This window comes from Anser cygnoides, chromosome 3 (assembly GCF_040182565.1).
Source record: "Anser cygnoides isolate HZ-2024a breed goose chromosome 3, Taihu_goose_T2T_genome, whole genome shotgun sequence".
Taxonomy (NCBI): domain Eukaryota; kingdom Metazoa; phylum Chordata; class Aves; order Anseriformes; family Anatidae; genus Anser; species Anser cygnoides.
In genome coordinates, this window is record NC_089875.1 from 97,524,942 (window position 1) to 97,669,120 (window position 144,179).

The following is a 144,179-nucleotide window of genomic DNA, read 5'->3' on the forward strand; positions in this document are numbered from 1 at the left end:
ACTACTCAAAAAGATTCCAAAGCAATTACTTTATGTCAAAGCTGACGCAGCACGTGCTGCCTGCCTTCTGGCTAGTTTTTGGACTGCAGCACAGCTTCCACAAGCCTGCCAGAGTGTACAGAAAGAAACTACCTAATAGAACAGAAGAGTTCAGTTGGAAGGAGCCTTCAGAGATCATCTAGTCCAACTGCCTGACCACTTCAGGGCTAACCAGAAGTTAAGCCTCATTTCTACACTCTAAGGTCTCCTTAGAGGGACCAAAAAACTCATTTTTAGAATAGAATAATGACAAAGCACCTATCATTAAGCTATTGCAAGGTTTACGGATTATTCTGACTTCAGCAGGCGGGAGTAGGTACACACAAGCTGTTAATTATTTTCATCTGACGGCACATTAGGCAAGGCCCAAATCCAAGCTTTACACATTCATTTCATCTTGCTGATTGAGCTCTCTTGTTTATATCTGGAGCAGACGCTAAAAAACAAAACAAAACAAACCACAGCCTCTAAATGAAAAACATTACAGCTGTCACCACAGAGTACACAGCCTTGTTGCCTTTGTCTTTGGTCTGTCTTTTTTTAGGAACTAATTTCCCTCTCATTTAAATGGATTTGCTGAGGTTTACTTGGACTCTCGTTACAGTTTCCTATCCTTTTTAAACTTTCGGTTGTGCCAACTCCAGTAACTACTTTAAAAGGAAAGTTCTACCCAAAGTTGGAGTCAACTGTACCAAACCCTCATTTTCTTTCTCATTTTCTTTTAATAGCAGCTTACCAAGAACAACTGGCAGAACTCTGCCTTGGGAAGAACGAAATTGCACTGTCCCTGCCTGAACTAACCTAACACCTATCAAACCACAGCAGCTCCTGCAAAGAGCTTATGCCTCAAAGTGTAAATGAGGAATGATTGGCGTGAAAAGAAATAATGGAAATCTAATATATTTTGCCAGTTTAGATTTGAATATTTGGAGATGGCTTGCAATACCTACTTGCTTGATTTCAAAAAGAAAGGAATGATGTTTGTAAAAGCCTCAAATTAAAACTTAACAAGTTAAATTACAAAAATTATCAAACACTACAGATTGTTAATTTTAACACAGAAGTTATCGTGACTTCCTTGATCTCCTCCTTTCCCATCTTCTCCCCAAAACTCTATGCAACCAACACTTGCTAGAAGAAATGTCTGGCAGAAGGACGGATGCTGTTAGCCACACATGCAGAAGTGTCCTGTCTTCCATTTTGTTGAAATTTGGGTTCATTGCATTAGCTCACACAAAATACGTCAAATCTTTGCTCTGAACTCAGACCGCTCAAGTCCCCATGCTGAACAAGTCAGAGATCTTTGTTAGTTCATGGCACACACAGAACCCATAGACACCAAAAATCAGTCTTTATCAGCCTTTTGCAAAATTGTTATTTACTGTATTCTGCTCAGTTAATACTTACCGTTGTAAACAAACCAGAACCCACAGATATAATAAGACCTTGAAATCAGCATTGGACCACTGGAAGTGCAACACAGTAACAATGATAGTAAATTCCAGTATTAATCCATACATACTTTAATTGCTATTTTAATGATACAATAAATATACCGAAGCTTTTAAAGATTTTTTTATTATGGTTTTATATAAGTATATAAAACCACCAAAGCACTTTAAAGAATCATGCTTTCTTATGTAATACATAAAACTAGTTTCATACTGTGCTTCTGAAAGTCTATCGTGCTGTTTTTCAAGTTATTTTTACAGATGGCACGTTTAAAAACAACAATGGAAGCATGAATTTCTAGTGACTGCAATGCAACACTGCATCCAAAACAAGATGTTTCCTTACAACTAAGTTAAAGTGTGAGTGCATTATGTAATAAACAATAGCAGTTTGGTCATTTTAATCTTAATTCCGTATACAACAAAACTAACATTTGTGTTTCACGAACTACAATCCCATGACATAAACGTAAATTCTGTTTTGTAAAAATCTCAACAAATTACTGTCTGAAAAGAAAAACGTATCTAAAACAGAAGACCAAGTTTAAATCTACTCACTTTCTTCAAGAATTTCTATATTTAAGACTAGTATGACATATAAGACACAATAAGGCACAATGGGTGGTACAAACAAATGAGTACAGTTGTCCATGAAACTTGTTCTCTTCCACAAATACTAAAATATGTACCGCTCAAGATAAATTTTCTCTTAAAAATGAAATACATCATTTTGTTATGAAAGTCCTATACAAAATTTTAAAATTTACACCATCTGAGCTGCCAAAAAAATAAAAAAAATTGTATCTTTTTCCACAAAACTAAATTTCTCACCAGCACATCCAGCCACTGGGAAAAAGATATCCCAGCACTCTGGAAATGAAGAGCATTATTTCCCCTGTGTTTAAGACAAAAATATTGTATTCTGCATACAGTAGTGTATTATACTTTAAAAAGCGTAGTACTATTAAAATTACAATATTGATTTGGAAATTATTGGTTCGCTGCCTGGATGAAATAAGGCACTTTCTTCCAGTGGGCAGCACTTTTCACATATATGGAGATGATGAATCAGGTTCTGGTTAAAAACAAAAAAGGGGCTCAGTGAGGTCCCAGGAGACGACAGGAACATTTCAACAGCAGGGGAAGACACAGGAGGTAAAACCTGGAGATGAAATTCTACACAGAAGTGGTCACTCTGTCAATGGCATTATTGACCTCGTTTTTGTTTGAATCCAGTCCTTTAGCAGCATTCATATCATTCCGTAAATTCTCCACTGTCTTTTTCATGTTCTTTAATTCTCCAGGGTGTGGAGTGGCTCGCCTTAGAAGTGTTCTCTAAAAATAAACAGTGCAATAAGTGGTTTTGCCTTCGTCTCTTTGAAAAACAACATACACTTTCAAGGCTTTAGCATTTACATACCAAATATTAGCTATCGATTTAAAAAAAAAAAATCCCCCACTTTTCCTTTTCAAACTACTATGCTTAATTTTGAAAGTTTTTTCCATAGCTGCTTGTTTACGAAGACAGTGAAAGAGGTTTTAAGAACTGTCTAGGAGCAAATATTTTCCCCTCTTGACCTACAAATCTGAAAGCCACTCAAATGAAGTACAAGTTCCGAAATGAAGATTCTTTCTTTAACATAGTCGGGATTTTTTTTTTCCCAAAACCATCCAAGTGATTTAAGATTACACTAATAAAAAAAAAAAAAGATTTAGCTGGTTTTGAAAGAATCCAAAGAATCCAACAAGATCTCTTTACAGTGTCAATTATACGTTTGTATGGAGATCTGTATACTTTCCAGTCAGTTTGGTTCTCTTATCAATTGAAAACAAGTATCTTGAAAGCAAGAAGAGGGAACGTTTTTCTTGTATCTTAGACACAAGACTATCTAACATCACTGTGTTGACACTTGCAAAGAAAACAAAAGTTACAAAAACTTCAGTTGGCATCCAGATTAGGGACCCACAGGACACCAGGAATAATTGCACAATATGCATCAGCATAATAGATATAATACATGCAATCACTTTTCAGTGGCATATATGTAAACTACGTACGGTGGAACTGGTGAACTACCTATAAATGGATGGATCGGTCCATTAGAAATCCCACTGCCCCCGAAAAGGATCATAACCTTTTTTTTCTCCAAAAAATATTCTTGCCTCAGGTCAGGCTGTAATACCATGACTGAAAGCACGTTATCATTACCTCCTGAGCCCTGGTAAGGGCATTCTCAGGTTGGCACAGTGGTTAACAAGCACCATTCTGAAATCCTTTATCAGTTAATCTAAAAACCATGCTTGTCAAAGACATTTAGTTTCTGGTACTTTAGACTAAGCATCTTACTTGAAAACTTAAATATTCATTTCCCTACCAAGAAAGAATCTTTATAGTCATTTTTTAAAGTAAGACCAGGCTTGCAGTGTGCAACAATCCAGAGAGTGCTCTGAACTATCTCAGGCTGAGCTCTAATGAGGACCACCAGGAAGTTTCTAGAGCATTAGAAAAGCATGCTGAAAATTTGATTGAAGCAGTCTTAATCTTTACGTAGGTATTTAATTGTTAATAGAAGTTAGTAAAGTTAAAGACTCTTGCATTTTGATCTTCAGGACATGCAAAGCCCAACTTAATGGAGAGGTCTTATAAGTACAGTGACAGATGTTCCCACATCCTTTAAGTGGGAAACTAATGAGCAAAATCCTTGCTGTTCATGGACATTATGGTTATTTCAATGCAAATGGTGAAAAAGGAAAAAGGGAGAAATACAGAGAAAGATAAGAAATAGAAACAAGAGAGACAAACAATGTAGCAGGGTAGCAAACTTGGTGGAGACACATGCCAGAGTGCTGGAATCCTAAATTAGGCCCTATATACTTTCAGGCAGTAAAGCTTCACAGAGGCAGAGGAAGATCCTATCTTGTTTCTGGAAAGCTGGAAAGAAAACATCCTGAGGAGACACAGGAAAAGAAAAGAAAACAAAGATCGCCCTGCATCAGAACTTAAATTCAAAACAGAAAAAAAAATAACAAAAAAACACATTTTAAGTTTATATGAAAAGTTTCAGCAGTCAACATGAACAGTTCCCACTACAAACACGTACAAAATGCATGCAGTCGCAGCTGAAATTTAGAGCAAGACAGCTCAGATACTTCCCACACTTTTGCATTAAAGCCACAGTGCCTGCAGGTATCCAAAGACTCGGAAAACATACCATTTCATTATCCTCTTCATCTTTTTCATCTTCTAAGAAGCGAATTGCACTGACTCTGTTCACTGCCCGCTCATTCCACGTTTCATCTGACATTTCGTTTACCAAACTCTCCAACGCACCACATCGTGGCAGGTTATCTGTTAAAACAGCAAACGTAATTGAAGATTCACAGCAAGTCTAGAATGTCAGCATGTTACAAGTGTTAATAACTGCAACAGCCAACCACTCACTCATCCAAATTTAGAATTGGGTATTTTTATATTTTGAAAAGAAAACAGAAGTTTCTAATGAATTAATTTTCTGTTATCAAGTGTATACAAAATATAACTTCCAAATAAATGAGAAGTTTCCGTACCTGGGCTGTTTCAGGCTTGTGGTGGTTTTACAGTGTTGATTACCTACTTTAACATACTTGCCCTGATAAGTGTTTTTCTTTCAGATCAGGCCTGCCACTTGATGTTAGCCATTTACCTAAATGGCACTCCATATCACAGTATCATTATTTTTATCAACCTTTTCCTTTTACTGTTGCTATGCACACGTGTCAAACAATCTTAATTCCAATCTTCTGTCCTTGAAGTCATAACATTCATTTGGGGAAGAGGAAATCTGATTTCCACTACTCAAGCCTTTAAAGAAAGTCAGTCTGTCTCTGCTACTCTTCTTGCTAATTTTCTCTAAATCTAAAGGGGCTAACTTATTTACTTCTTTTAATTCTTAATGTAACTTGTATTCTCTTACAACTCAGAAACTGGCACAAAACAGCCATTTCTACACTGGGACTGTTTTAATGGTTTCTATTTGCTCCAGTCCCACAGTATTGAAATTACTCTCACCCAAGTATGGATACCTATAATATAGATATCTACAACTGAGCTGCTCTCCTCAGGCTCCCTTTGTACTCGGAGGAGCGTTCTGGGATAGGATGAATTACTGTCCAGTGATTACAGTAAGAGTTTAAATATTAGCTCAGATGGATCCCATTCAATGTTCACACGTTGCTATAAAAGCTTTGGAGGACAAATAACATCCAGAACTTAGTGGAACAGCAAACCGTGAAAGAGTTTACGGTTCCACCTGACCAAGAGGCAAGTTTCACCATAAAAGGTAAAAGCAACTTATCGTTACAATTCTGTGCTTGTTAAAGAATGTAATAAAGTTACTGTAAGGCAGGCCTGCTTGAAAGAAAATTCACTTGCTAAGTAGTACATCTCCTGCTTTTTACAAACTATTTAATTATTTTTCTGATAAAAAGATTGTAGTTGGAAAACCACCAGTTTTCATCATATATATATATGTAATTTAAAACGTATAAACAATGTATACAAATATATACATCACTACTTGGTCCACTGGAAAACCTCAGAATAATGATACAGTTAAGCCATTTTCCTCCAGGTCTGTATTTTATGTATTGTACCTGGTTGCATTTTATTTTCAGTAACACGTCTGGGAGTGTTTTCAAGTTATGATTACAAAAGAAAAAAGCTTACACGTGAAAATTCAGCCATACCTGTGCTCAACACAGCTAATACATAGATATTGAAAAGTCTGTTTTACAAACCTTTACAGAACAGAAAACACAGTAAACAAAGCAGTAGTGTTTCTATACATAATCAAAAACTAACTCTAAGCATTTACCTTGGCAACCAGGCTCAGAAGGCATTTGAGGAAGTAATACACATGTTAAAATCTTTTCTCCAGTTTCAGGGTCTGTGTCGGTCTGAAACGTCAGCAAAGGTTGGGACTGGTTATCAGACAACCACAAAGCCTTCAGCTTTAAGGTAGTCAGCGAGAGGGGAAGATACGTCAGTCTAGTTCAAAAAAGAAAAGTAAAAAAAAGTCAGGGTAATCTCCGGGAGACTTAATCGATGGTCATGAAGTTGACTCATAACTATACAATTCTGAGTTGGAAGAGGCAGGAGTGACATAATGCCTCATATTAGAGGCATTACAGTATTCGTCAACTCAAACTATCCCATTCCTTTAAAAACAATCTGTAGCTTAACTTTATACTGTAATTTTCTATAGCTGTGAATATCTGCTAAAATAATGCTGAGCTTTTTCTCCTGCGATAAACTGCCCTGGGAAGGCAGACTGCTGCTTATACATAGGCAGACCTTATATATACAATTGCCAGAACAGAAATGCTTATGAAATAATTATATTGCACACACGAAATACCATTTGCTGTTCCTCTATTTTAACTTCCTACTAAGCAACTGCACTAATTTGCTGTTTTATGCTTCAATCTACCCCTTTTTGCACCTTGATTTATGAAGCGTATCAACTAAGATTCATGAAAAGCTGCAGAGTCAAAGTTGGATTGTTTGTCACTTGGATTGTTATCCCTAAGATAAGACACTCAGTATTAGTGACACTTGTCATCAAGATAGGTAGTTTCAGCGGAAGCTCTACAGAATTGCCTAGATTATCAGTTTTAATTCAGAAATACACAAATCCAGAGTTTTTCCTTAAATCCTACCTTTTCCTTGGGGTCAAAGCAATCCAGAAAATTTACACATGACAATATGCAATTTATGCTTACTTTGGGCCAGAGGGGAAGATTGCTTTGACAGTTTCAACAGTAATGAAAAAAAACCAACAACATAACAGTTATAACTGGGGTTTTGCTACTTCATTCTTAGGCCTAATGTCTGCTGTCATTAGAAAGAATTACGTAAAACCAGCAAAAGAATGTGACAATACAAAAATCCCACCTGTTTCCTGCAACGTCCAGGACATGAAGTTCAGTGGCTTGTGAAATTTCAGAAGGAATTCGAGACAATCTGTTGTCACGTACAGAAAAGACATTAAGACTGCAGCATCCCCCAATCTGTATTACAGAAAAAAAGAAAAAAGAAAAAAAAGGTATTTTTATTTAAGTACTGTAATACAAACAAAGGCATGCAGTATGGGTCACATAAAATGTCATAGCACATTCAAGTTACAATGCCTGCAAGACAGGTCAGCCAGAGGTACAGACTGCAAACAAGTATTAACTTAAAAGAAGCCTGACCTGAAGCTGGTATGTTGTAGCAGTTTCTTGAACAGCTTTATTTGTGAATAATGTGTATCCTTACAAATACATCAAGTTTTACCTACTTTTTGTAGCCTTCCAAGCCAGGAAGACGTCAGTAACCACACAGATGTCACTTTGTAGGCTACCCTCACAAAAAATACTAGCTTTAATGTTCCATATTTCTGAGCTCAGTATTTACCTATTAATTCTTTCTTTCCTCATGGTAACTTTATATACAAACGAGTGCAATGGGGCTTTAGGCAATACAAAATGCTAAATAAACCAATCAACGCCTGACATTTATTGAGTCAGCAAAGAGTAATGAAGAGTTCACAGAAAGTAGGCTTTATGAGTAACATCTCTGACGCCCTGTTTTATTAGAAGCATCTAATTTCAAAATAATTCCCATCTGAACTGGCCAATTCAATCTAATATCCTCTGTCTCTACTAATTTATCCAAACCTAAGCAGCTCCATTCCCAAGATAGTTTTGGGGTGCAAAAGATGAGATTTCAGTTTTACCCTTGAAGTATCTGTAATTTACGTCAAAGGTACGTATTTTTCAGAAAAAATAAACCCTCTAAATTCAATTTTAAAATATTGCCTTTTTGTTCCAGATGGCGATTACTACTTCTACAAACATAAAGATTATTAGTTTTAGCAACTTGAAAGCTGCTTCAAGTAACTCTTTGTTCCTAGTCACAAAAGAAACTTACCTTTGTTTGCTTATCTTATGTAGCTTCAAAAAGCTGTTGTTTGTTTTCCAGTTACAAAACTCACAAGAGTGGAAAAAGTTTCTTCCCTTACTTCAAATATTAGAAGAAAAATATTCAAAGCCTTTTGAAGCTTTCAAGTCAAGCAGACTTAAAACTGAACTAAAGACAGCAAACCTATTAGAAGACCTTAGCTCAAAAATTAGGGACTTCTACAGCTACACACATGTAAGAAGCTTCTTGTGTTACAATATAGCCAACACCTCACTTAATCTAGGTCAGAAGCAGCCAAATCTGAGCTGAAATTACTTATGTGTTCTAGTTAGCTGCAGATTTTACAGGGACACATCTGACAGTTTAGTCCAAAATCAAGTTTTAGATTACAGGCAAATACCACAAAAGCTTTTCTACTAGTCAAAGCAAAAATCATCTCAATTTAACCTATGCTATTTACCAAGGAAAAGGGCATTTTAAAAAGGATGCCACTGTGAGTTAGAAAATAAAACAATCAAATGGAGCAATTATACCCCACTCACCTTCCTTTATTTCATAAATACATTTTAATGGAAGAAAGCAGATATCAGCTGCTCATGGCTTCTGATTCACAAGCTATTTAGAGCGCAAAGTTACAGCACAACATTCTGTTGACAAAACAAAATCTGGGTTGGTTTCTCTGCAATCACTGCCCTCTAAGATGCCACCATTTCACAAGAGTATCAGCTTCTCAGAGCCTGTGTGTACACACGAGCAGCAACCTTGTTAGCTATTTTAGCTTGTGAATCAAAGCCCTTAGAAACCAGCGCTCAAACCACAAGCAAACACTTTTTAGTACAAGAATTCCGCTTGTCACTTGAAAGCATGTAAAGATTCTTAAATAATGTGCCTTGACACATTCGCAGGATACGGAGTGCCATACAGAAAAAACAGTACATAAACTGTCTAATTGGTTTATCTAACACAAGGAGTCGTGAAAAGCAAAAGATAAAGTTGTGTGGATGCTGATGAGCTGGCAAGTGATGCCCTAACTGTACACAGTGTTCGCTTTTCTATGAATGAAGTTTGCATTATTCAGTCTTGGAGCATGAAGATCCAAACAATTTAGGCAAACAAACAAAAGTAAGCCATGCAACCCTGATGAGACTGAAATTTCTGTTACTTGTGACAATGGAAAAATGCAGCAGTGGAACCAGCCGGCCTGAGTCGTCATGCATTTAAAGCAGTTTAATGAGAGGTAACAGTAGAACCGTGGACTGAATAATACTTACAGGGTTATCAATTTACCTGACCCATAATTTTCCAAGCGGCTAACAATTAAGAAAATACAAAAGATGTTCAATTCATGTTTCTTTATCCATACTGGACAAGAGCATGCCAACAAATGGAGACAGAACATACATTATTCTACTCCTACACAGGGTTAGAACTCACAAGCTGCTGCTGTCTTCAGCTATTTTAAAGTTAATGGATAATTGTTCAAATTGTTTTGTTCATTCAGAGGTAGAGTTTTGGTTTTTTGGTGATTTTTTTATTTGAAGAGGGCAGCTGAGGGGCAATACAGAAACCTTTGTATGAAACTTTTTCAAAAACACAGACAGCATCTAACAAGCAGTTAGCATCAGGCAGGGTATCACAAAGAAAAAAAGACAGGCTGACAGTTTAAAAAAACTAAAATCTTTGTCCTTTCAAAAAAGATTGGACTCGTTCAGCATTACAGAAAGACATCAGGTCCAACACTTGAAAAACCAAAGTGGTATCATCGAGGCACAACGCACACACCAAACGGCAAGCTGAAAGAAACACATCACCGTGACCACTATGAAGTAGTACAATATCGGAACTTTGCTGGTTTGGCTTAAAGTCATCGACTGACAAAGAGACAGGCACACTCTGCTCATGCTTTCCCTGGGTGTGATCACATGCTTACAACAGACCTCGCCAAACCGTGACGTAGGCACCAAGTACACATTTTGGACCACAAGCCCACTTAACAGTTAAGCACATCGTTCATTTCAAGCACAAGACTTTGCTTAACGGACAAGCATGTGCTTAGTTCTGGGCACGTGAATAACTGCTCCAAAGCCTGGAGGTTTAATAGGTCCTCACATCCTTCTGAGGGGAGCTGGACATCAGGAAAATGTCTCAAATGACTTGTGTTTGTCTAAGTCATAACACTTTAAAGAATTGTTGCATTCTAGCCACTTTTGCAAGAGTTATTTACTTGTCTCATCTCACCATCTCCAGAGAACAGTCAATTAAAACTCCAGGTTAAAAACAAAAACAAAAAAACAATGGTCAGACTGAATCTAAGGTAGAAAATGATTGTTAATATGAAAGGCTAATTTTGCGATCGTTGATTTTTGAAGTACTGTAAAGTCTCAACAGAACTGCTTATTTGCATCTGGTGGGCTCTCTGCAGAGTATGAGTGTCACTAAGACCTCTCTAGGTCCCACACAAAACTCTACCCTTAGAGAGGCTTTGGTGGTTATGTTGTTCTTCTGTCTCACTCTGATATTCATCTTTGATCAGCTTCTTTGTTCTGGAGAAACAGTAAGACTTGGACACACACAGAGAACAAGTTAACTTGGCTGCTGAAACTCCCCTCTATGTTCTGAGAGCGACCAGCATCCATCACTTCAGCTTCCTGGTTTTTGACATCCACATACCTAGTACCAGTTCATCTTAAACAATCCCCCAGAACTGTAAGTTTAGCACATCACTTCTCTGCTGGTGGTGCTGATGACTCCATTTTTCTACTGCAGACAGGTTGCTGTTCTAACACCTGCATCAGTTGCATATTTTTTTTTATCATATGTCTTTAGCTGCACTTTTCTGTTACGATAACCTTGTGGTTGCCATTTGTTTTTTCCTGCTGGTGACACCACTGCACCTGAATTGCAGCTTTCTGTAGATAAACCCATGAAGAGTTTACAGATTCGCCTCTGTCTTCCCTTTTAGATCCCTCCCAAGAACGCCCTTTTGGTTCCTCGCGAGCCCAGCTGAACAGTTACAGCCATTCATCATCACTGAGCAAATCTCACTGATTACTATGACACATCCTCATCTTGCCAGTGCTCTAAAACCAAAGCACAGATTAAAGGTGGGAAACTTAAAAGACCTTGAAGTTACTTTAATTGAATAACACCTTTTGGTCTCAGCATCTGTTAACTGCTTAAACGCTATGACTCAATTCTACTGTCCTTTAACAGTTAGACTCTTTCACACGGGTATAAAAAAAATATAAAAAATACACCGTTGTGACAAATACTACAATTATGATTTAGTACATGACTAGTTGAGGCCCAGTGACATCTCTTTTATTTAACTCTCAGTACAGCTGACAGCATCAAGACCTCTCACCAGGCTTTTAGAACTCAGATAAATGCACTGGAAATTTAAACACAGTTCCTGTTTTGTTGTAAAACCTTTTCCAGGGTGTCATAACCAAAATTTTGTTTGGATTCAGAGCAAATAATGTCAGAATTTTCCTTGGCCCAGATAATATGGATTAATTCTTTAATGGCAAGCACAGAATATATTTAGACATGGAAGAAACTGCCCAATTCACTATAAGTAGCAGTATCAACTATTACTAACTTTAAATTGGCTAGGAGAATCTTCTACAGACACACTTTAGTATCTCCTGCACCACCAGTGAATAGTGCACGAGGAGCACAGCAACAGAGCTTCCCTGCCGTCTGCTTCAAGACAAGTTTTCCTGCATTTTTCCCTAATGCCTTTTTTCTCTTTGAGAAACACATTTACAGAAATGAGGGGAGAGCATAGGAAGGCAAAAACAGAAACAACAGAACAGCCCCAACTTGCTGAAAAAAAATAGAAATGTAAAAAGCACGGTTATTGCCAAGGAATCCCTACAGTTTCACCTCCTGTAGTACTAATTCTCAGCCACAATACACCTCAGAGCCAGGAAGGACACATTACCAGATCTCTGCAAGTTGTAGAGACTCATTAATGAAAGCACACGAACTGGAAAACATTCCAAGGAGGTTATTTATGTAAGTGCCAAAATCAACACACCAGTTTCACCAGCGTTCCAGTGCCAGGGTGGGATTTCAATACAAAAGAGTCACCAGGCAGGTCTTTCAAGTAGAAGGGGAAAAACATTTGTAACTACGAACAGGTTTAGACATACTCTGTTCTTGCTGAAGTCTGTTTCACTACTCAGTTCACCGAGAGAGGGATCAAGCTGCAAGATGAGATACTGAAGATGAAATCTGTGACTCAAGCCTTTGTCAGGCGTTCAGCTGTTTCACATTTTGCCTTATATACCAACACCACATCCAGAAGAACCTTTGAACCAGGAACTTTGAAGGGGTATCGCAAGCGAATTCCTCAATAATCCCAAGTCAGGAAATGTTACACCAAAAGGTGGAGACCAGTTTTACAAGTGTGCACAGAAGCAATCTGACAGTGTAATGGTTTGCCAGGCTGACCCAAAATCTAATCCGAGTAAACTGCTAGGAATGAAATAAAAAAAAGCTAGAATTCATAAGTTATCTCACCAGACTATATTATAATATTACAGCAGGCACACAATTTCTGCCATTATACCTATAAACATTCTCTTTGCTACAGGAACAATTCTGGATGGAACAATAAAGATACCAGTGTGTAAACATGGCATCAGTTGCATGCGTTCTTTTCTATAGCATAAATCTCCACTTTTTCTATATGCATTTTACCAGACCCTGCATCTTTGCCCCCCTTTATCCAAGATAAATCAGTAAAACCATGTCCCACACCCATTTTTTATACGGATGAAGACCACAGCTGCACAGCTGGTCTAGCAGTTCTGTAAAGCTCAGAAAGGAAGAGAGAAAGGAGAAGGGAAAATAGAGGAATATACCAAGCAAGAGTATCTGTAATGCACACTCCACTTTTATACTTAACTCTGCTTCTGTTAAGGGGGAACCAGCATACAGCTACTAATACTGATGGACATGTAAAGGTCTGAGACCCCAATCTTCATCACACCATCTCAGGAGACATCTTAAGCAACACACAGCAGGCTAGTGCCTGGCTTGAAGTATTAATTAGTCAGTTTGAGACGGAAATAAGTGGAAAGGACAGTATGCTTTCTCACTATCAAGCAGAGTGTTCCAAGAAACAAAAAATGGTGGTGTGTTTTTCAGTTTACGTGCTCTGTCAACGCATTTTGCTTTAGTTTTTTTTCCCAAATCAGTAATTATGAGAAGGAAAGTAGAAACAGAACATGCCACCAGAACACCAAATTGTTCCTCCCTGCCACCCAAAGGGAAGAAGATCATTTGCCTCTACCACTGCACCAGCTATTTATATATGTTGCCATTACTAGCTCAGAATTCAAACCAACTGATCCAGAGGGTGGATACAACCCTCCAGTTAGAGAAGGACTAACTTCCTTTAACAAAAGCAAAAGCAAAACATACTTTAATGAAACATTCTCTTACATGTGATCTCAAAGTGTTTGCTCAAATGAGAAACACATTTAGGTGTGGAGACCTTTACAGAAAAACAAACAAACAAAAAAACACAACAATCTATTTCAAAGACGTGGATGCCAAGGAGCTGTTTCCTCTGTTTTTCTGCCAAGCTCGCTGTGAATCACCCCCTCCTATCTCTGTTTCAAGGACTCTCTACAGTTTCTCAGCTCATCTCATTCCAGTTACCACCTTTCGTTTCCTCATCAGCCAGCTCCCCCAAACACAGACTTGTCCCCTACTTTATACCACCCGTTGTGCAAGTGCCCCCTCCCCTTTCTCTCCAATACCAGAAGTCCTGCGTGCAGGAATGGTCTCCACACACATTCCCATTCTTCACTTCACCCTTTCGTATCCCCGCTCCTTCACTGACTGGGCAATGCTTTCTACCTCTGCCATCCACTTCTGATTCCAAGTCCCCTGTTTCTTGTTCAGCACCAATACCTTCTTTTTCCTGTACCAAACCCTCAATTCTGTTACCTCTCCCAAACAGACATACCCCATATTTATCCTGTTTTAACTGAGTCTCAATCCAAGTCTCCTCCTCTATTCTTGCCCCTGCTCCTTCCAAGCCACACTTTCTGCCCTAATACACCTTCCCCCTTGCGACAGGCCTAATACACTATCTCCAAGACTCTACAGATACCACCAGTTTCTCTTACACATTGTCCCCCACAGGATAGCAAGTTCCTCTCCCTGTATAGCAAATAGATGATATACTGTTTTCCCTGTGATGCTTCACACTCAACGCATCCTAAGTTTCAACTCGCTCTAAATACGCATGCATTATCTGGAAGATTTCCCCTCATCATTAACTAAGAAAAGTGCTTACACACTACATAACATATTAATGACCAACCACAGCACATCAGTAAAACCTTCCACGCTATAACAGCCCAATTCTGTTTAAAGCTACACCAGACACAAAATTGTACAAGTCTCAAGTACAGATTGCTTAGGACACTCATGAAATGTATTAAGGTCTTTGTAAAGACATGGAAAGCTTTCTGCTGAATGAGCACAAGATCAAACTGTCATTAGATCCCAACCCAGAAACAGTTTTCCCAAGATCCCGTCGCTTGCTAGCATTTATGCAATCCGTCTGGGTACGCCCTCAGTAATTTTCTCTTTAGAACTAGTAGCACCTCTGCAGAGGAGACACTGTCCTGCCAGGGAAGCAGTAGTACTCACACCTTTCTCCTCCCTCCCTCGCCTCTACTCAAACACACATTTACAAACCAAACCAGAAAGGAACATTAAGGGCTATCGTGTAGCCCCTTCTCTGTAACCAACCCAGCGAAGCTCACACCTTGGTCATTGAAGAATTACTTGGACAAAAATAACAGAGAAACAGTAGTGCAAATGGAACTAACTCTCAATCACATGCTCCAACCTATCACAAGTATGCTGCTTTCTCATTTAAATATCAATCCTACCTCTTTCCACAACTTAATGCTGAACTAAACTCATAAGGCCATCAATATTTTTAGTTTCACATCAGAAATTCTAGCCTCCTTTCAATCCGTACACTGTTATGATGGACAAGAAGCACTTCAGGGAGCACTTTCAGGTAGCACTTCTTTACTGTGAAAGTGACTGAGATCCAGAGATGTGGAGTTTCCCTCCTCACAGATCTTCAAGGTCCTGAGCAACCTGCTCTAGGTTTCTGTGCTTGAGCCATGAGGCTGGACCAGATGACCTCCAGAGGTTCCTTCTAACCTCATCTGTTCTGTGATTCTGTGAAGAAGTCCTAATGATCATAGCTGTAACATTTCAGGTATCAGTGATGTGAGTCACTTCAGGTCCCCACATTTAAAGGTAAAATTAGTCTGAGATCTCCAAAACCAAGAAGGCTGTCAATCATTTTTCAGAATTTGAAACCATCCCTCCACTCCTGCTCACAGGAGTGAGGCTAGGAAGACTCCTGGCAGTGCTTTTATACTACCACTGAACATATCTATGTTTAAAGTGTATTCACTCAAACAAAACTTTCAGTCCTCAAATAGTGCTGGACCTGACATCCACATTGGGAATTACCAGTTACAAGTTGATTAGATCTGGGCCTTTTTGTTGAAGTGCAAACAAATTTTGCACTTCCAAGCCACCAAATCACCGCAGCTACTCTTCAGATTTTGCACTGTTCAGAGCTAATGGAGAAGTTTCTAGCTGTGATCTTTCTGGGAAGAATATCCAGTGGTTCAAAGCTGCCTGTTACTTCTTGTAGGCATGTGAAATCGGAGTTTTTTGTTTGTATAATCACATCAATTAAAGTTAATTGCATAAGACTTACCTCTTTGGGCAAAGATGTTAATTTGTTTCTATCGGCATTCAAATTATTCAGCTTCTTTAGTTTCCCGATGCTCTTTGGCAATGTCTGTGCCAACAAAAACAAAGGAATAAGCAAATTAATTTTGTAAATTCACAAAGTCAGAACAAAAAACTTATCTCAATTTAAAAACGAATTAAGAGACCGATTGATTTTCAAAACTGGCACATAGCTATCCCCAGCTATTAACGTGCCTTCCAAAGTTGTTCCAAGGTCTTATCTTGCAGAGGAAACATTCAAGAATTTCAGTTTCTAACTCATGAGTGAATTCATGTTATCTCTGCAGTAAGATGACAGATGCACAACAGCTGTTAACAGAAGCATGTATGCAGGATGTCCGTATTACCTAACTTCAGTGTCACTAAATAGCTAATTGAAAGGCAAACCTCTCAGTTAGGTGCTAGGAACTGACCTCTGGAGAAGTGTCTTTCCAACAGGCTTAAGCTCCTAATTTCCCCAAGCACCAACGTAACTTAAGAAATGCTCAATGTCAGATTCTTACAAACACTTCTACTATCAATTTCAAGCATCAGCATCATGTGAAGGCAATTTTAAAATAATGGAAGGAAACACCTAGTGGAAAGGAGTTTGAAATTTCATTTTAATTAACCACATGTCATATTTGTCATATTTATCTGGCTGGAGTAGAACAGCAGAGCAAGGAACAGTGCAACAGTAGCTCTGCAGCACTTGGGGTTTCTATTCAGTTCCAACAAGTCTGATCCAGGTAATGCACAGCAAAAATTGGCAAAAGCACAATGCAGCACAAACTCCACATTAAAAACACAACAAAGTAAATGATACCTGCACTCCAGGTGCTCCAATTCCCTTAGTGATCATGAAAGATTCAAGAGTGAATATGTAATTGCTTAGACCTTTGGTGGGAGAATTTTTACTACACACAACTTGATCTTCAGCATTCATTTAACAGGTTAGAAATAAGATGCATCTAAAGGAAGCTTGCTACTTAGCAAGTAGTGATGGTGATTCACTTCCAAGCTAAGTGAATCAACACTTCGCAGCAGGTCTTGCTACTGCCAGCAATTTGAGCAGTCAAGACCACACTTACCTGCAGTTGGTTTTCTGTTAGAACTAGTTCTGTAAGGCTTTCACAGTCTCCAATTGAATCTGTTAGTTGAATGAGTTTGTTCTGATCAACCTTCAAAATGGATAGTTTCCTCAATTTTCCTGGACAGAAAGAACACCACATTTGTTTGGCTTAGTGACCTCGGATACCCTGCTTTAATTATAGAAAAATCATTCTGCCATAAACCTTTCAGAAATTCTTTAACCCAATGAAATATTTTTTTCACGTAATAAAAATTCAAGCAGTGCTTCACTTGGCGCTTGTAATATTTTTGCAAGTTTGTTGATCTTGAATATGAATTCAATGATGTAATAGTCATATTTCAGCATATTAAGTTGTATTAAAATTGCAATCTGAATGGTACTCCTTCTAAAGGCAAGGACTAAAAGTTAAGTGTCTTCCCAAAGGCCTATAAACAGGGGAAAAATTTGTTTTCCCCCTCAATTATTCCATGTTTACTAATAAAGGAATGTTTAGAAGATCACCTGTCTACTCACTCATAATAACAAAGGCTTACACTGAAGTGAATGCCCAAACCCAAACAGGATCAAGTCTTTGTCCTAATATACAACCCAGTCAGTCAAACACGAAACCCAAGTTTATTTTTTTAGAACAGAGACCAAACTTCTTTGAAGGTCTTCTCTCCGGGAAGGCCAAAATACTATTTCAGGGCAGAAAGCTCCTTTATGCCAGAATGATCTTTCATGAGCTGTGCAAGGCAGAGCTGACCCAGACAGAGCCCAGGGCAGAGAATTCAGCAGACATTAGTTGCTGACACCTCCCTGCTCATCCCCACTGTCCACAATAGTTCCAATAAGCCAGCACATCAAACTTGCTGCTGATGCTAAATCATGAAGACATGGCTGATGCACGGAAAGGCAGCCACCTAAAAAGAAAACCTGGGGTCCAGCAAGGTGACGCACGGAGCTCTGCACCTGGACAGAATAACCTGTACAGGCTGGGGAGTGACTGGCTGTACAGGAGCCTTGCTGGAAATGACCTGAGGACTACAGCGGACACCAGGATATGGATTAGCAGTGAGATGGCACCAGAAATGAAGTAAAAAGTAAATGGGCTACATTAGGAGGTAATTTCAGCCAGCGGATCAACAGAAGTTACTGTATTTCATCTCCTGGGCACTGCTGAGGCCGCACCTGTAAAAGCAAGCTCAGTTTTACATCGCAGTGTGGAGAAGGGGATGGGGGCCCCACACAAAGCTGGTGAGGCAGCAGGGATACAATGTGAGCTGAGGATGAAGGAGCTGGCTTTGTTTACTCCAGCAAAAAGGCAGCCAAGGAGGCATCAGGGAGCAGCCCACAACTACTCAAAGGACAGGTACAAAGATGACAGAGCCAAACTTTTCTGCAGTGGCAGGTGAGACAGCAATGGCCACAAATTCAAGCGTGGGAGGTCCCAGTGGGACATCAGGAGAAGCTTCCTCAGGGGGAGGTGGTGCCGCACTGACACAGGCTGCCCGGGGGGATGCTGGAGCAGCCCTGGTCAGGGGCTTCAGAGACCTGGCAGAACTGCTACAGCTGGTGCGACTTACTGGCAGTGGTCAGAGCCCTGCTCTGAGCAGGAGCCTGCACCAGATGACTTCTCCAGATCCAGCAGTCCAACCAACAGTTCAGCAATCAGCTGAGCTCCTCCCAAAAGCTTCCACAGAGACCAGCGAGGTTTGCATCAATCACAATGCCACATTTTCTCAAATTCACTTGACACGTTCCAGTATTACACAAGAAGAGTGAGTAGTGCATCCCTACTCAATTTTCCAAACACAAGTAACTTCTTATAGTCACCTAAGTAGCACATTTTTTGTGCTTATGACAAAAGCACATTCAAAAAAACATTACAAAACTGACGCAAACGAGGCCTGGCCCTTCACAGTCGCCTTCCCCAGCAACAGACCTGCATTTAACAGGGTTCTCAGGAACAGGCAGCTCCTCTTGTCCACCAACTGGTGTTACAGACAAGCTCCCCTCTTGCAAGCTGCGTGCTCTGTACCCTCTCAGAAGATAAAGCACCATTTCTGATGTACAAAACTGTACTGCCCAGCTCAGGTCATCAGAAAGGGCTGCTGCAGCCACCTACCAAGCACATGCTAATCAACTGTAGGACCCACAATACTCACCCCACACCCCTAGATTTAATTTCTAGAGAAACATACATCTTTTCTCAGGCTTACACAGCATACAGAGAGAACGGGGAGGTCTGTCCATTCTTTTCCACATTCTCATTTAAACCAAATTCACAAATCCTCCTTCCACTACCTTTTTGAAAAAAGCACCTGGCAAGGAATGCTCTTCCAACATGAAACATTCTGGAAAAACAGCTCATGAGCAGTAAAGAAATAATGTGTCACTAACTACTGCATTGGCAAAAATATTTGCCTTTAAAAAGGTACTGGTAACGCTTCAGGAAACATTCCTCAATTACTAAACCTGTTACAAAGGGTCAGGCACAGAAAGGTTGTAATTTGGATCCTCAAGGGTGAAGGCTGAAGCTGGAACAGCCTTTCACTGGGTTCAGTACAGGATTAACCACATTGTTCAGTTCAAGATAATTACACATCCCACTAAAGAGGATGTCTTTTTTGTAGTGATACTGTCAATCAATGTTATCAAGGGACCTACAGCATGTTACAAGCCAGAATTTTACACTGCTGAAGAGTTATGACTGTGACATGGACACAGCAGGAACAGAGAGGACATTAACTTTTATTTTGTTCTGGTAGCTATCAAGTGCAGGCCAAAAAAGAATTAAGAGGTACTCATTATGCTGACAATTAAAATGCAAAATTAAGAGAGCTATGTATTTCACACTAAGGAAAAAAAAAAAGCTAAGAAAAACTCATCTCTAACACAGAAAGAGAAGACTTCAAAAGACTTAAAAACAAGCAACTTCCAATTTGCAGAGGATTAAATGGTTCTGCATGGCAACATTCACCTTGTACTTACCAATGCCATCAGGTAGGACCTGAATTAAGTTCTGAGAAACAAGCAAGTCTGTTAAAGAAGTCAGACCATTAATTTCTTCAGGAAGGCATTCCAATTTATTTTCAGAAACATCCAGACAAAGCAGGTTTTTCAGGTTTCCTACTTCCTGCGACACAAGATGAAATTTAAGTCGTGTTCAAACATGCAGCAAAGCAATTTGAAAAATGTACTATCACAGTGAAATTCCAGAAAGAAAAGCAACTCTTTGTGTGACCTCTAAGTGCTGAAGAAAGGAGGTAGCTAAATTTTCCATGATAACCCAACCGAGCGATTCAGTTGGGGTTTCTTATTCTAAATATTACAACTGGCCTCAGTAATCAGACAAGGTATGCGAAGCACACCCAGGCAAGCACCAACCCAAACTGGAGTTTTCTTCAAGTAAAGACTGCAAAGTTGTTTTTTCAGAATTACAGATTATCAACCTCCACATAATTAAAGTCTGCCCCTCCCAATTAACCCTAGGCAAATTCGGATTAGTCTCTCCTGGCTGATACTGCAACATGCCATGACATCTAGGGATTTCCTATCTTCACATCTCCCTGCTGCAACAAATGTAGAAACAGGAATGGGAGTGTTGCTCTAGCAAGCATCTTCCAAGGGACAAGTTACACTGCTATCATCTACAATTATTAGCGATTACTAAATTTTTACAGTGATAACCTGACAATTAGCTTAAAAGTCTGACAGAGAAATACCGTTCTCCCTATAAGCTATCAGAGCACCCTCCCTTTCTCCACGTACACACACCCCCCTGTACATGTTCTAGAATAGTTCACATTTTATTCATCTAAATCATCTGCAGGGGAACAGCAGGGGAATGAAGGAGGTTTATTCTTTCCTTTATTCTTACATATATGCAATTTTCATACAGGGACAGCCTTGATCCTAACTCCCAAGATCACTCCTTCTGTTTATAAGATGTTTGCCTCTCAAGAGAATCTTTCATGTAACACACAGCCCTTACTCCTACAAGTTCATCCTTTGGACATTACACAAAATGCACGGTTATGGCCAGCTTCAATGAAAACAGTTGCTGAAGTCACGCTTGACCTTTTATGAATGATTATCGGTGTTTAAGAACGTGCACTTCAAAATTGTTAGGCCAGGCCAACAACAACAAAGTCACTAACCTATAACCAAATTCCAAGTTACACTGTTGACAATGAGATCAATACAGCAAATAACAGCAAGCTGCACAAGCAACAGGAGAAAACAGGTTTTGACTTGGCTCTGAAGGAAGAAGAAACCCTTCCACACGTTATCCTTGTTCAGAGGAAGGAGACTTTAGAGTGCTCCGAGATTTAAATGCTAAGGCCCCTCTCCTCACAACTGATGTCAGATGGGGGATTTGCCTGCACAGATCAAAATTTCTATTCGTGGCAGCAGTTTTATCACTGAAAATTTCAGTTTAGATAGATATAAAAAAATAATAATAAAAAGTGAAGGTTAGCTCAGCCAATTAGTGGTTCCCTGATCATTGCACCAAGATTGTGAACAGAGGATGTGTCATTCTATAAACAGAACAAAGTGTCTATTATCAAACAACTCCTTTGTCGAAACATCTAAAAGAAAGTGTCTGACAGCACAGTATCATGTATAATCCTTTAAAGAGGAAGAGAAAACCCTTAAACATCCAAAACCAAACCCAGGCAAAGTGAACTGCGAAAACAAGTCAATTTTAGATTGTCTCCTTTTAGGTATAAATGACAAGGTTTTCTTTTAAAAACATTTTCAATACAATATCGTTAGAGCCCATCTTTACCTGAGGTATTTCAGCTAATTGGTTTCCATCCAACCAGAGGTCTTTAAGATTGAAAAGTGCACCAATTGTTTCCGGCTATAACACAAAAAGTAATAATGTCAAACAACACGGGACTTTTAACCAAACAGCCATCCCATAATTACAGTTTGAGTAAACCAATCCTTACTACACACACTACAGCCCAATGCAGCAAGGGTGACTGGAAGCATTTGGGAACTCCACCAGACAAATTACCTGCCGTAGCTTAATAACCTACAATACTTCACCTGACACGCACTAACAAATTGCATGCAAACTCTTCATCTACTGCAAATCCAACATTTGATTGAGTCAGCTTAAGGGAGGTGACGTATTTTCTGGTAGACCTGTCTGCCACAATTTAAGACACTGAAACCCCAAAGTTTGCCTCTGCCCTATCCCAGAGATTCCCACTGCCCCCCCTGGAAATATAGCAGAGCACTTATCTGTGCTCCCCCCTTCCAGTTTCCAACTAATGTTCATGTGTTCATTTCAACTGCAAGTGCAGTTTGCGCCCTTCCACGCTTTCATTTTTTCCATTGAAAAAGTCTGTGGAGCGCTCATTTTCTAGAGAACAGGTGCAGAAATTGTTCAGGCAAAGTAATATTCCACTGAACAAGATGCAGCAGATATGGGAAGGTCTATCTCACTGCCAAAATTTATCTGCATATATAGAAAGACTCTCCCCTCCACATATTCTTCTCAGTTTTGGACATCCCATGGCCTGTTTAATTTAAATTACGCGTGAAACAAGACCAATGTGCACTTTCAGTGGCATGTTCTCTTACCAAGTGATAAAGTTCATTGTTTCCTAAATCAAGTTCTTCTAGTCGCTGCAGCTGGGCAAGCGATCTATGAGATAAGTCAAAACAAAACCGCATCAGACTAAACCAACAGAAACCAAACGTATTTGAATGAGCTCATTTTACTGAAACTCATATTTCAAATTACAACACATTGTAGACAGACAGTTATTTTACCGGGCATGGACTACTTAGAGAAATATCTTACTGAAAAAATAATTTGGTTTGTTAGCATAATCGTATGCCTTTGAAACATAAAACATAGTACAGGCAACCAAATCATTATCCTTGATTTTATCTATCAGTCTTTGAGGTGGACAGTGCCATATAGTTTAATACAGTTGGTTAGATTTCTTTTTAGGGAGCATTTACAGTTACACAACTGAATAGAAATCCCACATAGTGGCCACATGTGACAGTACCTAAACCCCAAAAGGATGTAAAAGAGGTTTTCGGAACATGAACAGACACAGAGAACATGAATAGATCCTTTCCTACTTCAAAAGCATTCTTCTTCTGTAGAGCTTTTGCTTACCTGCTCCAAAGCTGCAGTAGCACGAAAACCAGAGAGCTGTCAGTTACATTACTGACACGCCAAATTTTCCATCCAGTAGCAATAAAATTGCCAACATTTACGATAGGTTAATTCTGACACTGAATGGAGAAACCTTGCTCGTAATTCATAATTTCTGATCACTGACATTTAAAGTTCCTTGTGGCTCACAGCTATAAACAACTGCAACAGAGATACTGGGGAGATTGACAGGACAAAAGGGACCCAAATGTAACTAGGGAACAGATTCTGATTAAAATAGCTTACATATATTACATTACACTCTAAATGATTTAAACAAGCTGAACAGAATTCATGGGAGCTCCTGCAAGAAGCAGCCGGGCAGTGAAGAAAGGAAACTACTTCACTACAGAAATAAAAAGCTTCTTCCAAGCAGCCAGAATGGATCCCCAAACTGTTTAACTGATTAATCTTAAATAACTGATTAATCTTATGAAAGAGCACCAACTCCTCGACCACAATGCAGACAGTATAGAGACATCTAGATTTTCTTCCCCAAAAACCGCTGGGGGCGGAGTCGGACTTCAGACATCAGTAGGCCTGTTTTTTCATAAAGGCTTTGATCTCCAGGTTTTTGAAGCTTTTGTTTACTCAAGTCCCCAAATGAATGCTTATTTAAATTTCATGAAGGTCCATACAGCAATTCAGAATTGAAAACTCTGAGATCCCATTATCCTGCTTTCACAGTTATGAAATTTCAGCATGGGAGCAATCCAAACTACCCCTCCCACTGCTGATGCATTAGTTCAACGCATGCAGGAAGAAACGTTTAGTGTTGCTGTATTTTAGACAGAATAGTTACACAGAGAAGAAACAATCTACACAGACTGCAGATGCCTGCAACTAATCAATTACAGCTAGAAAGAATGGATGTAACTGTTATTAAAACAAAGCTGTATCCCATAAACGTTTTCAATCTGCACTGAGCATTTTTTCTAGCTGTCATTCAGTTTCAGACGTTAGCAAATTTTTAGAATAAGAACATTTTACTCTAAACATAATCAAACATTCAAAATGTCACTTACTCAGGTAAATATGTCAGCAAATTTTCTCTAAGTTCCAGTGAAGCCAGGTTATAAAGACTAAAAAATAAAATAAAAAACACATTTTAATGCAGTCTTTTTATATTCTATGCTTTCAGAAGAAAAAAAAACAGTGTTTACATAGTTTAAAACAAAAATCTGCTGTGAGCTGTTTGGTTTTTAACTCAATCAGACCGTCATGTGAAGCGAAGCATACCAAGAGGGGAAGCCTTTGCTTGTTTTTCTGCGATACTTCAAAATACTAAAGCTAGAAAGTAAACAGACAAAAGACAATTTTCCACTTGTCAAAAGGCCGGTAGTTGCAAATTACTAAAGGGAGCATATGCATGACACGAATTTACGTCTTTGCTTTCAGAATCCGTCATGGGCTACAGAAGTTGGAGAGCACCAGGTAAACTCATCATCACCGCTCTAACTACAGCACGCTCATTAACGTAAGTGACATTATGCTCCTAAGCAGCTCACTACTCCATATCCCAGGCTTTTACTAACATCACCATAGCAACATTCAGATTTTTCAGGGTTTTATTTATGACTAAATGGAACACAAGGAGTCAGACATTATCCTAACACTATAATCTGCTCTAATCCTTCAGCGTCCTAGGGAAAAAGACAAATCAGATATGGTGACTACAAATAAGCAGTTCCCTACAACAGGATGTGTTCTGCCTTGGTGTGCAGGGGAGGGGGACGATGTCTTGTGCCTTAAATAATATCTAGATGAAAATAAAAACAATTCCACCCAATTTGAAACACCTGTTAAATTCAAAGCCAAAATGTTTTTGTTTGTATGCCTCAGAAAAACAAAAACATCCATTAAGGCCACATAAAATTGGAATTTTGTTTCCACTTCAAACAATACCAACATACTGAATCACTCAATCGCTAGTTAGCTCTAGTAGAAAAGCAGCCGATACCCTGAATAAAACTGAAGAAAAACCTTCATTCTGTGACTCCAACGCAGCTATATAAGCAGCGAAGGGAACATAATCGATGTAATGAGCTATGAAAAGGGACAGAAGATTTTTCACAAATTGAATTTGGATGGTGTCTGAAAAAAAACACACCTTACTTCAAGCACCAATTTTGCATTGCATTCAGAAAACACTGAATGAAATCACAAAGGAGCTTTGATTACATCCTGAACAGCCCTCCCCAGCTTTTAAAATGAGCAAATTTTACCCAAAGGGCTCTGCGTTCCTCCAGAAGAAAAACAGTTAAAACGCACCATATGGGTGAAAGCATTTAAGTCGATGCTTATTACAAAATCAATTAAAAGTGAGAATAACTCAACTACTGCCATTCAAACTCATTTGACAGAAACTAGGTAGTAAGGAAGCCGTCTCTCCAGGGACACGAGATAGGGCTCTCACATAAAAATTTTAACGTTATAAAACATGAGGGAGGATGGGACACATACCTGACATCCTTGCATAAACCAAACTAGTGGAGGGGGAGAAGGAAGCAGCGACGGAGAACCATTTTTCTCCAGAGGTTTCATAATGTGGGTCTGCTCTTACCACCACTTCCAGATTTCAACAACAATTTGCTTTACAGGTTTCCTCTCCAGAAATCTATTCCAATAGATTCCAATTCCTTCAGACTTTCCACTCTCTTCAAGCTTGTATTAGGTTGGTCCCACGAACCACTTTTATCAAGAGAATACAAAAAGGATGCACACACCACCAAGCTGCAAGTAATCTCGTGTTTACAAAGCATCCTTCATCTACTTATCTCCCTCCCCATCACGTTGAAGTGTCGATGAGTAAAATGGTGCAATCTCTTAATTTCTCTTCTTACATCAGACACCACTTCGGCTGTGGTTAAACAGAAATCTTTGTCAGCAAAACCACGTTCAACAGCAAGAAGCTGGGAGCCACCTCCTCAGCCTGTCTCACTGTATCATTAAACTGGGACAGGGCAGTGAATCGGCTCAGGAAATTGATCCTCCTTAAAAATAACCCAGCAAAAAAGAATAATACAGATCCCTAATCCAATGTACTATAAATCCCCTTAAACACCTGGGTCAGTACAGCTGCCAGAAAGGTGCAAGGAGGGCATCTGTGCTGCCTCAGCCAGCAGTACCGTGGTAGTCCCTGGGTAGCTGTGGCCCTGCAGATCCCTGCTGATAGCTGGATTTGCACCCAGCTGCTGATCGTGTGCTTTACAGCAACTGTGGCTGACCACAGGTCGAGGTTAGACTTCTTATGGGAGTCCACTACCTGTGGGATTATGTCTTCATGCCTTGTGACACAGCTTTCTAGATGAGAACTTCTTTATTCTACAGCTGTTCTTACTCCGAGTGTGCTTACAATTACAACTTCACCCGGGAACAAAATACAGACACTTCCCTCCACCCCTTTAATCTATCCTTTGTACTTCTTCCAGGTTCTCAAGTCCAGTCCAAACACAATATAAGCAGACCCCAATAGGCAAAATGAAGTCATGTAAAATAGAGACTAAGGCTACAAAGTTTACATCAGCAAAGCTGTTCCATTAGACTGAACTATTATGATTAAGGTGGATCCTTCCAAAACAAGAGGCCAGAAAATATGAGGAAACTCATTAGTCTTAAATTTCTACAAGTTATAGGATCCGCTCCCAGCAAGCCTATATTGCAATTGCAATTTAAAAATTGCATGGGAAAACATTTAGAGTATAAAATACCAAGCAAAAATGGGCAAGGCCTGCTGATGTACCAGAGCACCGATCTGACACATTACAGAGCAGAGACCTAGCTCTTCCTTATACTTACCAAGGGGTTCTTAGTACATTATATGTTCACTAACACTTTCCCACTGTTATGTAAACAGACAGGATTTTTAGCCATTTGCTACTGTTCAAATACATTTTCTGATTTAATAACACATTCTTTCTGGAAAGTGTAATTGTTCCTCAGGTACAAACAGATTTTTCACAGTATAGTAAATGAAATTTTTTTTCTTTTCCCTCTGCCATTAATTCTGTGGATGCACTGTTAATAAAGAGTCTTTCTGAAGATTTTCAAAGGAACTAAAAGAAGCCATACCTAACAGTTCCAGAATCTTTCCCTATTCCTAGTTTTAATCTAGGAGAGAAATAACAGTCACTGTGTTTTTTTTGTTGTTGCAATCTGTAAGACACAAAGGCGATGTAGCCTGCTAGGGCAGGAGACACAGTTCTGGCAGCAGCTGCTCACCAACTGCATTTAGAAATACAAACACGCTGGAGAGCATTGCAGACTGCTCTAGAACAAAGCGACAAACAGTCCTCTCCCCTTGCAAAATCAGAAAATGTACAAACAAAATGTCATCTGCATTCTAAAGGGGGGGGAAAAACGGAGTGCTTTTCCAAGGCTACTATTGTAAGAAGCTACGAAACTTGTAAAAGCATTAATATTGTAATCATTCTCACCACAAAAGCTACCACACACACTGAATGCTGAGCATGTGTGTGAAATTACTGAGCACAAGGCAACAGCAAAACCAGCCAGAGGATCCAGTAATTGAAATAATTACCGAGTTTTCCATTTTAGCATTCCAGACGATTTCGGGTTTAAGGGTGGAACCAAGCAGAATCTAAAGGTATGACATGGCTAAAAATGCCACTTTCAGTACAAACCAGGTAAGTTTATTCAGTGCTGTACTTAAAGTAACTTTAGGTACTGGTGTTCATCACGAGAGCTGGAAGAATGAAAAGAAGAAATGTGAAAAAGCAATAACTGAGAACAAAACTACAAGGAATAAAGTAGTCTGTAAATGCTGGAAACATCTTTCCTGAGCACACCTGCCAGGATTTCGGAGGGAAACTCACAACCTAACATGTTCAACAGAAAAGGATGCACCTAGGGAACTCTGCGAATACTCCTTTATGTCAACTACAGCATCTCTTCCAAAATAAAGAGAACAGTAGAACGAGCCACTAACACTGGAATTAAAGCACGGTTTTGTTCTTCCAAAGCAAGGCTATTTTTACTTGGATTAATTCAAAAAAAAAAAAAAAGCCTCAGTAGCAACATATCCTACAAAACAACCATTTCAAAAGCAGACAGATGACTGTGGACAACAGCAACGCATTGCAGTAAGCAAAATACTACCAACTGCAGTTACAAAAAAAAGAACACCATAGAAAAAAGACAGACACATTCCCTAGTTACCTTGGATGAAATCACATCTTTTCAGTGTATCCTATATGTTAAATATACTCTAAAGTTATAAAAGACAAAGCTGAGATGAGTTATGCTGGTGCTTTAACACCATAGACAGCCGTATCATTCTCCTACTTAAGACAACAGAAAGTCAGCCTTAAGACAACATTATCTGCCCCAATTTATCTCACCCCTTGCCACAACAGGACTAGAAGTGCTCAAGCCCTTGGGTACACCAGCAAAGGCTTCTGAGGAAAGAAAGGGGAAGCACAGTGACGCTCATAGTATTTTCTTATGAAAAAGTGGAAAAAAATAGAAAGGTGGAAAAAGCTGGGAGAAAATGAAAATGAAGGATAAAAGGACTAATATGAAAGCTAATGTTGTTAATAAAAAACCTGAACAACAGCCATCTCATTTCATTAATAGAAGCCTCAAGTATTTCAATCCTATGTGAGGAGCACGACACAGCTGAGCACATAGGAAAAGTCAGACATTGGGAAATAATGGAGCAAAATCGCATGAGATGAAGATATAAAGTACTTGCAGAAATGCAAGGCCCCATTTGCAGCTTTCCAACAGGCTTCAGCTGGTTATTGGAATGCAAAATCCTCAACGCAGTTTTGGTAGCAGCAACCCATAAAGAACGACCTTTTCCTCACATTAAGATTGCAAAGAGAAGCAAAAGACAAGCAAGTTGGCACGGTCCCTGGATTTATATGGAGCAAAGGCAAGTCCTACACAGTAAGGATGGTTCTGGGCACAGAAAGAGTCACCAAAGGCCCTACAATAAGCAAGGCCCATTATGCTGACAGGAAAAGGAGAAAGTAGCAATCTGGGAGATGCTTTGAGCTCTGTTATCTTTAATGAACTCTGTAGCTTAACACATCACAGGCAGTAAGAGAAATGGTTTCATTCTAGACTTCAGAAACAGTACGATTTCAGAATTAATCTGTCGCAATACTCAAGGCATTCAGAAAGAGTTGGGAGAAGATGCAGATGAAGAAACTATTAATTTCTTCTCTGAAAGCACTAGTACCATACAGGTGGTTATTTTATCTGGGAATGATTTCTAAGAATATGCAGAAAACTCTTCTCTTCAGAGGCTAAGGTAAGAAACACAGTAAAGACTCGGTATTTGGTTTGGTATTACATTTTTTTATGCAGCTATGGCCATGGCTACAGAACACAGTGCAAGGACACAGAATGCAGAAGTGTGATGGCTTCTGCTTTCTGGCTATTTCCACCGATTCCAAAGGCTTTCAGCCCACTGGGCCAGCATCTAAAGGTTACTGTTACCTTGATGAGGTCCTGCCCCTGCACCCCTACACAGCACATACATTTTGAAACATCCAGCAGGACACTGGAGTAGGAAGGAAAGGCGTGTAAACTTGGCAACTCGATTTCCTTTTTTGAGCAGATAAGGAGCAAGCCAGTCTTCCTGCCTACCAAGGGTCTTCTTCCAAGAGATGAGAGGGTAACTGGTACTCTGGCAACAGGAAACAAGATGCATGAAACGAGGTGCACTGAGATACACTGCAGCAGCCCATTCCCGCGTCCAAAGGGGACACGCACAGCCCTGCCCCAGGACACGCCGGTTACGTGACTCGTCACTCACCTGACAGGATCCCATTCAGCTACTCCCATCCCACGAGGCTTCTGGCTGCAGCCTGACAGTTCACTCAGGAGCTGGCGTTTAGCTGTGTTTTTTCCCAGGGAAATGATGGGGTTAATCAGGCACTGGCCAGCTCTCAAAATGCCACGTACTCAGAACAGGAGCACTTCAACTTACACCTCCGGACAGGCTCCTGTCCCAGGTCACTCCCTGAAGAAGTCTCCTTCACTCGCCCTCTCTTCCTACAAGGGCTGCAGAAGCCTGGCAAGACCAAACTCCAAATTCCAGCACCTAAATTATTCACTGAAACTCAGGGGGTTTCTTGAGCTTAAGGACACTTCCAACACAAGAGAAGCAGTATTAGCTCTGTAGGGAATTATTACGCCTTTCAAATTCCCTAAGTTTCCACTAACATGTAACCATGCACCTCCCAGTGCATGTTTTACCCCCCTTTTTTAGAAAGCTAAAAACACTATATACTTATTTTCCTTCCAGCTACTGCTTAATACTGACATAATTAGACAAAGTTATCACGAAAGAACCTTAAAATTTATATCCATTGTATGGTAACCTACAGATAGTATAGAACTGCAGCTAGTTTCCTTTCTAGCTTAAGCTTAAGTTGTTTTTTTTCCCCTCCAAATATCAGTTTAACCAGTGTCTCACCTCCTTGATGGGTTCCCCTTCAGTTACAGAAACCTGCTGTACAGTCTGAACGACAAAGAATTTTTGCAAGACTAATCCAACAGAATTTAAAGAGAGACCTTAGGCCCACATCATGCAATAAGGGAGAGTGCTTTTTGCAAAGTCTTAGTTACTGAATCCTACAAACTCCTAGGTGAGCCAGAAACTACAGCATGAATTTATTTCCTAAATGAGGGCACTTACCCATTCAAAACATATTATCTTCACACACGCGAGGTCCTACTCTTTTACCTCTGAATATAAGTGCTGCTATAAAAATAACTGCAAAGCAAGGTAGCTAGACTTCGTTTTGATGAAGCTGTTATTACGTCTCCTCCTCAGCAGGCCTGAAGACCACTCTTCCAAAAGTCACCTTTGGGACCATTTACCCCCCTCCCCTCTAAAGGCAAACCAACTTGAAGCAACTTGCATCTAAGCTCAACACTATTTTTTCCTCTTAAGTTTACATGTGTAATATACAAGGGAAAGGCAAGTGAAGTTGGTTTCTGTTTCCCCCTTGTCAAGGGTGAACTTATGAAGGGCTGCCAAGGCTTCCTTGGAAAACCAATTTTAAGTAGGCACAAAAGAAAGTAAAGTTGATAATTTTGTCATCCTAGACTTAAACAGGAAAGACACTGAAAGCCAGAGGAAGAGCATTTGAATCATTAGTTACTTGAATCAAACTGTTGATACAATTAACTGGCTCGTAAAAGAGCTACAGGTCTGCCACAAGGGAAAAAAGAAAGATAGAAACATATCTGTATCTTATCAGCCACTAACTGGAAGAAAGGCTAAACAGACAATTCAGTACAAGTCGCATCCAAATTTTAGATACGGAGAAAAGTAGTACAGCTTACGACCAAGAAGCTCCTTAAATCTGTAACAGAGGTAGTCTAAGCTGCTAACTAGGAATAGTTTTCTACATAAGCTTGTTTTCCAAGATGCTGTATTCACTTCTCTCTCACACACAGCAGCGAGCATGGTCCAAAAGACAGACAGGGAAACTGAACTCAGTCTGACCTTCAAAAGGGATCATTAAGAGATAAGAGAGATTTGTAATTACAGTACAGCCTGTTCAGTTTTGAATGCTTTCTTCAATTTGCTTATCAAGATTACTGAAACAATTTGGGGAAGCTAAGCCAATTCACTATTACAACAAGATTTCATTTTCAAAATCTCTTCCATTCCACTCACGCAACATTAGTTTCCCACTACTTAACCAAAATTGTGTATTTTTATTTACAAAAAATAATTGCTAAATATATGTTAAGTGCTTCTTCCTTGTACAGCATACAAGATGCAACTTCTCTTATTTGAAGGCCAGATGGTACCGCACTCACTATTCCATTGTTCCTGAAATAAACTTTCGAGTTCCTTAACGTTCAGTTTTTGCCATTTAGCAAACAGCTGTGATTAACACCAAACACTCCACCTACTCAAACTGTAAATATTACTTGTCATGCTAAATTCAGAGTGAGAATGTCTAATACTATATATAGTCAGCCTAGTCAGGCCAACTACAAATAGTTCTTCTATGTGTTTGCAAGATAAGCCTCCCGACTTTTGTTATCATGTAAGACCATATTATGCGAAACCTTAATACTGTCTTGTTCCAGACAACTTCTAGAGCTTTTCACACTCTGTGCAATGCTGCCAGATGTACAGTCTACACTTGTGACGTTCTAGCATACACTAAGAAAAATACAGCCAAAGACTGGCCCAGGAATCCATTAGGAAAATAAGGATACTGTTCTGACCTGCTTCTGGACCATCTGCATTAAGAGTATTGTCCCTGCCTTTGAAGACCTTGTATTGTCCAGCTACTCCTATTCAGATCAACATTAAAGATTCCGAATTCAGAAGTTGATGAAAACTTCTAAGCTTCTATAATTAAGAACATATATATTAAATACCATGCTCAGCAATTTTATTTCCCTAACATGAAATCTCTGGATACTTGTGGTTCTGTGACTCTTGAAAAGGACACCTATAACACATCTAACATTTGTTCCGCTCTCTGCATTATGTTCATTTGCATTATGAAACGCATATGCTAGCTGCAGACATCAAGAGGAAAATTTCTCTGCTTACCTGGTAATTCCCTCTCAGTAGTAAGGCCCTCAGATCCACTCAGCCCGCTTGCAAGCTTGGGGGTAAACCAGACTCATCAGTCATTGGCATCAAGAAGAACATCCGTCTAAAGAAACTCTCACCTCCCCATTTTAAAGGTTTCTAAAGCCAACACAAAGCTACTCTACTTTCTTCCATCACAGACTGTACAGCTCTCTGAAGAAAGGGCTGCAAATCATGGGGATACTATAAATCATGTCTTTGTCTTTTTCAGACACGGGCAAGATAGCTGAAAAAAATGGTGAAAGCTAAAGATTGGATAAGAGAGAGATGTTTTGTATACTGATGGGCAGCAGGCCTTAAATCATAATTTAAGCACAGTAGTAAAGCTACGCACTTTGCTTCTGCCAGTAAAGAAAGTTGTACCTTCTGATTTTGCTGTCCCCACACAGTTTGACAAAACTAAGTCCTTTCAGCATGAAATTAATACTTGAATGTTTTTTTGGTTAGTGCAGATTCCTTCCGAAGCACACATCTGAAAATCCAATGCTAGATTAAACATCAGATACTCACAAAGTACTTAAAACTAGATATTTGGACTTCATTTCAGGCCAAAGAGCCATAAATAAACAAATATACAATGATGACACAATCTGTCTTCTTTCTAGACGTCAAACCATGAGAGCACAGCATGAATCTTTAAGTCCCCAGATCTTTGTTGGCAAAAAGCCAACATCACTCTGTAGGATGCGGGGAACTAACCCCAAAGCCAACACCACTGAATGAACACGTAAGGACAGAATGTGCTCAGGACAGACGTGCACCTGATTATCCATATCACTGTAAGGCATGCCCCAGGAAGGCTTACAGGCAGGTACGAAGAAACACCCTGATTTTTGAATTTCAGGAAAAAGTTATGCCCCTGTGTTCTGGATGTTAAGTAAGGAGCTATTGAAGAAAAACCCCGGAAGCAAATGGAAATTCCTAAATGCTACCCATGGTGGGAGGAACAGACTACACCTGCTCGTCAGACAGCTCTGCATTCACAATCCTGGTGCTGCAGAATAGGCAGGGAAATTAGACTTGCTTCATTAGGCTGAGAAACACTGAAAAAGACACTCCCACTAACAGCTTAAATTGTATAACCTGTTTCTCTGAATGGTTCAACTAGATAACAGGACAACTCCTATCCCTATTCAACTAATTATTAGCTTAAATATCTCACACGCATTAGCATTCACTGTTCTGCTCCACACCATGAGTTAAAAGACCGCAGAGAAACACTAAAAAAATAGCATTGGTAATATTAAAATATCCAGTGTGTTACCAAGTCCCAAAGCAGAGCACAGCAAAAAGATCTGTGACACACTAAAATTACAGACAAGGCACGGGCTTAAAAAAAGAAATGTTTTTATCTGACAAGGGAAAACTTGTAGCACATGTACCAGCACTGGATATGCAGATTGAATTGGTCACACAGAAGAAGACGAGCTGATATACACTGAGTATGGCTGTGTACAAGCAAGAAGACAAAAGGGAATAGAGAGGCATCGCCTATGTTCTTCAAACGCCCACCTGGGAGCCTCGTGTACACTCCACTTTGGCAACACAAAGGAAAAGAAACATTCGGAAGGACTGCGCCGGAGAATTCTTAATGGCACAATAAAAATATAAACAGCAATTTTACATGTCAAAAGCTTGAATGAATTAAGATACTCGCCTGAGACAGTGAAGCTGATCATTGGTATTCATCTTACACATCAGAGCATGGGAAAACTGGAGCGAACATGTGGAAGACTCACTTCCACCAAATGCTCCCCACAAGTGAAATATAAGATTATTACCTACTGTCAGGAAGAACTTCTGAACTAGCCTCTGAAGTACTGCTCTTTGAAAAAATGCGCCAATACTTTTGCTGCTTTCCTCATTTAATGCAGGAGGGCAAATCTGTGGTGCCACAACATTTGAAGTAAGTAGTTTAATTTTATATATATATATATATATATATGTATGTATTCTTTAAGTACATAGTGATCGCTATACTATACTAAAGTGAATTAGAGATTTCACTGGCTGTATTAGGCAGTTTCCCAGACAAGATTCTAAGACTTCAGGATGTTTTTCCCTACGTTTCCACATACTCTGGTGGCCAGAAGACCAGTAGCAAGCACATGGATGTCAAGTTTTTCCCAAAATAAATACAGCTGTAGTAGAGTAACTCACCAAATATGTACTTCCTTGCTCACTATTTGACACATCTCACACAAAGCACATAGACCCAGAGTACTCCATCAAATAATAACATGGATCATTACCCAAAGCACACAGGAACTCCAGTAAGGCATTTGCAAACATCCAAACACCTGGAAGAGCCTTTTTTGGTCTCTTCAGCCACAGAGACAATAAGCGTTATCTTCTTTTTAATACCCAGCATTTTGGGGGTCCCAGAAAGTGCAGAAGAAAGAGAACAGAGAGGGGAACAAAAAACACGAGTATACAACATTTAGAGAATCCACCGAGTATTTCACTGCTTTTATCAAACAAAAGGCAGTCAACGGGACCATCGAATTCACACTTAAAATAAATGACGAAACTTGTGTGAACTAAAAAAGGAAAGCTGCACCTGTTGGTAGCTAGACAGAAAAATAATAATTTGTTATTTATAGATGTAATAGTATTCAAAAATGTTGGTAGAATTCACTCTCAGTGGAAAAAGTCATGTAAGGACTTTGTGCTGCAGTCCTAATTGGCTACAAATAAGACTTCTCAATCATTTCCAGCTATAATTAGTATACCTTTCTCTTCGTCACTGATGGCTGAAATTCCATAGTCTGAAGAAGTGAAAAGACAGAAAAGGAGCCCTACTCTTTTGTTACTGGTCAAGACATGAGATGTATTAAAAAAAAAAAAGTCATTGGGTAGGATTTAGGTCAGTTCAATGTACTCCAATGCAGATCAACATTCCCTACCAGACTTCAGGAACAGTTACATTTCTGTGGGATATGTCATTAGTTTCCCTCCTGTTATGTTAATATTCTTCTGAGTTGGAAAAGCCAAAGCTTACTTTTGAACTGCCATATCCCTATCTATTGTGAATACCTGATGAGCCAAAGAGAACAGCCCAACACACTTCTATCTGCTTCTTTAAGCATAAACCTGATTAGCAGAAATAGCTGCTAAAAAGAAAAAAAAAACACGTGGGTTTGTATAAATAAAATATGCATATTCTTAGAAAGCTATCCTGGGTGTATTTTTCAGATCAAAGCAGGCCTATCAGATCTGAATAAAAGTCTAGCCCTCCAGGAAAATTCACCAGGAACACCAAGACAAGCATGATTCTTCCTGAAGCAAGTGAAGATCCCTGGTTTTTCGCTTCAATATTGGGAACTGTATACAGGTTTTGAGGGTTACACTGCTGTATTCTGCAACAGCTTGTATAAGGTTGAAATAGTTCCGCTGCATCTCCTTGGACTACTTAGGATCAAAATTTGGAACATTATTACACTTATTTTTGCATAGCTGAACATACTGACATCTCTGCAAATGCCTGATAACCCCATATGAACCAAAATTGTTTCTATTCGTTTGCTCCAAAATAGAGCCACACGATCAAATGACAGGCAGGGTAAGCAAGGAGGTCGAGTCACAGTAGGCAGTGACCTGTCAGGGAAGCCAGTAACCTTCCTCCAGATATTATTTGCAAAGCAGCAGTCCCCTTTATATTTTGGGAATTGTTTCAGCTTGTCATGTTTCTTGTATTCATTTTCAAAACCAGGCAGGATCCAGAGTTTTATCCCTAGGTTTTCAGTAACCGAGAAGTCCGAACAAGCCTGTTCTTAGCTGCCAGTGCTGAGAAAAGCTGCAAGAAAAGTTTTGTGAACTTTTTATACAAAAGAATGTTACAAAAGCCCCAGCCCGTGCAATTTTTAGTTAGACTTTGCCGTAGTCAGTGGGCACACATTAGCTGTACCTGTTAGTGCTTGTGGAAGGTTTCAAAAGGTATTTTCTACTTCTGTTGGGCCTGGTGCCAGCTGACAGCTTTCATATACACGGGAAGTGGCTAAAGCAGTACTGGTCTGGACTTGACTACAGTGCAGGAGCTCTTAATAAGATCCCTTCTGGAGGGCTCCTCTATTTAGAAACAGTTGGCTTTTAATGATTGTTAGAGACTATGCTAGCTCCCCAAAGAATCCATGTTAAAAATACTCCACTTTATGAAAGGATGTCCAAGATTAATAGGCTTCTACTGTTACACAACTCAACATCCAAGCTGGGCACAGTAACCAGAGAGAGGCAGAACTATCAGGTGCTGCAGGAAATTTCTAATTCTCTAAAATGGTAAGTTTTCCAACAAATGTAATAAAGTTGAGCTAAAGCACAGATCTGATCTCTTCAGTTCAGTGAAAAGTATTTCTGGAGCTGGAATAGCGAGCTAGACTCTTCAGCCTGAAAAAAAAAGCACCTGGGGTTAACATAGAAACCTACGAAGTCAATGGCAGACCAAGAGCATAGGGATCAACTGTTCACTGTCTCTTCCAATACTAGCAAAAAAAAGCAGCCAGACAGGTGGAGTCAGGCTCAAAAACAAACAAACAAAGGAAAACCAATGCAATGGGTAATAAACTTTTGCAGCTATTTGCCAGGGGCAAATACTAAAGATGTCTCCATAAACTCAATGAGAAACTGGACTAGTAAGTGGAAGAGGGATTCATTATTGCTGCCATTAGACTAACCACAATCCAAAACTCAGGAAATCCCCTGAACCAGAGGATGGTAAAAGGAGTAATCAAACACACACTTTTGCTTCTTAATCCTCACTAGGCATCTACTTATTACAACTGGAGAAGAAAGTTAGGCTAGATGGGCCCTTAAACTGAATGAGCAAAGCCACTCTCACCTGTTTAATTGAGGAGACATGAAAATGCCTTTTCTCCTTCAAATCAGAAGAGCTACCCTTCTCTCCACTAAGAGAGAAGACATTCCTGTTTGCTAGCGTGGATGTTTATTACAGCCAAAATGAGACAGACATGAAGTACCCTTTACTTTTCATGTGCTCCACTTTGGAATTCTGTCCCTGCAATCATGCTGTACTTTCCAGAGCTAACAAACATCTCAGAAGCTTATCAAATTTCACCTTAAGAGCTGTTTTGTGAGTTTCCATCTCGACAGTTCCCGCTGGAGTTTTTTCAGAAGCAGACTGCTGCTATGATTAGGAACCTTCTAATTTCCATCCTGATCATGGCCAGCTTTTACCCGTTTGTTCTTGTGCCAACACTGTCTGGTTCTGAGCTAAGCTGCAAGCTGGCTGACATGTTCACAATAATGGATCAATGGCCTTTATCACAGCGAAGGAAAGTAAAAGGTCAATTCTGCATCATAAAACACCTATTTAATTCTGCATTTAAAAATCCAAGTTACTCCAAATCCCTGAGAACAGAGCATAAGCATAAACATACATGATTCAGCTTCTGCGTTAGCCTGCTAAAGGTAAGTGAAAATGCAAAGTGATTTTTTTAAACAGATCAATATAAAGAAAAAAAAAGCAAACCTGTAAATAATTGTATAGGTAATCACATTATTTACAGTTATACTAGTCATTTATACAGTAGATATAACAAGATAGAAAAATAAAGATACCAATAAAGTTTAAAAAAAAGAAAAAACTTACTTCCCAATGTTTTCAGGTAGTGCTTGCAGAGAGATGTCATTTACTGAAAGACATGTTAGATTCTGTAATTCAGGAAAGCTTTCGGGCAACCTATGGAGATATTAATTCAAGTCAAGGACTTCCAGTGTAAGTATTCACATTAATATAATACACAGCAAAAATGAGAACATGTAGCAGAAAACTAAAGTCTATTTAGCCAATGTACACAGAAAGGGGAGGAATGCCTAGACTCCAGCATGGCTCTCAAAAAATTCTAGGGATCATAGTAAAAAAAATAGATAAAAACATGGCTTAGAGACTTTAAAGTTTCCTCTGTGTCAAAGTGCAGGTAATATCTGTCTCCTGACTTCTCTCTTCCCTGTCTCCAATTTACAGCTCCAAAAAGCCATATGACTTGAGAACATACAAGGCATTTCAATAAGTTTAAAATTAAATAGAAGAAAAAAACTATTGGTATTATCCTGCATCACCTATATGGTAAAATAATCAAATTAGTTTCATGCATGTACATTCCGTTGCCTACATGCTTACAGCAGGGCCATTTTGTGTTAGCTACTAGGCTGTTCTTCAGCTGCTGTGTTTTGAAGAAACAGTCTGTTTGCTATCAGGACAATGTTCCGTTGTTACAGCACTCCACGTTCACTGCTTCACAACACAACAGCACATAATCCCTCTCCTTTTTCACTATAAAATGCAAGCATATGCAAAATGCTCCCCAAGCCCCAAAGCCTTTTGGTTCAACACCCAGTTTTCTGCAATGCTTGGCTTCCCCCTGCTCACTCCGAAGGATCCCTGCACCCCTGCTCTCTGGCAGCCAGGGTGCACCAAGCAGCTCCGCTTGCAGTGCGCAGACACAGGAGGCAGGTAGGGTAAAAGCAGCGGTGATGCAGGGGAGGAGAGGTCCTTTGCTCAGCCGGCCACCTTCTAGATGATCCTCAGAGCCTGCAACCTAGCTCAGGCCATAGCATTTGGTTTGGTTCCTGCTCCCCACGTCCCCCAGCTCCAGGTACACGGTGCAACCTGCAGACCTCTAACAGGAGACATGGTACGCAGGCAAACAGCTGCATGTGATGGGGAAAGGGAAGCAGACAAATGACAGTAGGGGGACTTCGCATGTGCTCAACCCCGTACTGCGTTGTCATGTTCTGTACATTACTAACAGAACCCACTTGGTGTCTCTACAATGCGAGCTGTACACCCCCCTGCCCGTACAATAGTAGTAACATGCTTGGAAGCAGCAGTTTTACCATTTAGGCTCTAATACTCTTAAGACTAGAATTAAACGTTCTGATCATCTATAGCATTGTGTATAGATATTGCGGTCTTCTAGTCTAACCTACAAAAATGGGCCTCCTTTTTAATGTAAGCCCCAAAATCATCTGAAAGCATCAGCCACTTTTAATACTGCAGATTCATCAGCCAGTAAATTTGACAATGAGGCAACATACTGTATTAGTGGAAGGGCATTGATTGGGAAGATCTCTGACTGGCTTTTAAGCTTAGTGAAAATAAGAGCAAGAATCGATAGCTTAAAAAAAAAAAGTTGCAGCACATCACACATAAAAGGAAATGACTGCTAGGCTTTATCACTCTATCTGGGCTAATTAGTGCCAAGACCTACATGCTGTTACACAGGTAAAACTGAAATTCTGGACCTCATCATAGGAAGCACCAGGCAACCGTGTGTAAACAGCTTCTGTTATCTCTGTTTTCTAACTTACTAGGTTGCTTGGAGTGATATTTTCCAGGACACACACATACTTTGGAGCCACTTTATCAAGAATTTTTAAAGTTCTCCTGCAAGCACCAACAAAGAATTATGAGATCTATTTCAACCCCATTAAAAAGCCTTTCAATTCTTTTGTTAATTCCTCTCAGCTGTAGTTATGCCTTACAGATGCTGTTGAAGGAGATCCATTGCTTGGGCCTCAGGCCTTATTCAGTGCACAAAATGGAGAACAACAACAACTAACATGCTGCTACTTAATTTTTTTTTATTTCATTACCATGAGATGCAGCTCTGTGCTTTATGTACAGCGCACTCATCTCCGGGAAAAGGCTGTTCAGTGACCCTCATCACTTTAATATCTAAACACCAGTTCAGCTTCAGTTTGCTTTACCAGATTTTTGCGGTATTATTATCCTCAGTATATAAATGGGCTACAGAGGCCCAGGGATTAAGATCACAAGTGTCCCTTTAATGCTTAGAGATCCAAATTTCCAGAGAACTTAGAATGCACTATGCGCTATATTCAAAGCGCAGCTCTGAAGAATCTCAGCTGCCTATGGGGGAGAAGCTGTCCTGCAAAACCGCTGCAGCGGCTTAAGATATTACAGACACTCAGCTGTTTGTTACCACTCATGCACTCCAGCCAGCCAGCTAATCATGCAAGTATTCCCAGCCTATCTCAGCGCACAGCGAAGCAAGTCGGTTAATGCCCACTGTGAATACTCCGGCTTATGTGAATTGCTCAGCATCACAAAGGAGCTCTGTGGCACAGGCTGGTTTAGGAAATCGTTCTCCAAATAGTGTTCAAAGGCCTTAGCTGGCAGATCACCTCCTCTCTTCCTTGCTATCTCCAGTCTCATTTCACTATATAAATTCCAAATTGTCAGCAAGTGGAACAGCGAAACGTAAACAAAGCTCCTCTTCTGTAGATGTGTGTAATCCCCAGTCCCCAGTTCATCAGAACACAGACCAGGAGCTGCAGTAGCAGCCACCAACGTATGCGGTACATTTTTGCCACATGTTACTGCATGTCACTGTGCCCCAATTGATGGGAGAGTGATGAAATACTAGTCCAAGCTTTAATCATTAGAAAAAGCCATTATCTGCAGCAGCTGATCTACAGTCTATTCCAAATTGTCAGGCACCTGGGTTTGTGCCAATGCATTCATGCTAACCATTGCCTTATCTCTCCCAAGTATGAGCGTGGTTATCCTACGCATTTAAGAGGAGAAATGAAAATTGAGAGAATCAGATTTACATTTTTCCTGGTTGGCTAACAAATTTCATCCCCTCCCAGTAAAGATGCACATCGCTTTTTAAATCTGAACTTCTGCTACAATCACTGCCAGAGACAGACGCTGTTGGCAAGATTTCATAGAGATGCTAGATCACAATTTTTAAGGGCTTATTTAAAATTGTAATTGTTACAGCAAGATTGTAATTCTGGTATGGCAAGTACTAAGAAGAAGGTGGAAATTACCTAGTCAGTGGATTCCCACTGAAATCTGCTACCTGTAGTGCTTTGCAGAATGAGATGCTTTCTGGTATTTCAGGAATATCTGCGGAAGAAAAAAAGGGAAAAAAAAACATCATCAACAACTGTACTGCATCTACACTGAAACTATTGCCTCATTACATTTGGTAACTTGCTACTGCAAGGAGTTATCTTGGTATCTTTCAAGACATTTCAACATGCAAGACTGTTTCATGTCCAAGTACTCGTACTTCAAATGAGAGCAAGAGCAACTAGCAGGGCAGAGTCATTTTGTGCTTTTTCAAATCCCACTTCCCCCTCCTGCTCCACATGCTTTTTACTGAACCTAAACTACTCACCTGTCCTTGGACTGATCTTTATCAGTCTCTGTCCAGAAAAAAAATTTAAAAAAAGATTCTCCACATCCTAAGACTGTTCTAAAGAACCAATTAAAGTCTGAACCTCTTGTAATTTGATCAATACACACCCACAATCTCTGCTGGCAGAAAGTACAGGGGGAGGGAAAATAAGGAAGGGAAGAAGAGAACATGCAAGTCTCTCTGCTCATAACACAGACGCATGGGAACAGAACCAGCCTTCCTCACAATAAAGACAGTTAATTTGAAAATATTATTCAAATTATTCAAACAACTGGTCCCATATAAGAGCTAGCATACTACTTCAAATTGCCAGAAACTAATCAGAGATATTCCTACGTGAAAACATTTTTTTTCAGATATGTTCAATATTACACATTTATCTAGTGAAGCTCGTCAATGCTATCTTAAAAATAAAATGCTGTTCTGGGCCTCTTACTTCCAGCTACATTTCTACGAGTAGCCTGTGGGCCCTCTGTGTAAGTCCTTGTTTATTGCCATCAAGATCCAGCAAGAATGGAACAAATACGCTTGGTTTCCTTGTTTAACGACTTAGATTGTTATGATTCACTTGGAAAGGAATTCAACAGAAAAGGCGGTAAATCTTAAAATAAAAATCAGTCTTGTGATCAGGTTTTCCTATTTCCATTCTTTCTACGGAGTATTACATCTATTCCCTCTCCCCTTCCTTCAATTCTCACCACAAATAATACTTCAGGAAATGTCTTCATAGATTTTCCCCATGTAAGTAGCACCACTGACTTCAGCAGCCATCAGTGACCTAAATACGCTGAAAAATATTTGGAAATTAGGTCTCTTCCTACCTAGCTGAGTAGCTCAGAATTGAACGCCTATGTATTTCATTCAGCTCTTCTCCCCCTGAGCAGCATGACGGGAGGCACAGCAGGAGGAAAGTACCTGCTCATCAGGCTCCATCTCCTGCCAGGTCATCTGAGCAAATGCGCTTGTTCTGACTCATTCCAACTCAGAACTGAATCCCAAACCAGTATGAACATCTCCCAGTCCCCCCCCATCACCAGGTGTGAATGGTCAACGAAGGGTTGGTACAAGAACATCTCCTGGGAACCCTCTTCTGTTTCTTAAGTGATTGGGAAGGGCTGGAGGGACGGAGGTGGACAGGCACCACCCAGCAGGTTTCACTGCATCCCAAGTGGTGCTCTCTGAAGTGCACAAGTCATCCCCTTCTCCCAGAGGAAAAATAAACTGTATCACAAACCCTAGTGCACCCTGCATATCCACCAGGCACAGGTCTGAAATTAGCCTAAGCAGTTATAAAGCCTAAGCAGGATAAACGATCCCTGAAGTTTACAAATAGCTCTGGAGTGGTCCATTCACCAACCCCAAAAACACACTGTGCCTTCACATGATGGATCCGCTGCAAGCATTACTAAATATCAAAACAATTTATGAACAACAGAGATGAACATCCACAGTGCAGCACATGGAACAACAACAAAGCTGCTCTTCCACAACACCAAACTGCAGGGCCAAAGCCGCTCAGTGCAAGGTTTACATGAAGTGGTACGCAAGGTACAAAGTTCACTTTACGGGGTGGTGAAGATATACTCCTTTTAAAACTACACAAAGCCTAAGGTCTGCCATTGGCACCAGCTCTCCCATACAAGAAAACAGATTATTTTAGAGACAAACTCCTGTCAGAGATGCTTTATATCTCTCACAAAACTCCTTCATAACAACTTGGATAACTGAGGGTAAACAGTTGATATTAGAAATCCAGTAACGGCAAGATAAATCATAGAAACACAGAATGGTTTGGGTGGGAAGGGACCTTAAAGATCATCTAGCTCCAAACCCCTGCCATGGGCAGGGACACCTCCCACCAGACCAGGTTGCCCAAAGCCCCATCCAGCCTGGCCTTGAGCACCTCCAGGGATGGGGCATCCACAGCTTCTCTGGGCAACCTGTGCCAGTGCCTCACCACCCTCTGAGTGAAGAATTTCTTCCTAATCTCTAATCTAAATCTACCCTCTTTTAGTTAAAGCCATTACCCCTTGTCCTATCACCACATTCCCTGACAAAGAGTCCCTCCCCAGCTTTTCTGTAGGCCCCCTTTAGGTACTGGCAGGCCTCTAAGGTCAGAGTGAAACATTAGGCCTTTAAGGTTAGAAAGGATGGGTAAAACGTAGTCCTCAAATCACGGTTTAAGAAGAGATTGCTCCTCTGTAGCGGTTCGCCTCACAAAAAGACAAATCTGTCCTGCCAAAGGGCCATGAAGGAGCCTGCAAAAACGGGCAGGGAGCTGTGGTGTCATGGCTCAGACACCTGTACAGGGGACATCAGGCAGAGGAGGAAGCAAGCCTCGTGGTCAGGCTCCTCAAGCTTCATGGGTTTCGCTAATCTGTGCCCAGCCAGAATACATTTCAGTGACACAGTCGGTGAGCAGATTCTTCACCAAGAACTTTGGAAGCAACCACAAACCTACTTCAGGAGGAGCCACAAGAGCTGCTGAATGCAAAGGAGGGACACCTGGAATGAGCAGCCTGTGTCAAAGTGCCACAAGCACACCCATCTCTGCTGACCTTTCTTCTGAGTCAAAAGCTCACACTTTGTCCCTACCATAGGAAAGGACTAAACAGCTACGAATATTGACTTCTAAATAACCATAAGGAGAAAAAAAAAAAATAAACCCACATTAACATTGCCAGATTAAATGATGAGCGTGCAATAAATTCTGTGATAAAGTGATAAACTGTTGCAACACATGAAATACTTAAAACTATTTGCATGCCACTAATACTCCATAAAGTAAAAGCACTGAAGTCATTGCAGGGGTGCTCTGTCTGGCAAAGCAGATGGCAAGTGATTTTATTTTTTAAGAATAAATAAATAAATAAAAAGAACACCAAAAAAAAACACCACCCACACGCTCATGTAAAAAGCATTCACTTTTAAAAGGGTGCTCTAAAGGAACTCAAACAGTACACAGACCTGGAAACTTTCCCCTTCCCTATATGCGATACATGAAATCAAAACAAAATCAAAATTGCACTTACAGACACAGACAGCAAAGGTTTTATTCATTCCAATCCTCGATGCGAGCACTGTCTGTATAAGACTGAATTTACGCTAATGGATTATTGACGACAAAGGTCCTACATACACTCAACAGACATTGGAACCTCTACCTGCATTGCAGCAGTGCGAAACACCGATACTGAGAGCCCTGTTTATCAGCACTAAGTACAGAAATTTGTCATTCACTGTCTATTTATTCTTCCTACCATCCTCCTCTGGATAAAATAGCTGGAAATTAACAGAAAAGCAGTGGCTCACTTCTCCTGTTTTTTAATATCTTTCTCTCTCTTCTTACCCTCTCCCCCTCCCCACATCAAAATTATACTTAACATTAGCCTTAACTAGTTCAGAGCAGTTCTTTGTATTGAACTACAAGAACCCATGTAATATTTGTCACTGCCTTATGAGTCCTGAAATGGACATTGCTATTTTGAAGCTTCACAGGACTCTAAATAACTTGTGTCTTTGCAACCAAGCCAGTGTCCACAACTTTTATACATGCATATATGCACACAGAAACACACCTTTCAGATATAGATGCACACTTGCTGTGTGAATCCTTCCCCTGGATTAAACAAAAAACAACCCAAAAAAAAGCTCAAGTAATTATTTGAATTTGTTTTGAAAATACATATATATATACACACACACAAAACATATAAAGCAGAATATAAACTTAAATTTTTGATGATGACACAGTTTCTGAAACTAATCACACTACTGACTTCCTCTACCAATATGTGGTTTCATTGTCATACTGTAAATAATTTCTTTTCTACTACTATATAATGGGCTACAGGGAAAAGAAAAAACAACAACAAAATACATTCTCAAACCAAACTATTTTTATACCCTCCTTGTTTTACAAGGCTTGGGTATTATCTACAATAACAGTTAAGTATCTGAGCTAAGTAAAAATTACTCCAGCATATGATACTACTTGCAAAAAAGCAGCATGGACACTGTAGCTTGTATGTGTTTGCAAATGACAAAATCTGTTTTGAAAGTAAAGTGTGCTTTCCCAGTCTATTTATTCCAGACTATGAAATCATTACAAGAGCAGAAATCTTCAATAAGAAAGTGTAATAGATACAAGAAAAAAGGGAAATCCCCCACCACCACCACGATACCTTCATTATTCTTTTTTCTCCTCTACCTAACAGACAAAGGACAGACAAAAATTCAGTGCCTCTCTTTGAGCTGAGTTTCATTATACTTTTAGTAAGTAAAACATGGTTGAAAAATGAAGATTACAGAAATTTATCAGGCAAAACACAACTGAGTTATGACAGTATCACTACATGGGAAGACAACTATAGCATTGTTTTGAATAAATGACCTCAGAAGAAGAAAGGCAAGGAGCAGTTTAGTATATGACAAAAATTCTGGGGTGATTGTTTTATAGCAAAGGAGATGATCGTCCATAATAGAAGCATTGGCATAATCAACTGAAATGCAACACAGGATATTAAAATACGTAAAGAAGTCCTTCTGTCTCTTGATGGATTAAGCAGCTTTTGCCATTACTGTTTACTACTAGATTTTGCTACAGACATTATCACACACATCTCTGCCAATATTAGCAGCAATAAGGTTGAATGCTGTTCTTGCCACTGCTGGATAACCAACTCAAATCCTACTTAAATATCTAGGATTCTTCTAATACCACATACTGGTGAATGCTCCACATTTACAGGATGCCCCAGATGTTCTGGCATACAGATTGTGCAGCATTGCTAATAATAAAGCTATAAACCAAGCATAAGCCCTGTGACGTATGACAATACAAATACAGTGGCAGCAAAAAGTCATGCCAGCAAAGCAGATGAAAAAAAAATCAAGCTTGGCAGTCGTGTACATAAGAGGGTGTATACATATATACACACACATATTTCTGCTCAAGATACCTCTTCAGATATTTATCATTCTAGTTTGCACAAGAACTTGTGGTATCAGGTAATGATCTTTCAAGCACCGTACACATGACTTAAGAATCAAGTGTGATAGTAGGGAATTCTGTACTGCCTGAATGAGAAAATTATTTCCGAATATCCTTATGTTTGGTGCTAATCTATATATGATGAAGATTTTTACAACAGTAACATGCCTCAATCCCCTTTCCCTCTCTTCCCTTCCTCTGACGACTGCGAAGGTGAGGGGGAGGCAGCCTTCATTTTAAACTGATAAAACCTTTCATATGGAGCATTTTTACAGCACTTTTCTATAAAATTTCAAAATATATATTCTTTTCTCTACCAAAAGCCTACATGTCCAGCATTCTTTACATATTCTGTAACAGAGAACATAATTTCTGATACCTGGTACCTAGGCCGCAGCCTGGCATGGCGCCCTGCCAGGAGTGCTGCACGCCCCCCAGCAAAGGGAACCCCACAGACTGGCCTAGGCTGTCAGAACAGAAGGCCCACACTACCTTACATAGCCTGCATAACGCTTAGTGATTGCTAAATCATTACTGTATTGAAGAGTTTATGCCAATTTTTTGCCCAGTAAGGCCACTCCAGACCATGAACCAACGCAGCACTATCCCTCAGGGGACAGATAACCAGACCACATACAACCAGTTTGATACATGGAAGAATTTTCCCCCTGCCTCCTCTTGAGTATATACTATAGTGTCGTATAATATGCATATGTTACATGCACACATTAAAGGTCCAGATAGCCCATTAAATCATGAAGCACTACGGTGCTTGAAGGATTCAGGAGTCTCGAGGCTCTGCTGTCATTTCCAGGGGGTCCCTGCTGCCATCCATGGCACAGAGGCACTCGGAGAAGCCTGGCTTGAGTGAGCTGAAGCTTGCCCTCATAGAAGTCCTCCCTTCCCGCTCACCACCTCCTCCACCTTCTAAACTGAGGAGGAAACTATCCACTTAGTGAAATGCCTTGCAAGAAGGAATTTGTGCTGCAAGTATTTATTTGTCTTTGCAAAGGGCTCTTCAGCCGCAGAGCCCAGCTGAGGAGGTTGGTACCTCACAGAGGTCACCATCACATCCCCCACCTCTCCCAGGGCAGCGACCTGTGGCTCCCAGGGGGTCTGCTTCCTCAGGGGGCTGGAGGAGGGTTAATGCCCCCTCTACTTCCACTCTGAGATCATGGCATGCACCATGATGTGTCAGGCTTTCTCCTTGTTTTCTGTTCCGAAAGCCAGAAGGTTTTGCTGCTAGCCCCGAAGGCTGAAGTAATCAACCTCTTTACCTAAAGTGTTACAATTTCTGGGACAAAATGTGACAGGAGTCGTTGTTCTTGCAAAGACTATTACGATTAAGTGGCTCTTGTACAGGTTGTAACATTTTCCTCTTCAAACTCTAAGGCGGAGGATACACAAAGAACAGATTGCTCTTTTAAGAGCCGCCTTCACAGCTTTACAGAAAATACACAAACAGGTTCAGGTTGGGTTTTCTCAACCAAATCCCTTACCGTATAATTAACAAGAAACTGAAGTGAGGTAAGTATATCCCTTCCTCCTCCTCCTCCTGGTTTCTGTACACTTCCCTTTTTCAAGGGAGGAGTGGAGCAGGAAAAAAAAAATGTTCACAAAAGACCATTTTACAGATACATAGATAGTAGGCATGTTACTTAAGAAACAACTGTGTAAAGACTTAAAAGTGAGCTGTTTTTTGAATAGCTAGCCTGTGGTAAATCAACAGCCCGTCCTTCTCAGCTGCAGAAACAAGCACAAACATAGGATCACGAGCTGCTAATTGTAAACATAAGGAAAAGGGCCAGGGAGAAAGCTCAAAGATTAGAGCACAGGGAAACAGCAGGTCCAGGTGAATTAAGTGGAACAGCCAGAGTTCAGCAAGGAATTTGGGCCTTCTATCTTTCAGTAGCACTTAACCAAAAAGAGAGAGAGTTAAACAAGGCTAGGACACATTTTTATGAAGATTTCTGTCTTGGACTTCATGGCTAGCAAGAATTAAATACTTAAGAAAAAAATAGCATTCTACCTATGAAGCTGTGGATGACAGATACTGCGTAAGCATTGCAACAGCGAAGTTGCACGTTTATTGGATCAATTCTTCAGTAACTTTATGGTCATCACATCTAACCTTCCTTAAAAAAACTCCACGTAACACTGCAAAAAAAGAGCTAGCAAAGCCTGTTTGCAGATTGTAATCTAGATTACAGATCATAAAAATGACAAAGAAAATTGAAGTATTTAGTTTACGTCACTCCCATATGAACTGATGTTTAATGCTTGACCAAAGGTTTCTGTCTCTAACTCTTTCCTGCTGATTTCAAAAAATAAATAAATAAATAAGTAAATAAATATAAAAAACTTCAAAATCATCCACAGCCTTCTCTTGAATTTGGATCAAGTCAAGTACTGGGATGAAAATTGCTAGATACGTACACACGTACTTCAGCATGCTTCCCCTAGAAAAACAGCTAAATCTGGCAGAATATGCCATGACAGAAAAATCACTGTGTTGGAAAAAATCTACTTTTCTGTAATCCATTTAGAAATAACACTTTCTAAACTTCCCTAATTAGATCATTCTATCATGAGACTTCACTTATCTTCTTTCCCAATCACAGCCAGCACTTGCCATTTCTTTTCTTTCCCCTTCCCTGACAGGCTTTCTTCACTGACTAGGTAGGGTCTTGTCTCTCTCACCTTGCAAAGCTCACCTCCTCCTCCTGCAACTTACAGGCATCACATTCATCTCAATTTTAGCAACAGAGATTCACAAATTCCAACTTGCACATCACTTCTTCAAAGTGAGCAAGAATTTCTACACGTCTATGGGGTTCAGCAGTGCTCCACATCTGAAAGCAGTTTGCAGTAGACGTTTTTCTTCCCTAGTACTCTTCTTTGTGTATCGATCCCTAAATTTCACATTTAAAACATGAAGATGATACTGTGTTTTAAACAGTATCTTTAAACTAACTTCAAGAGAGGTGTGGGAGATAATACAAGAAAATATGTCACTAGAAATTAGTATTAACACGCACACAACTGCCAGCAAGCAACCACTTGAAAGAGTGAAAAATTCTGTTTTCTGCTAGTCTGCAACAAGGGAGCCTTACCTTTCTTAGCACACACACAAATATAAGTCGCTAGCCTGACGTAGGCTAAGGTTTTTCGTCACCTGCAGTAGTGTTTTGCCACTACACAAGCAACAATAGTCTCTGATGGGATATCCCTTGGTTTTCAGGTGTTCACAATGAGTGTTACAGTGAGAGCATTCATAGGATGCTTTCTTGTATCAGGTAAGAACCATCTACGGCAGGAAGTGGAGAGCAAGTCTTTAAGTGTTCACCTGAACAGAGAGCAGCTCTGAAGGTGAAAAAGAAGCCTACCAAATCTAGCAGCCACTTATTTTAACAAAAAAAATATCCATTTGCAAACTCTACTGCCTCACCACACATCTTGTTTCCATCTTTTTCTTTCTCATCCACCAAGCAAGTGTCAATTTAAATGTACTTCCCAGCAGTCTGGGTTTTACCATTTACTGCCAGCATTGTACCAGCACATTTGTGATGGGGCAGCTGGTGCCAGCCCAAGAGGGAGGTGGCTTCATGGAGGAGGTCTCGTTCAGATGCTGGAGAAGCGCAGCACAGGCAGACAGAGAGAAATCTGAGGTTAGACCAGAGGTCAAAAGGCAGCAGCTGGTAGATGAGGGAGCGTAGCCTGAGTGGAACTGCAGGACAGGATCAGAAGCCTTAGAGTGCTTCTGCCTAATTAGCTTATGTTCTCACTGTTAAATGGCCTGGTCACCAGCCCAGGCTGTACTGAAACAAGTGTTCAAGCCCTTTCCTCTCAGTCAGTACCTCTAGTCTGAAAACACTGGTTATCTTGCTTTTTTTGTGGGGATACTTACCCATTTTACGAGCAGAAGGAAGATAATTCTAGAGAAGGGATGACAGGTGTGTATTCGATAGCAGACAGCTGAATTAAAAGGGAAAGCATGGGTGTGCATGCTGCAATACAAGTGAGTGAGATGACACTGAGAGAAAGTGAAGCACGGATTACACACCGCTCTCCTGCTGCATTAACTGACACTGTACATCAGCTACCTGTGCTCCAGAAGCACCCTAAGGAAGCTTTAAAATACTTCTTTGAATAAACGTACATATCATGCAGCATGCAATGAATGTGGTGTTCCGAGGATGACTAAGACCTGCAAACGGACTTTTAATTAGACCGTAAAGCAACTGAAAAGAATAAACTTTTCGAATACAAAGCAGTAATATCAAACTGCTTGCAACTGAAAATGGAGTTTAAATACTGCTGCTCTTGATTTCTGAAACTACAATAATAACTGACGACAGTATCAACTAAAAATGTCCAAGTCTACAAATATAATGCGTTTTGGAAGGAGGAAAACGTAAAATAAGGCTCACTGCATTTGGGACAATGGCTTGCAGCTGCCAGAAGTTGACCTGAGGGATGTTGGGCACTGATCAGACTGTCAGCCTTCAGCAGCAGTAGCTCTCTCCTCACACCACAGTGTTACTACTATTTAGATGCTTCTGAGGAACCATTTCTACTCCTAGGGTAATCCTGAAGCAGCATATTTATCGTTTGTGAAACATGCAATTATTTGCACAGAAGCGGTAGCATATTTGCCATAATGTGGCAACTGTGTTGAGACAGGATTTTCGGAATGCAGATCCTGATTTCATGACGCTTGTATCCAAAACAACTGTACTCTCTGTAGTCATGAGCTCAGTTTAACCAGAAACTGCAGAAATGGGTAGTAACTAATATATAGCCAGAGTCTGTCTCTACAGTACATATCCAAGCACCCACATTGAACTGAAATATTATTATTATTAAGTGATATCAAAGCAAAGAACCATTTTGAGATTCTGGTACCAAGCACCATGCTGAGTCAAACATGGCTTGACAAGGCCTGCCCACACAGATTTCTTTAGTAGCTGCCACAGCAAACCTATCACTCCTCGGTTCACCACGTAACCGATCACAGCTCCACGGAGACCAGTCAGAAGCAGAACCAGCAAAAACCCACTACAAAGGTTTTAAGAAGAAAAAAAAAATAATAATAATCCCAAACTCCACACTACGTAAATTACTAAGAGAAAGTATGCGGGGTAGGAACTTCCTTCAGACAAAAATACTACAAATAAGTTAACACCTGTGGGGCGTTTTAAGGAATATTCAACATGACAAAAACATATCCGTGGAATCTAGGGGATTTAATACTTATCAAAGGCAAACAAATAAAAACACATTCTTGTAGAAGAGGGACAATAAAAAGGAATGCACCATGTCTGCAACAGTACAGCACACACACATGGCATGCATAATCCCAAATATCAGCATGCATTACGTTAACTACAGAAACTTCGTGCTGCACCCCTCCTGTCTGGAAGAAGCTACAAAACAAGAAAAGCCATTAACATTTTAATGAATCTGGGATGGCAGGGCCCTAAGCTCTACGAATTTAGCCCCCAAGGGATTCTGCGGGGGATTTTGCAGAAAAGGGGGGTGGGGAGCCGCTGCAGGAAACCTCTGCGGGAGGAACAGCATGGGCAGCAAGCAGCCTGCTGCACTTCCAAGGGATTTCAAAAAAGAAGCACTGGAGTGAGGGAAGCTCAAGCGCAGCGCCTGCTGAGGCTCCAAGGAAAAGCTGCAGAAATTTCATAGCATCTTTCTTCCTCGGGATTGTACTTTTCTCAATCACAGGGTCTTCAGAGACTGAGAGCTTGTCCTGAGTGCTGTGGGAAAACAGCACACGCACATTTCTTATTCTGCCTAGAGCAGGATCTCTCCTGTACCACGCAGAGCAAAGACTTGCTCTGAAACTCGATGCAAAGCACAGGAGCCCTGCCCAAACTACGTACGTTTGCTTCAGCAACCCCAAGTTCACCAGCGAGGTGAGAATCCTGGATGGGATTTACCTAACTGTGAGGAGGCTGAGGGAACCAGCAGACACCTCAGACACCCAGCAGTTGAGCAGCAGGGTCCCGTGCCTCAGAAGATGCTACAGGGAACACTCCTAGTCTCAGACACACTCTGCCAGCAACCCAAAAGCTCCAGCATCCGCTGTCAAATCCCGTAAGTCAGCTTTCCTCAGCTTCAGACCCGGTACATCTGCTTTTTGAACAACCTGAGACCTAGGGGCAGAGATGAAGTGCATGCCAAAGAACCTTCAAAGTGTTCACCCTCGCTGTGATGTTCATTCAGCACAGCCTTCCTCTGCCCTCTGATATTCCCATCTTCGATTCACCCATTCAGCCTTTGCTCAAATACCAGCCTCATCCGGACCAGAAAAGCATGGTGGGGATGCTTCCTATGAAACCTACATGAACACATCCTCACAGAGGAGTAAGAAATAGCATCAATCAAGGAAAAGTTTAAGATCACACAGCTCCTAGCCTTCTCCAAACCCTCTTCCTTCTGCACTCTGCTGTCTCGCCTTATTGTCACCAGACCTCCCTCATGTACACCACCCCACAACAACAGAACATCAAGTTTACACCTGCTGAAGATTCTCAAGTTTTATTTTGAAGGAGTTTTGTAGTCCTATATTCACTCATTAACCAAAAACTGCTTAAAAGATTAGCTGTAGCACATTCTTACCACACATGAACGTGTCTTGGGCATTTTAAAACATCTGGGAATCTAAGAAAGCCACACTCCAAGAGTTCACAGAATCACAGAATTGTCTAGGTTGGAAGAGACCTCCAAGGTCACCTAGTCCAACCTCAGCCCTAACACTAACAAGTCCTACACTAAACCATATCACTAAGGGCTACATCTAAACGTCTTTTAAAGACCTCCAGGGATGGTGACTCAACCACCTCCCTGGGCAGCCCATTCCAATGCCTAACAATCCTTTCAGTAAAGAAGTTCTTCCTAACATCCAACCTAAAACTCCCCTGACGCAACTTTAGCCCATTCCCCCTCGTCCTGTCACCAGGCACGTGGGAGAATAGACCAACCCACACCTCTCTACAGCCTCCTTTAAGGTACCTATAGAGAGCGATGAGGTCTCCCGTGAGCCTCCTCTTCTCGAGGCTAAACAACACCAGCTCCCCGTTCATTTTTACTGAGGGCCCACGATCTAGAGCTACACTTAGAGAATGTAATGCTGCACTGCACAGGCATCCAGAGCTGGCCCCGAAGGGTCAGCAGGGATCCCACTGGAGGGGAATCGACCCACCTTCCTCATCACTGCACAGAACACAGCGGGCCACGGCTGGAAGCATCCCAAAGTTCAGCCATCCGACATACGCACCAGCTCACGCAGCTTCCGAGATCACACGCAGACCAAAGGATTAGAAGGCAATGAGAAAGGAGGGCATGTTACTATTTTACTAAGAGGGAAATGGAAGCACTTTGTTTATTCAAAAGCCTTTCGTCCTCCTCCTTTGATGAGAGGTTAAAATATAGAGGGCTACTCCTCACACAGATCACTAAATGAATTTATATTTGCATTTTTAAGCTCTTGAGGAAACAGAATGGCCAGAACTGAAAGCAATTAGTACAGCGAACCAGACAGCTAAAACAACAAAAAACACAGAACAATGATCTCTTATTTCCCAAGTTCAGATGTCACCATCACGCTTTCCTATTCATGCCGCATACTGAATTTTGAAAAGCTGGGCTGTTTTTCCGTGCCTGAAAGGAATACAAAGAGTTCTCATTTTTTTCCCTAAATAGTTTTTTAATTAGAAAAACAGAAACTGATGAAGTGCAAACCAGGGAACAGGAGAAATCTTTGGCAGGTTGCGAATCTAACATATTGGAAGTTGGGTTCTAAATACAAAGCTAAGAAACAAAAATATTATAATAGCCAAAATCTCATGTGAGAATTTCCCCCTGCAGCATCACATATGGTGTGTGTTTTGCCTTTTAATTTGGAGAGCCAAAGGAGTTGTGAGACAACCAAAAAAAGACTAAACAGTGGAAAGTAACATCAGCCTTCTTCTGCAGCGGACCCCTGTATCACCTCACGGGGCGTTTTGTTTTCAGTTTGAGTCGTGTAGTATCTGAAACGTGATTAAGCACAGGACAGCAGTATCAGTCACCTTCTGTAATGAACCACGGAGAAGAATAAGCAACGCAATAAAATGCATGATTAACATTGGACTTTGGACATCGCAAAGAAATTGCTTCCTGCAACCTGCATTAGCCCAACACATCACTTTAGAAAACACTTCCTGGTGCAGTAACTTCTAATGACACATGCATCTACCCAACCATAAATGTTCACACCATCTGTTCTTGTTACAGTTCAGCTCTCAAGCCAACTTTCAAGTCAGGCTGACAATAGTTCACATGGCTCTGATCCATCAGCTCTTTTGCAGCTAGTTATTCATTGGCAAAAAGAGTTACTAAGCCAACACAGTATTTCCTTTTATAAGATCTGTCATAGACAGCACCCATCTCAGCCAAACCCAGTAGCCAAAATACTGCGTCAGTTAATTCTCATGTATTTCTAAAATATTTTAACTAATGTGTCTCTTCTGTTTCTTAGGTGATTTCTTTCCAGTTTTCTTCTTTTATGAGGTTTGCAAATGTGCATAACATTATATGGTTCACAGGTTTTTTTTTAGACACTGCCTAGAGTCTCATTATGCTTCATCAGATTACCAGATTGCATTAGAAGCACCAAACAAATACAAAGGAAAGATGCAAAATTCCAATAGTTACAGGAAGGCGAGGTGACCACTGAATATTCTTTGGCAGCACAGAGTCAACGTGATGTTGAACTGTCACAAGAAAAGGCTTCCCAATGCATTATTTTTTCTCCTAATATTCAGTTACATCCCTCACTTATTTACAAGGCTGCACAGCCTTGGTCTCTCCCTCCCCCCTCCGTCACACCTCAGAGAGCATTCTGTGCATACCCACTGAATGTACGGAGGCAGAAATAGCTGACAGTTGCTCTAATTTGGTAACGCTGATTCGCTTTTTCTAGACCACTGGGTCATAAGGCTGCCTAAAGGTGACCCACCAGGCCCGAACTTCTTTCGGAATGGCTAAGTTCACCAGGTCACCAAAAAAATAAAGGGGGGGAGGAGGTCAAAACCCAAGCTGATTTCATTCCATCACGGCTTAAGACACTATAAGAGCAGCAGCAAACTTTACAACAGAGTGGTAAATCCACATGGTTTCCAACAACAACAGATTTTAAAATACAGTTTCTCCCAGCATCCTTTTCTGAATTTCTCTCTGCAAGTGATAAGATTGATTTTTCTTCCAGAAGCAAAACTAGAAATACAAGCACTCTGCCTCTTGCTAATCACAGGTAAAGAGGACAGCAGAAATACAGAACTCAACTTCTAACCTAGAGGCACTCTTTTTTGGGCAGACAGGAGCTTTATTCTTTCAACCTCTTTTTCTTAAATTCTAGGCATTTGGAGAGCTCAGGGAAAATTTCTTTCCCTGAGCTCTCCAAATGCCTAGAATTTAAGAAAAAAGAGGTTAAACATAGTGACAGATACACATAAAAACAGGGCATTCCTCAAATTGGAAAATAAGGCAAAGCATTCCTTAAATTGGAAAATAAGGCAAACTCTCAGAACAGCAAAACTACAGTTAAGCATTATCTTTTTACTGTATTTCTACCACTGCCTCTCCTCTGCTCATTCCCTCCTTCCCATCTTGAACTACAGGCAGATCCATGCATTACACAGAAGAGCATTCTGCAGGACGTAGATAGCAGCTTCAGAGACAGAAAAACCCTACTAATCCAGCTTTGTAGATCACATCATGTGACAGTATAAAAATCAAACAACTTAACTTTGTAACTTACCATTTCGAGATAAATCAAGTTCCACCAGCTGCATGAAGTTTGCTATTTCTGGAGGAAGTCGCTGGATTTCATTATCACTAAGTCCAAGTTTCCGTAACTTCACAAGTTGGAAGAAAGGCTGAAAGAAAAAAATAACATGTCAGAAGATATTCATAAAACTCACACACAAACCTGATAAACAACAGCACGATGTATAAGTTAAACTGGAAGCTGTTTACAGAATTTGAGCTGAAGTTATTGCTCAAAATCAGTTATGCAGACCTCTTTCAGAACTGCATCAGAAGGAACATTTTATTTTCTACATGCAAACACTGTATCTGTAAAGCCAGCTATTGAAGATCACAGCAGACAGACACTAGTGAAATCCAGAGTGCCTGCTTCAACATCATTAACGGGGTGAAGTTACCCATCAGGGTAATTGAAAGCATCCTAATTACACACCGGGGTCACCGGGAAGTTAATGCACACAGACACTCTACAGGATGATCCAGAAAACCCACACAGAGGGGCTGCCAAGGTCTTAGCAGGCGAGCACAATAACCAGCTAGGTTACAGAGCTGGCCTCCCCCAGGAATACTTTCCTTCCAGCCTCATAAATCCCATGTTCCTGTCTGCAGACCGGCCCAGTTTCAGAAGGACTAATGAAAGTTGTGTGTGATGCACCTGATTTCAAGTCTCTGCAGCATGAGGAGGAGCTAAAGCATGCAAGTGGCATCTTCAGTGCCAGGCTGCTGCCCAGGAGCAGGCACTGCTCCTCGGGTCAACCTTTACAGGGCACGGATCAGGTGCTAGGAGCAGCTGGTGGCTGAAAAGCAAAATGGGCTTTAAAAAGCTACGAAGATGTAGGCGTCCCTCGGACAGGCTGAGGGCCCTCACCTCACCACAGCCTTCCTCTCTTCAAGCTAGGCACTTGGCTGAGAGTGACTGCAAGCAGTGGGGATTTGGGCAGCACCCAGTGCTGTTACACACACATAGTCTTGACCACGACTGGCTGGACTCCTCGTATTTTGAGGGTTTGGGGCCTCTGGGCTGCACAGGCATTTTTACACAGCACTCAGAGCCTGCCCATCCCATCCACTGGCAGCACGCGTGCACGCCTGCACCCTTGTGCTCTCTTCCCCTCTGGAAACTTCTGGGGCAACAGGAAGATGCTAGCAGGTTTTGGGTATCAGCTTCTGTTTAATCATCTAAAATCCATTCTTGGAAATTAGCGCCTTTTTTTTTTTTAAGGTGCTGTAAGTGAGTTTTCTGACTATCAGCCAATTCTACCTTAAATCGCCTTGACAAGGGGCAGTAAGACAGGCACCTTACTAGGATACAAGGCAAAAGACAGTCTTCTGAATCTGTTATTATGGTACAGGTTTTCAATCTTAGTTTGAGTGCCCTATGCCCAAGATCATAAATCAGGTTTTAATTATAAGACTTTGCAACCCCAGCACAGTTTCAATACACATTTTTGTTCCTTGTCTCAGAAAAACAGAACGTGATTGAAATAAATGTTTTCCTTCAAAACCATGGCTTCCTTGCAGGGATTAAAAAGGACAGAGCTCTGAAAAGTTTCTAAACACTCAGCAAGCAGAAGGTGCGCTAGATGTGAGCAGGATAATTAAAAGGCATTTTGAGAACGGCACTCCTCCCCTGAAAGCATTAAAGGCTCTGATAACGGCATTAAAATTTTAAGTGGAAGATGAAACGTAGAATTGTAAGCAATTTTAAGCTCTATAAAAATGTGTTACAATTAAAATAGACACAAATCTGTTTCTTTTTTTTTAATCCTTCTTTGTCCTCGCCAGATCCCTAACTGCATTTTCCTATCACGAACGTATTATCTTCTAAAACAACTGCACCCCTTTTGCTAAATACTTGTTAATACGACAAAAGCAAGAATCCATCAACAGCCGAGAAAAGCACTTAAAGATACTTTTGTTAAAATACAGGAGTACATCCCACAGAGGAGATCCTAATCCATCCCAGCGCTGGCCAAAATAAATACTCGGCAAAAAGCACCGCCAAGGTGTCTCACTGCAGAGATTTTCCCAGGCACTTTGCAGCTGCTGACCTACAGACCAGTTACAAACGCTGCTGCGCTGATACCAGCCTTCTCCGTAAGCACCAGTTGTCCTTGCCAGAGACCCTTTACAGTTGCAAGTGAGAAAAAACAGAAGGAACGTAATTAAAAGATGGAAGGAACGCGATTAGAAGACAAAACGGTGATCAAAAAGCTATTAGGAGGTGGGCATCCCTTGGCAGGTTTACGGGCCCTCACCTCTCCGTGCATCAGGGTTGCATACGGTCACTAGATGTGCAAAGCACACACATGCAACAAACAAACTATGTAATATTTAAAGGCATTCTTGTTTCTGTAACCGACTACTTCAAAGAAACATGAACTGGGAGCTCTATTTCTAGTTTGCATAACAATTTTTAATGAATGACACCATTTGCCAGATAAAATCATAAACTGCAGTTAGGTGAATGGCATTTCTTTGAACTTCTTGCTTTGTTTTTTTTTTTTTTTTTTTCCCTTTAAACTACAGAACTTAATCACTCCTGGATGGCTAGTACATCCCATCTCAGCAACGGTTCTTCCTTTACCAAGGCATGGTGCTAATGCTCTCGAGTGCTCCTGGCGAACCAAGCCGTAACTCTTTTTTTGCTGTACTTGTTTTACCTGTCAGGAAGTCCACAGGGAAGAAACAGAACCAAGAGCATGCAGAAGAGAGATCAGCGAGTGGAAACATACAGATCAAATTTGTTAACGGCTCCAGCATACGCCAAGCAGAGACGTGCTCCTCCTGTGATGCACTGGCCAGAGCTCAGCCCCTGCTTGAAAAGCTGCAACAAGGAGCAAAGCGCCTTACAGCCGCTGGTTAGCTGGACCCGGGTCACAGGAGAGCATCCACCCCGCACGCCGTAATAGCAGGGTTTGATTGCAGCCCCGACGGCTCCACGGGTAGCTTGGCAACACTCTTAATGCCACTCGGTTCAGCCAGCCTAATTAGCAGGGCCTCCATGAGACAAATAATTCCACGAGCATCAGCACTAAAGAAGCCTACAACTTTCTATTTAGAGGCAATTTCCAGCCTTAAATTGAAGCTTTTCTTGCTATCAAAGAATGCATAGAGGTTCCTCTTAGGGGGATTTTCTAAGAACACACGTCCTGAATAGAGCCCTTCTCCCACTGAAAAATTAAGCAAGTCTCCGCCCAGCCATATACTAAAACAAAACAAAAATCCCAACATCTTCATTCTGACAAAATTGGGTAAATATCAGCCAATGGAAGGAAAAAAAAAAAAAAAGATGAGCAAGTGACTAATTGAAAAAAAAAAATAGTGTGACCCCACTTTCACTTTTCTTTTTTTTGGTCTTTTACAAATACCATTACCATTGGCACTCTCCATGCTAGAAACTGAAGTTAACAGTATTAAGCCAGGCCTGTTGGATTGATAAAACTCAAGATTTTCTCCTGGGAAAGTGGCCAAAACAACACATGTCGCTGGCTTCCTTTGAATGATCCGCTCCTGGAACAAAAACATGAATGCCCAAGAATGCTGCCTGAATGCTTCGGCACCTTTCCTGGCAAAAATAAATAAATAAATAAAATGTAAATAGGTGAAAACAACCAGAAACTGAAATTAAAAACAGAGGAGGACACAGGGCACACAGACCTACCTGCAGCTACAGCAGGGCTGGAGACACAGCAAAGCAAAACTCCAAACTGTTTGGCACAGGTGGCACAAATAAATGATTGCTGTCTCAAGCAAAATGTTTCTATTTAAAGGGCAAATGTTTACTAGCAGCAAAGAGAACAAAAACTAGAGACTTTAACATAATCTACAGCCTAATCTTCAGCAGAAATAGAAACAAGAGAGAGAGGAGGAGGAGGAGGAGGAACACTGCAAATTAACTCTATTTCCAGGGTTGTATTTACACAGGCTAGACAGATTATTTTTTTTCTTTTTTGCCGTGTGCAGCTGAGCTGTTGTTGAAAAGCTTAAAAGTTTCTAAGTACTTGCTCTTATGTCATGGTTTCCTTTGACACCAACGAGGACTTTCAAAATATGCAAGCTGCCTCAGTTTTTAAGGCTCTTTTAAGTAACTACAGTATTATATTCAAAGAGTAAGTAAATTACCAAGACACAGTACATGGCCTGGTCCCGATTCTTTAACCACCACCTCTATTTACTCCACCCATTTTCCAAACGTGTAAATGCCCAGTTAAAGCGTATCTGCATTTTAGACTAAAACGTAGCACAGAGTAATTTAAAGGCAGTTTAACGCCTATTTGCATTCCTGCTTCAAATCTTTCTTCAGGCTTCACTTTCTTCTCCTACACTGTAAACAAAATCAAGGGGAAAAGCCTTGGCTTTATTTGTTCATCTCTGTTGATGAGTTAACTGTATTCTTTCAATACCTAGATAGCTAAAATTGAAATCACTTTCCTCTACCTCTTTTGTACTGCTTCAGGAAGATCTCAGTTTTGGTAAGCTAACAAAACAGCAAACAAGATACAGCATTAAACCCATGAGGTAACTTCATGACATGGCCAGTACGACTCTCTCCACCGCTCCACAGAATCACAGAACCATCTAGGTTGGAAGAGACCTCCAAGATCACCCAGTCCAACCTCTGACCTAACACCAACAAGTCCTCCACTAAACCATATCACTAAGCTCTACATCTAAATGTCTCTTACAGACCTCCAGGGATGGTGACTCAACCACTTCCCTGGGCAGCCCATTCCAATGCCTAACAACCCTCTCAGAAAAGAAGTTCTTCCTAATATCCAACCTAAGTTGGTGATTCAGGACCTTACCGGAGGTCTCAAATCACCAACCTACAAAAGCACTTGCTTTTGGTCCCTAGAAGCCACTTCTTTGTTTGCACCATTTTAGGGTTTCAGCAAGAGAGCAGGGGAACACAACCTTTCTTCAGGCTAAGATGCAGCTGGGTGGTCAGGACACCAGGAGGTAAAGGTTCAAATCTCCCGGGGCAGAAGCAGCACTGAATGCTAGCGCACTGCTTCCCGGGGACGTGTTTAGTATAAGTTCTTGCACAGGCACACATGCAAACACATTCCTTGTGCTTGCAAGAAGGGCAAGCACGAGGAGGAAAGGGCAACATCTTCCTCATTCCTTTTCTACCACCCTTTAGGGAGGGTTGATGAAAGAAGTTGTCTGCAGTCGATCCTTTGAAAGACGACGCGTAGAGGTGATTCAGCACTACAGGTCCCAAGAGAACAGGACACATCGATGCCATACCTTAACTAACACTACATCCTAACTAACTAACTAACCCTCTACATCCTCACCTTAAATCCATCCCAGAGACTGCTGCCAGTAACGTGGGGCAGCTCCTGGACTCTTCCCACAAAACCCACTCCTGCAGCCCCCCCAGTACCAACGCGCTTGAGAAGCACAGGCAAACGAGGTGCACAACAAAATACTTAGGGAGCAGGATCCTCTTCTGGATTTATGAGGTGTAGTGAGCTTCTGGCAGGCTCCAGTGAAGCCTTGTGTGGACTTTACCAAAGCTTGCTATAAACATCCGATCAGGATCCCTCCAGTCACCTCAGCTGCTTTCACCTGTGAGCAGGGACAGCTCCGAAGAGGTTTCACAAATACTGATCCCTCTTCCTCCTCCAGGAAAAACAGGAGCTAATTTTCAAATCAAGTACCAAGCAAACTACTGAAACGATTTCTGAGGACAGGGACTAATTAGCAGTGCAGAACAGCAGAGTCCCCATGCAGTTGATGCCTCTATCTCGGAGCGTTTCTGGAAGCAGCTGCTGGATTTTCTCTGGAGCAATGAATCTCCCTTCAGCAGCCAGCACAAAGACAGCAAACGTACGCCTGCTCCACGCACCTGAGGTCTCTCATTCTGTCCTCCCGTGTTTCGTGGCAGAAACTGAATTGCTACAAGTTTTTGGCATGGTAAAAGACTTTCATATGCTCAAGCTACACCTGTAGAATTTGCTGAAACTGCACTTTGGTATTGCAGCATCCTAGCACCAAGTCTGCCGTCATGAATAATAATGGAACAAAGCACAGGGGCAGGCATTCAAGCAGGAATCCCCAAGAAACACTAATAAAATGATTAATTTTCATGACAAAATAAAGGATTAATGAAAGCTCACAGCCCATCCTAAGCAGAACCAGATGTTACAACTGCTATCTCCCCTTCCAGTGACGCTGCAAAGCCCGACATGAAGGGTCAGCCAGGCAGAAGGGGTGCAGTGAGGAAGGGTCTACAGGAGGGAGAGCAAAGACGACAACAGCTGCCTCGCTGCAGCTGGCATTCAGCACCTACCTGCCCCTCTTCTGGCCCCTATTTTCAAAGGGCCTGCCACTTTCTGAGCTAGAGTCAATGATGGGCTGGTTCCAGGAGCTAGCCTAGGTTGTTACCACTCACCTTCTCCTCCTGCTGTACAGAAAAGAACCAAAATGCTGCTCCACCGAGCAATGAACAGGTTGCCTCGTACTGTTTTGTAGTTGGCAAGGATTTATTTTCTCCTATATGTTGATTAAGCAGAGGCAACACAGCTTAACAAGCACGCAATGCCATGGCCATTAGAGTACCAAGATAGGAGGAAATATCGCTGCCTTTCAGAGAGGCCAGAAAGCATCTGCTACAACAAAACACGGATTCATTGCAGTTAAATGCACTTGCCCTTTGAAGAGAAGAAAAAAAAAAAAAAGCATTTAATCTCACTAATGAATTGGTAGCATGCATTTTTCTAGTATACAAGATTGTTGTCAGGAGGTAACATCTTTTATTAGACCAAACGATATAATTAGAAAAATAACTATGTATAATCATAAAACTTATTTCAGAGCTACATTTGTATAACTTCTGCCCCCAAACCTTGTCTTATCCTTGTATGTACATCACACGGAGAAGGGGGCTCTACCAATCTTTTATAACAAAACACTCTTTACAGGACAAAAACAGTTGGAAGTACTGAAACATAACCACCTCATTCCTTTCTTCCAGCTGAGGTCAAAAATCACACCTAGTAACAGCTGAGTTCTGCTGATGTTGGGAGGAATAAATTTAATAAATAAATAAGCAAATAAAAATGCCGTTAGGAAATACTTTCGACCAAGCAGATTTCAAATAAAATTTGCCAAAAAATGTGCCACAATCAACCTCATGGCCATTAACAGCAAAGTCACACTTTGTGGGGGACACCAGAGTAAGTTTTTACTCTGTTTCCATCTGATCACAGTCTTTCAAATCTCAAGTCAAAAGGCACAGTACTTTTTTCAAGTCTTAAGCAGTACAACAGAAGAATCTGGATGCTAGCAGAAAAAAATAAAGAGACAATTAGCTGATAATAAACTTATGTGGATCCTTCAACACAGCAATCTGTATTTATAGGGGCCTGGCTAAAGGCAGGACAAACAACATCCACTGCTTCACCCTCATCCACTCATCTCACTGGAAAAAGCTATCAGGTTGGTTAAGCAAAATGTCTCCTTCATAAATCCACGTTAACTACCCCCAACCACTTTCTTGTCCTTCACATGGCAGGAATTGCCTTCCAGGAGGATTTTCATCAGCACCTTCACAGGTGAGGCTGGTCAGCCTGTAGTCACTCCTATTTTCAACAGGAAGATGCGGGGAACATTTGCTTTCTTCCAGTTCTGCGCATCTTCTCCTGATCACCAAAACCTTTCAAATATAATCAAGAGTGGCCTCACAGTGACATTGCCCAGCTCGCTCAGCACTCATGGGTGTCTCCTATCGGGTCCCATGGACTTGTATATGCTCACATCGTTTAACTGTTCTCTAACCTGATCCTTACCTAAAAGTAAGTCTTCCTTATTCCAGACTTTCCTCACTTGTCTCAGGCACCTGGGACTGTTAAGGGCCAGTCTTACCAGTAGAGACCAAGATGAAGGCGGCTTTGGGTACCTCAGCTTTTTCAGTGTCCTCTGTCATCAAGTCACTTGCCCCACTCAAATGCAGGACCACATTTTTTTCCTTTTGCTGCTGAGGTACCTGCTTGTCTTCTTGCCCCCATCAGCCCTTCCCACATTCAGCTCCAAACAGGCTTTGGCGCTTTTAACCCCATACAGTGTCCCCTGGGTCACCTGTCCATGCTCCAACCTGCTCTACGCTTCCTTTTTTTGTGTCTGAGTGTCATTGAGCTCTTTTTTATCCTTGTACACTTCCTGTCACCTTTGCTTGATTTCCTGCTTATCAGAATGGTCTTTCCTGAGATTAGAGGCAATCGATGAAAGTCAGCCAGCTCTCCTGAACAGTCTCCCGCAGATTCCCCCAAGCAGATTCCTGAACACACCCAAGTATGTTCTCCTGAAGCCCATGGTTGAGATCCTGCCTTCTGCTCTGCTCCCTCCTCTCAGGATCCCGAACTGCACCATCTCAGGACCACTACAGCCATGGCACCCCTGACCTTCACATCCCGATCTGTCCTTTCTTGGTTATAAGCAGAGGCCCAGCACAGCACCTCTGTTCTTTGACTCCTCCACCACCCGTGTCAGGAGTTATCGCCACTGCACTCCAGAAACCTCCTGGGTTGCTTACGACTGTCCTTCCAGCTGATGTCAGGCTGGTTCGGGTCTGCCGCAAGGACCTGGGTCTGCCAACATGAGGTTTCTTCATCTACTCATCTGAGGAAGGCCTCGCCTACTCCTTCCTGATCAGGCAGTCCAGAGCAGACAGCCACAACAATGCTAGCCCCGGCTGCTCTCAGCTGGCCCATCATTTATCCCTCACATATCCCCTCTGCTCTGTCATGCAAACTTCAGCTCCCCCTCCTTGTCTTCCCGGTCTCTTCTTACAGAGCCAATATCCATCCATCGCAGCACTCCAGCCATGGGAGCTATCACGCCACAGCTCCACGATCCCAATGAGATCTATAAATTTGAAAAAAGTAAATAAAATGCTCTAGATGTTTACATTTTAAGAAGGGACAGTTACAACCCATAAGCACAAACCTAAAGAGAGGTTTAGTGTATCATTTCTTTCCACAGCTGACTACTGGCCGTCAACCAAGCGTCTTTCAGGCCTATAATGGAAGAAACTATGGTAGAACAGTGAAATTTCGTCTAAAAGAGGGTATTTTCAAAAAAACAAGGTGTGGTATGGGAAGAACAGAGCGCCTTTTTTCCGTAGGGAGCCTTCACAAGATTTTGTTACGATAACAGCACCCTGGATTTCAACACCACACATAATAAAGAGACGCACAGCCGCTGCCGAGCTGAGTGCTAAGCTTGGGTTTCTCTCACACGGAAACTGGGGCACAGGAGGTGGCCAGGGCCTAACCAGGTCTCCTGGGGACGTGGTCTCACAACAGCCAAAGAACTCTGCGGAGAAGCATTAGCATATAGCACCGAGCAGAAAAAATCACAAACGACAGACACACTTACGGGTAAGCTCAGAGAAGTGCAATGATTCAGAGTTCCATCAGATTACGTCTGCGAACACTACATAAAAATAATCTCCAAAAGAAGAAAGAGCTCAGCAGACTCTTAAGCTAAACTAAGTGCATACGTAACATTTTTTTTCTCTTTTTTTTTTTTTTTCCCCCACTGGAGTTTTCACGTAAACAACATCTGCACAAAGTCTCATAGGAAAGTGGTCTTTATCCTTTGAGGAAAACAACGTAGCAGTCACGAGACAAAACAGCAGCAAAACAAGAGTCAAGCTATTTCCACTACTCACCAAGGCAAAAAAAACCTGCTAGTGATTTAAGATAAAAGCTACATTGTAATACTGCACTCAAAGGTTTGTAAGAAATTCCAATTTTCTGCAAAACAGGGAAGAAGAAAACAAAAACAACGCAGCAAATTCCACAGACGGCAAAATTAAGCTGACAAGATGTCCTGGCCCTTAAATTCTAACGCACAGAAGTAGGAGACAACATTTAATGGACGTCAGACTGATCTATAGAATTGAAAGCACCCTATTTTTACCTGATGCTTTTCATGAGATTAGCTACCGAAATGCATCATGCAGAATGTGTTATTTTCTTCCATCAAAGCAATTTGCCAGAAAGCCTGTTCTTCAGTGAAGTGTAGTTCTTGACACGTAGCAAATGATACGCTACACCTTACAGCTTAGCCCCCAAGTTTTCACTCGAGGAAAATAAAACTGGTCCAGGCTCCAGAAAAAAGCACAGACTACATCTTGATGTTGCTCTGTGCATGTTGGTGACCACATGCTTTTTCCCAATCAAATCAGACACACCAAAGATTCACTGCAAGGCACTTGGATAGGATAGCCTGCATCCAACACCGAAGAGGATTGTTTTTTTTTAAAGGAGAGCCACCCTCCACAAAACTGGCCCTAGACAAAGCCCTTCCTTTTGAGACCGAAGGGCGCAGCTCTTTAATTTGTCTTGTAAAGCAGAAGCGGTGAGAAGCATGCTGACAGCTAGAAATTGCTGTTCTGTGGGAAAATATCCGCATCTGCCAAGAAGGGATATAGAGACCTCAGTATTGTGGAAAACCACCAGCAGCTTAATAGTACAGCCTGCTCCTCCAGCACATCCCACCAGGCTGGCTCATCCTGCAGGAAGGGCAAGAGCGGGAGATGGAGTCTGCGAGGCTGGAGAAAGGAAGGGGAGAGAGCAGAGTGCAAAGGGGAAAAAAAAAAAAAATAAGGGCAGTCAAGAATCAGGCACAGAAGGGATGTGAAAGAGAGGAAGCAAGGAGCAGAAACACGAGGCAGAAAGAGCTGTTTAGACTGGAGGAAGTGAGCAAGATCCTGGGACACCGAAGGGCAGGGGAGGAAGGGAAGGTACGTGCATGCGGTGGTAAGAGAGAAGAAAGGTCACTGTCAGCACGAGCACAGGCAAGGTCTCTATCAGGTCACTGGGGAGTGGAAGGAAGGAGAAATCTGGGGAATGGGGCAGAGCAGTTAGGGAGGCCTAGGAAAAGAACAGGAGGACTTACTGAAAAGGCAAACCAAAAGCATCGCTGTGCAGTAGCAAAAAGGTTTTTTTTTTTAAAGTTACCATACAAATCAAAAAGATTAACTTGTATTTCTATTCCTGAGAGGATGACTGGTATATACAAAAAAAAAAAAATGTAGGGAAGAGTGGGTCAGAGGAGCCAAGTTTGCCCATTCTTGTCTTGGTCCACGTGTGCATTAACACACAAAGGAGAAAACAAGGTGAGGAGTGGAAATAATGGGGAGCTGAGACATCTCTTCTCGGACATCTCTTTTTCAAATGTTTTCCAGATCAACCCTTCTTGTCCCCTCAGAAACAAGTGAAGACTTCTACCATACGTTTTGGCCAGCCAACACAACAGAAATAAACCCAACAAAGTAATTCTTTCAAAATAATTCAAGACTATTTCCTGTTTCTCCTCTCCTAGGAATAGCTCAGATGACTCTCATAATGCACCAGTGTTTTTGAGTTTCTCTGCTGGTCTTTTCCAATCACGACACTACAGCACTTTTTAAAGTTGTTTTCTGTCTTTTGGGGGCTTTTTGAGTTTATTTTGTTGGGTTTTTTTTTGTGTTTTGCACAGGATCTCAGCGTGTGCCATGCTCTACTGCCCTACAAAAATAGTAATAAGCACGTTAGCAAATATTGCACATTAAACAAGCCTCAGACTGCTTCTGTACCTCAAAACAGGGGTTTTAGGGCGTGCTGGAGAGTATTCTTTCATTGGTGTAACCAACCAACCAAAGCTGGTACTTAACACAGAAGGAGGCAGGGAGAAACAGGTGAGAAGGGGGGAAGTTTGTGCATCCAACACAAGCTGCCCCATCAGCCTGGCAGAAATCAGCAGAACCTTTCAGCAGTTACTACACCCTCCTATAATAGACCCTGTTAGTACATACCACAGGAAGGAAAACAAATGCAGAAAGTCCATCTACTCCAATGTGCCACGTGCTGATATTTATCTGCCTTGGAAAGCTTTAAGGGGCAAAAAAATGCGCAAGTGGAAGGAAAGCAGATGTCTGGAGATAAAACAGGCATCAGTGTCTCGGAGCTGCTGCATGGCCAAGGAAAGATCTCACCGATACCTGCTTGGCTCCAGAGGAGTATTCACAAGACCTCCTGCCTGCTGTAACAGCCATTTCAGACCGCTCCTCCCCACATTAGGAAGATGAGGTCTAAATTACCAAAGCACAGAATGAAGATCAGGGCAGCAGTTACGGTTTTGCTCATTCATTCCGCTATTGTAACTTCCACTGTGAGTCAAACAGCCTACGGAGTGATCCTTCCTCATTATTTCACGGTGAGCCTTTACAGCAGAAATTTCCTGAGGAGGATCACGAACATCTCAGCAACACGAATGCCTCACTGGTGTTACGGAATACATCACGGACGGCATCAGCAGTCTGCAGATGATTCACTGGGAATCAGCACAGATCGCTGTGAACTTCAGGACTTTGTCAAGTATGGGAATCTGTCTAACGAGCAAGTCACCGAGAGTTAAACAAGTCTCCGGACGTGCTAAGGACCGAACTGAGCCTATCATGGCTTCATTTTGCATTGCTGCCTTTATCCACATAGATAGGAAACTTAAGCAAGGTAAGACCATTATAATGCACCGCAGGAGATTAAGGGCCTCATGACTACTAAGATCTATGCTGACCTAACAGTTTGTTAATTACACACCCTCATGATTTCCCTAGTGTTTTCTGTGCAAGAGGTATGGTGTGTCCCTGCTTTTTGTACATATTTCCAGTTCTGCACTTTTCATCACACTAACCTTCTAATACAGAGAACCAACAGTTTATCCTGTAGCTAACTTTCAAAGAAAAATCTTCCATTATTCTCCCGAGCCAGATTCCTACAGGAGAATTTTGAAACATATTTGCTAGCAGAAACTTCAAGCGAGGTTCTTCCCATCTGTTTCCAGCTTCAGTAGATTGGTATCACATCCAGGACTGCAGCTGTATTTTTTGTACCTGAAATACCTACAGAGTCAACATTTATCTGAGGTGAAGGCACTATATTCCACTTATCAGAAACCACTAATAAGGAACTGACGAGGAAAGTTCATAGGTCACTGCAGAAAGCCCTAATAAAAATGCCTTCCTATGTTGCAGAGAAGGCAGAATGTATTCCGGACAGATAATGCAAGTATGCTTCCGCAGTTGTATTTCACTGGATTCCTCCTACCACAGCCAAAAGCCCACAAACATATTCCTACAGTATATTTAGGCACTACTGTAATCTGATCCATGCACATAAGAAGAAAATCTTCAACTTTATTTCCTTGATTCTACTACAATGCCAAGGACTCTGGTCCCCCCTCCGGTTTGTTTGTTTGTTTTTTACATGTACAGGACTCAATATGCACGCATATCTAAGTAATGGGAAGAAGTGGTCTTCTTTAGTTATCGTGGGACAAAAAAGGCCATTTCATAAGTTACAGTTCAAGGAAGAAGAGAAACAATGAATAGCTGCAGTCTATTTTCAGAAATAAATTGTATGTAATACCACGAACAACAGACATATCTGCATTCACCATTTATATTTGTACACAGCCACCAGTTGGGGGGGCTTGTTTTGTTTTTTTTTTTTTCAAAGGGAGAGCCATAGTTCGCAGTGGGATTCAAACCACACACATTCAGTACTCCTATAATAAAAAGGGTACAAGCTTGAAAGCCAGCACTATGAAAAAAGTCCAGTACACACACACAGAAAAAAAAAAAAAAAAGGCTCATGCGCCTAGCCTGTGCACAAAGCCAGCAGAAATTGCTGGAAGTAAAAATAGCACCCACACTGAGGCTATGTAAACCAGTTTTGCTCTACTTCAGAAGGATAAAGAGCTCAGTCACAACAAGGCACAAACCTGTTTCTGGGTTTTTCAGAAGAAAAAGCCAAATATTTAATAAAGTCATTTCAACTAAACATCTTTACTGCTGTCTGTACAAGGACTTCTTCCTCATACTTACTCTTATTACGTGAGAAGAAGTTTACGTAAGAGCAATGAGTGTGAAAAAAAAAAAAAGTAATGCTGTTTAAGTTTTAGCGTGAACAGACCAACTTTGGTTCAGGTAGAAACAAAGGTGCTTTTGAACACGTTTCTGGCTACTAAGCTCAGTTGCTCAGCTTCCAAGGCAGGAAGAGTTTCACACTCCTAGGTACAGCTTCTCGATAACGCTTCCCCTCTCGTGTTACCAACCACAGCTCACGGCGGCGTGTGAGGAGCCTGAAGTTTAACGAGGAAGCTCTGCAAAACGCCCTTGGTTTACCAAGCCAAGCGTGGATCGCGCTCTGTAGCTGTCGGGTTGAGGAGCGTATCTCATTAGGAGCTATCCTGCGATAAAGTTTCTCCAGCAAAGCCACCAGGTGCCAGCCTGCACGTCCCCAACGCCGTGAAGCTGGGTTGAGAGAAGCATCGCTTTTTTTTTATTACCGAAAAGCTGTATAAACAGGAATCTGGTTGGGTTTTTTTTTGGAGGAAGCGAGGCACTGACGAGTAAAGGGGGATTGTGGCGATGAAAGGAAGGAGCGCAAGGTAGTTCCTGGGAGTAGCGTAGGGAGAGACGTGCACGTTGTTATCTGCCAGAGGGGGGTGTTTCAAAGTGGTCGGGGCGGACGAGGGCCACGCTGGCTCAATTCCCCTCCTTTATGGGGTCGGGGTAAGAGGATCCGCTCGGGCTGGGGCAGGCCGGGCCGAGCCGAGCGGTAACCGCTCGGCTCGGCCCGGCCTGCCCCAGCCCGGCGTGAAATGGCCGCGCTGCCCCCTCCCGCACCCCGCTGCCACCGGGCACCTGCCCGCGGTCCCCGCCTCCGCCCCTAAACCCCGAAACACCCCCGCTCACCTTGGGCAGCTCCCGCAGCTGGTTGGCGTCCAGCAGCAGCTCCTCCAGGCTGCGGCTGTAGCGGTAGATCTCCTCGGGCACGGCGGCCAGCGAGCAGTGCCGCTTGTCGATGGACTCCACATGGCGGTTGCAGCGCCACAGGGGGATGCAGTGAAACATCGCCGCGACGCCCCGCCGGGGGGGAAGCGGCGGGCAAGCCGCATCCAGCGGCGAGGAGCGGCCCCCGGGCGAGCGAGGCGGCCGCCGGAGGGTGGGAGGAGGACGGCCAAGGAGCCGGAGCCGGAGCCGGAGCCGGGAGCGGCCGCCCCTAGTGCTCGGCGCCGGGCCGCTGCCGTCCCCGCAGGGGCATCGCGGGGCGCCGGGCGCAGCGCTGCTGGCGGCCGCCGCGCATTCCCGCGCCTGACCCGGAACACGGCGGCCTCTCCCCCTCCTTCCCTGCCTTCCCTCCCTCCTGCTCTCCCTTCCCTCCCTCTTTCCTCCCTCCCCCGTCCCGCCTGACATCAGCGGGGCCCGCCCCGGGGCCGCGGCGTGCTGCCGGGGGGTCCCCAGCCGGCCCGGCCCTGCCCGCTCCGAGCCGGGGGTCGCGGCCGGGTTTGGCTTTTCCCCGCTGCTTTACGCCGGGCAGGGTAACTGCAGGTACGGGACGCTGCTGCTGTTGCAGACCGTGCCATTAAAAAATATTTGTATGCTGTTATCCTCAAGGCTCCCTGAAACCTCTACGAGTACCTGAAAGGAAGCTGTGGGGAGCTGGGGGGTCTCCTCTTCTCACAGGTAACCAGCGATAGGACCAGAGGGGATGGCCTCAGGTTGTGCCAGGGGAGGTTCAGGTTGGAAATGAGGAGAAATTCCTCCTCAGAAAGAGCCGTCAGGCATTGGGACGGGTTGCCCAGGGAGGTGGTGGAGTCACCGTCCCTGGGGGTGTTTAAGGAAAGGCTGGACGTGGTGCTTAGGGACATGGTTTAGTGGGTGACATTGGTGGTAGGGGGATGGTTGGACCAGATGATCTCGGAGGTCCTCTCCAACCTTTATGATTTTGTGATTCTAAAATCCCCCTCCCGAACCCTCAGCTCCCCGGCCAGAGCATCCCCGCCAGGAGGCTGCCCAGCGCTGGTCTGGGGAGCCACACGGGGACATAAAACACGCTCGGAAGCAGGCATTTGACGTCAGAGTTTCTCTTGAAATACTGCTGTTTTCTTGCCTAATTATAACTGCGTGCAGATACAGGAACAGGGCAAAGGGGGAAGTTCATCACAGCAGCCTCTGCCCCTGCGTGCTGCTCAGAATACCTAGTCATAAAAGGGCAATTTTCTTCTTAACTGATAAATCTTGCAAGATAAATTTGTGTAATTTCTGTGGGAATCGCAGGGGTCTGCCCGCTTTTAGTTGTTAAAAGGACATTTTAGGACTGTGTACTGTTACAGATTGCTAAGAAACTTTTAAAAAATTACCACTGATACGCATTATTATATAATAATACATTTCACACATATGTACCTTAAGGATCTGTCAGAAGGAAGAATTTATTTCTTCAACCAATACATTCAATAAATAAAAAAAAAAAAAAGGAAACTCCCAATGTATCTAAATAAAGTATGTAAAGAAATCTGCTAGCCTGCTTGCAAAAGGCTTTAAATATTGCTGACCTGATAACAACTAAACTGCAGAGTTTTTTGGAAATCCACAGGAAATGATCAGTTACACTGATTTCTGACTTTAACATGATTAAAAATGTGTGTTCGAGAGAACGGGTCAGCATTTCCCCTCCAAGACCCACAACTGGGTTTCCAACATAATTTTAATCCAATGCAAGTGCACGAGATGTTTATAGCACACACACACAAAAAGAGAGCTGTGACTGATCTTCGTCTTGCACGTGAAAGAAAGGAGGACCTTCACCTGACGGTATCCTGAGCAGGACTTCGAGATCAGTTTTCTCACTGTGTGCCCCCATACCGTGGGCAAGCAACTCTGCAGTATTTAAGCCAAAGACTTGCTCAGCTTCTGCAGCACCCATGAAGCTCATGAATGTGTCCACGCGTGCTTATAAACAGGGTGAGTGTGCACCAGCGTTCTCAGGCTGTCCCAACCCCTGGCCATGAGATTAGATAACCACAGGGCATAGAAGACAGGAGAAAATCAAACAAATGCGTTGAGCACCAGCGCAGGGCCTGGCAAAAGCAGGGATCCGGGACTCTGGCCCCAAGATCTCAGAGGTGGAGATGAGGAGGAGCACATCCAGCCGTAGTCCTCGGCGGGTCTCAGCTGGCGGCCAGCCACGCACTACCAACCTACATCCAGTGACCGTGGAGGCTCCTCGGTGGCTCCCTTTCTAGGGAATCCTTCAAAGAAGCAGGACTATGTGGGAGCCGTGCAGCAGGGGACTTGAACAAAAGAAAAGGTCCCTCCTGTGGGAATCACTGCAGGGAGTGCCGAGCTGGTGGGTACAGAGGCCGGCGTGACGACAGATTGGTTGTCCCTGGGGCTTGTAAAGGGCTTGAGCCTTTCTGATGTGACATGGACACAAAGTTTGGCATGAAGTGTCACTGGTGTAGATGCTGTCATGTGTCTCATGACTGGGTCTCACTGTGACAAGTCTGGACAGTACCGGGAGGGTGACAGCGACTGTGGGGTGAGCCTGGGTACTTCAATGAAGAATTAAGCAAAATGTTTGCATGCTTCTCATGGGTGCCAGGCAGTCCAGGGGATAGAGTGATGACAAAATGCCTCAATACTGTTAAGCTCTGCCTTCACCATATAATACTTGGGAGCTTTGGACATCAAATTTGTGACAGTGGCCCTGAAGATATAGCCTGTGGCTAAACTCATGGTATGAAAACAGGCATCAAGGAGGCTGAGAGGCAAACCAGCACCTTCGCTGAGGAAATAGTATTCTCACAGCTGAAAGCATCATCCTGAACTTCGGCTTGTAAATAAACCCGTCCAGCTGTGGGAGGTGTAATGAGTTACTAGTCTCTATTGTTCTTTTGTGCTAAGAAATAGCAGCAACAAAAAACCCTTCCCTAAAATGAGGCCAGTTCTGTATCCCGTGTGCCCAGAAGAAAAGTGACTTCATGTTGGGGTAAGTTGTTGTGTGAGAGGTCTTTGAAAAGGGGTGAGAAAGGAAAATTGTGATCTAATAAGGAGACTCTTTAGAAGCACTTGGGAGAAGCTGCGTGCCTCAGTGAGCAAGCAGCGGGGGACAGCAGGTTGCCAGGATTTGTACCAGCACATATTTGACAAACTTCTTACTTGGGGCAATTGTCCCCTCCAGGGCTCAGAGAAGTATTGCCCTCTCTGATAGCAGCGATCCTGCTGGTTTACACAGATCCATGGCAAGCCAAGGTGTGGCTCGCCTACAGAAGGAAGCGAGGGCTGTTGCTCTCCCAGTTCTGCAGGGGATTACCTGGCTCCGGACTGCCATTTGATAGCCATTTGGTTTGTCATATCTTCACTTTTATTCTGAGCTTTTTTATTTAAGTCTTTCCATCTTTCTTTTTTTCCTTCTTTCTCTCTTTCTTTCTCTTTCTCTCTCTCTCTCTTTCTTTCTTTCTCTCTCTCTCTCTCTCTCTCTCTTTCTCCCTTTCTCTCTTCCTAGTGCTTCTCCAAGTACTTCAGTACTGTTGTATACTGGTTGGCTTAATTTCAGTTCCTTGGGACAAACAGACTTTATTTTACAACTGTCCCAACAACGCCCAGAGCCTCTGAGCTGTATGAAATCTGTAAGAGAGGTAATCCCATTGCCTCCTTTGCTAGATAAATTAATGTCAGGAGCAGCTTCATGGATCTTTCTTGGCAGGCTGCTTTATCCAGCCTCAGGTGGATGCAATCAGGTTTCTCTGAACTCAGCTTCAGGGTGGAATAGATGAAGTCTGCTCTCACCATGGTGCCACAGTTCACATCTCTTTCTGGTGTTCACACTGGCTGGGCAACCTACATCAGGCTTTGTGTCATTCACCATTGCTCTGTTAAACAGCATTAAGGTATAAACACAGGAGAATTTGTTATCAGATACATCCTTCTTCTAAAGAGGATTGATTCCCGAGCGCTGGTTGCACCCCCAGATATTCACAGCACAGGTACAGGAGCAATCTCTCTGTGCAGGACTGCTGGCGGGGTTGCGTTGGATCACCCTGTTCTCTGCTGGGAATGGCAGCAGGGTATCAGCTTCACGTACAGTCACATCATAACTTAAATTTGGGAGAAAGGTCGTGACCGAAAACTTAATGTCTTCTAGAATATCAAACAAACTGCCGTCATTCAGCCACTGCCGGATTGGTCTGCGTACACAGGCAAGAACATCAGTGTTGAAAATCTGTTTCTCTTTCTATACACAGTCCTTCTATGTGCTCTTCAAGAAAAAAAAAAAATAGTTTTATGTGAGTTTTAAGGATCTCAGGCAGTGCAATGTAAAATATAGATTAGGTTATGCCGACCTCAGGGAGAATTCCCCAAAGTTATTATTCAAAAGAAGCGAGAGCAAGGTCACGCTGCAGATATTCCCTCCTCAGCACTGATCGGGCAGAAAGCTCTCTGGTTTTTCAAAAGGAACACCCCATTTGTTTGCAGTGCAAGCAGGCAGCATCGCGTTTTGAGACTCTTATAAAAGGCCATAAAGCACAGATATCCATGGGTTGGGGTGAGTGTGGAGGAGGTGAGTGCTGCTCCAGTGGAAACAGGAATATTCAGTTAGAAATTAGCAGTAAGGAGCATTCTGGGGTGAGGAGGGAGAAAAAGAATGGAGAGAGATAGTTTTTAGCATCAATACAGTGTAAGTAGTTCATAAAGTTCAGAGTTCAAAACACACTTAAATTAACACTAGGAAAAATAATTAAAAAAAAAAAAAAAAAAGCAGGGCAAGTTCCTGAAGTCTCTTCTGCGTTAGGGACTTTTTCCCTCCCCCAGCCACATTTCTCTCGTGCCCTTAGAGAAAAGGAGACGCAATTACAGAGCACGAGGAGGCTGGGGCAAAACAAGAAGGGCATGAAGAAGGAAAGATTCAAGTACTGCAGGTGACAGGAGCAGGCCGGGGTGCAATAACCCAGCGGTACTCTCCATACGCAGGCTCTGATTGCTGCTGGATGTATCTACCCACCCCTCCGACCAAATTAGACACGAATGCTACCGAGCCACCAGCAAGCAGAAAGCCTGCAGAGCTGCTGAGAGCCAGGCTTGGCAGTGTGCTGGAGTTAATTAGCACTGACATACTTTTTCTCTCAGTTTTGCTGGCTGAGGACTCCAACCACATTTATTCTTCACGTTTTGTTTAAATTGTTTAGAGGGGGTTGTACAAGCAGCAGGTAGGTGTAACTACGAGGCACTCCTGTGTTGATTATAGAGCTACAACTTCTGGTTACCTAGTCACAGGCCTCACATCTACAAAGCTTTTGCGCGTCTGAAATAACTGGTATGGAATAATATGAACGTATTATTTGTATTAAGGTCTACCTAAGAGTTGCAATGAATTATCACCCTACAACGCAAAGCCTCAGTGGCACACGCTGGCGGCACTGCCTTTTAACACATTCGGTGCTTCTGCAGCACTATAAATAGCAATCACTTTGAGCAAGAGCTGCAGCATCTCTCCACCCCCACCCCCAAACAAATCGCTCACGATAACGTCACCTTTTATTTGAACACAATGAGCTGCAATCACATGAGGTATTACTCTGATTTAATCCTATTTGCTTCAGTTTGGTTTGCAAGGAGTGGCCAGTAATATGTGGTTGCGTTGTATCCTATGTATCCTATGGTTTCTTATTTCACACCAACTCTCGAGGGCTGACACCCATCGTCTTCTTTGGCCAGAAGAACAAAGTAATAGGTTCTGGCAGGTAAGGAGGAGCCAGTGGCTGGGATGGGCTTCTTCCCTTTTCCTTTCTTTTCTCTTTTTTTTTTTTTTCCCCCTTCCTGATTGCTGGACTTGCTGATTGCTTGGACAGCTGATGGTTAGATTTTGAGCACCAAATACTTTTTCAGGTTTTTATTATTCTCGCTGGGTTCAATAACAGGTATGAACCTCTCGCAGCAAATTTCACTTCTTCAGCCACTGTGAAGCGAGCAAGTAGAGACACGAATTCAGGCCTGTGTTTATTTTTTCTGAATCAACACCATAATTTAGCTAAATACCACTCCACTGTGTTTGAGCGCAAGTTTGGTGCTCTGTTTCCCATGCCCAGCAAGCTGCTGGATTTGGCATTAAAATGAAAAGGCAGGTACCAGAAGCAGGTAAGTCACGCTCCCTTTCAGACCTGTCAGAGAAGGTTTTAGGAAGGCGTTATGCCGCACCTTCATTTTGTGCTCTTTATCCTCTGGATGAGGAGGGACCAACAGCTCTCCAAGCCAGCGCTCAGCATCACCCAGGGCAGCAGAAGACATAGTTCCACTGGGGAGCTGGCTCAGGGCAGGGATGGGGCAGGACCATGCCCATGCCCTTGCAGGAGTGAGGAGCATCGCTCATACCAGGACCATCCTCGCGTCCCACAGCATTGGTACTGACCAGTGGAGAATGTTGTATTTAGTGAGCGATGGGAATGTTGTATTTATTGAGCAGCCAGCACTGGGGCTAATGCAAATTCGACAGCAATGAAAAATATTTTAACTGGCTCTTAATTTTTATTTTATTTTTTGGTGTGTGGTTCCTAATTTCCTTCTTCCTCTCATCTTAGCTGGAAGGGAAGTTTAATGCCCTTCGAGTAATCACATGGGGTCTTATCTACAATTGCAGACACACATACAATTCCACATTTGGTATTCATAAAGGGAAGTTTCAAAGTTGATTCTACTCTTCACTCATTTCCTATAATAGTTATTTAGCTCATATAGTGCTTGTTAATTAGACTGCTGTACTTTAATGACTTTTGCCATAGGATATTTTTTTTTCGTATTATAAAATATCATGATAGAAAAGTGTTATTGATCTTCAGTAAAAAGAACGATGAAATTTCTGACATTTCTCCTTAGACAAAGAGGAGCAGGTAGACTATGAAAGTGGCTTATTTTATGAATCAGACCCAGGATAAAGGAAATATAACCAGAACGTATTTAGAATGCCTAATAGAAAAATCGTAGCAAGCAGCTGCACCAGGTTCTGCCTCTAATTATGTAACAGCAACAATTGCAGTTAAAAGCAGACATTTGAATCCAGTGAGAGATTAGGTGTTATATAGCAGTGCAATGAGAAGCACAATTGTCTTTAGATTTAAATGCCTTTCTGAAGAGACATCCTGCTGAATACCAAAAGACAAATTAGCAATTTAGGACATATATACAACAGTTCAATCTTCTAGTTGCGAGATACAGTTGGAAAAAAATCAGTTAATATTATAAAAATAAATAAAATAGAAAAATAACTGCCTTTACTGTTGATAACAAAATGGCAGAGCTTGCATGTCCAGGTGACAGCATCTATTAACCAGCTACCCGGTTCTGTAAAACCTGAGTTACAATTGTCACAAACGATTGTTTTCAGAAGAATTCAGGTCAAGCAAATAGACATCGTGTGGTAGCCTGGGAAGTTTACGGGGGCACCTCAGAAGTTCTGCAGGCCAACAGAAAGTAAACAGAAAGCAGAAGGGGCTGGAGTGGGACCCCGGCATGCCTTTCATGAACTCCCAAAGGCAAGGAACCTATACCCATCATCATCCTTTCTATGAGACACAAGTCTTCTTTAGGTACCAATGCACTCAGTAAATACTGCTTTGGATTTGAAGAAGGTATTGAAATTAATTTGATTATGTGAAGAGATGACTGTAAACACTTGAAAATGTATGTACCAGGGAAAGATCTGATGTTTCTCTAATTCAAACCTAAAATATAGACTTCTTCCAAGCCTCAAGTTGCACCAGGGAAGGTTCAGGTTGGAAATTAGGAGACATTTCTTCTCAGAAAGAGCAGCCAGGCGTTGGATCGGGTTGCCCAGGGAGGTGGTGGAGTCACTGTCCCTGAGGGTATATAAGGAAATGTGGTACTTAGGGACATGGTTTAGTGGGTGATACTGATGGTAGGGGGACGGTTGGACCAGATGGTCTTGGAGGTCTTTCCCAACCTTAATGACTCTATGATCCTATCATATCAGGGGTGCAGTGTACACCTGGTCTTGCCCATTTGTGGGAACCCTCACATGGGAACACCATCAACCAGGGGTGATGGTGGATACTGCTCAGCATTCACTATGGTGTACCACTGTTTATTTACCTCATATGCAAACACTGACCTCAAGCCTGAACATCTTATTCAAGCTTTTCATCATTTATTTATATTTTCAGTTTACAGATGCCCCACAGACCTCATAGACAAGGCTGAAAGCAACACCTTGGCCTCCTTCCTGGCATGCGCTCCTTGCAGCCACACAGCTGGCAAGAAGAGAGAGTAATTTTGCTGCTACACATCCACCCTGTCAGCATGAGGTGCTGAGCTCTCTTGGAAGGAGCAGTGCTCACTTACCTGATGTTGGCTGTTTGTATCAGCAGAGGAATGTCTTGCTGGGACATCCCAGCCCAGACCTCCTCAAAGCATCTCTTGGCCTGAGGATGGTGATGGGCTCTGTGGAAACAGCGTGGGCAGGAAGGCAAGCTCCAAACACAGCCCAGCCATCTCCGTACGGGTGTCTTTCCACTTGTGGCCCTTGTTGCCTGCATGAGGAGAAAATTAAAATCCGTTAGCTTGCTTGAAGGCACCAGCGTTTCATAAACTGCTGGAGCTGCTGGTACTCTTGAACAAGTTTGAACCTTTGGATGAGACTATGCGAACTCACATTCATTTTAGTGGGCTCACTTCTTTGAAGCCTTTCACGTGTCTTCAGGTTTCAGCCTGGAGTCATACAGACGTGGTTTGCTCAGTGTTGGGCCCACTGCAGATGTGGCTGGTCTGTGCAGTTTCTCTCTGCCTTCCTCCCTGTATATCTCCTACAAGACTCTTGTGAGATCAAGGCATTTATTTTCCATTAGGTGGGAAGCTCTGCTCAACAGCCTGAATTAACCTTGCGGCTGGAAGCTGAAAAGACGGAAAGGTGAGAGGACACAACAGCTGTAAGTGAAGCCAGAAATAGAAGTATTTCACACTTTATAGTTTCTGGAGAAACATGGTAAACACTGAATGAGTGGCTTCTCCCCTCACCCACAATACCCAAATGCTGAAGGTTTCTTATCTTTATATGCTTCCCTGCTCATCCTCCTCAGCTGAACACAAAACCCCTTTCTTCACATTTTGAAACCTCTCTAAGAAGCAATGGGAGCCTTTTCTCCTTCTGTCATCATGAATGATGAGAAGAGCTGATAATCTCTATTGCTAGCTGGCCCAGCACTTCCTTTTGTGAGATCTAGTTTCTACTTGCTTACAGCCTCACCAGACTCTATCTGTCAGGATCATGTTTTTTACCTCATGAGCCTGACTCATATTCAGGTATTTTCAAGAAAGTATCAACTAAAACAATCACCTGTTTCTGAGAGCATTTGCCAGAAAATACAGTGTGCAATAAATTGAAAAGATGCAGGCAGTCTTGCTAACAAGATCACTTGCTTTGGAAAAAGTCCTTTTAGCAGACAGGGTAGCTTAATATTAGGTTGGCAATGTGCCTTTTGCTGCCACAGCCACAAAATTCGGTTAAGATCCCTCAGAAAAAAATAGAAAAGTAAAAAATCAGCTCACATATATTCAGCAGCACATAATATTTAGCACCTAAAAACCCACCGAACTCTCCTTGAACATAAGCCATCAGTGTGCCCTTGTCACTAAGAAGGCCAATGGTATCGTGGGCTGCATTAGGCAAGGTATCACCAACAGGCTGAGGGAGGTGATCCTTCCCCTCTACTCAGCGCTGGTGGGGCCACACCTGGAGTGCTGGGTCCGGTTCTGCGCACCCCAGTACAAGAGAGACCTGGACGTACTGGAGAGAGGCCAACAAAGAGCTACCGATAGGACAGGGACTGGAGCACCTCTCCTGTGAGGAGAGGCGGGGAGAGCTGGGACTGTTCACCCTGGAGGAGACTCAAGGGATCTCAGCAAGGTCTATAAATACCAGAAGGGAGGGTGCAAGAGGACAGAGCCAGGCTCTTTTCAGTGGTGCCCAGTGCCAGGACAAGAGGCAATGGGCACAAACTGGGACACAGGAGGTGCCACCTGAACATCAAGAAGCACTTCTCTACTGTGCAGGTGACTGAGCATTGGCACAGGGTGCCCAGAGGGGCTGTGAAGTCTTCTGCTTGGAGATCTTCAGAAGCTGCCTGGACATGGGCCTGGGCACCCTGCTCTGGGTGGCCCTGCTTGGGAAGGGGTTGGGCCTGATGCCTCCAGAGGTCCCTTCCCACCTCAGCCATTCTGTGATTCTGTGACACCACCTGTTCTTTCTCAGGGAAGGGGACAACTTGGGTATACTTGTAGCACCCCACAGAGCCAGGTTTCCAGCAGCAGGTGACGTCCTGCAACACGTCCAAGGGCCCTTGCCTGGAGCAGGCCTCAGCGGGTTCCCGCAGCCGGGACCTGCTCTCTGCTGTGGAAATGTGGGGTGTCCCACAGCACAGCACTGGGAGCAGAGACCTTGAGACGTGCTCCTTGCAAGACACTTTGCTCATTAACCAGACGAAGCAAAAGTGAAATTCTTCTCAGGTATGTCACAACATAGCAGGGAATTTTCTCTATTTAGGGAACGAAGGCGCGTGACCTGCAGCCTGGCGTGGCTGCACAGCCTGTGATCTGTGACACCGAGCAGCGAACAGGGGGAATCACAGTATGTTTCCTCAGCCTCATTCCACATTATAGCACCTCAGCCAAAAAAAAAAAAAAAAAAGGTTATTTTTGATTTTTGCGACCTTACATGTCACATCTATGTTGCTTGTTTTGAGGCAGATTTGTTACCCATGCAAGCTACCCTGTGCTGTTTAAACAGCAGCTACAAGCTGCTGTTTTTTCAAGAGGTAAATCCTGGTTGCATCCTGAGCTTTAAAGGACTCCGCACTTATCTAACGAGCTGTGTAGCAGTTCAGTAGCTTATCTTGTCAGTCCTCTTACTGGAGGGGAAAAAAAAGGCCCCCAGCTCACTCCTAGAAGATCCTAGCATCTCCTGTGCGATGAGAGCAGATGTATTCACAGGCAGACGGAGTACAAGCTGCTTAAAAGGAAAATGTGCACACAGGGATAAGGTTTCCCAGCCTACATAAATGTTGATGTATCTGTAAATGGACGTAGATCAATTATTGATTTTTCATTTCAGCTGCATCTGAGTTCTCATAGTAAGCAGAAAAAAATATCCCGTGTTCCCTGTAAATCTAGGGTTTGCCGCTTGCAAAACCTTTTACTTCTTTCCAGCACGACAAATCAATTCTCAGATTTCACAATGACTAAAAGCAGCATCCCAAGTTTTCCAATCAAATCTTCAGAAGCTACAGGAAGAAAGAGCAGGTGGGTCCCCCAAAATCGCAGTGAGCTTCAGCTCTTCAGGGATGACCATGGGTGCAACAGGGAAAGCTTGCAGCTTGCTCAGGTTCTCAGAACATTGGTGATGGGCTCCAGCCCCACTTCTTATGCATATTCACCACCACTGTTAGCATGGACCCAATTGCCCTTGAGAACAATAGAAAAGGGTCAATAAATCTGTTCTTTCAAGAGTACGTCATCTGAGCATGCTGAAGATTGTCACCACTTCCAAGCAGTTTAACAGCAGAATTTTCTGAGAGACAATACTTTAGATGCACCTTCAGCATCATTAGCCTAAGGCAAGCAAATTTCACAGCAGCGTTACAGTTTCTAGGGCAGAAACATGTCATCTAATTTGTTCCCCTGGCCTGATTAGTCCCACAACAGAAGCAGAGATGGCTCATTTCCAGCCAAGCACAGTGACGAGACTCTGCAGTGGTTCCTCAGCTGCCAAAGGATGGAAGAACTCCTTGGAGATCTTCAGAAGCCACCTGGACATGGGCCTGGGCACCCTGCTCTGGGTGTTCCTGCTTGAGCAGGGGCTAGACCAGCTGATCTCCAGAGGTCCCTGCCAGCCTCAGCTATTTTGTGATCCTGTGACTCTGTCTGTCACACAGCTCCTTCTGAAGCTGCTCTCCATTGCTCACTGTGTCCACAAAGCAGCATGCTCCTACCACACTCTGCTAGTTTCCACCTTAGGGAAGCTTCGGTGTGTACTTGGGGTTAAGGCAATGACATCGTGACCCAGCATCACATCCCTCGGATCTGCCACAGGAGTTTTCTTTCCTCCTCTGTATTTTCTAGTCTTCTGAATTTTTCTCCCCACCTACTTGAATGCCAGGTTTGTTTCAGAGTCTGGAAACCGGCATGATTATCAATTTGGACTCTGAATCCTGGGATTTGTCCCCTTATGTGCACCTTGGGTCTCTGCCCACACGGGAAGCTCTAGGCACCATTCCTCTTCCAGTGTATAAGAATGAGTCTCCACAAGGACCTAATCAGTCCTGCAGAGCTGTGTTTGGAAAGATAACATGTTTACCTCTTTCTGAAGCTCTCATCAAATGCTGAACACCAAAAAGAGAGATTACCAAGTAGAAAAATAAACACACACCTGGTCACCTTAGGAGACTTGAGCAGCTATGGAGGCTGATGCTTACTGGAGATAAGCCTCATGCACCAGCATGGGAAGAGCGGAACTACCATGCTGGTACATGAAGCAAACATATCTGGTGCAAGTATGTCTGTTTATAATAGAAGAAGAGTTTTCTTTATAAGGAAAAGAAGTCCAGCCTTAATTTTCCTACCGAGTTTGTCCTCTGGCAAAACTTGCTGTCACAATTTCAAACATGTGTTTACATAGCACAAGCTTCCCCATTGTTGGGAAGACAATGTGGTTTAACAGTGGCTTAAGCTAGAAAAATTAAAAGGCTGACAGCTAAGTAGATGATTTTTTTTCTTGCAACTTAAAACTAAAAAAAAAAAAAAAACAACAGTGAGATTTTTCATGAGCATTTTCTTCACATTTTATGAACAAACATGAAATCCAGGCGCAGCTACGGACATCCCTTTGCCAACCCTTCCCCCAGCTTAGATTATTATAAACTGTTGGAGAGTGTTTGACAAGCGATATCAAACAATAATCAGAAGACAGGAATGTTTGGCAGGAAGGATGATCCCATCAGATCTGCGAGAAAGAGGAGGCTGGGTGAGTGCTTTAGCTGGGGCTGAAGCACCCTCCGTGATGGTGCAGGCACGGGAGCCTGCAGCAAAGAAAAGGTGGGTGGTGATGTCTTGCCAGCTGCAGGAGGAAGGAGGCCTTCTGAGAAAAATAGAGGCCTGGCTCTCATGGCAAGGGCAGCAGCGGTCCCTGGTATGGACAGAACGTCATCACCTATCACCAGTGATGTCCTCATGGGGTCAGATCAGGGTTGCCCGCGGGTGCCGGCACTGCTGCTGCTGCTGTCAGCAACACCGGCTCCTGCCAGCAGCAGGGTGCACCCTTGAAAAGGAATTTGGAAAAATCAAGCTGTGGCCAGAACACACAGTAAAAGCTGTGGGAACCTCTAGCAAACGTAGCATGGCAAAGAGGAAGAAATGTAGAGCTTTAAGCATGCAAGAGTCCTGCAAAGCAAGCTTTTACATAAATAAGTAGATCAGTCATCAAAATGAGAGAAAGACGGAGCAGACTAACACATGTTCTGTATGCAGTAGGAGTTTAATAGCCCTGAGAAGTGAAACCCATTTTATTGCTTTATGGGTGGTAAGCTTGGAGTTTGGCAACGTGCAACACGCGCACAACATCTTTATGCAACGCTCTGCAAACCGTCAACAACATGTGGCTCGCCAGCCGATCAGCCGCTGCAGACCTTTGAAAACGAGGACATCCAGTGGCTGAACGCTATAGCAGGGATTTTCGCGAAGGATTTGGGTTTGTAGCAGAAACACCTGACCGTTTACGCCAAATTTCTGCACTTCACAGAGACCTAAAGTAGGTCGCGTGGGGAGCAAAGGCTTTTACGTAAGCTCTCTGCACTGGGGTAAAGTCCTCATAATAAAAGGCTTGTGGCTGCAGCAAGCTCTTTGGGGCGGTCTCGGTAAGTATTGCCCAGTAATTGCCAAGAATATTCCCTCACTTTCCTTTCTCTGCTTCCCTGTGATGACAGACTTACACTTTCATTTACATCTTCAAGAAAATAATAATAAAAACCCATCACGTTTCTAGGCTAGCCTCTAAATCTCTTATTTAGCTACAGATAGTAAACATGGTTGTGAGTGTTAGAAATCCCTTAGTAAGTAACCAGTCCCACTGGAACCAATCAGTACAGCAAGCAACCTGCACCACAGGATGAATAATTTAGCCTTAGATGCACCAGTTGGAATATTTACACCTAGCTCCTATTACTGTCATATTTATAGAGCAATTGTAGCAATTAATCACGTTTCCAAATGTATGTTGTAGGAGAGAAACTAAAATATTAATAGATCGAATTCATGCTTTGTCATGAAATTGCAATGACTGATAACTCAGAAATATAACAACCCAGGACAAGAAAATTGTGCCTTGTGTGAACCACAGCAGAAATAAAATGAAGATATGTAAAAATTAGAGTCACTTCTAGAGGAAGTGGACCACTTCTGCACATTTACAGGGCTTGATTTTCCCTGGAGATTGGCTGTACAATGTCGTTGTGTGCAGTAACAGCTCGCCTAAAACCAGATATTGCAGAATTGAAAAAACAAAACAAAACCTTCAACTTCTTCAAAAGTTGATTTGAACTAGTGTCACGTAGGACTATATTTATACGTCCCAGAGAAATCCCTTGAAGATTTGTCAGGTAGCTCTTCACACAACTCGAAGCTCTGAACCCACGAAGTCCCGTACCGAAGGCACAGGGAACAAGAGAGCTCCAGACCTTCTCCCACCAGCAGCTTTCGGCGTGGTGTGCATGGTGCAGGTCAGAGGGCAGAATCATAAAGTATTCCGAGGTGGAAGGGACCCACAAGGATCATCGAGTCCAACTCCTGGCTCCACACAGCACCACCCAAAAATTCAGACCATATGACTGAGAGCACAGTCACAGTCATATGATATAGGGACTCGTGTGGTCTCCACCTTCTCTCACTTCTCTTTTTCACTTGGGCTGACCACAGTAGTCGGTCAAGCTAGGTACAAACTGCTGTCAGAAACCGAACCCAACACCTGTGTGGTCAGCAGAGGCGCCAGCACAGCCCGAGGCTCGCCAGCACAGCCCGGGACACCTCTCGGAGGGCTTCAGGTCGCTCGGCCATCCCAAGCCATGCTTCACCCCAAGCCTTTCAGTTGTAAGCTGCTGTCAAATAAAATGCTCTTCTCCTTCGTCTCCCCTTGCCCAGGCCTTCCTGTGCATTGCCTGCAGCAGCACCGTATTTCAAACCAGTATGAAAAATATAAAAAGGAGAGTTTTTTATTTCATTGACTTTGAATGCCTAATCAACATACTGCATACTACAAGCGCACTAGATCTGATTCAAGAAAAGAGGTGGAAACATTTGGTCAGCAGTTTGGGAAGGTTTTTTTTTTTTTTTAAAAAAAAAAATGCCACCAATTTGGCTCACTGCTAAATCAGGAAAACCCTCAACTTGGTGCAAATAAGGGCCCAGGAACATACGGCAAGAGGGAAGAAACTCTGCAGCAATGCCAGTTTTGATGAGCTCACGTTGCCATATCTTAGAGTTTAAAAATGTACAGCTTTAGCACTTGGAAACTATTTAGAGCTCAGGGGAAAAAAAATAGAGAGAGCTACGAGCATGGTGAGCACTGCCATTACTCTCTTTGAAGGAGAGCTGTAGTTTTCTAGGACTGACTCTTCCAGGATTACAGCACATTTTTCTTCTCTCGCTTGGGGCTTAGGAAGAGCAGAATGAGAATCCCATCACGGATTTCTGCATCTTTATATTAAAAGTTCCTGTATTATAGGCAGTATTTGGGGTGGCCATGCCTTCTGGCTAACAGCATATAAACTCTTGACATCCTTGATGGCGTAATGTGGAAGCGAAGAGCAAGAGTGAGAAATTCAGGTTATTTTCCCCATTACTGCTGCTGTTCTCTGCCTCTCTAATATCTCATATCTGTTCTGGGCCATTAGTGCCATACACAGCTACTGACTTGATTTTACTTATTGGTAAAAGGCACATTGTTTTGGGAGCAGATGCTTAAACAGTGCGTTCAGCAAAGTCGAGTCAAGGTTCCCAGTCAAACTGAATTGCTTGCCTTTCCTCTTTGTTCCTCTCCAAATGTAATTTTAATTACATAAACTTCGTAGAGCAGCTCATGAGGAGCAGCTAAATTACAGACAGCAGGCAGGGACAGGTGGGGAAAAGTGGCTCGGAGCTCCGAGAGGTGTTGCAACCTGTGCTGCAATGCAAAGGATTGCCAAAGTCAGTGAATATCGTCAATACAAGAGCTTCAGGGCTCGTTTTGTCCTACAATGGCTCCATGTGCCGAATTTTTGACGCAGAGCTCCTGCCCGCACACAAGAACTTCATCCTGAAATTAGAGAGATCTTTTCAATTAGCTTAATCTTACAGCTAGATTGTTCTGGCTTTGTACAAGATATCTGCATTTCATTGAATTCGTTATGAATGCAACCACGAAGCATGTACTTATTTCTCCAGAGGCTGACTCAGATTATGTGTTGACAAATTATATATTGACAGATTATATGGTGACAAGCAATTCATCCTTCCGTTCCTTTCACCAGTCCATCAAAGACAGAAACCCTACTGTACGCAGACTGGAAACGACAAAACCACCACATTAGTTCCTTCTCATGTGTGTAATTTCTGTTCAAATGCCTTCTTTCAGCTGTGAGGCATAAGGGCGAAAATATTCACCTCTCTACTTCCAGTGAGAAAAGTTGTTTGCGTAAGTACCACAGGTAAAAAGCAACAGAAAATACGTATTTCAGTATTACCAATTGTACAAAACTGACATAGCCACTACTGCCAGTAGCATCAAACTCTTATGTCTGGGGAGGTACCAAAATACTCCTCCCTCCCTCTGCTCTGTAGGGCATTAAAATGTTCTTTTTAGTTAAATACCTTAAAAAAAAATAGTAACACTCATGCTTCATCTTCCATAGGTTGAAAAGGAAGGATATGGATTTTTTTTATTTTTTTTTAAACAAGCTAGACTCTACAACATCATTTTCTCTGAATCACCCCGAGCCCATCAGCTGGATGAAAACCAGCTGTCCGTAATAAGACAAAAAATATAAGGCTGAGAATTGCTGGCTGATTCCTGCTGGGGTTTGAAAATAGCGAGGGGATGTATGCTGTGTTTTGAAGAGATTTATCTAACTTTGACCAGAGCGGCTTGCATTTTGAAGTCCTACTGAATGCAACCATCCTTACCATACTGAGAAATAACAGATGTGTATCACGGAGCTTTGTTTTTCCAGATCGGTGACAGTGGATTTTTGGTACAACTATTGGACTTAATGGACTGTGAATATTGCAAAATAAACAATTTGCCTGATTGCCTAAGTGGATATTGCTATTCCTATTTTTCTCAGGTTCCAGCATAAATTTTGCAGAATAAATTGCAAGTGCTGAATTTATTAGCATAGATTGAAAGGGTTCTGCTTATTTTTTTGAGTTCAATCCTGCACAAAATCCTGTTGATCCTCCCCCATCCATCCACAGCACAGCTTAGGAGTCAATATCTCCACTCACGTTTCTTCTCCAAAGTCTGGGGGATTTAATGGATAACTCCCATGGATGTTCCCATAAAGCAAGCATGCCCACCTCTGTGGCCCAGCAGCATCAGGTTTCTCTGACTTTCTGAGCCACCTATTTTGTCGTAAGCATTGTCTCATGCAAGCAGGAGACTTTCAGATGCTGTTTGCTATTCAGAGCAGGTGAAGAGGAAAAGCACAAAGAGCTGATGGGGCTCCCCACGAAGAGAAGCAGTGAACCTCACAGCCCCAACGCAAATGTGTGGCGGCATATCTGGAAAGCAGCGTCACTCTCCTTCAGCCTCTCGTGCTTACATTTTCCTAAGTGGAAAGTGGCAGAGCATCATCAGCGCTCCCCAGGGAATTGCTGCCTCACCCTGAAGGAAATGGGAAGGCTTTCCTGCCTGCTGTGGCCACGCTGCAAATCACAGGGCTGCACCACAGGATCGGGTGTGACAAGGGGATGCATTTAGGTACCCCGGATGCCAAGCAATGATGCTCTTGGAAGGCATTCGAGGAAGTCTTCCCCCTAGCAAATCCTCCTCCTATTTTACAGTAACAAAAAGTGATGGAGAAACAGGCGTGGGTGATACCTGATTGCAGCTCAGGAAATGATTTCCAGTCTTATATGCGTCTACATGCCCAGAAAGAAACACGCCACAGCCACCAGACCTCCAAAAAACTGGTCTGGTACTGCTCTTGTAGGGAAATCAGCATGGCTAGCACCACTCCAAACCATCTCATCTCCACTAAATAAAATAGCATAGAGGAAAAAGTCTTTTTAAAAAGCTGCAAAAAGGCATCCGAGCTCCCGGTATGATGCTGACGATGCTCGGCTCAGCCTCCCTGCCTCCCCCACAGCTCCAGCTCCTCTTCAGCCTACACACACAGGCTTCAGGAGGGGAAAAAAAAAAAAAAAGAAAAAGTCCCATTTTCAAAGACTAAATCAGACGTTTTGAGTCTGAGTTTGAGCATGGCATCTGCACTCAGGAACACAACCACCTATTTCACACTGAACGTCAAACCGGCTAGTCAAAGTGTGAAGAAAACTAATTTAGCAGCCTGAAAAAGTAAGAGCAAACACTCAAAGATAGCAAACATAGCCTGGTTTTTGAGAATATCAACAGCATCCTGATTATTTCAGGATCCATTATGCAGCAGGCAGCTGAGTCTCTGAATTGGGAAGCTTTGACCTCCTCTAGGAGCTCTCTGCAGAAGGGAAACGCCACTTGAAACACATTTGTAAAATTACCTGTGCTGTGGAACAGGGAACGTTTTCAACACGGGAGCTAAGGCAGCACCCTGAAAATGAGGGGTATAAAAGAAAAGCAAGTGTGCTCAACACGAAAAGAGGTAGAATACATACTAGGGCACCCTGCAAAGGTTTTTCCTTCAGAGAGCATTGTGTTGCCACACTGCACCAGGAGCTGGAAGAGGAGGGGTTACAACATGATCAAGAGGCAGGGAGCAAGAGGGAGGAACAAGGAGGGTAAGGGTGATGGCACCACAAGGGTTAATCAGCTTTTCGGTTCCCCAGAGAGGCTGGGAACACCAGGAGGTTTGGGGCAGAAAAGAGGTAAAACATCTCGCTCAGTGCTACGGGGAGAGCTGGCAACGCTAATAGCTCCATTAGCATTTTGGACGGCAGTCCAAAAAAACAGCGTTATTTTTAATCTCACGGCTGGGGATTAGCCTGATGTTTCTCTGATTTTTAAGATTGCCCATGCTTGTGGTTTGGCATCTATCTTGAGGGGGAAAAAAACTTGCAAACAGCACACCAGGGTGCTCACACGGGGGTTGTTAGGAGGAAATGACGTGGACCTCCATTTGCCTAATTGCTCGAGGGAGCTGCAGAACCAAACCGTGACGAACTTCAGGAGGAAGCAGGAGCCCAGCTGCCAGCTCTCCTGAACTGCTCAAGCAGGAGGCAGACGTCCAGGCCCTGCTGACCCAGGAGGGCAGCTTCCTGCAGGCCTTGGGGCAGTGGCTGGAAGGACTGATGAGCAGAGGCACGAGGTGGGCTTCACGAGGTATTGGAGGCACCAGCCTCCCTCCTCATCCTCCTCAGGGCTGTGCTCACACAGCAGTGCAGTCATCTTCCTGCTGTCATAATCCTTGCCAAATTCTGCTGCCTGGAAACCAGAGTATGACAGCCTTAAAAAAAAAAAAATCAACTTTAAGCTTAGGTAAGCAGGCCATAGCCGCGGCTGCAGGGAGAAGGCAGCTCACAGGGCAGAGTTTTTCCATCCCAGCAGCAGCACACGGGTCGCTGCGATGGGCTGGCAGCCCCACTCTGTTCAGAGCAGGAAGAAAAAGCCTGGTGGGACAAATAGTTATCTTATCCCTTGCAAGCTCAGCAACTCGGTGGGTTTTAACTACCAAAAGCCACGAAGAACGTAAAGCAGAGTGCCGGGCACAGCACAGGACCAAAAGCACGGTCTGTCACATACTTGATTTTTCCTCAGAAGATCCTCTCTGTGCCATAAGTGCCATAATTTGGAGGAAATTACACTGTTTTCAATGTTAAATGGAAAATATAGCTCAGTCTTAGTCAAGCAGCTGAGACAAATGCTTAATGCACATCACAGGAGTTCTTCCACAGAACTCTTGATACAGATTATAAACAAGATACTCTGTCATTTTGCACTGAAAGTTTTGATAACGGTGAATGATGAAGTAACTCAGCAGCAGACCCAGCCCAAGGTTTTCTCAAGGATCCTCTTCCCTGAGCCTCTCCGGTTAGGCAGGCCTAAGCTCCGAGCCCTCGGTAACGAAAAGCAGGTTACTGCACTGAACAGCAGGGGAAACACACCGGTGCAGCTCTCCAGACAGGGCGACTCCTGGAAATGGCGTTTGGTGGAGATTGAGGACACTGCCTTTGTTAGGCACCAGCATCTTTCTGAGAACATTAAATTCTAACCTCTTCTAAAGATCATTACGAATCCAATCCAAGTCCTTTATTAAGGCTCCTAGAATAAAGCAATTTCTTAACGTTTCTACTTTCTGCCTGTTCTAAAAATATTTGTCCTCCAAATAGTCACGGGGAAAGCAGGTTTCAGAAAACATACCTTTCCCAACTCATTAGGCCCAGAGAAGAGTAGGTGGCGAGGCCTGAGCAGCAACATAAGCCTTATTTCTTCATGTATTCCTCTACTCCTTAAAGCACAAAATCATTTTTGCTATGAAAATATAGGTCAACGAGGCTGCACACCTCCCAGTGATGTGATGCCCCCTTACCAAAGAGGGGAGCTTGGAAGGCTGCCCAGGTGATCAACTGGCCGGTGGTGACCATCCAAGTAACATCACGACCTTGTACCACAGGGCCCTTAGCTCCTTGCTGTAATGAGGTCACCGGCGTATTCATCCTTCAGCTTCAGAGCCACGCAGAGTACTTCCTCCTTCCCGGTACAAAAAAGACAGGGATCTCCTGAAAAGAGCCCAGAGGAGGGCAACAAAGATGATACAGGGCCTGGAGCATCTCCCCTATGAGGGAAGGCTGAGACCTGGGTCTGTTCAGCCTGGAGAAGACTGACAGGATCTTATCAATGTTTACAAATACCTGAAGTGTGGGAGACAGAGGGATTTGGCCAACCTCATTTCAGTGATCTGTGGGGACAGGACAAGGGGCAATGGCCACAAAATAGAGCACAGGAAGTTCCGCACCACCATGCGAAAGAACTTCTTCACAGTGAGGGTGACGGAGCACTGGAACAGGCTGCCCAGGGAGGCTGTGGAGTCTCCTTCTCTGGAGATATTCAAGGCCCATCTGGACGCCTACCTGGGCAGCCTGCTCTACGAAGCCTGCTTTGGCAGGGGGGTTGGACCCGATGATCTCTTGAGGTCCCTTCCAACCCCTACAATTCTGTGATTACCTGAGTCAGGGTCTGTACTGTTCACCCCTCAACAGCACAAGCAAGCTGAGGCCTCAGGCTTGCTGGAAACCTGGAGCTGCTGCTTCGTGCATGAGCCCCTGGGACCTCTCCGCAGCATTTCATTCTCTGCCTTGATTTTCTCAACGCCCAAACCCAGATTTCAGCTGTCAGCACCACTCCGGCACAATACTAATGTTCTGAGAAGTCACACTTTAATGCGGCACTTTAGTGTTTATCTAAATTTCAGACAGACTAATTGTCTAACTTCCAGCCTGAAAGGTCTGAAAGCACTGAAAAGCACGCCAACATAGGTAACTATGGGAAATGTATTTTGCAGAGAGCTGGCTGGAGCACATCCGTGGGAGAGAAAAGCAGAGAGCTCACTGAGTGTTGCGAAGAGCTGTAAGAAGGGAAAGTGCCTCATGCAGGGAAAAGGGACAGGAAATTTAAGGAACAGAGGGGCACGAGGACACGGCTCCAACTTCTTCCCCTCAGAGAGGTCAGCACCTCAAAGAGAGGTAACGCAGCTCCCCAGCCGTGTCTCAGCAGCTTCCTCCCCTCTTGAAGGAAAGTAGGCTCCTTCCTTCTCCCAGAGGCAAGCAGCAGCTCGCTCCTCCTTGCTCCTGCCCGCACACCTATTTTCCTGCTTCTGCAGGCTCTGGCAAGCAGCATCTCCTCTCCTGCAGGCTCCACCATACTGCAAAGAGCCAGGGATAGGGACAGGAGAAGTGGCAAACAGCTTTGTCTCCCACCTGCAGTTCCATAGGACAGCTATGTAACCATTTCCAGAGCCGTGCAGCCCCCTCCCTGAGCTGGTGCCTTTTTTAGGTCTGTCCCCAGGGATGAGGATAGGCATCTTATCTGTAAACAGGACTCACAAAACATACTCTGCTGAGCGCTTCCTCTGGTGCCTCCCACAGCAAGCACACCATTTGGGGCTTAATCTACAAAGACGATGCTCATGACTTTTAGTTTCATGTTTAAAGCAGGGATTTCAGTCTTTGATCTCAAGGGGGAAAAAAAAAAGAAAAAAAAAGGAAAAAGGCTTCCCCACTATCCTGACCTGAATATTTTCTTCTTCTGAATCCAAAAGACTTTTGGATGCTCAAACCTTTAAAAATTGTGTAATTTTCTAAACGTTAGATGCTTCATTTCTGGAAAACTGACAGCCTCATACTATATTTTATTTGACAGTCCTGGCAATTCTGAGCTTCACTTTAATGCTGTATTTGTCTAGGACTACATTGGTGAGGGAGTTGAGGAGGGCTGGACGTACATGACCTTTAGCCACCCAATTCCAGGACATTCCCAGGATGCGCCATTTTACAGAAACCAGCTTTTGCTGATCTACCTGGTTCCAGGCTATGAGATTTAGGCTTCATGTGCTCATCTGCAGGAGCAGTCTTCTCAAGTCTTCTGGGATTAACATACTCCTTTGCATAGCTGCAAAGGTTTATTCTGTCTTGTTGTTTTGAATCCCATTTTACCACAAATTATATCGATTTTCTGAAAAACCTGCAACTCCAAGTCAAAAGTTTGTCCCTGATTGAGTCAGCAAATCAGACAGGAAATAGCTTGGGGGCTAGAGAGAATTGTTCATATGAATGTTACTGGGGGGGGAAACACACCGTATATTCAGGCTGTAAAGAACAAGAAGACAGGCTTTCTCCCATAGCTGGTGAACCAGGAGAATAAGCTACTTCTTCAGCTGCCCGGCAGTATTAAGTTTGCCACAAGCAAACATTACAGACCTAGAGAAAACTAGACCTGGTTCCTCTGGTGGCAATACTTGTTGTAAGCACAGCAGAGACCTTGATAAGCACTGTTGTAGGCACTGCCCTCGGCAGCTCTGCGGGAGGAGGGAGACCTCTGGTCAGTGCAGGGGAGATGGGAGGCCATCTAACCACGGCCTTCCACCACCCTCCCAAACATCGTGTCTGTCTTATGGAAAGAGCAGGTAGCTGAGGCAAAGCCAGTTCACCTTCTTCCCCCCCCCCCCCCCCCGCCAATGAAGGAAAAAAGTCAGCCACATTTTCTTTCAGTACATGCTCCAAGGTGCACTCTTTCTTTCTCTGCAACCCAGTAGTATTTTGCACCACACTAAATCCTGGCACAGACATTATATTGAGCTTTCAGAGGGCAAGTCTGAGGTTTACATCATGTGAAGGGGATCCTTCTCCCTCTGATGAGACTATCCCATGGCTACCAGAAATCTGAAAAACTGGAAAAAAACAGGTACAATGGCAGTCATGGACACATGCACATTAGCAGCACCTCAGACAGTGATCCTTAGGACAGCAACAACTGATGAGACTACACACAAGGCTCCGTGTCCACTGAGCTCTCCAAATTCTTCCAGAAGGATCATGCCAAATCCTGAACCCCTTCCTGGCTTTAGGATAGGACTTAACCCGAAATTTGAACATCTGTGGTCCCTGGGAAGAGCTCAGCTCCTGGAGCTTCACACGCCCTCTGAGCAAGGTCTCTGAAGAACACTTCACCTCAAAATTGTGTTTTCTCCTCCTACCATAAGGTCTGTTTTAAGTGTAGGATCAGGCGTCCTTATTTTAAAATGGAGCAGCAATCAGGCAATCAGGCTGAGCTTTCTGCTTGGGCTCAACCACTAACAGGACAGAAGACAAACATTGTGAATGCTATGAAACACTGGCAGGATGTGGAAAGTGGGTTTTGTGCATGAAATGGACAGTTTAAGAAGTCTCCTTCACTTGTGGTCTTTTCCACAACAACATGGCTTTCCTTTTGCGACCATGTTTGTTCTCCCGTTACTTACTTAATTTGCCAGAAATGAACATGGAACTTGCTTGTGACATGGAGGAAAAAGCAGTTTTACTGCTGGGATGAAACGCTGCAAGATCTTCCAGAAGCACTTAGAGCTGCAGTGTGTTACTAAGGAAGAGCAGGACATCACACACTCAGGATCTTCCACTTTCCATCAAAGCAGCCACCTGCTGAGGATCTTAGGTCATCTCTTCCTCCAAGCTGCCCTCAGTCAGGCTCAGCTCTCTACCTGGAAGCTCAGAGCCACACGCAAGAACGCACAACAGGAGAATACAGGACTCATCAGGAAGAGAGATGTGACAACCAGACTGGGGAGCAGATTACAAGCAACAATGTTTTCCATGGATCCAGCAGAAGGAAGATGATCTGCCACAGGCCAATATATTCCAATAACACTGTATTGTTGGGTAGGTGCTAAGAATACGCAGAGCTAAGAACTATCCTTTAGTAGCATAACTGCAAACAGCATGGAAGGTAAGAGACTAAGAAAGCATCAACATTAGCATGTTAGTTCAGATTCAAAGGGTATAAAGGGTATGCTTTTGCAGCAAGCTTTCTACTTAGCTCTGTGCAAACTGATTTGCACCATGAAGCAGTGTCAAACCACAAAAAGAGGAAGACACATTCCAAGAGCGCACCTGTCTGAGCTGGGCAACCAGTCCGCAGGAACAGATCAGAGCAAGTCTGAAGTGAAACAAAAGCCCTAGTCTAAAATGACTGTAGCACAGACTACCTTGCTTTAAAGAGATTTGCCTGGCTGCAGTATTCTCAAATATAGAAATTGTCAGGAAAAAAAAACTGATTGTACAGTTACCTTCTTACCAGAGATGGGTCTATGCCCTTTGAAGTCAGAGAAAGCAAGGAGATCTCTATAGATATTCTATAAAGATGGATTAAATTCCATTTATTTTTAAGTCAAATTTGCCCTCCACACAGCTCTGCCATCAGCATCAAGCATAGGAAGAGTTCTCCTACTTGAACTAGCCCTGCAACTAACAGGCTTACCAGTTAAAACAACCATTTATCTTTAATCTCCTGGGGCTGCAGTCCTGTCATCTACAGCTGTGCAAAATGTTGGCTTAACAGCTGTGTCCTTTAAGGCTCAATTCCAAAAAAAAAGGCTTTGTTATGGCATTCTTGTCTCTTGTACAAAAGGATACCAGTAACATCTATAGCAAATAAAAAGTGATTCAGGAAAAAAGTATAAATAAAACCAGAGTTTTTCCAACAACTCACACCACCTGTGATACAAGCCTGTAGTTGAGCTAAACTTCTGCCACCAACTGATTAGCAACTATATGATGACCAGAGTGTTTGATGAACAACGGGTGGTACACCGACTGTTTAGCCATGTTTGAATCCTGAGCAGCTCCTCCCAGGAGTTTTCTTCACTGCTGTGGATGAGAAACACTACAGCCCTCCTACTAGTTGATGCTTATTTGAACCCAGAGACAGAAAAAAACCCACACAAGAGTTTGCGGGTCAATATTCCTGTTCTCATCTTTCATTCATTGCACTAAAAGGGCAACTATAACACACAAAGAAAAATCTGTCCTTGTTCCGTTGCCCAGTAAACCATGACACACTAGGACACCTACTGACTTAAAATCCCTCTATAAATAGAGCATTTACACAAGCTGTTATGTATGGGTGACTTACCTTAGCAGACTGATAAGAGCCAATTTTAGTAGCAACATTTTTTCTTTATTCAAAAAAAAGAATAGAATATTGAGGAAATTCACACTTTTCTTGAAAAAGAGACAGCTGCTGGTTTCACAACAGTCTTACCCTTTGTTTCAGAATGCAGAGCCCTACAGAAGTATGAGATTAGAAAGAAAACCTACTTGCTGTCTATAGAAATAATCCCTCCATGTGAAAGCCATGCCATTAAGACAAAGCCTGACTTTCGATTCATGCAAGTGAACTATTTTAAATGAAGTAATTAGAAAGTATCTCATTCCTAAAAGCAAGCCCATTCATAGACCAACCCCAAACCTCAGCAGCCTGTAACTCCTGGAAGGACAGCTATTTAACACCTGACAGCTTTTCACTTCAAACGCAAGGGGCCCATCCTCAAGGCTGTGAGCTAGGTCTCTTCACAGCATACTCAGAGTAGCAGATCAGAGCATACCACAAACCTTCTCCCATCTCCAGACTCAGAGGGATTATTCTGAAGTCAGTAAGATTCCTACAAGATGACCATAACATCAAGCTGATGACAGTGATGGCTTCCCTCCCTTCTGCTTTTTTCCCCCCAAAACACTATTACCCACACAAGTTCTTAGTGCCTTTAGTGGGTCTCACACCGAGAGGTCTGTTTTTCATTATTGTACAATGTCCCAACCAGAAAGAGTCCCTGAATGACACATGGCTTCTCATTAACTCACTGTCATGGCCTGCCCTATCTACCCAAGCAGTTTATACATCCTGCTTTAAAAAAGCAATTCAAATTTAACAGTTTCCTCTCACCTCTCCTTTACAGGCTAATTGACTCTCAGAAACTAGAAAAAAAACACCATTCACTGTCCTGAGCAGCTTCTTCTAGCAGGTCAGAAGCAGAGTTCCAGGAGTGTCTTATAAGACAGGTTGTCTTTATCCAGAAGAGGAAAAAACTAACACCCAACCAAACCAGGCGTTAACAGAAAGAAACATATGGAAGTCTCCTTACGGAAACCTTTACAGCAACAAATATACCAAGTTTCCAAAAGACTCTTGTGCTGGAGACACCAAAACCTCTTTGCAATTGTATCTAAATATACCTTGTGCCTCCTCCTAAAATATAAGCCATGGATGTATTTTGCCAAGGTTGGTTAAGTGCTTTCATCAAAAGCTTATTCAAATGTGGAAACAAACTGATAAAGACAGCATCAATAGAAGTCCATACAAACTGATTTGCCACTAGCAGGTACTGACCTTATTTCAATTCAGTTTTCCTCATTCATGAGGAAGGAAGCAGCACTACAAAGGGAGTCCAGGGTTTCATTTTTTTTTATTGAAAGTCATTTGCTCCTGCAACATTTGATAACTATTTTAACTACAGTAAGTCAGAGAAGGTTTACATTAATGTTATTTCCGTTAGCTGTAGCACGATATACAAATATTCACATAAGCTTCCAATATGCATCCTCATTTCATCGTCGTCCTGCTCTACTCTTCAGTGCTTTTAAAGTTTTCTTCATGATTGGTGCAATTTCTTTAACAACAACAAAAAAAGAAAAGAAAGATCAGTTAGGATTAACAGCATAATGTGAATGACAAAGTGATAGTAGCATAATGCTAAGCATACACTGACAACCAGCAAGTTAAAGCAATTATTCTGATAATTTCAGGAAATTCCACTTACTTTTGATAGGCTTCTTTCCATCTTGAGTTGTTCCACTTGAGCTAGAGCTTCTACTGTTGCTAGGAGCATTCGGATTTGATGAATTATTGTTTCTGTCTCTGCTTTCTGGAAACCGTGTTCTTTTAAAACCATGAAATAAAGAAATTAACTTTTTTAAAAAAAATAAAAATCTACTATTTGCTCCATTTCATTTTGATAAAAAAAGGTCACAGCATTTTAACAAGTCTGTCTCCTCATCAGTACTGTGATACATTTAATATCATAGGATAATTCAGGTTAGAAAGGGCCTCTTGAGGTCATCTAGTCTATTTCCATTCTTGCACAATTTTTCCATTCATTAGATGATACCTCTTATTTGTCTTTAAAATAAAATTATCTGAATTTACGACAGATGGAGGTATTATGATGATTCATAATAGGCTGTTGGCCTGTGTTCTAGTTTGCTCTGTGATTTTTTTTGTTTGGTTTTGAATACAGCTAACTACTAATTGTCCCTCTGCCAGAAAATTAGGAAAAATTCACACTCGAGTTTTCAGGTTTTCTTTTTTCCTCCTTTAAGTTAGAAATGCCTAGGAAAAGGCACAATAACTAGCCCTAAATATTAGGTTGGAAACACCAAGCAACAGGACAAGGACTGGGATGGCTGCAGTAGGCATCAGCTCTGTGTAAAACAGTTAAGCCAACACAGCATTTAACTGCCCAGCAATCCAGGCAGCCTTGTACGCCTTGGAGCCAGTCACCGAGGCCTGCTGCCAGTTAACACAAACCACTGCATGCCGAACTGCAAACAGCCTGCCAGGGATCTGTACATGTGTGCCACAGGACCTTTTTAGCTCCTGTAAGACCAGCTTCATAAGTGAAAATTTCAGCTGTATATAGTAAAACTGACAGGTTTTCAGAGGACATGTTCAAAGAAACAAAGAAGTTAACTCATCACGTCTAAACAAAGTTTTGTTTCTCAAGAAGGCAAACCAGCGACCATCCTTGCAGCTCCTTTCACACAACAGCAGTTTGTCCTAATTTAGGATGTGTGAAAAAAAATATGCAGGGCTTTGAGTACATCAGGCAGTTAGTGGGACAGAAAGGACATTTACACTACTGTACTGAAGAACCTAAACTGGAAGGCTAGTCTGTCACAACAGATACAACCTCCCACAGGGTAACCAACAGCAGAAGCCTAACTTGAAGTGCCGTAAGCTACTGCGTTGGTGTTGGACCATCTTTTCACCAATAACAGCAACAGTCTGGAAAGAAGCTTCCTAATTTAATCACCTAAAGGTGCAGCTGTAAAGAGATCATCTGCAGTGTAAAAGCTCTTTTTAAGAATTTCCTACATGTGGGCTGTCATTCCTGCCCCATACCACCACTGTCTTGAGCAATACAGTACGCTGCTGAACTGTAAATCAAGTTCCCGATATCAGCAGACTCTGTTTTTATATACGTGTGTGTATATGTTTATACACACAGTTCCCCAGGCTTCTGTTGTTTGTGTGTTTTCTCCCCTCTCCCATAAGCCCAGGTCAGCTCAGTCTTAGGCACGTGAAGAATTATTCAGCACAACTGCAGACGCTGTAGCACGAGGACAGAAACTACTTACAATGACTGCTGACATTTTCGATTACTGTCAGTCAGTCTTGCATCATCTTTGCAACAGCTTAAGTTTTATACTCCCCAGCTACCTGTCACTTTCCACTTACATATTTGCCAGTCTGCATATCTGCTAATTCAAGAGTAATCCAGATCAATTAGAAGTTTTCCCTCCTCAAAAGGATCATTTTTGACAGAGGTAGCTGCAGAGCAGTTATGCCAACAAGGGAACACCCAAAGCTATGGGGAGAAGGGAAGGCACAATGCTCCTCACAGTGAAGTAAGTGACCGCAGCACAAGACGCCCACATCCAGGCAGTGTGAATAATCTCCACTGCTTTTACAGCCCAACTGCTGATACATGGACTTACCAACCCATGGGGTGCTTTTAAATCAAACTGCTGATTTTCTTTTGAACAAGAACAGATATATAAACACAAAAAGTCTCTCCACATAGTTGAGAAGAGAAAAGTGGGTGGAAGTTGGTGCTACAGCTGTTTTTTCTTCCTGTTGCAGCCACTCTCTTGTGTCTAAGAGGACTTCATCAGGCCAGCAGGAATGGCAGGACAAATCCCACATCTCTGCTTTGGTTCCCATGGCTGCTGAACTACCCTGAATGAAGTTGTCAGGAGGAGACCTTGGTTTTGTGCTGTACAAAGAAAATATTTGAGGAATCCCAATTTTCTGTTCCTCCGGTGACTAGTGTTGGCTACTGCCACTGACTGGCTGTTCCAGACACTCCTTCAAGCTGCCAAAGTGGGAGCCCACAATCCAGCGTATTAACGGTTGCTGAGACTCACTCTGGTCAGCTATATCACTCTGGACAGCTCACTGGGGATTTTATGAAAACAGGAGAACATGTGAAACTACTAGGCAGGTTTATAAACACCAAACATCAACACTGGGATCTCCCCGGGATGTCAAGCAGCATTAATGTAATCTGGAAGAAAACAATGGAGGCTGCTCGCTCACTAGCAGGGAAGATGAATTCATCCCTGGCACTTGGAGAAACACGTGGTGACAGTGCACACACAGCAGAGGAGCACACAAGACTTAAGAGGCAACTTAGCTTCTAGCCACTAGCTGCTTAAAAAAGTAAACCAAGAGCTATTTATAAGAGCAAGGTATTTTGCCAACAAATTTTAGCACTGACAGAGATGTTTAATCTCATTAAACGCACAGGACAGAACACTTACTTGCACTTCTCCGTGGGATGAAGCTGGGTGACAGGTCCTGCTGTCCCATGGATTTCTTGTTTTCGGCGAATATTCCTGGGTGGTTTTGCTGCACTAGTCATGTAAGCCATTTTCACTTGCCGGCCTAATACAGAAGCAAGGAGCAGAGAATGTGATTTTTCCTTACTTATGTTTGAAAGTCAGTTGAGAATATGTTTGTGTGACAATTTCTAGGTTTAAATATCAAAAAAATCATTCAGAAAAAAAGAATATGGTACCAAAGTAGTAACTGAACCACAGCAAGTCGCATACAGTATTTCTTCACATTAATGTTGATATTTGTAATTGTATCTGTATTTTTTGGTATTTGTTATTAAAATTGCACTCTGTATGGTTGCCTAGAATCCTCAGTCTAACCAGTAAGGTAAGATTCGTGTACAACATGCTGCAAGCATTATGCATTAATGTACTGTATTAATGTATATGTTCACTTCGTGTGCAACCTGTAAATTAAAAGGAACAGCATCCTTACCTGATGCCTTCTCCCTGAGACACAGCATCAGTGATCAGTGCAAACAAGCCACTAAACACTACACAGTAAGTGTCAAGAAGAACAGAAGAGACTGGGTTTTGAAAACCAGAAGGTTACCCACATTTTTTACCTTTTGGTTTCTCAGACTGAGCTGAAAGAATGTTTTTTGTAAGCGTCTTCAGTTTCTCTTCCCTCTCATTGAAGAGTCTCAAGTACATTTCACGCCAAGATTCGTATTCCAGGAGGTTCTCATTTTTAAAATCCCTCTGGCAGTGTTTCTTCCACAAGTGGTCAGACACTTCTGTAAATGTCTTAGTTTGAACACAAGGTATTTTAAGATCAAGAATTTAAGAGTAACATTTCCAAGACTACTTGCTTGGCTGAGCCTGTCGACAAAGCCCAATCACCCAGTGGAGGAAGGTGCAGAACAAATCCCGCCAGGTGCCCTCACTGGTACCCCCACCATGAGGCGTGACTGTGCCACACAGAGATGTCAGCGTCAGTCTAGAAATCACGTAGCTTCAGAGAGCAGAGCTCTATATTTGAGTTCATGAGCCATGCTTGCAGGCTAGATTTGTGTTTTCAGCACAGGCTCAGGCCACGCCAGCTCTCAACTTCAGGCATGCAGAGAAGTGGCCAGCTTGCACTAAGGAGTGCCGCGCATTCAGAACATCAATGTCCAAATGCACCATGGAGCTGAAGTCTTAACACTACAGATAAGAAATCTACCAGATGCAAATTGGGAAATATCTGGAGTGAGATTTCATGTATGCTTTGCAGCCTTAACTGTTTTTAAGCCTGAAAACATTTGTTCTTACTGTGTCTAGCAAATATTCTTTGTTGTTGTTTTCTCTTGTTTTCAAAAACAGCAACATTTCCACCCACAGTGGCTTTCACTTAGTCATCAGTAATAATTCTCCCAAATGCTTTGCATCCTGACAGTGGAGAGAGGGAGGCTTGATGACAGCTGAACTCAAAGAAATAGGTATACAAGACACAAAAACGGCGTAACACACAGAGAATCTTTATCAAGAGGGGTGCAAGGAAAGCAGAAACAGATGCCTAAAGTCCTCCGTGGTTCCCTGAATTTAACAAGGCAGAGTTTACCGGATTACATTCCTCTATTCGAAACAACTGCTCTGGTGTGCAGCGTGTTAGCACAGGCTCAAGAATTTCAAAGGGCACACCTCCTACTTCATGTAGTGCTACAAGAGAGGACAGTACTTTTAGCAGCTCATTTGTTTCACTTGGTGTGTAACACCACTTACCAACAGTTTAAAAAAATAAAAATACAAATTAACTTCAGCAAATACCAACAGAACACAGGTTTTGAAGTCAGGGTATGAAGCTATAAATCAGCAGTTCATAAGTGAATGGTAATTTTTATCTGAGGATGGAGAAAGCATCCTGCAATAGCTATTGCCCCATCTTTACTGATCTGTATCACTCTCCTCTCTGCCTACGCAAGGGAATAAACAGTTTCTTGATCACACATTCCAGTTTACGTGAACAAACACTTCGGAGGGGCAAAAAAGTCAGCAGGCTTTTTGGCTTATACTTCATAGGACATTATATTTTAACTAAGAATTGGAGCTTTAAAAGAGGCAGGCCTCCAAACAAAACTGCATTTCAGCATGATCGTAAGTTCAGTTTTATAAATGCCTTTTGACCAGCTCTGAGTCACTGTCTGTAGGGAGGCACAGTATCTTCTAGTAGGCCAGCACGGAGGAAAAAAAGAAATCAAATAGTCTTTCAGTACAGCCTGCTACAAATCCCTTAAAGTACTCACAATCAATATTATTTTGAAGCACTCGGATGCACTGCTCATACAGTGTAAGCATCTTTGAAAGACAGACTGGTTTAGACCCGGAGTAAACCTGCATTTTAGAGTTCAGTCTCCGTCCCGTGAATTGAACTGGTTCGCTGACTTGCTGGGGTGCTTCCACAACAGGCGCTAAGGAAATCAAACAAAACATCAGGCAGGGTTTCTTTGGCTCCTGACATTTTACAGGGCTTTAAACATTCAGAGAAACATGCCTGGCAGGACAAATATATTCTTGCTTCTTGAAATATAATGTTATATAATGTTATTATGCTAGAGTTTGATCCCTTACAGGTACTCTGTTACAGAGGTCCCCTCATACATCTAACAGAAATACAGCAACTACATTGCAAATGTAATTTTATCTGCATGAACCCAAACCAGCCTTACATTAGCTAGCTCAGGTCTACACAAGTCAGATTCACATCTAGGCTGGGCCCTTAGCCTTCCCCTTGCAACAGGGATACTCACTGACATCTAGATACTCTCAGTTACCAGCCCACCATGTTACTGATGTTACAGGGTTATCCTAGAGAAGTTGCAATAGCAATGATGTCTCAAGCCCACAGAGACGTGAGACTACTGAAACCTCACAGGAGCTGCAAGGGAAAACCACTGGCACTTTGTGCCACCTATGAATGAGAATACTAGCAAGTTTCTAGGCTGAAGCTACAGCTGGTGGCAATTTCTACTACAGTTGCATAAGGCATAGACAGGGATAAAGACAAATGGAGCCTGGAGAATGACTACAGGATCTACACCTCCTCTACATCTGTGGAAACCTTCTACAGCATTTCTTTACTTGCAAGCTGTAAGAGGGAAGCCTTTATATCTCTCCTCAGATTCAAAACGATTTCTACAGAGGAGCAAGTGAAGACATTTCTTTGCCACAGACAGATGAGTTACTATAGTTTATTAGGAAATGGGATGAAGACTACCCTAGATAGAGCTGTAAAAACATGCACTGCTTCACATTTATCAGCCTCACATACTACTTACCCTTAAAGTCAGCAGCATATGGGGGAGATGAGATTAAAATGCTTGGCAGAAATTTAGGCAGTGGAGTATTAAGAAGATCTTGGAGGGAAGCCACCTTGGTCTGCAGACAGTCAAGGAAACATCGCTTCATTGTTACAAATTCAGATTTACTAAGGCTTAAAATAAACTACAAAATAAATTAATCAAGCCCCAAAATTACCTAGGATAACCAAAACTACTGCTTTTCTGCACTAAGATTTACTCCTGTATTTCAGCATATTCTTTCATCTTCTACTTACCGATACTACATCACAAAAGGAACTTAATGGGGTATCTGCAATCAGTGCATAATAAGGGATTAAAGAAAGGAGCAGATGTGTTCAGCTAACAGGCTTTCAGATAAATCGCTGCTGAGGTTACAGGCATGCAGCAAATGAGACAAAACTGCAAGATGACAAAAAGCAGAGTTAGATGTTTAAAGGCAAGCTAAATGCCATCCTGAAAGACAAGAAACAGCTTTCTACCTGGTTCTACCTCGTCTCCTGCATCGTGCTGGATAAGCAACACAGTCTTCCAGATATCGCCTTAAAAAGTGACTTAAAGATTCAGAAGTCTGGTTAGTGTTCCTGCAAATGCTCAGCATTGCATACAGTATCTAAATTAAGTCTTGGGTGTCTTCCAGTCATAAGCCAGGCACTTACAACATAAAGCTTGCATCTCCCTAAACTTCATTTCAGTATCTGTAAGAACTTTTTGCAACTTGAGCAGCCAACATTTTCCTCTCAATTTTACCAAGATTTCCCTCAGTTTCCTAGTTCCCAAATGCTGCTATCATGTACAAGCCTCTCTGTTAATATTCCTCTATTTGGGATAGAAGACATTCCTATCGCAGATCTTGTGCAATAAATAAAGCCTGGAGCTTTCACATCACAGCAAAGATAAGAGACTTGAAGAGACCTCTAATTCCCTGCGTACAAAGGGCTTCATTTAAAAAGTCTAATTAGTAAGCATGTTTACATCTACCTCAGCTCAAAGGAGCTACTTAAGCTTTCTGCCACTTCAAGGGACTAGGATATTTCACTTTAAGAATTCATATAAGCTACTCTTACATGTAATAATGTGGTTTACTTTAATGCATTGAAGGAAGAGTCTGTTCATTTCCACTACAGACCGTAACTAATACAGAACCACAGCTTCCAACAAAACAGCTGTGCTATGCCAACATCTGCTAAAGTCAAAAAACAAACTGGTCAAGAATGAAGTTACGGGTAAAAAGTCAATTAGCTGATACCAATTAAATACCACTGCTGCATAGGAAGTTATCATAAAAACCATAAGAAACTGATTGTAAGCTGTCAGTATGCTGTAAATAATCTTTTTTGCCCCAATTATAATTATTTGCCATTGCCACGCGGCCTATGTCACAGCCACACATTTGTTGCTTAAATTAATCACAGATTAATTTTGCTGGAAGTAATAGACCAGAACACTCCTTTGCCTGCAGCTTATTTGCTATTATTCCAAGCACGCAGTGGTTTACCTTTTTACTGGGAGTTTCTGACTGATCATCCTCACAGTTTTGGATCTTCTCTTCTCCCCCATCCGCGTGAGGAAGTTTTGAAGTCTTTTGCGGTATTGAGCTACTCTTCTGTTCGCTGCGCTTCTTTGGACATTCACCTGTAGAGCAAGCTTTCCTCTTTCTTTTTTTTGTAACCTGATCATAATTAAGATAAGATTCAAAAGACATAGTAGGGGGCTCAAATTCCTCATCACTAGGTAATTTAGCTTTGCTTCCCGTGACGAGCTTTTGTTTTGGTTTCTTCACCTGCTTAGGATCTCCCTGTTTGGGAGCATCCTTACTAGGCCTTTCCTTCGTGGGGGATACATCCTTACTGGCTACATAGGAACGCCTCTTTTCTGAACCTTCCTTGCTGCCCTTGGAGGCTCTCTCTTTCAAGGCCCTTTCTTTAGCTTGAGGATCAGTACCCTGGGAACCATGTTTAGAACCACTGCTGCTACATTCTTTACTATCACATCCTTTTTGAGACTCAGAACCTGTATTTTGGTGCTTTTTTTCAATATGAGTATGCTGCTTATTCAACTTTTTAGAAAGGGGAGAGCTATTGGAGCTTTTGGAGGCCAATACAGATGCTTTGGACTTCTCTGAAGGCTTAGTTCCTTTGGAAACAGAAGATTTTGTCTCATCTTTTTCTTTTTCAGTATTTTTTCTTCCTCTGTGATCACTGCAACACAAAGGAAAAAATACATCCCACGCTACATCTGATGCTAAATTCTTGAAGAATTAATCTTTTTATTTACATCAGTGAAACCAAAAGCTTTAAATCACACCACGTGGCATAATTCTTACAGGACCCAGAACCACACTCTGTTGTGCTCTTATTTTACTTCCACATCAGCACAGAAATCTGAGGGAGTCACCATTGGGTCCAGCGCCACTAACTACTGCAACAAGAAACTGAGAGCAAAGCAAGGGGAGAGTAAGGACATAAGCATCAATAAGAAAATATGTTTCACATAGTACTATTTGTTCAAAATGCTTTTGATACCACTGCTTTTACGCAAGTTTCCCTGCATACTATATAATACAGAGATAGTACCTGAAATAACTAGGAGGCAGAATTTAAAACATGTTCTGCAGGTGGTAAGAGTACAAAACATCAGCCTGGATATTTTGTTATTACCCGTGTGCTCTGGTATGCCACTTTCCTGTTGTTTCAACAACTTCAAATTTAAAATGCACTGCTTAGTCAATCTGAAGCTTCAGCTTTCTCAGATCAACTTCTCCCATTGCCAGAGGACTGCAAAACACCTTCAGCACAGTCAGCCTGCTGATGGCAGTGGAGGCTGACTGCTGAGAAGGAATCACATCTCTTCGAGTGTGACTGCACTGACACACAAAACCCTTCTTAGTCTGCAGAAATACTATAGGGAAGTCCTGTATACAACCAAATCACTAGAGAGATGCTTCATTTAACAACAGCCTCATTGCCGAGAAGAAAAAGCAAACTTCCTACTTCTCTAGAGGAGTGGAGAGCACTGCCCATCACTGGCTTAGTGCTGCTCATGTCAATTAGCACCTAAGAACTTGTGCTGGTCAAAAAGCAGGTGAAGCTTGAGTGCTGGCTGGCTAAACCAACACTGGTTGCTTTGATCTGTCTTCTAGTAATTTATAAAAGACTCATTCCTACCATTCATGTATATTTCATAATGCATATTTGTCATTCCAAATATTATTCTAATATATCCAAGTTGCATTTTATTAAATTAAGCAACAGCACAATTAATCCTTTAGAAAAAAAGCCCATACCTACCTTTTATTTTCTGGAGGAATAAGTTTCTTCCATCGCTTCACCAGGGATTTAGCTACATTCCCAGCAGTGGCATGTTTCCTAAAGCTGTTCACTGTTTTGCCTATGCCAGTTTCCTGTTGAAGACAGTGCAAGAAAGATGGGTGGAATAAATCACAGCTAACATCCCAAGTAAAACCTTCCCTAAAACTGCTACAAGCAGCATTAGCATAGCAGTCTGAGCGGTCTTACAGCAGCTAAAGAAGTAAACACTTCTCACCCTACAAACAGAACTGAAAGAAAAGCATATATTTATAACCAAATACTGGGAACAAAGTGCAGCCTTAATTCAGAAAAGAAGCTACTTTTCTCCATTAAATGCATGTATTTCAGAAAGCTCACTTGGCTTGAGTGCTTATGCCCACAAAATGCTTAAGCGAAAACAAAATGCTAAAGCGAATTAGATTAACCAATTTAAGTTTCCTTTAGGCTTACACAGGTACAGGTTAATGTGTTAAAGAGCACAAATGATCAGTGTATTGTAATCTAAAAGCCTCAACACGAAGTACCATGGGGCAGAGGTGCCAGATGAGCAGAGTTCATGTGACTAAACTCAAGTCTAAGCCACAGGAAAAATCCCCTGATGTTTAAGATGCCATGTTCGCTGTTCTGTTCACCCACCACACGATTATTTTCACATTATCATTGTCTTCAAATCTTGCTCTAATGATTTCTACATTGTCTAAGCAGAACTATCCTGCAGACTTTGTGCATATATAAGTATCACAGGTGAATTTTTTAATCCTGTTATTAGTATCTCCAGCCCACAAACCCCCACTTTTAAGATACACTTTTGTGTGCAAACCCTGGAATTTGCAAAGCCAACAGCAACCTATTAATGCTTTCACTAGCCAGTGAAATTTTACTCCTGTGAAGTCTGAGTAAGAGCTATACAAGTACTACTCCTCCAGGCTCAGCTCAGGCGTTAGAAGGGAATTCCTTAAAGTCTCAGAAAAATAATTTTGCTTTAAAGAGATTCAGTTTCTGTATCATTCAGGAGCACTGGTTTGGAGGTTCAGTGTATTGCAAATACATGCGAGAAAACTGGTGGGAGGATTTCCTAAAGCTATCCATGTGAGAAATTTATGTTCCTAAAAATGCTTTAAAATATGCAGAATCCTCAATTTTAAGACATCTCTTCCCTCTGTCTCACTAGAAGACTTCCATCATAGTCTGCCACATTGTAATATGAAAGTATGCTGAGAACATTAATTATCTGAAGAAGCCCTTTGTCATTTTTAACAGCTCAGATGAGATTACTTCATTACTCGATAAAAATATTGGTGGATTATAGTAGAGGCCCATCTGTTTTTAGGCAGGCAAGTGCCTTTTGCCCAAATAAGCTGGCCAAATATTCCAGTTACCGTATTTTTCTCTTGCTCTGCAAAGAAGTATCTCCAAAAAAAATCTTCTTCCCAAAACATAGATACATTGACCATAGTAACCAGAAGCTTCCCAAACACTGAGAGTTTCCGATATAAAACATGACAGGATGCACCTTGGCTAAGGATACAAATCACAGGTATTCTTACTCCACAGCTTGGGATGGCTGCTCTTTAGGTGCAAGAAACTCACCTTGACCAGCTAATAAGAGACAGAAGATTTAGACAACTGGCCTGAAGAACAGATCACCCATATTTGGGGTATCTTAAGCACTGATTTGAAAGCAGATTTAGTAAGAAGAAACCAGCCTTGAGTAAGAGTATTCCCTGTATGTTCAGATCCCTGCTCACCACTAACACTTGTCACAACGCTGAATTTGTTAGGTTTTAAGCCCAGCTTCCAGCTGGTTTTTGGAGAAGGCTCCATGGCTTCTTATACAGACCTTTAAATGAACCGTGCTAAGAGTCAGAATTCCCAAATGCAACAATGCCCACTGCTTCTGGGATTGCAGACCCCATAAACTCTTTCTTAGTGAGTGATTGTGTAATGTATTACTGGTCACTTACCACTAGAATATCCAGTGATATATCCAAATCCTGTAGTACCTCAAGTGCTTTTAGAATCTGTAAGGAAACGTTAGATTTTTATTTATTATTTTTTTTAGAGAACATATTCCTAAGTACCATCCTGCTTTTCTCATCCTCATTCCCATGTTTATCCAAAAAAAAAAAAAACATTGAGAGGAGGAATATCCAGTAACTCCAGGAAAACTCCTTTACTGTACGTAAGGGCTATGCTTGAAATTTGTTCTGCGAACCAGTGCAGCTCTGTGATACCCCCAGCAGCAGTAACACCAGAAATCCCAACAGGTTTGACTTTACTGCTGCAGAGATTACATTAAAGATCAATAACGCAGCAGCTCAGGTTACACATATGCCCCCACTCCTGGTGTACCAGTGACCGATCAGCACCGAACCGATTCAAAGGCTGCACTAAGCAGAAGCAGCACCCTGGAAAAAAAAAAAAAAAGCAAGTTTCCCACAAGGTCTCCCAGCCAGCAGCACCACTCTAGGCCAAGAATAAAAAAAAAGAGCCTGTGGGAGTTCAGCTTGCAAAGACTATCAGGTTTTGAAGCCTTCACGCTTTTTGTACATTAACAAGACCAAATCAAGCTAGAACAGCTGCTTTGTTTCACACTGGCAAAGTATATAAACCTTTGGTTAAAATGTTGAGTTTTGTAGAAGCAGAAGAGTATTTTTCAAATATAAAACTGCTTATCTTACTCTGAGAGGTTTTTTAATAATACAAAAGTTTCATTTATAAATAGTATGAACTTATTTGGCAACGGGTGTGCAGCACACCTGAGTCTTGCAGTTGACTACACACAGTTTGCATCATTATCAACGAATTTCTACAAAGTTATGTTATCTAGCTGACAGAATTAATGTGTAACTAAAGTAACAGAACTTCATAGGGCTCTAACAAAGCCTGGAATACTTATCAAGTTTTTTCAGACCATTGCCACTTCTAAATGCAATGGCAGGAACCTCCTGGGATGCAAGACAACAACCCTAAAACTTTTTAAACTTTAATAATTGCTTTAATAATAGTCACTTCCCTCTACAACAGTTCTAATTTTCACTGTCCCTGTAATGCATTAGAAGCGGAATCCCTGTGAATTTCACTGTGCGCAGCGGGCTCCATCCATACGCCTGGCACGCGGTTCTCCTGCAAGGCATCACCCTGCAGTAGTGGCACTGAGACACCCAGAGGTGCAGGAGAAACGCTGCACAGCCAGCTCCAGAACCAACACAAAAGCCACGTGAAGTTCTGCTCACCTCCTATTTAAAATAAAGACGTTCCTTGACCCAGCAAGTTGTGTTAAGTGTATGCACAATTAAGTTAAAACCAATCTTGCAGCTCTAGGAAGTGACTCTCCCTCCTGAGGACAACACAAGCTTAATATTTAACTTTTCCCAGGCACTTCACAGGCATAGACTACACATTTTACAAGATGAAAACTTTTCCTAAATAAACCCCATCAGGAAGAAAATACACTGCAAAGATGCTTACCAAGTTAAGTGAAGAAAAAAGTATAAATAATATACCCACAATGTTAATGACAAGCATTAGAAACTAAGGTATCAGTGTCAATTTAGTTAATTTTCTTTTTAAAATGATATTCCCGGGCATTTAACTCATTTTGCAATCAGAAGGAAGCAGCCCATTGCTAAGTGGATGGACTTTACTGTGTAGGGTGACTGGCTACTCAAGCAGTGCAAACCACCTGGGAATAAATCCCACAGCCCAGAGACAATCCTGCATGTAAGAATGCTAAAAGATGCTTTCATCAGAGACAATGAGGATTTTGAGTATTTCCTCTTGATGGGTTGTGGACCAAGTTCGTTCATGAAGCTGAGTTCATTACAGAAGAATCTTTAAAATGGGTTCAGGAAGCAAGCAATTACTATTCATGCAGCTTCAAAACAGCGGGGTAAATTACAAAAGTACCTGGATGACAAGCATGCCTGAGAGCAGTCAACACATTTTAATGTGAGACAAAACTCTTAATTTTTAAGCCAAAGCCCACACTGTTCATTTTGCTTTCCTGAAATGTGTATTCCATTTGGCGAATTAAGACAAACATAAGGGTTTCATTAGGTAGAAGGAAGAAAGCATTGATCAAACACTAACAATCCCGTTAAGAGAAGCGATCCCCATCTCCCAAAAGCTGGGAACAGCTCAGCTTGCAGTGAGACCAGCAGCCATGCCTGAGAGGGGCTGCCAAAGGAGAGAGAGCCCCGTGTGCCTGCGTGTGCAGCACAACCAGAGCCTCACGGACGAGCACACACATACCAGCCTGAGACACAAGTACGGGGGCCATCAGGAGCAGGAGCAAGATAAGATGAAGGGGAGGAGGGAAAGCAGACAGGCATTCGGGAAGCAGAGGGCCCAGGCAATGAATAACAGCAAGAAGCACGTGAGCAAGCAGCTCTCCATAGTGAAAGCTGAAAGCAGAGGGATGATATGAAGAGGCCCAGTTGCGCCAGGTCTGTGTCTTCCTGTTGCACCAGCGCTGCTCCAGCCTCTCTGCGTGAGCCTCGAGGTCACCTCGCCTCTTGTAGCTGGGCCCTCGCTCAGGCAGGATGGGACCCAGCAACCCAGCTGGGTGGTGAAACCCCAGCAGGTCCCTAACTCAGGATCACAGAATCGTCTAGGTTGGAAGAGACCTCCAAGGTCACCCAGTCCAACCTCTGACCTAACACTAACAAGTCCTCCACTAAACCATATCGCTAAGCTCTACATCTAAACGTCTTTTAAAGACCTCCAGGGATGGTGACTCCACCACCTCCCTGGGCAGCCCATTCCAATGCCTAACAACCCTTTCAGTAAAGACGTTCTTCCTAATATCCAGCCTAAACCTCCCCTGTCACAACTTTAGCCCATTCCCCCTCGTCCTGTCACCAGGCACGTCGAGAATAGACCAACCCCTACCTCGCTACAGCCTCCTTTAAGGTACCTTTAAGGTCGCCCCTGAGCCTCCTCTTCTCCAGGCTGAACAACCCCAGCTCCCTCAGCTGCTCCTCGTAAGACTTGTTCTCCAGACCCCTCACCAGCTTCACTGCTGAGCTAGCCACCTCGTCTGAAAGAGTACCAGGTCTCTGAAGACAGCACTTTAGAGAAGTCTTAACACAATCCCAAGCAAGTCACTCCTACGTTCGGTTGCCCTCACTTAAAAAAAAAAAGTTTCCTTTAAAAAGTCTGATTTTGTTTTCAGCCACTGAATCTCATCATCTCTTCCTGCTAACTAAAGGGAGTCCTCTCTCATATATTTTATACAACCCACAAATATAAACACTAATCATGCACATTGGTCTTTTTTTGCACATTGGTCACCTCTTGGTTTTTTTTTTTTTTTTTTAAAGGGCCAACCAGATGGAGTTCTTGAGCTTCAGTAAGTTATGCTGACCAGAGCTCTAGCCGTTCTGCTGCTGTCCTAAAATCTTTCCAGCTCGGCAGTCTTGTTTTTAAGAACAGCCCCCAGAACAGGACATAATATTCCCGTAATTGCCCCTCTCATACTACATAGCTGTAATAACACGACCCTGCTAAGCTACCCGAAGATAGCAGTTATTCCATAAGCCACTGCCTTGTACTGCAATTTCATGCTCAACTGGTAATACACCAGAGCTCCAAATCATTTTCTGAGTCAATGCTTTCCAAAATACAGTCTCCTATCCTGAGTGACCTATATTCATGGCTCCTGGCTGTGACTTTCCACTGAGCCATGCTAAAACACACGCCGCTCAAATGAATGTAGCCTAGCACATGACCAAGGCTGCCTTCTAGAAGAGTCCTCTTCATTTGACACAAATTACTTTGGTATTTGTAACATCTCCTCGCACTGCTTGCTGTCTTCTAAATTAAGAAAGATTTGACTAACGCCATGTCAAGATGAGATCCCCCTCCTATTCCCACCCTCCCAAAAAATAAACAGCATTGCTTTCTGATAAGGATTGTCACTTATTTTTGCTGAGTGTAATTTCAATCCGTCTTGTGGATGTTACATCAGGCCTGTAACACTGCTACTGTAATCAGCATCATACAGCAGCAAGTCAAATTCCTTAAGAGACTTATGTATATTTATGACAGCTAGTGTCAGCTGAATATAAATTTAAGATAAACTCAAGATAAATTTAGCAGTACATATCTATGTGAAGTCTCATTGAGTGCATTGGCTCATGGTACCATCCTTTATTTCTACACCAGTCACATCTTACATGCAAGATTTTGCAGCTGCTCATTGCATTGCTTCATGGACTTTAGGGACAGGGCTCATTTCATCTACCTGTATAAACAGAAGCACGGTAATTTTTTTCCAGAGCTGCTGAACTTCCCTAGTATCTTGAGGATCATTCAACCTCATTAGTTCTGTTCATTTTTAGTCAGTTGCCTGAAAACTCACCAGGTAGCTATTAAACCTCGCATATTAAGAAGCTTTTGATATAAACAATTGATGCTCTGCATCTTCCCTGGTGCCTGTCAAAGTATCCAGTAGTTATTAAAAAATGTGGCATGATTAGACAAAGATTATTCTCAACTATGGGAGCAGAAATACTTGACAACACCAACATATGTATCTGTAATAAGGATTTATTATTCTTTCTGTGCATCCTTAAAGCCTCTCTTTGCCTTAAATGTAACTACATGTTTTCTACTAGTAGGTTTATCTGTTATTAGTAGTGCATTTCATGACTGCCAATTTACAGTTATCAGTTTCTCCCTTCCCTTCCACTCCTTACCCAAAACTATTTCTATTTCACTAGACACAGCTTTACCAGGAACAGTGGAAGTGCTACAGCACCACCATTAGACCTACTTTATGCAGCACCTGCTTTTGGCCATACTACAAACACAGGGCATCTCCTTCTCCTTCTTCAGAGCCAAACCTGTCAAGGCTACTCATATTTTTCTCCTTAGTTTAATGTGTTTTTAAGTTTAATGCTTTGGGAGCACTTAGAAACAATTCCAGAGATAATTTTTTTTTCTTTGCCTCTTCAATCTCCTGTTCATAATAGCATATCATCACCAAACATAAGTATTAAAAGATATATTAAAGAGTAAAATCTGATCACTTCTAGAGCACATGAAGTTTTAGTTTTGCTGAATTGCAAGGTATAGCACCTCAAGTAGTACCTGCACTCTGATATTTGCATTTTGGACAGATAAAGCCTACAGCACCAGCGGAGGAAGATAAACCTTTACTGGCTAAGAAAATCAGTATTCCTTGCACATGCATAAACACACACTTCAAACACACACAGTAGGTATGAATGTAGTAATGATGCCTTTTAAGTTTTATTAACTACAAAGTACAAAGCAAGTTAAATGATATGCCTGCCCTCTGCTTGCAAACACTTCCACTAACTTGCATCAAGTTATAACACTTGAGAAATCTATCACGTGAAGCATGTTCTGTACTTTCAAGCTGAATTCAACCCCTCAAAAATAAGAAAAAAACTCCTTTAGAATACGCTTTCTTTGGTCAAACATGATTCATTAGCAACCAGTAAGTCAAATTTGGGGCTTACTCCTCTGCTGGAACAAGGTGCCTTCCCTCCTGCTCATCTCCTTCCCTGCACCTTGGTACCTTCAAGTGCCAGGCTCTGCCTCCTTCGGCTGCTCTACGCCACCTCACAGAGGATGTTTTCTTGTTTCAAGCCCTCCTTATCTACTTCTTGCAGCTCCCGAGGAGAGCCCTGCTCTCCTACATGTTGCTTAATTTATTTCAGATAAGCACAGCTTTGCTCTTCGTGTACCAGGAATCATACTGCAGGATGCGATGCCCTCTGTGCACCACCACAGCACAGCAGAAACACTTATTTTGCTACAAAAAGCTCTTACGGAGCTCAGCACCTCAGCTTTGAGCTTCTGGCCAGGACAAGACATGTAACCACCAGCACCGCCCATCAGGTGGTTTGATACGTAGCATTATATCTAGCTTCAAGACACAGATCCTTGTCACCTCATCCTGCACTGGGCCCCCTATATATGACGCCATGCAGCCAGAGCCCGGCCACACACCGACCTCAGGGTGCCAAAGGGACCTGAGGCACATCGCCCCCCCAGGCGCCCCAAGCCGGGGACGAAGCCCCGAGGCCACCCGGGGGGACCCCCGCCGGCCCCCCGCTACCTCCGCGGGCTGCTCCGCGCGGCCCAGGCGCTCCTTCAGCTCCAGCACCCTCCTCAGCCGCATCTTCCTCCTCCTCCCCGCCGCGCTCGACCCCTCCGCCATGCTCGCGGGCACGCAGCCCCCACGGCCGCCATCTCGGCCCTCTTGTAGCGGCGCCATGGGCGGCGTCCCGCGGCCGGCTGCCTGCCGTGCCCTCCCCGGCCTCGGGGGGGAGCGCCGCCTTCGTCCCGCTCCTCCATGTCCTCCGTAGGCTGCCAGTGCCGAGATCAGGCCCTCGGTTGCCCCAGCCTCAGCCCTGCAGGGCCTCATCCTCGTGTCCTGCAGGGTCTCATCCCCCTGTCCTGCTGCTGAGGGCACAGCCAACAGTGTCCCGCCCAAAGCACCTCTGCCCCACGGGGCTGGCTGCAAGGATGGTGATTGTGGTCGACCTGGTTGTTCTATTCCCAGCACGTATTTGTTATCAGCATGTAATATGGACTAGATGCTTTGCTTTGTGCTGCCTCTCTCAGGTTTACCTTTATTTCAACACACACTGTGGTTAGTGCTTAGCAAACAGTTATAATTCAAGTATGCCTGCAGCTCTGAGTCGGAGAGCAGCAGCCTGCCCCACGACCCGTGGTGGCCCTTCCACATGTCCTTCAAGAGCACCAAAGACGAATCCATCGGTATGGCTGGGGCAGCGTCCCTGCAGGGGTGTGTGGTCACAGTCCCCACTACAGCAGCTGACGGATGGGACGCAGCGTCAGGGGCAGTTACACTTGCCCACGCGAACTTGTTCGGTCACCAGCAGGTCATTTCAAGACCTGTGGTGTGTCTGTTGTCCGTGCGTGGCTGTAAAGCTGCTTAGTGGCTGCTAAGTACGATGGCAAGCGTAGCAGGAGCAAGGCCAAGTGCATGAAGACGTGCCCAGCACCAGCAAGCACACTGCTGCAGTCTTAACCCCCAGGTAAAGGTAGCAGCCAGGCTGAAGAAAGCATTTTATTTGTCTTTCTGTCCTACCTTATTTATAGCCTGATAGTTAATGCAACTGTTGCAGGAGAACAAAGCACTTTTGGGCCCTTCAGCTTGAAGCATGGCTTCTTTGAAAGGTACATAAGGTCACAAAAAACATTGGGCAGGGAATCTGTCTTTGTCTACTGCGAAAGCAAAATAGGATCTCTGGCACAGAGCTTACTGGGGCTCAGCACTTGAAAGACTTGAGGCTGAATGAGTCTTTCTGAAAAAATCTGTGGGTTTGCCATATTTCCTCGGAGGTTATTGTAGATATAATTAGAATAGTTAGATATGTAGGTCACTTCACTCCTTAAAACAGCATTTGGGAGAAGTGTTAAAAAGAGTGCACCCAGACTAAATTACAGGGGAATTTTAAGTAGGCAAAAGAGGATTACCTTTATGTCTGGTATTTGCACATTATGTTGCAAAATAGATCTCATTACAGCTTGGCACAGCGTGTAGCAAATTTATCAGTAGAGAAACCAAAACAGGCAGTAGTGCAAAGCAGTAGGTAGAGCACTCGGGCTGGATATGGAAAAAACAGATCCAGTTTCCTGTCATGGACTGGCTCTCCGGTTCACATCCTCATCTTTTATTTTGCAGAAATAATTAGCTCATCTTCGTTATGTCTACAGTCTTCATTAACCCTGCCCTAGAATCAGCCACCCACAGCTGGTTGCTTGCTCTCTTTTTTTTTTTTTTTTCTGGCCCTAATAATATTCAATTACTTACACAAAGTGGAATTTGTGCAGAAGAAAATCTTGAAAGAGATTCAACCCACAGCAGCATTATGGTTAACGTCATCTTTGAGTAGGGAAGTTGAGACTCGGGTCATCATATGAGTGATGTGATTGAAGCTGGGTTTCCCGTACACTGTATGAAAGCCTTAATTATCAAGCCGCTCGGTTTTGCGGAATGAAGAAAATCTCCTTCCTGTGTTTCTGCACAAATCTGAAAGATCACAGTTTCATGCCAGTGATGAATAAAATATTTAAGATCTCAAAAACATTAATAGAACAAGAAATATGTCTTACCCAGGTGTAACTGCAAAATTTCTCATATTACTCGTCATAATTTTTACAGAGAAAAGTGACAAGCCTACTTGGTCCTTCAGAAAGGCCCTCCGATGCCAACTGTCATGAAGATTCGTTTGACTGCAAAGAGGAACTCCTGCAATGAAGAAGTGGGGGTGCTGCACACAGGCTAGCTCTGATAATCGCTCCGTGTCACTACCTGCCAGAGAACAGTGGTGCGCTGCCAGCTGTGCTCTGAGGAAACTGAAATCAGGAAGAGAAGTTGGCTGTGCATGAGCTAAGAACAGCTAGGGAGGAGTTCCAAGGCCTGAACTGATGTGAGAGATTTGGCTGAGCAAAATTAGGCAATGATCAAGTATTGTGGGAGCTCTGTGTGGCTGGGGAGATCTGACTGACCAAATAAGTGCTGGTTGGTTTACTGCACACAGTTTCTCTGAGCCACTATCCATGAAATCAAAGCCTGTTTATTAGATTCTACACTATGATGGTTTATCCTATGTTTATTCTGTTGCTTACAAAGAAAATGTATGTTTCTTTTCCATCATTTTATTAAAAAGACTGCAGTTGCAACAGAAATTCAATATGCTTTCATGGTATCTCCAATCTGCAGAAGGAGCTTCAGCCTTCCTGAAGTCATTATGGGTGAGATTACTCAATACATTCAGATTAATGCATTTAAAGATATCTTTCATAACTAATTATCATCATTAAATAAATATGGGCTTTTGAGGTGCATAATACTTGGCTGAGTATGCACAAAGGGTTCAGAGCCAAGAAAGCAATAATAATCTAACGCTGAGCCATAATTTTATTAACAGTTTTAGTTGAACAAGGTAAGTCTCCATGTAGCCATGGCTGTGGTGCTAGCATTCCACAAACACATTGAGACATGCTGACTTTAGAGAAAAGGCTTTACATTTACCAGAAAGAGTGCAGTAGTGATTGCACATGGATTTGAAAGGATATAATTGCTGTAATTGCCTTGAGGCCTATGTTTGCTGATAAAAGATCCTTCCCTATTGCTAATTCTGGCTCATGTGTGTGGAGCAGATAATAACAATTATTCTTGCTTGTTGGGCTATGAGCAAATCTCTTGAAACGTTTGTGTATTTTTTTCCATAAAGAATGTTAAAACATTGCTACATGATGTGCTACTGCTGCATGGATTGATTGTATTGTCCTTAGTCACTCACACAGCTGATTATGGAGCAATTTTATTTTATTTTTTCAATTTTTATGAGATTTACTTATAGATAAAAAGATACGTATTGACAAGCTTAAAATATTGCCAAATATGTACTATCCTTTCTTTTAAATGAGAAAATCATTTGTAACTAGTTTTCAGGGACTTACATTTTCCGTAGACAATTATCAAAATATTTTCGTAGTAATTAATTTCTATCCCACTGGAAAGGAAATAATCAGCAAGGTAGAATGTTATTTGAAGGGAATAATATTAAGAACATCTGTTTAACTATAACAGCATTTTAAAAAAAATATTAAAGTCTGAATTTTAAAAGCATATCACAATGCCAGGCTAATCCTAGTACAGTTTACCTTTGAAGAGACTTTGCTGTATGCAGATTAATGGAAAATGAGAATGACAGGTTCCAAGATCAGCTTGCATGCTGTGTAACAGCTACGTGTGGTATCAGCTGTGTTCTGATCTTGAAGACCAAGTAACTAAAGTTTTTGTGGTTTTGCCCTAAGGTACAACCAGAGTTTCAGAAATATGGGAGATGTTTGACTGTGTCAGCATTAATACACTGAAATGCTGAGGCATGCCTCATGTGATGATTATCTCTATACGGCACAGCACAGCTCAAAGCATGTTCAGTGTTTTCTGGAAATTAGAAATTAGTTTTGTATTCTCAGGGGGGATAATTCCTTTTTGTAGTTTGTGTGCTTTCTTTTTTTTTCACAGTGAATCACATAGGGATGCTGGAAATACATTTTTAGATTCTGAATAAGACTTAAATTTATTTTACATCTTGCAAATATGTTTTTATGATATGGTATTAAAATTAGAGCGATCTTTTATTTTCTACAGATCACGATAGCATATTCATTCTGGAGAATAAATGCCCCTTTTAATGAATAAACTAACTGAAAAATAACAAAGAAGATATTCCTTCTCTGAAAAATGTTGGCTTTTTAGGGCATCATTTAATTAGACAAATTGATAAAAGTCCGGCTGTGAGCTATTAGAAGTAGTCTGACAACATCCTACTCCCCGTTCTGTTTTTTCATTTTTGTCATGTAACTACGCTAGCACAGCAATGCCCTTTTGTTCGAAACGACAAGTGTTATTTTGCAGCAGTTGCTGTAAAAGCCCATCATCCAAGCCAGAAGCTAATCTAATGAATCTATCGGATTAAGCATTACATGAAGTCCAGCCAAGAGAAAATCTTCCCTTTCTGTGCTGTCCGTATCCCCCGATGTCCCTCCTTCCCCATGCAGTCACTCCCACCCCCTTTACCACTCCCATGGTATGAAATTCCTCTGGGATGTGGAGACTGGGCTTTAAATTTTTCCTGGGGATTTCTGGCCAGAGGTCTTGAAGGTAAAACACTCCGGTGTATTTTCTAACCCACAAGTCGGGAGACCTTCTCGAGAGACAGATCAGAGCTCAGATCTCTGCGCAAATATATCAGGGGTTGTGAGCCAGTGTCCCTGGAAGCCGAGACAAGCCTATATGGAAGCGGTGAGCTAACGCCGAGAAATAGGACATGACAGTGAATCCCTGTCAGTCTGCTGCCTTCCCTCTGCCTGGAGGCAAACACCTCAGTCCAATGAAAAGTGGAACTAAAGTGCCAGCTTCTCCGTGCCGTTACCTGCGGGTTGTTTTAGACATGTTCCCCAGAGCATACTGGCTTTTGCACATCCCACCCTTAAACTTCACCGTCTCCCAGCATTGCTCAGGGAGCCCGGGCACCCAAAGATGGGGAATGTGATGGTCCACCCTGCGCTTACTTGGCACAATCACTGAATGCTGTGGGTCTGCCGTTTTCATCTACCTCCTTTTCTGCCTTGTACCGGAGCATTTCAAGTATCCAGGTTTGTTCCCCTAGTTTCTGAAGGCCAGGCAGGCCAGGGAAACTTAACTCCCGTGGCTGGGCAGAGGCAGAGAGCAAGGCACCGAGAGGAGGGGTCATTTTAAAGAGCACCGAGCGCAGGCTCCGGTCTCTTTTGCTCACTGTGACAGAAAAGGGTCACACTAGAAACCACAAGCTGGGACATACCAAGTGGCCTCCGATCTTTCTCCTTTCTTTTTACCACTTTTCGTCTCTTTGTCTTCTCATTTTTTCTTAGGAAGAGGCATTTTCACTGACAGCTTCTTGGACAGCTCTGGGACAACATTTTTCTGAGGAGGGTAAGGGGTTTTTAACGCCTCACTTTAATAGTGTTTAGAAGATAGCATATTAAAGGGGGGAAGGTTGTGTGTTTGAATGCATTGGTTTGGGACCCTCAATGTCCTTTGGCATAAGTTGTTGTAAAGCAAAAGGAAATTAGGGGATGGCAAACAGCTAGGGGAAACCAAATCATCCAGGGATTTCAAAGCTCAGTAACTTGGATTTGTTACAGGATTGCTTGATTTGTTTCACTGGTTTTGCATTTCCTGTCACTTACGCACTTATACACTAAACTAGCTAGTGCAATTTCTGCTGACAGAAAAGTAGTGTTCAGGAAAAAACTTTGGAAAGTGGACATTTTTTAACAGAGAGCTTCAAATGACACATATTTAAATGTGCTCCGCAATGATTTAGTGAGGCAATAAACATTAAGTGGTGCGTGCATTAAAATTTTTAAGTTATGGGTCTCTAAAAATACGTAGAACCACAAATATGACTGCCAAACTAATATGCCCTTGCCAGCTCTGAAGTTGTGGCTATTAATATGAAAAGCTATAGCTATGTGGCTGACATACAAAGACATCCAAAAGTTCTGTTCTGGTTTTATTCTGTGTCAATAATCATACACTGCAGGGGAGGTAACATAGTTTTATTGCAAAAAGTTGCATTAAACAACGAAGTAGACTGAAGCACCAGATGCACCTCCGATTGAACCTGTCTTAAAATGGCAAGCTGCTCGGAGGTTGCTATTCTCGGAGGTGACTCTGATAGCTCTCAACAGATGCAGCTCTGGGAATGCAGCCGGAGCGGGGGGAGGCGGGGAGCAGCTGACCCCCGTGCTGGCACCCAGACATTCGGGGCCCGCAGCTCACGTCAGCTTGCGCTGACACTGACACTTCCAGCACACATGGCCTTCTCCCTCTGCTGCTCTCCACACGCAGTCATCACCCGGCAAAAGAAGAAAAAAATCCTGGTACTCACAGGCAGCAACCATTCCTTTCTATAATTAAATTACCGTTTTGTTGCATGCTGCGGGCTTAAGGGAAAATTGATGTGCTGAGATTTCAGACTGAAATGTGACTGCATTGAAATATGACTTCTTATAAATTGATCTGAAGTAATCCAGATTGTTTTATCATTAAGTAGCAATACTTCATCTTCTGTCTTTTGTGAGCACAAGGATCACAAAGAATATTAGCTTGTGTAAATTCTTTTAAAATCAATGGATATATCAAAGAGAAATGCTACATTTGAATAGGTTGCGTGCTGATCTCAGCAATTCTATTTTAACTATGTTATTAAAGACCAGCATTTTCCTTCACTGTATGTTTGCATACACATATTTTTTGAAATAAACTTTTTGAGAATTACTTAAGAGCCATCTCACATTGAATTTGACAAAAACCTAGGTCTTCATTTCAGCAAAAGCTGAACTTGCCTAGAGTTGATAAGTGTGGTTCAAATATCTCTTCTAAGATAACTGTATGTGAACAATTATTCCCTTCACACATGAAGAACCTGGTTAAGGTAATACATTCTGCTACAGTTTGCACGACATTTTTTCCAGATAAAAGTTAGACATCATCTCTTCTCCCTAAATGTCCTCAAAATCCTAAAAGGAAGGTTAAGTTTAATAGTTTCAAATTACTGACATCGAAAAGCAAGCAAAGGATCTATAAGTAGAAGGTATTTGCAAATCTGTCATGGGAAACAGAATATCATCAGTCTCATAAATCTAAAGTTATAAAAAAGTGAAGCAATTTGGAGCAGATCCTAAATCTAAAATCAAGATATACGTTATACCCAGAATTCACTTTCTCCTTCATGTTTTACGTTACTCTTTCTTTAAGAATTTCCCCAACTCTTAATATTTCTTGGTCAAACTCTGAATTCACTTACCTGTAAATCTGTATTAGCCCTAGAACAAAGCTGGACCATATCTTTCCTATGTTTCAGATCTAGCGCCTGGCTGACTTAAATATATATTTCCAAAATTTTACACTCTGGCAAACTTGTTTAATGTTTAGGAAGATAATTTAACTCTTCGAATGTGATGACAATATGGAAATATTATTTTTATGATCTTGTTATTAAAAAAAGGAAAATTACTTGTAGTTCTATTCGTCATAATTTGAGTATCCATTGTTATGAATAAGCAGCCACATTACAATTTAGGACCATATAATAGCTTTTAGAGAGGTAGATTATCCCACGTGTTTTATTTTTGTGGCATTTATATGTATTGACAAAGGTTAGCTTTGTTGCATAACCACTCAGATATTAAATTTCACAACTGCAGTGTAGCTCTAAACTTTTTCATTTTATTTTTAGCAAGCTCTTGGCTGTAATATTTCATTGCAGTCATGGCACCTAAGAAGAAGAATGTGAAGAAGAACAAAGCAGATATCAATGAAACGACTATCATTGTGGAAGACGGTCCCCTCAGTAAACTAAATGGCTTGAATGGACTCTTAGAAGGAGGCAATGGTTTCAGCTGCATCTCATCTGAAGTTTCTGACTCATCATATAGCCCAAATCTCTTGGAAGGTCTAAGCAGGATGAGACAAGAGAATTTTCTTTGTGATTTGACTATCAGTACCAAAACCAAATCTTTCAGTGTTCATAAGGTGGTGATGGCTTCAATCAGTGACTACTTTCACAACATCTTAAAGAAAGATCCATCCACCCAACGAGTAGACCTCAATGATGTGTCCCCATTGGGTCTAGCTACTGTTATCACCTATGCTTACACTGGAAAACTTACTCTCTCGCTTTATACAATAGGTAGTATTATTTCCACAGCAATTTATCTTCAGATTCACTCCCTTGTAAAGATGTGCTGTGATTTTCTAATCCAAGAAATCAGTGTTGAGAATTGTATGTACATTGCCAATATTGCAGAAACGTATGGACTAAAAACGACCAAGGAGGCGGCACACAAATTTATTAGAGACAACTTCATTGAATTTTCAGAAACGGATCAGTTCTTAAAACTTACTTTTGATCAGATTAATGAACTTCTTGCAGATGATGACTTACAGCTTCCTTCTGAAATTGTTGCATTCCAGATTGCAATAAAATGGCTGGAATTTGACCAAAAAAGAGTAAAGTTTGCTGCTGATCTCTTAGGCAACATCCGTTTTGGTACCATCTCAGCTCAAGACCTTGTCAATTATGTTCAAACTGTTCCGAGAATGATGCAAGATGCTGACTGCCATAAGCTCCTGGTGGATGCCATGAACTATCATTTGCTTCCGTATCATCAGAATACACTGCAGTCCAGAAGAACGAGGATTCGCGGAGGTTTCAGAGTGTTAGTTACTGTTGGGGGACGCCCTGCTCTAACAGAGAAGTCTCTTAGCAGAGACATCTTATACAGAGATCCTGAAAAGGGATGGAAGAAGCTTAGTGAGATGCCTGCTAAAAGTTTTAACCAGTGCGTGACGGTGATGGATGGATTTCTCTATGTGGCCGGTGGGGAAGACCAGAATGATGCCAGGAACCAAGCCAAGCATGCAGTCAGCAATTTCTGCAGGTAACTATTTATTTAAATTTATTTATTTATTTATTTATTCATTCCACACAGTGCAGGGAGAAGACTGAGCTGGGTTGTGATGTGCAGTGTGATCAGATCAGGTACCTGTAAGGAGGACAGGGTGGAGGAGGTACGGATGCTGTTCTGTACTGAGTTTGAATGAACAGAAAAATGCAACTGAAATATGTAAAAACTTCACCATGGTTACCCATGCACAATGAGAAGAGGGGAAGACTGAGAAATATTCCAAGTGGAGGAAATAAATAGGAGAATAAACAGGAGTTCTAGGAGTTTCTAAGGTAACATTTAAATGCATGAAATCAGGCAAGGTAAGATTTTTTAAATTTCATGAGCTGATGATGCCTCACAGAAAGTTCCAAAAAATTCTCTGAGTTATTATAATCTTGCCTTTCTGTGCACCATTCACCATATCTTTAACAGCTCTTGTACTGCATTTCATATCCTTTGGCTTTTTTATTTATGACGAGTTTAGAAACTACATCATAGCCTCTTGAAGGCTATATTTCTATCCTCCAAGGTACTCCAAACAATACCTGGCTTATGATTCTTCTCTGTCATCATCTAAGAACCATACTGGTGATTGCAAGGGCAAAAGAGTATGTAGCCTAACGTGCAGTAGTCAGATGAATGGTGCTAGTTATTGATTAGTTCAGGCTAAAAGCTGATGGCACACAGTAGCTTGAAGCAAATGCTGGAGGTGAGAAAACTCATCTTTTATCTAGTAACAGACCGTGTAACAGGCTATGGACAAGCAATGCCAATATGCAGCCTAGCAGTGCTTCCTTTTCTGCTCCCGGAAAAGAACATTAAGATAACTTCTCCCAGAGAGGTCCACTAACATACCAAGATAATGAATAAGGAAAATTCTCTAGGTCATTTCTATTGTGTAATCTGCTTTGTCAGAAAAATACAGCACGTAAAGGAGACTATGCTGTTGCTCTCCCAACCTTCCGCCTCGAAGCTATGCCTCACATTCTCCAGCAAGTTGTGTGGTCGCTGCACGCCCAGGTTGTGTGAAGGAGGTGGGGGAATCCTTGTGGTCCACTTGGTGTTCTGCTCCCTCTTCAGCCTTTATTCTTGACAATGTCAATCCACATCAGTGTGTCTGTGAACTTGCTTTCAGAGCTACCGATAAGAATGCCATATAACAGCTAGCAATTACTTTTCACTTCCTCATAGTCTTTTTCTTGTGTGATTCTCTGGTCCCTTCAGCATGCAAAGGGAAAAATGTATGGGTCTACTAATGCACCTCACCCAACTCCTTGTCCGAAGGAGTTGTTATGTACTATTTGCTACTTCTAAATTGCTTGTTGAAATGTCAGGGACAGAGGACAGCTATATTTCACATAGGTTCAGAAACTAAGATATCCTCTCCACATAAATACTACTTGATAGGAGTAGCAGGGAAAGAACACTTACCCTTACTAAAAAGGAGCAAATATAAACCACCACCTCACACTTTTTAAATTTTGTCATCTTTGCTGTAGGCATAAATCGCAATCATTTTAAAATTTCTATTGTATGTTAAAATTATTGCGTTCCAATATTCTTATGAGGTTATTATGCAAACTCAAATTACAGAAAAGAGACAGATTTACTTTATTGAAATAATATTGGATGTGGATGGTACTAACACAGTTTTCTCCAAAAAAAACTAAATTTATTTTGAAATTTAGCAGGAGTACCAGTGTCATTCCACTGACTTCTGCCAGGCTAAAGAAATAGCTGAACACAATAGTGATTTAGCATTCCTCAGCCACTGTAGTAGTGGGACAGATTTAGGAGTGTAGAACTTACCATAGCCGCACGTGGGATGGTTACCCTCTGTTTTTAATGCTTTCAGATACGATCCCCGTTTCAACACCTGGATTCACCTGGCGAGCATGAATCAGAAGCGTACCCACTTCAGCCTGAACGTGTTCAATGGCCTCCTTTTCGCAGTGGGCGGTCGCAACTCGGAGGGTTGTCTCTCCTCGGTTGAGTGCTACGTGCCTGCCACTAATCAGTGGCAGATGAAGGCACCCCTGGAGGTGCCCCGCTGCTGCCACGCCAGCGCTGTGGTGGATGGTAGGATCCTGGTCACAGGAGGTTACATTAACAGCGCCTACTCCCGTTCAGTGTGCATGTATGACCCCAGCAACGATAGCTGGCAGGATAAGTCCAGCCTTAGCACTCCACGAGGGTGGCACTGCGCCGTGTCCCTGCTGGAGAGGGTCTATGTCATGGGTGGGTCACAGCTGGGCGGGCGAGGGGAAAGGGTGGACGTCCTCCCCGTGGAGTGTTACAGCCCGTACACGGGGCAGTGGAGTTACGTGGCGCCCCTTCAAACCGGGGTGAGCACGGCCGGCGCCTCCATGCTGAACGGGAAGATTTACTTGGTGGGGGGGTGGAATGAGATAGAGAAAAAATATAAGAAGTGCATTCAGTGCTATAACCCAGATCTCAATGAGTGGACAGAGGAAGACGAGCTGCCTGAGGCCACTGTGGGAGTATCCTGTTGTACTATATCCATGCCCAACACCAAGACAAGGGAGTCCAGGGCGAGCTCAGTCTCTTCTGTACCAGTCAGTATTTAAACATTGGTCAGACCAGCAACCGGTAAAAATGTTTACCAGCACAGCAGTTTAATTAACCCTTTAAGTAGCATTTCTGTGCTTACGTGGAAAAAAATAATTGGCTTTGCAACAATTTTAACAGTGCAAATTGGCCATTTTTCCTGATCTTTAAGACAGGCGGCGTGAAACAACATATTAGGGATAAGATGAATTTTCTTAGCAGGAAAAGAGTTAAGCCATAACAGTAGAGAGAATTTTATTCTGTTCCTGACTTTGCCACTGACCCACTGTGTTATCTGTGGCAAATAATTTATTTGTGACTTGGTTTCCTTACCTGTAAAATAGAGATAAAGTTGCTTCAGAAGATTGTTGTGAGGCTTTTTTAATACTGACTTTTAAATGCTTTCAGAACTCAAAATGAAAGCCAAACATTAGTAGTAATAAAACTCAATATACATTGGAAATGTGCCATGTCATTATAAAATTTATCAGTTTTGTTCTTTTCTAAGCATTTTATTTTTTGAGAAACAAACAAAAAAAAAAGACAGAAAAAAAAAAAAAACCAAGAAAAAATTGCATATAGCATGTACATACTTTCCGTCTGGGGCAGTGATATTCACAGAATTTTTTTCACAGTGTTTTCTCCTTCAGAAGCTAGAAAGAGATCCCTATCTTCTGCAATGAGACATTTCAATCCTCTTCTCTAATGCTGTGACACGGCTTTATCAAGACCTGAATCCACAAAATACATTAGCTCCTGTAAGCCTTATGGGCCAGCCCCGAGGTCTGCCTCGGGTGCCAAAGACCTCTTCTGACCCCCATGTGTACACAGGGAGCAGACCGCCACCCTGTCCTCCTCCTCATGCCAGGGAGACTCTCCTGTTACTCCCAGAGGAAGGTGTGAAGGCCATGCAGTATGTCTCCTCCTGTTCCAGCTCTACCCATCTGTGTAGGAATGTATCTCGGGGTTACTTCTGGCTTCTGAGAAGCCAAAAAGCCAAGAGGGGCAAAATCTGGAAGCTGAGTTCATGCCAGGAGGCACCGAGGCTCACGGTTTCTGAGAGCGGAGAAGATGCACAGAGCATCTCTCCTACTCAGTATTATTCTGAAAAATTCCCAGTGCAGTGAGGAACAAAGTATGTATAAAGACTGCAGGATCTGCCTTTAAGCATAGTGTATGTATATGGAGAACAGTGAATAATGGGAAAGTGGATGAAATCAAAGAGGCTTTCCTTAGAAGTGACAAAGAGATACCTTAACACCTTTCTTATCAGGTGTAGACACAACATCACCCAAACTAACCTTTCTCTAGACATACTGTTAGGTACCTCCTTTGAAGCCTTTGTTACAGCCTCACTTGTATTTTGAGGAGCTCTTACTCAGGTTTTTCCAAAGGCTAGGCTAATGCTGTGCTTGTTGAATCCTGTGGAGTTTTCCCAGTGAGTGAAGTCTCTGATCAACTCAGATGATTTTCCAAGAACTTTGTTTCCCCAGTCTCAGCATGCAGTGGAGGAGTGAATTATGAAACCTAATCCTATTCACTTGAGCAAAGGGATATACAGCCCATAATGTCCCCTTAGAACTTGATACCGAAGGAGTGCTGTCAGTACAAAATGTCCACATCCTTCTGTTTGAGAAGGAAAGAGGCAATACAAGGAACTAAAATTATTTAATATAACCAAAACAGTAGAAGTTCACTCACTTCAACCAATTCATAAAGGCCTTGCATGCAGTTTCCGTGGATTATAATTGACACCTCCAGGCTCCAGGGCCAATAGGAAGGCATACTCTTAGCAACATTTACAAGGCAGCCAAACTTTCATGTCATTTGCAAAACAAAAATGCTATAAAACTGTCTGTATGTGCAGACTTTTGTCAAGACAAACATTTACAGGACTTTGTTACAGCTACATACTGAGCATCAGCAATGGGCGTGACACGGTATTAGAGATGATGTGATTCACCCTGTCCTTCGGGATTACACTGCATGGTACTCAGTCCTGTTTTCCAGTTCTGACTTAGAATTCATGTCTGCATCCTGACTACACAAACTTAAATCCCAAATTCTATTTCTGAGTACTGCGTGCTATTAGAATATACTGCGTTGCGATGACTTGTAGTCAGAGTAGCAGTCATATTGTTCTGATTAATTTAATTTGCATATAGTTATCCTTTGTATTTTCTAATCCAAATAATAGTAATCCAAATCTGCAGTCACAGAACAAAACATGGAATTGTATAACAGAGTAGGATCACTGTGTTTTAAATACAAAAATGCTGTTCCTGCCCACTCCAATCAAAAGCATTCAGAAGTTGGAAGGGACGTCTGCAGGTCACCTGGTCCAACCTTTCCCAAAGCCATGACCACATGTTCTATATGGAAATATTTAAGATGCTCTTTAAAAAATCCATCTGCTCCAATATTTTTTGTAATATTGTAATACTATTAGATGTAGTTGCTTATACACCCAGGTCAATAAAGACACACATACACAAATTCATTTATATCTGTTTAGATACACTATTTATTTAGCGGTTCTAAGACACCCATTAAGATGGCATTTAGGAATTCAATAAACAGTCATTTTGGCCTCAGATAAATATGGGATAAGGTTGTGTCATATGCAAGTGCCACTTTTTTCCCTTTAGGGCTTCAGTTCCAAAATGATACAAGTAGTCAGATGTTGCTGCACGCTTTCCTCTTCTATGAACCAATGCTTCCTATACATCAACACTGATCTTCTGTTTTTGGATAGAAAGTTATTTGTGGATGATGGGCTAAGTGCAATGAAACTATTCTCTTAACTACTTAAAGGGTTAAAAACTTTGGGGGCCAAATCCTTTTCATCTTACTCACAAAAAAAGTTCCATTGACTTCACTGGGACTGTTGAATAAGATGTATAGGATTTCAGACTCTTGGCCAAATTCCGGCAGAACAATACATACAGATGCCTGCCAAAACTGTCATACCCATAAGGAAGACTGATCTCTCAGCCCTCACTGCCCTTGGCCACGACAAATCCATAAGGAGGTGTCCTAGGACAGGAGTCAAGCACCACTGGCCACATGTTGCTTCCATTGCACAAACTAGGTACGTGCCATAGGCCAAAAATCTTAGGTAGATTAAGAAAAGGTATTGTTATCAGTATAGCACTTCATTGTGTTATTTTCGTTATTTTCTCTAAACATCTGTTTAGGCTTCAACTGCACATTGAGCCAGGATTTGGCCTTTAATATATGGCAATATCAGCTGAACTTAATGTTGCTATGATCATACCAATGTATTGAGCGAAGTGTGACATTTTTATGTACAATCTCATTTTGTTAGAACTGTAAAAAGTGGTTTGTCTGTTATGTGTTATGGGACAGTGCTCTTCCATTGTCCAGTACCATTCTTTCAGTCTCCAAATATTTAATAAGAACATTTCACTGGAACTTAAAATATTGTATATGCCGAAAAGAAATTTTAAAATGCAATTTAGGAAGTACTGGACATGATAATATTAAGTAAAGCAGAACTTCCAACTGTATGAGACACAGGTTGCTAAAACACTATAAGAATCTTCTTTAATGCTATATGGATAGAAAAGGAAAAAAAAAAAAAAAACTCATCAAAATTCCTTAAGCCTATGCATTTTTGGGTCTACGACATCTGTGCTTCCAAGGAATTCAAATCTGAAAATGACCTTTCTTCAGCCTGTGAATGAAAGAGTTTGATAATGTTTTATTTTCTTGTTTAATTGTGCTTGTATAGGTGCATGGGAGAGTGTGTTATGAGGTTGTGTGTGACGGGGTTGCAAAATTATGCTGAAAGGAGTTTTTTGTGCATAGTTCTTAATCAAGATGAGACCACGGTTGTTTAATCTTTTCCTGTAGTTAAGCTGTAAGATCATCTATGTATGAGTGAAGAGTCCAGTAAGATTAAGTGCCAACATCCAGCTGGTCAAAAAGGGAAGTGGACGAACTTAGCATCAACCAAAGCTATAAAGTGTTAAAAAGCGTTCTGTGTTGAGATTTTTAAAAAGCAGTTCTTGCAGGGAAAAGTACGTAATGAATGAAATGACTGAGTAAGACTATGTTACCCTGAAACCTAGATTCATTGAGCCTACAGTTTTAACTCTCAAAATTCATGCTGGGTTTAGAGGGGGTATTTCCCTACTAATGGCTGGGTTTGGTTGCAAACCCAACAGTCATACATGTAATTGTATGAGCATGCAAACCATCTTGAATTCAGTGGGGCTTCTCTTGCATACAGTTATTCTTATGCTTTATGTTTGGCAAAGTAAAAAACAAGAACTACATCCATGGGGAGACAAGCATCAATACACGAGGAAGGCCAACATGGAGGTATTAGACTGATACTCAGTGTTACCATTCAGCTACCTACTTATCATGCTGTACCTGAAATTTTTAGGGGCTAGATTTCCCCATAAGGGTTATTTCATTGGGGTTAACTGCTCAGTAAAATCCTGCGTAGGCTCCAGGGACTTCATTGTTTTTTGGGCTTACCCAAGCTGGGAGATCTTAAGTTCTGAATCTGCCTGCTTGGAGTATGCAATAGTCCTACTACAGTCTCCTGGCCTTTTTGTAATGAATCTTCTCATCCTTTTGTCAAAGACCTACTTTGTATAAGTAATCAAAAACATTTTAATGAATGGATTTGTACCTCTGACTCCTCCATGCAGGAGGAGTATCTCTTATCATAGAATCATAGAATGGCTCAGGTTGGAAGGGACCTTAAAGACCATCTAACTCCAATCTCCCTTCTGTAGGCAATGCCACCCACTAGATGGAGTTGGCCAAGGCCCTATCCAACCCAGCCTTGAACACTTCCAGGGATGGGGCATCCACAACTTCTCTGGGCAACCTGTTCCTGTGCCTCACTACCCTTACAGCGAAGAAGTTCCTCCTAACATGTAATCTAAATCTATCCTCTTTTAGTTTAAGACCACCCCTCCTTGTCCTATCATTATCTACCTGAGCAAAGAGTCCTTCTCCATCCTTTTTATAAGACCCCTTTAAGTATAGAAAGGCCGAAATGAGGCCATATCTTTTTAATTTTCTCTTCTCTTGTCCATAACTGAGTGACTCTCTCATAGTCCACCAAAACAGATGTTTGTAGTGCATGGAGTTGTAGAGCTCATAAAAGCTCATCTGTGAATCTAATGCAAAAAATCTCTTTGCTGGTGGCCACAGGAAAGAGAAGATCACATTCTGAAATGCCTGTTGGGAAAAAGGGGTAAATAGTGAGTCACTGGAGTTCATTTGAAAGTGTGGCACTGCTCAGAGCTCTGTTCCCAGCAGTTCCCTAAAAAATAAAGGAAAACACATGCAATTCTGTACAGCTTGAGTGAGAGTTTTACCGAGCAAAAGACTAGTATGAGCTCGTTGTGTCAATGGAAATGGAATTTTCAATAACAATACAGGCAGTTGGTATACTTGTGAGGAAGACATAGTTGATACCTGTTGGTAAGAATGGGAACACACACATTTAGATACACTGGATGTTACACTAGTTGCTGCCTTGGCAATTCTGTTGTCAACAAGAAAAGTTTAAAATATAACTTATTTGTGTAAAGCATTTCCCTGGCTTATGACTGTTAGACATCCTGCTTATACAAATAGGTTTTCTAATCACACACTTTAAGGATGGACTGTGATAACACAAGGGAACATATTTCAACAGGAAAATCTATACATGTCATGTGAGAATATTACTACTTAAAAATTAAAATATGTGGTGCAGCAGTTGTTGTTAAGAGGAATAAACCAGCATGTCAGTATTTTTCATTGTATGCTTTAAATAAAACTGTTGACATGTAGAGCAAACAAATTATTTTTATTGTCACGTCAGTTTGAAACTCTGAGACTCTCTTTCTGCCTGGCTAACTCCTGGTTGCAGTTCAAATCTCCTTTGTTTTCTGAGCCCCGTGCTGATCGCTGGTTTCAGAGCAGCTATTTGGCATTTCTGTTAGACCCTGGCTGTCAAACCACCGTCACAATGAGCCACGCAGGATGACAGTGAAGCCACTTTTATCCTGTCTTTTCCATTTTTTCACAAGGAAAACGTTCTTTTAACAATGCATTTCACGGTCATTTTTCGTCATCAAAATGCCTAACAAGACATGAAAACAGAGTAGATGTCTGATTAGCAATGTAACGTTTTCATTTTGATTGTATAAGTAACATTAATGGAAATAAAAAAACTAAGTTTCAAGGAAAAAAAATAGTCACAATTCTGAAAACCAATTAAGCTGTGCCACTGATGAGAGGTTTTGAAGCAGTAAAGAGTGTTCCCCGTGTTTTGACCCCAAGAGCTTGCTTCAAAGCATGATTTGGGATTCTGTGGAGCATCTATGACAGCCAGATGAGACTGTTGACCATGAACCAGCACCCCTGCACATCTAGAGCAGCAGCTTGTCTCCTTAGGTCGCCTGAAAAGATGCTACCTGCCTGCAGGTGTGCTCAGCTGTGCATCGAGCCTGAAGGTCAGGAATCAAGTGTCTGAATGTTCCCCTCGAGTCCTATTTGACGTGCCCTGCTCTGTCCCACTAGTCCTTGGTAACTACAGCATTTCAAATGTGCTGAAGCTCTTATCCAAAAAGCTCTGGTAAATTATGCGTTATAATTAATATAACTCACTGTAATTACCCTACATAAATCTATCATCAAAATTTGCATTGCTGTTCCCCCCATCCTATCTCAAATCCTAATAAGAAAGCTTTTCAAATGCTAAGTGCAAGCTTTATTTCCTTCAGGGAGAAATCTATTCAAAGTGGTGATGTCTGAGTTTACCAGTGTAAATAAAGCGGTAAAAACAGTTCTTAGGGAACAAATGCATCCCCGGAGCTTGCAGCTTTTATTTCACCTGGTTGATGGTGTGGAGCAGAAAGCAAAAGATTCAGGGAACGTGGGCACAGAACTTCTTCTGCCCAGCAAGCATGAAGTGTTGATGTTTATCGGTAAAACTTTTCCCAGTGATCCTCAGATATTGGACGTGAATCTTTGATAGTCTCAGATTTGTCTCTTCGTGTGAATGATGTTGCTGGAGAAAAGGACAGTGCTGATTTGCTTGGCCTAAGGAAATTTCTTTGTATGGAGGCATAAGCTTTAGAAAGAGACCCAGTATAGGATGTGTCATTCACCTATTCAAGCCAAAGTTTTAACATTTATTTGTAAAGAAACATAATTAGGATCACAGCAGCCTGACAGGGATTATGACCTGTTCTTGTGCAGAATGGGAAGAGCAAGGCTCTCCCTTGATCTCTTGCCAGGGCTAGCAGCACACTGGTCCTGACCTCAAGGAGGGAGTGAGGCCAGTGAGGTATTGCTGTGCCCCCACCACTAAAAGGCCAAACAATGTGCTGCTGGCGTGAATCACCGCTAGATGACTCCTTCCTGAAGCCAGAGAGGGGAACAGGGAAGAAATGTTAAATTTCCAACCTGAACCTCTACACCATCACAGCTAGCCATGATCTGCTGGGAGCAGATCGTAAACGATCATCTGGGGCTTGTCTGTAAAGGGAAAGATAGAAACTAACAGAGCATCACAACGGCTTAGAAGCTGTCTCTGAATCCGCAGGCCCTTCGTCTTCTGGCTGTAATCTTCAAAATAGTTCAAGTAGCTGGGGTGGAAATAATGATGTTAAGTAGTGTTAAATAATAATAATAAAAAACGTAAAGAATAACGTAATAAAGTAAAGAATAACGTAAATCATTGCCAGGAGCTAAAGTAGAGCAGATCAAAGTCCAGGGATGATTTTGAGGAAGCAAAAAACAGGATGTCCATGTCAAGCCATGGATCTGTGTGATAAAAGCTGCTAAAAATAAAAATAACAATAATAATTGAAAATAAACCATGGTATAAAAGGCAAAGATTTTAAGCAAGTCTTGCCAAATGCATTATTTGGCAGCATCACTAAAGGAAAAAGCATGGAGTAAAGTAAACATTAGCTGTATCCTTCATTTCTTATAGTATTTGCCTTGTTACTTGAGGGTCTGAGAAAACTTTCTGCTCTGTATTCCAGATACATTTCAGAGCTTATTATGCCATCATTTCCCTTCAACATGAGTGAAATATTCACTTAGAGGAAGCTGATTTTCCCTAAATTATCCATAATTTAGCTGTAGGTCTTTCATACATTTGTGGCGTCTGTTATGCCAACTTAAATCCAGTTTGTAAAGGCGTATAAATTGGTATATTTCTGCTTTCTGTGAAATGCTCACAAGACAAATAAGACCCAAGCCTATGGCAATGCATTTTGTTCCATCGGAAGGACATCCTGCATTCGTTATGCAGAATCCCCCTGTGGCAATGTGAGAATAGCCACGAGGATCAGTAGGGCCAGAATTTTGCTGTTAATTAGAAACAACCAAATGGAAAGGACTGCTTTTATCTTCTTGCTGTTTATGTGTGGGATTATTCTGAGCCAAACAGTGAGTTTGAGTTACTTATCCAAACAAAAAGAAAAACACAGAATAAAAGCCTCACAGTCTGTAACTCACGTTCTTATCGTTTAAACCAGCCAAAGAAAAATCACTACTTCTCATCCCGTGTATCTTAATACTATCTTTTAAATAAAGTGAAAATGATTGTACGGTGAACATCTTTGTTAAGGCAGCACCCCAGAATAACCATTCAGCTAACACAGACACCGCATTGCTTTCCTGAATTAAAAGTGAATGCAGCGAGGCTTGTTTTAGCCTGGGTTAATGTCAGTTGGGTGCTTAAATTCCTTCCTCTTAGACAATGGTACAGTGCTTACGCTAGCAAACTGCACTGAAACTTCAATCAAATTCAGTGTCTGATCCTCGTGTGTGTCCAATGAAGTATCAGAAAGCATGGGCAGGGGACTTGTCCCCTTTCTGCAGGGACTTGTTGCAGCGCCCCGTAAGGGACCGGAGCACTGGAGGGCACCAGAAGAAAGGAGCTGGCAGCTCCGTGGTGCCACTGCCTCGGGGGAGACACCTGGGCCACGCAGCTGCCTGTGCCCAGAGATGCTGGCACACAAGCCACAATGCTGCAGTGACCTCAGGGAGAAGGGTGTCCAGCAGACACCTCGGGACAGCTAAGGGGCAATCCAGGAGGAAAGCCATAAAACGCTTCTTTCGGGCAGAGGAGCTGGTGGCAGCAGTGAAGTGGGGAAAAAAGTCAAAGGCCATTGGTACATCATGTAAAAAAAAATATTTCAGTAGTGTCCTGCCTGCTTCCCCTCACCTCATGTCCATCTCCTGCCTGCAAACGTTTTGGGAGAGAAGGCAGCAACTCAGGAGCAGCCCACAGAGTGGTGAAACGATCTGAAAAATGCAGGGGGTTATTCAAGGAGGATGAGCTGAAAAATTCTGTTTCAGTACAATCAATACTACACAATAATGAACTACGCAAAAATGCAGGAAGTTTGACAACGTCTTCCTGAAGAAAAGTTTTCTCCAGCATGAATGCCTGGCCGCCACAAGAGAGCATCATCCCCACAGTAAAGAGGACGCTCAGCTTTGGCTGGGGAGGGCGTATGTCTCCTTTATTTTCAGCTCTCACATTAGGAACTTTGTTCACAAATTCACATACGTGGTCCCAACCACCACCTTTTTGAAAGTTTCTCCATCTCCTCTCCCAGAGTTTGTTCCCGTTTGGCTAAACAATTAAATATTTATCCCCATTGCAGAGGATTTTCAAACGGATTTGCTTTCTGCCTCCCAAACCTGTGCCCTAAACACTGATCTCTTAGATGCTCCAGGACAACACGTGCGAACACATTTTATGCTTTCATCCCAGCGCAACACAGATATACATACTGGAAATTACCAAAGTTTAGGACATGGGAAAAACAGTTCTTTCCCATGCTGCTGGGAGGATGGTGCAGCCAGCAGATTCCTGGCCCGGCTGCATCTCTGAAGCTCTTACGCTGGTCACAGCATACACTTGAGAGTTCAGGCAGTGAATTATAGCCTGCTATAATAAGAATGCTCTGCTTTCCATTAGATCACACTCACTGGAACAATAGCAAAGGCACTGCAGCAGCCAGCGCGGCCGTCAGTGACATTTCAGGGTCTCTTTGCTTCATTGCTGGTGTCAAACCAGTTCTGGCAAAAGGACACCTTGGTTGCATTGTCAGAAGTAACAGATCAGCTCTTCTGAAGGAGAAAGAGAGGTTCCAGGACAGGTGAACAGAAAAGCTGTTAGGACTGCCAAAGAATCTTAGCAAAACTGGGGGGCTGGGGGCAGATACCATAAATCATGTATTAAAACTCAGTGCAGAACTCTCTCGTGGTGTTATGTGAGTAATAAATAACACTCTAAGCTCTTAGCAGCAGCTTGAATACTTCATTATCAAACCACCCTTTGAAACTAAAGATAGGCATATGTCCAGGGCTGAACTGTTGCAAGGAGTCATGAAAAAGGGACTGGTTCACCCAGCGGAAGCAGGGCAAGTTTGGTCACACCAACAGAATTTGGATCAGTTCGTACGAGAAATAAGTGTTCAAAGTATTCCCATGTGATCTTATCTCTTTGGAGGGGCAGACCACTTATAAAGGAACAGATAAGTCATGCAAGTCATGAAACTGAGCAGTCGCAGGCATAATCTGTCGGGTAACATAAATGTTTTCATATCTGCCACTGCTCCTTTGGAACAAGCATGCCGAGCGCTGTCAGCATTGCCTTTTAATACTGCAGTAAATTCAAGGTCAGGAAACACAAAATGTAGGCATCGATGTATGCAGATGTTAAACCTCCAGTTATAGTCAATACAGTCAAAGATAAAATATCAGCCAATAACAGCCATATCAAGTGATTTATTCAGTCACCCACAAAGTCCTGCTTTAGGAAAAGATGAATTGCTCTTTAGGCTTTACTGACTGTGTTGGCAAGACACAAGATTTACCCGTAAGTGTCCAGCACTGCCTTAGCACTGGGGAGGTGTCTGGGCTGACATCCAGCTGCTCCAAAAGGGTATGGGTTTCCCCTCTAAGTTCCCCTGCAAGTGCCAGCCACATCTTGGACTTCTGGAATATTTCAAATGGCACCAGCATTTAGGTGACTGAATCAAGCCACTGATCTCTGGCTGACCCATTGATCTCCATAGTCAAAAGACAGCACGTTTATTTATACACACCTACAAACAGACATGTTCATTTAAGGGTATTCATGTTGAACTGGATTCCTCTCTAGATACTGTATATCTGTACCTCCTCTTGAAGGTTGCTTTGGTTTGACGTTTTGTTTCGAGGCTGTTGTGCCTTTTAATTGCAGACTCCCACCAGCTTTTGTTTCACCCACCACAAGGCAACCTGAACTATCTGTTCAGGGACAGCTTATGCTGTTGAGCCTTACAACAGATGCACATGCATACAGGCCGTTCAGAGAGTTCTTTCAAGCCTTCCCATATCTGACTTACTCCAAGTGACTGAAAGCTGGCATCAGCCGTGTTTTGCAAGACAGTTCTGGAAGGCAACCCTATGGCAAAGACTAAGAACAGTCAGATAGCTACAGGTGAAGCAGAAATGAAAATACGTGAGAGCACCAGACAAAGCAGCAAAGTAAGGACAAAGGAATGGTCAGTATTGGTACCCAAGGACATGGATGGCAGCAGTTAAACAGGAAAGTTCTGAGGGATGAGTTGTTCATTTATATCATGACCAGAAGACCTGTGTTTTGACAGCAAGAGGATGGCAACAAGTGCCATGCATACCATGTGCCATGCTTCCTTCTGCTGTCCCACCAGGACAGAGATACCCAAAAGGAGGAATCATGGACCATGGGCAGTACGCCTGCTGGAGATTTATAGAGAATGAAGCTTTTGCAGATGAAGGGAGGAACCAGCATTCACTGTTTGTCATTCAGAGTACAATTCCAAGCCAAATTATGGACAGCATCAGCTTGGGACTGATTGCTCCAATCCATTTGTTTTGAAGTTTTTCTCCCAGCCTGTATGACTTATTTTGATTTTCCTGGAACTAAATGTTGACAAAAACTGCCTGCCATTCAAACTGCTCTTCTGATGAGTCACTGATGCACTCCCTGGCTTTGAGCAAACACCGAGCTATCCCAGTTTTGCCTTTTGAAAAGCAGGGCAATGAGTTACGCTTTGCTGATAATGAAAAAGTGAACATGAATGGAATTATACCCAGAAAGTAAATTATTAAATAAATATGCATTAATGAGTGATCCTGAGAAGAGAACATGCTTGTGGGAGCAACTGCCTTTTCACCAAGGCCAACCTTGATTAATGCCCTGCTTTATTAAATGCAGAAAGTCACCGTGACAAAGCACAACTTTATGAAGGTTGTTAGGGTGGGGATGACTCTTTTCATTCAGTGATATCACCGGGGTTAGCAGGCTCTTGAGATACGCCTCCTGTGTTCTTGTTTATTCCTGTGAGATGTTGCTGTTGCCAGCATCTGCCCCTCCTGCAGGTATGGCTCGATCCTACTTCTCTGTCTCCTCATACAAACAACCAAGTGACTGAGTTTAACCAGACATTTCAGAGGAGAGTATATAATGGTCTTATAGCTGCCTTCCAGTACCTAAAGGGGGTCTACAGGAAAGCTGGGGAGGGACTCTTTGTCAGGGAGTGTACTGATAGGACAAGGGGGAATGGCTTTAAACTAAAAGAGGGGAGATTTAGATTAGATATAAGGTGGAAGTTATTTACTCAGAGGGTGGTGAGGCACTGGCACAGGTTGCCCAGAGGAGCTGTGGATGCCCCGTCCCTGGAGGTGCTCAAGGCCAGGCTGGATGGGGCTTTGGGCAACCTGGTCTGGTGGGAGGTGTCCCTGCCCATGGCAGGGGGGTGGAATTAGGTGGTCTGTAAGGTCCCCTCCAACCCAAACCATTCTGTGATTCTATTTTAGAGACATTGTCATAACGAGCCCCAGACCCTTCACTTTAGAATGAATGCCACCAACATTCACGCATTCAGAGCAGAACCAGAACAGTAATGTATTCTTATTTATTTATTTGCATTACCATAGATTTTACAAACTTAGGTTTATTGACCAAGATTTCTACCACACACAGCAGTGAGATGCTCTGGCCCAGAGAACTTGGACTGGGAGCCGTCAAATGGACAGCAACAGGAAATGGAGGCGGTCAGTCCCAGGCAGCAGTCTCAGCAGAGCAACCACTCAGTCATCATCAGGGCTTAGGCAGGCCTGGGGAATTTCAGAGAAAAGAACGAGTTAGTTTGAAAGTGTTTATAGTGGCTTTTTCTAAGGGGAGAGAGTGGCTGTAAGGAAAAACACAGAAGTGTTTGTTTGAAAATGACTAAGTTGGAAATGGAAATTGGCATTGTATGTTGATCAGAGGTAGGACTTGGCCTCTGGATGATGAAAGGGTTATTTCAGAAGTGGTTTTATCTGAGCAGTCACAGCCTGCAGAGTTGTGGTGAGTTCACGGGGAAAAGCAATTAATTCTGTGAGCAGTAAATCCGGTGAAGTCTTGTTTTTATCAACTCGTGTCTTATTTTCTTACCCACCCAACGCAATAACCCTGACAGCTCTCCTGGCCCAAAAGCCCTGCGTGACTCTCCTCACCTTGGCAGTGCACTCACCTAAATACCAGCTCGGTGAAGGGCACCGTGAGCTCCCTCCAGCTCCCGACATGGGGCACGTGCTCCCCAGACACCGCCGCTGCTGTGCACACGCTTCAGCTTTTGCCTCAAGGGAGACATTACATTTCCTTTCTTACCTACAGCCGGTCCTCAGAAGTCTTGTAGAAAACTCCATTATTAGCCATTCTTCATCTCAACCGATCATCCCGACTGAACGGTAGGTACAGAGAGGAAGGCAGTGTTAATCTGTGATTCATCCCACCCCAAAATAGACGTCTAAATCAGGTCGCTTGAATCATGCTGAAAGGTGCCAGCTGGTCTCCACTAACTGTAAGGACAACCTAAGGTGACTGTCTCAGATGAGGACACTGATACCGTGTCTAAAGGCTAAACTTAGGTGAAATTAATCCTGTTCCAGTGCCTGTGAGCCGTGCGCCACACTATTGTACAATGCTAAAATTCGGCAGTTGATCTGAAAGTTGATTTAAAGTTGGTTTGAAAGTTACTAGAGGGGGACAGGTGGACAGATGTGATCACTGAAGACTTCCTTCCTCAGGATGCTAAGCTGAAAAATCAAAAAATACTGTGGAAGTGAGAGAAAATAAAAATAAATTTGTGTGTATTTCCACAGAGGAAGATGCTATGTTTAATGAATACATTATTTTTTGCATCACTCAATCTGTTGTAGATTCCAGGCCTGTACATCAGATTGAAATATTTAAGGTCTGATCTCCCACGTGAAAAACTGCCAAAAGATGCACACAATAATTCCTGCATAAAATTCAGAACTATTCATCAAAGTAGAGAATATACTGAAAAAGATAGCATGTCTCAAATTGAGACACCTTCTTTCTTTGAAAAATTAAATTCAGAAAATTGCATTTATCCCTTTAATAGTTTTAAAAAATCTACACAGCAGCTTTTCCAGATCTCAGGCCATTTTCTGCCTCTTTTCGAGCCCTCCGCATCTGCTCAGCAGCGCTGCACGTGTGTGTGCAGTTAAAACAAGGCTCCCCAATGCCGGTGTCACCGCCATCTTCCCAGCTGTTAAAAACTCTGCACGTTGCTTGACAGCAAGTACCAACAAGCTGTCTTATCCTGCAAAGGTAAACGAGTTCACTTACCTTTTTGTCTTTGGCAAGCTTTTCCGGCAATTGATGTATGTTTTTGCAGTCATAGGTAAAGAAATAAGGTGATGAAAGCCAGAAGATGGAAGAGAAGTCACACAAGCATGGGTTTCGACAAGATGATAATAGTTGTTCTGTGTTACAATAATAATAATAATGATAAAAGCATTCCTTGTAAAGGACCTTGAAGCTTTCTCTTACATGCCCCTTTCTGGGTTCAGCTTGGGTTACCACACACCTCTGTTTCTGCAAGCGTGGAGCTGGCCCACAAAATCCCCACTGACGTCTGCAGAGCAGATCCACGAGCGCTCCACAACTCTGCAGCACATTTACTGAATTTCTTTCTCAACACACACACACACAAAAGTCCACTTTGTGCAACTCCGTTGTGAAAGGAAGGGCTGAAAGACACAGTTGTGCCATAAATGCTCCTCCATTACCTCATGAGCAAAATGCCAGGGCAGCTGGGGTGTGGACACCTTCCAGCTTGTCATCCTCATGGTGGCCCCATGCCCGTTTCTTCAGTGCTGGAGGCGGCCCAGGAAATCCCTTCCAGGGCTCTTACTCAGGGGCCGTGCGCTTGCTGCTCCAGTGCTTCCCTCCTGCTGCATCCTGCTGTTGTGCGGGGCTTGGCGTTTGCGTGTGCACCAAGAGCAAGGGACAGGGTGAGACTGAGCAAGTGAGGGAAGAAGCAGTGCTACATCTTTTGGCGCTGTTTCTTGCTAATGTCAGCTCAAAGATACAATTCCTACCTCTGTATGGACTTCTCACCCCTGGCAGAACAGTCCTCCAGCTTTTTCTTCATGACTGTGGAGGGCACATGACTGCTTCTGTTACCGGGCTCTGCAAGTCATATGGTTTGCAAATAGCAATAGTTGTTTTAAAATGGAATACAAACTAAAATAATAATAATAATAACAACATAAAAATCAGGAGAGGAGACTCTGAAAGTATTCATTCCACCAGTTTTACAAAAAGCCAGACAAAGCAGTCAGCTGCCA

The 144,179-nt window shown here is 42.4% G+C and overlaps 3 protein-coding genes and 1 long non-coding RNA gene across 5 annotated transcripts; 1 reads left to right on the forward strand and 3 right to left on the reverse strand.

Annotated features, from left to right (window-relative positions):
* Positions 1-1,592: 1,592 nt before the first annotated feature.
* On the reverse strand, positions 1,593-72,277 carry LRRC1 (leucine rich repeat containing 1). The gene is made up of 14 exons (XM_048078036.2): positions 71,837-72,277; positions 57,074-57,191; positions 41,893-41,971; positions 38,684-38,773; positions 24,506-24,562; positions 22,892-22,955; positions 22,086-22,160; positions 20,285-20,429; positions 17,310-17,428; positions 16,205-16,288; positions 7,423-7,538; positions 6,344-6,516; positions 4,703-4,839; positions 1,593-2,825 (listed from the first exon to the last, which is right to left on the reverse strand). The coding sequence occupies exons 1-14, from the start codon at positions 71,993-71,995 to the stop codon at positions 2,667-2,669; spliced, it is 1,575 nt and encodes a 524-aa protein (XP_047933993.1). The 5' UTR covers positions 71,996-72,277; the 3' UTR covers positions 1,593-2,666.
* Positions 72,278-80,669: 8,392 nt separating this feature from the next.
* LOC106030394 (elongin-A-like) lies at positions 80,670-117,568 on the reverse strand. Of its 2 annotated transcripts, XM_048078090.2 has the most exons (11): positions 117,013-117,568; positions 110,885-110,941; positions 108,900-109,012; positions 107,108-107,810; positions 105,589-105,688; positions 104,557-104,721; positions 103,875-103,972; positions 102,898-103,078; positions 102,257-102,380; positions 99,475-99,593; positions 99,078-99,324 (listed from the first exon to the last, which is right to left on the reverse strand). In XM_048078090.2, the coding sequence occupies exons 1-11, from the start codon at positions 117,319-117,321 to the stop codon at positions 99,263-99,265; spliced, it is 2,031 nt and encodes a 676-aa protein (XP_047934047.2). In that variant the 5' UTR covers positions 117,322-117,568; the 3' UTR covers positions 99,078-99,262. The 2 variants fall into 2 exon arrangements, with proteins under 2 accessions (XP_047934049.2, XP_047934047.2); XM_048078092.2 differs by lacking the exons at positions 99,078-99,324; positions 99,475-99,593 and adding an exon at positions 80,670-80,827.
* Positions 117,569-122,214: 4,646 nt separating this feature from the next.
* KLHL31 (kelch like family member 31) lies at positions 122,215-134,731 on the forward strand. Its single transcript, XM_013172313.3, has 3 exons — positions 122,215-122,412; positions 124,724-125,927; positions 127,792-134,731. Exons 2-3 carry the CDS (start codon positions 124,756-124,758, stop codon positions 128,522-128,524), a joined length of 1,905 nt encoding a protein of 634 aa, XP_013027767.1. The 5' UTR covers positions 122,215-122,412; positions 124,724-124,755; the 3' UTR covers positions 128,525-134,731.
* A 6,709-nt stretch (positions 134,732-141,440) lies between these two features.
* LOC136790262 (uncharacterized) lies at positions 141,441-143,168 on the reverse strand. The gene is made up of 2 exons (XR_010829801.1): positions 142,052-143,168; positions 141,441-141,653 (listed from the first exon to the last, which is right to left on the reverse strand). It is a non-coding gene; the product is annotated as an uncharacterized lncRNA (long non-coding RNA).
* Positions 143,169-144,179: the final 1,011 nt, after the last annotated feature.

Bases quoted from the DNA above. Each gene is read 5' to 3' on its own strand.
- LRRC1 (XM_048078036.2), bottom strand. From the start codon at position 71,995: ATGTTTCACTGCATCCCCCTGTGGCGCTGCAACCGCCATGTGGAGTCC. The intron at 24,563-38,683 runs GTAAGTTTTTTC...TTTATTTTTTAG, and splicing joins CTACCTGAAAACATTGGGAA to TCTTTATAACCTGGCTTCAC. The intron at 16,289-17,309 runs GTAAGTGTGGTC...TTGTTGGCACAG, and splicing joins TAACAGAAAACCAACTGCAG to ACATTGCCAAAGAGCATCGG.
- LOC106030394 (XM_048078090.2), bottom strand. From the start codon at position 117,321: ATGAGGCCCTGCAGGGCTGAGGCTGGGGCAACCGAGGGCCTGATCTCG. The intron at 109,013-110,884 runs GTAAGTGACCAG...TGTCTTCAACAG, and splicing joins TATCACTGGATATTCTAGTG to GAAACTGGCATAGGCAAAAC. The intron at 107,811-108,899 runs GTAGGTATGGGC...TTTGTGTTGCAG, and splicing joins ATTCCTCCAGAAAATAAAAG to TGATCACAGAGGAAGAAAAA.
- KLHL31 (XM_013172313.3), top strand. From the start codon at position 124,756: ATGGCACCTAAGAAGAAGAATGTGAAGAAGAACAAAGCAGATATCAAT. The intron at 125,928-127,791 runs GTAACTATTTAT...TAATGCTTTCAG, and splicing joins GCAGTCAGCAATTTCTGCAG to ATACGATCCCCGTTTCAACA.